Genomic DNA, 144,179 nt, shown 5'->3' with positions numbered 1-144,179 from the left:
CTTGAGCAAAGATACACACAGCAAGCCAGTGGTGGAGTTAAAACTCCAGTCTTTAGTTGCCCAGATCCTTCCTTTTCCGCCTAGACCTGTCACCTCTCAAAAAAAGTTCCTGTTTACCGACTGTGGGAAACCCCTATTCCAACTGTTGCGATATAAGTTTAAATAAGTTGATCTGTTCATGATCTCTTTGCTATCGTTCCTGTTGGTGAGTTCTCTGTGGACAGATAAGGTTTCTAATTGATTATTTTCCCCCAGAATGTCAGCAAGTGCCTAGTACGGTGTTCTGTCCAACTTAGACAACAATATTTTTAGAGGACAATTATCAGTGTATAGCATAGTAATAGTATTTATTAAGGGCTTAATGTGTACAGAGCAATAAGAGGTATTTGTCAAGCACTTATTGGATACAGAGCACTGTATAGGACAGAATTAGCTAACACATTTTCTGCCCATAACGACTTTACCATCAAGAGGTGAGCTTACAGTCTAGAGGACGGTACTAAGCGCTAGGAAAGAATACAGAGGCGGGAATTAGGCACGGTCCGCGTACCATGGGGGGCTCACAATCTAGGTATAAAGGTGGGGAGAAGGGAACAGGAGACAGAAACATCAGGTGTGATGAAATCTTTCGAACACAACACAGACAAATGCACACAATAGGCTCAAAATCTCGGGGCCTCTTTTCTGCTATTCCCCCACAGAGCTTATTTCAGCGCTTAGAACAGTTCCTGGCGCATAGTGAGCGCTTACCAAATTTGGTGATTACTGTTATTATTACCCCAGGTCGGTACGGGGGACCGTGGGAGGAAAAGACGTTCTCTGGTTTTCGATCCCCATCGCCTCAGAATCGTTTCCCCCGCTCTCAGATCTCAGTGCGGAAAGTCAGGGAAGTGTCAGCCATCTTCCTCTCGTAGTCTTCGTCGAAGCGCTCATTCTGCCCCACCGTGAAATGGTTCTTCCAGTCTCCGGGCATCCCTGCAACAAGGCCAAGACAGAGGCACGTGGACCGGGCGGGACCGGGGCCTGCGTAATTCCTTAACTCTGCTTAGAATTCCTTAACTCCCATTCTCTCCCGGACCCCCTCCGATCTGGCTTCCGTCCCCTCCGCTCTACCGAGACCGCTCTCTCTAAGGTCACCCGTGACCTCCTTCTTGCCAGATCCGATGGCTCCTACTCCATTCTGATCCTCCTTGACCTCTCTGCTGCCTCTGACACCGTCCACCATCCCCTCCTCCTCCACACCTTATCTCACCTCGGCTTCGAGGACTCCGTCCTCTCCCGGTTCTCCTCTCACCTCTCCGGCCGGTCATTCTGGGTCTCCTTCGCGGGCGCCTCCTCCCCCTCCCATCCTTTAACTGTCGGAGTTCCTCGAGGGTCGGTTCTCGGCCCTCTTCCGTTCTCCATCTACACTCACTCCCTCGGTGAACTCATCCGCTCTCACGGCTTCGACTACCATCTCTATGCAGATGACACGCAGATCTACATCTCCGCCCCCGTCCCTTCGGGCCCGCATCTCCTCCCGCCTCCGGGACGTCTCCACCTGGATGTCGGCCCGCCACCTAAAACTCAACACGAGCGAGACTGAGCTCCTCGTCTTCCCTCCCGAACCCGGTCCTCTCCCGCACTTCTCTATCACCGTCGACGGCACGACCGTACTTCCCGTCTCTCGGGCCCGCGATCTCGGTGTCGTCCTCGACTCGTCTCTCTCGTTCACCCCACGCATCCTATCCGTTGCCGAGACCTGCCGGTTTCACCTCTACGATATCGCCGAGATCCGTCCTTTCCTCTCCACCCAGACGGCTACCTTACTGCTACGGTCTCTCGTTATTTCCCGGCTAGACTACCGCGTCGGCCTTCTCTCTGATCTCCCTTCCTCCTCTCTCGCCCCGCTCCGGTCTATTCTTCACTCCGCCGCCCGGCTCATCTTCCCGCAGAAACGATCTGGGCCTGTCGCTCCCCTTCTTAAACAACTCCAGCGGTCGCCTATCGACCTCCGCTCCAAACAGAAACTCCTCACTCTAGGCTTCGAGGCTCTCCGTCACCTCGCCCCTTCCTACCTCTCCTCCCTTCTCTCTTTCCACCGCCCACCCGCACGCTCCGCTCCTCCGCCGCCCACCTCCTCGCCGTCCCCCGGTCTCGCCCGTCCCGCCGTCGACCCCCGGGCCGCGTCCTCCCGCGGTCCCGGAACGCCCTCCCTCCTCACCTCCGCCAGACTGATTGTCTTCCCCTCTTCAAAACCCTACTTGAAACTCACCTCCTCCGAGAGGCCTCCCCAGACTGAGCTCCCCTTCTCCCTCTACTCCCTCTACCGCCCCCCCTTCACCTCTCCGCAGCTTAACCCTCTTTTCCCCCCATCTCCCTCTGCTCCTCCCCCTCTCCCTTCCCATCCCCTCGGCACCGTACTCATCCGCTCAGCTGTATATATTTTCATCACCCTATTCATTTTGTGAATGAAATGTACATCGCCTCGATTCTATTTAGTCGCCGTCGGTTTTTACGAGACGTTCTTCCCCTCGACTCTATTTATCGCCGTCGTTCTCGTCCGTCCGTCTCCCCCGATTAGACCGTGAGTCCGTCAAAGGGCAGGGACCGTCTCTATCTGTTGCCGACTTGTTCATTCCAAGCGCTTAGTACGGTGCTCTGCACGTAGTAAGAGCTCAGTAAATGCTATTGAATGAATGAATGAATGAATGAATCTGTCCCCCGTACATCGATTGTAATGGAATACCGAAGAAAGGGGCGGATGATTTAATAATAATGTTGGTATTTGTTAAGCGCTTACTATGTGCCGAGCACCGTTCTAAGCGCTGGGGTAGAAACAGGGTAATCAGGTTGTCCCACGTGAGGCTCACAGTCTTAATGCCCATTTTACAGATGAGGGAACTGAAGCACCGAGAAGTGACTTGTCCAAAGTCACCCGCGGTGGGAGGGCTTACTCACGGAACAGTCCGTGGCGGCCGGCGGACTTGGAGAGGTCACACCGCGCCCTCCCCCTCGCACGCGCTGCCTTATATCCCCTCTGGTGTGCCGAGAACAGAGGGGGCCCCGTTTGGGGAAGCATCGACCATCTGGCTCGATGCTCCCTTCCAGATATCCCCGGGGCCCCGAGATTCGTGGAACGATAGGTAAGAAACTTGGCTGTCGTCCTTCACGCGGCCTTGTTCGTACCGTGGGGCCTCCTTCCTCCGGCTGTCCCGTCTTCCTCCGTGCAGTCGACGAGGCAGGGTGGGACGGGGGTCGGCCTCGATCGCGCGAGCTCAGGGTTCCCCGAGGAATCTGACCCCACGGCACGGTGATCAACTTACCCGTGGAGGCCCCGGTCAGTGGGCAGACCGGAGGTGGCGTTCCGGCCTGCCGGGAACACCTGGCTGAATCAAGGCTGCGTGTCCTACCCCGGTCAGTCGTTCGAATGTCACGGCTCCTCTGAGAGGACTTCGTATTTGCCACCGGTGGTCCTAGGGGCCAGGCTGCTCTACACTCAGCACAGGTTCTGGGTCTGAACTCAGAGAGCTTGGGATTGTATACATTCTTTCTTTCTTACCCTTCTCTTCTTTCTTTCTTTTCCTTCTATTCCTCCCTCCCTCCCTCCCTCCCGCCTTCCCTTCCTCCCTTCCTCCCTTCCTTCCTTCCTTCCACCCTCCCTCCCTTTCTTCCTTCCTTACTCGCTCACTCATCCCTTCCTTCCATCCTCCCTCCCTCCTTCCTTACTTACTCTCTCTCTCTCTCTCCCTTCCTTCCTCCCTTTCTTCCTTCCTTCTTCGCTCTCTCTTCCTTCCTTCCTTCCTCATTCTCTCTCCCTCCCTCCCTTCCTTCCTCACTCGCTCTTCCTTCCATCCATCCTCCCTCCCTTTCTTCTTTCCTTACTCCCTCTCTCCCTTCCTTTACTCCTTCCTTCCTTCCCTCCCTCCCTTCCCTTCTTTCCCTTCCATCCTTTTTTTCTCTCTTTCTTTCTGCACTTACTCTGTGCCAGACACTATACTAAGCGCTGGGGTAGATACAAGTTAATCAGGTTGGATACAGTCCCTGTCCCACACAGGGCTCACAGTCTTAATTTCCCTTATACAGATGAGGTCCAGAGAAGTGAAGTGGTTTGCTCAAGGTCACACAGCAGACAAATGGTAGAGTCAGAATTAGAACCCAGGCTCTCTGATCCCCAAGCCAGTGCTCTCTACCCACTAGGCCATGCTGCTTCTCCTCTAAATTAATTATGGATATCAATGTCTGTCTCTCCTTCTAGACTAAGCTTGTTAATCATTCGATGATATTTATTACATGATTACTATATGCGGAGCACTGTACTAAGCTCTTGGGAGAGTACAACAGAGTTGTTAAACATGTTCCCTGACCCCAAGGAGCTTCCAGTCTAGAGGGGAAGACAGACATTAATATAAATAAATAAATCATGGCTACGTACGTAAGTGCTCTGGGGACAAGGGAGGGGTGAATAAAAGGTACAAATCCAAGTCCTTAATAATGTTGGAATTTGTTAATTCCACTGCCCCTCTACCTGGAGGGGCCGGAAGACCTGTCCACCAGGGCTCTGACCAGCCTCATCTCTCCTGCCCTGTTGCTACGGGTGACGGGAGGCTCAGCTGCCAGAGCAGGGAGGCAGCGTGGCCTGATGGAAAGAGCCCAGGCCCGGCCCAGGCCCGGGAGTCAGAAGGACCTGAATTCTAATAATAATGTTGGTATTTGTTAAGCGCTTACTATGTGCAAAGCACCGTTCTAAGCGCTGGGGGGGATACAAGGTGATCAGGTTGTCCCCCATCGGGCTCACAGTCTTCATCCCCATTTTACAGCTGAGGTAACGGAGGCCCAGAGAAGTGAAGCGACTTGCCCGCAGTCGCACAGCTGACAAGTGGCGGAGCCGGGATACGATCCCATGACCTCTGACTCCCAAGCCCGGGCTCTTTCCACTGAGCCACGCTGCTTCTCTAATCCTTCTAATCCCCGTTGACCACTCGTTTACTGTGTGACCTTGGGTAAGTCACTTCCTTTCCTCTGGGCCTCAGTTATCTCATCTGTAAGATGGGCATTAAGAACTGTAAGCACCATGAGGGACTATTGGGTCCAACTGATCAATTTCTGTCTACCCCAGTGCTTCTTGTGGTGCCTGACACATAGTAAGCACTTAACAGATACTAATAATTCACTTCTCTATACCTCAGTTCACTCATCTGCAAAATGGGGATTCAACATGGTTCCCCCTCCTACTTAGACGTGAGCCTCATGTGGGATTTGATTTATCTTGTATCTGCCCCAGGACTTAGTACAGTGCTGAGCACATAGTAAGCACTTAAATAAGCAGCCTGGTTTAGTAATAATAACGTTGGTATTTGTTAAGCGCTTACTATGTGCAGAGCACTGTTCTAAGCGGTGGGGGAGATCCAGGGTCATCAGGTTGTCCCACGCGAGGCTCACAGTCTTCATCCCCATTTTACAGATGAGGTCACTGAGGCCCAGAGAAGTGAAGTGACTTGCCCACGGCCACCCAGCTGACAATAGTAGATAAAGCACGGGCCTGGGAGTCAGAAGGTCATGGGCTCCAGTCCCGTCTCCACCACTTGTCTGCCGTGTGACCTTGGAAAAGTCACTTCACTTCCCTGAACCTCAGTCACCTTATCTGTAAAATGGGGATTGAGACTGCGAGCCCCCCGTGGGACAGGGACTGCATCCAATTCGATGCACTTACATCCACCCCAGCGCTGAGTACAGTGCCTGGCACATAGTAAGTGCTTAACAAATGCCGTAATAATGATAATTATCATTAAATACCACCATTATTAGGGACAGTGATTTTCTAAACCCCTTCAGCTATCTGGAGGACGGTTTGGATCTTCCCAGGAAAAGAAGCCTCACGGACCTTTCCTCATGAATGGGGAGATGGAATGGTCCATCACTGATAAAGGCAGGGTGGTGTAGTTGGCCATGGGGTTGTTCTTCATCACGTCGAATGAGGTGTGGTAGATGATTTTATCCACGATCTCTTCAGGCAGGTCCTTCTCCATGAACCGCAACAACTTCCGGAGCTCACGCTTTGGGTCCTGTTTGAAGAGGAGTCGGGAATGTCAGCCTGAACCCTGGGAGAACCAAAGTACTAATGATAAGGATAATAATGATAATGATAATTGTGGTATTTGTTAGGTGCTTACTCTGTGCCAGGCTCTGGGGGCGGCGGGGAATACAAGCTAATCAGATTGGATGAAGTCCCCGCCCCACACTGGGCTCACGGTCTTAATCCCCATTTTACAGATGAGGTCACTGAGGCCCAGAGAAGTGAAGCGACTTGCTCGAGGTCACACAGATAAAAACGGCTCTCCTATCCCCATTTCACAGATGAGGAAACTGGGGTGCAGAGACGTTAGGTGACTGACACTCGCCACATAGCAAGGCGGTGGCAGAAATGGGATGAGAACGGAGGTTACCTTACTTCCAGTCTCTCGCTCCCAAACTGTACGGCCCCTGTAAGTTCCCCCACAAAAACAGACTCTCGTGACATTTGATTCTATTTATTGCTTTGATTCTATTTATTGCTTTGATTCTATCGATCGCTATTGTTCTCGTCTGCCCGTCTTCCCCGATCAGACCGTGAGCCCGTCAAAGGGCAGGGACCGTCTCTATCCGTTACCGATTTGTCCATTCCAAGCGTTTAGTACAGTGCTCTGCACATAGTAAGCGCTCAATAAATACTATTGAATGAATGAATGAATTCCCCCTGCCTGGGCAAGGCAGAGGAGATAAAACCGTCTTCAGATCAGCCTGATTTTTGCAGCACGGCCTAGTGGATAGAGCACCGGCCTGGGAGGCAGAAGGCCGCGGTTTCTAATCCCGGCTCCGCCACTTGTCTGCTGTGTGACCGCCGGCAAGTCACTTCACTTCTCTGGGCCTCAGTTCCCTCATCCGGAAAATGGGGATTAAAATGCGAGCCCCTTGTGGGACAGGGACTGTGTCCAACCTCATTGGCTTGTATCTACCTCGGGGCTTAGAACAATGCCTGACACATAATACTAATAATAATTGTATTCGTTAATGGGAAGAACCCGGGCTTGGGAGTCAGAGGTCATGGGCTCAAATCCCGGTTCAGCCACTTGTCAGCTGTGTGACTTTGGGCAAGTCACTTCACTTCTCGGTGCCTCAGTGACCTCACCTGTAAAATGGGGATGAAGACTGTGAGCCCCACGTGGGACAACCTTATCACCTTGTATTCTCCCCACTGCTTAGAACAGCGCTTTGCACATAGAGAAGCAGCGTGGCTCAGTGGCAAGAGCCCGGGCTTGGGAATCACAGGTCATGGGTTCTAATCCCGACCCCGCCACTTGTCAGCTGTGTGACTGTGGGCAAGTCACTTCGCTTCTCGGTGCCTCAGTTCCCTCATCTGTAAAACGGGGATTAACTGTGAGCCTCACGTGGGACAATCTGATGACCCTGTATCTACCCCAGCGCTGAGAACAGTGCTCTGCACATAGTAAGTGCTTAACAAATACCAACATTATTATTAGTAGTAGTAAACACTTAACAAAAGCCATCATTATTATTGTTATTATTACTATGTGCCAAGCTCTGCTCTAAGTGCCGGTGGGGGGGTTACAAGGTAATCAGGTTGTCCCACGGGGCCTCACAGTCTTAATCCCCATTTTGCCAATAAGGGAACTGAGGCACAGAGAAGTGACCTGCCCCAGATCACAGAGCCGACAAGTGGCGGAGCCGGGATTAGAACCCACGACCTCTGACTCCCGAGCCCGGGCTCTTGCCACTGAGCCACGCTGCTTCTCAAACGCTTCTCAAACGCCACGATCGCCATCTTCTAACTCTCCTGGCAGGAAGAAGCCCAGGTGGTTGGTGTTGGGGGAGCCCTGAAATCCTCACGCTCCTCGCTCCCCACTCGCCTCCTTCATGTCTTCATAGAAGAGGTAGAGGATGCGATGCTTGTCCTTCGCCTTCCACCATCCTTTCACGTGTTCATACCAGGGCCCCCAGAGCACTGTGAGAGGTCGAAAGAGAACCAGAGGCAACAGAGATTTTACCAGAGCTGGAGGAGATACCGAGGTGGGCAACTGAGATGGAGAGGCTTCCTTTTTTTAAAAAATTGAATGATCTTTGTTGAATGCTTACTCTGTATCAGGCACTGTATTAAGCACCGCTAATCAGGTTGGACACAATCCATTCCCCCCATGAGGCTCACAGTCTTAATCCCCATTACACAGACGAGGTAACTGCGACATAATGATAATAATAATGACGTTATTTGTTAAGCGCTTACTGTTTGCTGAGCACAGTTCTAAGCTCTGGGGTACCTACAAGGCGATCAGGTTGTCCCACGTGGGGCTCACGGTCTCAGTCCCCATTTTCCTGCCGAGGTAACTGAGGCACAGAGAAGTGAAGTGACTCGTTCAAGGTCACGCAGCTGACAGGTGGCAGAGGTGGGATTCGAACTCATGACCTCTGACTCCCAAGCCCGTGCTCTTTCCACTGAGCCACGCTGCTTCTCTAACATATCCTAACCTACTCCCGGCTCCACCACTTCTCCGCTGTGTGACCCTAGTGAGTCGCCCAGACAAGCAGCATAGTCTAATGGCAAGAGCCTGGGCTTGGGAGTCGGAGGTCATGGGTTCGAATCCTGCCTCTGCCGCTTGTCAGCTGGGTGACTGTGGGCAAGTCGCTTCACTTCTCTGGGCCTCAGTTCCCTCATCTGGAAAATGGGGATTAACTGTGAGCCTCATGTGGGACGACCTGATTACCCTGTATCTATCCCAGCGCTTAGAACGGTGCTCTGCCCATAGTAAGCGCTCAACAAATACCAACGTTATTATTATTATTATTAAAGTTCATAAAGTTAGAAGAGAATAAATTAGGTGGATATGGAATTGTTTGGTTTTGGGTTTTTTGCCAAACCCTGCAGCACAAGGATGAAGGTTTGAAAACGGGAGGTTCAAAATATACCGAAGAGAAAAGCTCCATCCTCCAGGGCTGTGAACGTTGCAGGGAAGGGGAGGGATAAGTAAGTGGAATGAGTTGCCACAAGATAGCGAAGCAGCACGGCTCAGTTCGTTTATTCATTCCTTCAGTTGTATTTATCGAGCGCTTACTGTGTGCAGAGCGCCGTGCTGAGCCCTTGGAAAGTACAGTTCAGCAATAAAGAGAGACAATCCCTGCCCACTCCGGGCTTACACTCTGGAAGGGGGGAAACAAGTAAACGGGCATCAATATAAATAAATAGAATTATAGATGCAAACACATCAAAACAAGTGAACGGGCAACAATAGGAATAAATAGAATGATAGATATGTACCTATATACACAAGTGCTGTGGAGCGGGGAGAGGGGGTGGAGCGAAGGGACCGAGTCGAGGTGACGCGGGCTGGGGAGCCGAGGGAAACGGGGGGCTTACTTAGTCTGGGAAGGCCTCTTGGAGGAGGTGAGCCTTCAGTAGGGCTTTGAAGGGGGGGAGTGTACGCGGGAAGCAGCGTGGCTCAGTGGAAGGAGCCCGGGCTTCGGAGTCAGAGGTCATGGGTTCGACTCCCGGCTCTGCCGCCTGTCAGCTGTGTGACCGTGGGCGAGTCACTTCACTTCTCTGGGCCTCGGTTCCCTCATCTTTAAAATGGGGATCAAGACTGTGAGCCTCACGTAGGACAATCTGATTACCCTGTATCTACCCCAGCGCTTAGAACAGTGCTCTGCACATAGTAAGCGCTTAACGAATACCAAATACAGTAATTAATTAAGTAATTAATTAATTTTGCAGATTTGAGGAGGGAGGGCATTCCAGGCCGCAGGTAGGACGTGGACCAGAGGTCAATAGAGCACAGGCCCCGGAGGTAGAAGGACCTGGGTTCTAATCCCAGCTCCGCCGCTTGTCTGCTGTGTGACCTGCAGCAAGTCACTTCACTTCTCTGGGCCTCAGTCTCCTCTTCTGACGAATGGGGGTGAAGATTGTGATCTGTCTGTGGGACAGTGATTGTGTCCAACCTAATCATCTTCTTCCTACCTTAGCACCTAGAACACTGCCTGGCAGGTAGTAAGTGCTTAACAAATATCACCGTTCATTTTATTTACGTTATGCGGCCAAAACTACCAGCACATGCAAGAGGAGTTTAGATAAGTTCAGAAATGAACATTTCATGACTAGAGGGGAAAGTTAGGAGTCTATTTTTAACCACAGTGTGGATGGATGTCCTAGGAGGGCCAAGAACACTTAGACTGTGAGCCCCACGTGGGACAGGGACTGTGTCCAACCTGATTATCTTCATCCGCTTTAGGACATAGTAAGAAAAGCAGCGTGGCCTAGTGGATAAAGCGTGGGCCCGGAAGTCTGATCCCGGCTCCGCTACTTGTCTGTTGTGTGACCTTGGACAAGTCACTTCACTTCTCTGGGCCTCAGTTACCTCATCTGTAAAAGAGGGATTAAGAGTATGATCATGTGGGACAGGGACTGTCTCCAATCTGATTAACTTGTATCTATCACCACGCTCAGTCCGGTGCTTGGCACATAGTAAGTGCTTAACCAATTCCACGATTATTATTATTATTATCCTCCCATGGTTCCTCCAAGAAATCTTGCTGCCACTGCCAGAAATAGAGTCCTTGAACGTGGATGATGATGATGATGATGACATTTGTTAAGCGCTTACCATGTTCCAGGTAGCGTGGTTTAGTGGAAAGAGAACATACTTGGGAGTCGGTGGACACGGTTTCTAATCTTGACTCCGCCACTTGTCTGCCGTGTGACCTTGGGCAAATCACTACTCTGCTCTGTGCCTCAGTTACCTCAACTGTAAAATGGGGATTCAAAGTGTGAGCCCCACGGGGGACAACCTGATTACCCTGTATCTACCCCAATGCTTAGAACAGTGCTTGGCACTTAATAAGCATTTAACAAATCCCCAAATTACCAATTATTATTATTGTTTCAGCCACTTAATAATAATAATAATAATAAAAACTGTGGTGTTTGTTAAGCACTTACTATGTGCCAAGCACTGTACTAAGCGCTGGGATGGATACAAGCAAATTGGGTTGGGCACAGTCCCTGTCCCACATGAGACAGTCTCAATCCCCATTTCAGTCTCAATCCCCATTTCTCAGATGAGGTAACTGAGGCCCAGTGAAGTGATTTGCCCAAGGTCACACAGCAGGCAAGTGACGGAGCCAGGATTAGAACCCATGACCTTCCGACTCCGAAGCCCAAGCTCTATCCACTACACCGTGGTGCACTGTACTAAGCAATGGGATGGTTACAAGTAAGTTGTACTGCTTCTGAGCTCTAGGTTGCGAGTTCACTGTGGGCGGGGATTGTCTCATTGAGCAGGGATTGTCTCTATCTGTTGCCGAATTGTCCATTCCAAGCGCTTAGTACAGTGCTCTGCACATAGTAAGCGCTCAATAAATATGATTGAATGAATGAATGGGCAGGGAATCGGTCTACCAACTGTTCTACTGTAACCTACTAAGCACTTAGTACGGTGTTCTCGGCAGACAGTAAGGGCTCAATCAATACGACAGACTGATTAAAAGACACAGGGAGGCACAACACAAATAATGTCAAACGGCTGTGGGGGGTTGTAAGACCACCACCATGGGCAGACCACCACGGTGAGCGACAACCGAGAGAGCAAATCTCTTGCGTCGACTGAGATTCCCCAAAACAGGAAAGTGGATCAGAGCAGCAAAAATGGATCTGTAAGCGAAAACCACAGAGAAGGGAGTGTGGGTGACACATTTCTCTTCCCTGACACACTGACCGGCGTGGATAGACTCTCACGGAGAGCCCCAGATTCAAAGGTAAAGGACCGAGCCGGAATATCTTCCCACTTTCTCACCCCTTGAACCTCTGAATCAGTTGGGAAGCGAAACCGAGAATTATTTCAGTACCTCTTCCGGTCATGAATGACTCCATGTACTCTTCCCAGGTTCCTGGGTCGGGGATCATTTTATTCATTCTTGAAAAGTGATAGTAGGACACTAGGCAGTCTTTGGCATTTCTTGCTATATAGATGATCTAGAGGAGGTGCGACGGAGGCAGAGAAAAACAGAATTAGGGAGAAACAAAATGATTCCTTAGCGGCCACCGATCAAAGAACATACCCACCCAGGGATAAATGTGAATAATAATAATTGGGGTATTTGTTAAGCACTTACTCTGTACCAAGCACTCTTCTAAGTGATACAAGGTAATCAGGTTGTCCCGCATGGGGCTCACAGTCTCAATCCCCGTTTTACAGATGAGGTAATAATAATAATAACGATGTTGGTGTCTGTTAAGCGCTTACTATGTGCAGAGCACTGTTCCAAGTGCTGGGGTAGATATAGGGTATTCAGGTTGTCCCACGTGAGGCTCACAGTCTTAATGCCCATTTTACAGATGAGGTCACCGAGGCACAGAGAAGTTAAGTGACTCGCCCACAGTCACACAGGTGACAAGTGGCGGAGCCGGGATTCGAACCCATGACCTCGGACTCCCGAGCCCGCGCTCTTTCCACTGAGCCACGCTAATGAGGCACAGAGAAGTTAACCGGCTTGCCCACGGCCACCCAGCAGACAAGTGGCAGAGCCGGGATTAGAATCCACGTCCCCTGATTCCCAAGCCCGGGCTCTCTCCACTAAGCCGCGCTGTTATGAGCCAAGTATTCTGGGAATCTTTAGGTGGGGCAGAAGTCCTAAATGACAACTGTGAGAAATGCTCCGGTCCTATTTCGGCCCAACCTGTTTTTCACTCGGGAAGAGAAGTCCTGACTCGCCAGAGAATCACGGGGTTGGGAAGAGGCTTTTGAATGGGGTTGACTCCGTGGGAACAGAACAGAATGGATCTGATTTGAGATGAAAAAGATGGTGTAGGGGCAAAGAGGCTGATTTGGAAGCTGTCCCTTGTCTAATGAGAAACCCTTTCCCTCTGACACCTAACCACCAGGGCCTGGGCATCCTCTGTTATTTGAACTCTAGGCGTCACTAGGTGTTTTGTATGTATTTTTATTACCCTATTTATTTTGTTAATGAGATGTCCATCCCCTTGACTCTATTTATTGCTGTTGTTTTAATGAGACGTCCATCCCCTTGATTCTATTTATCGCTATTGTTCTCGTCCGTCCGTCTCCCCCGATTAGACTGTAAGCCCGTCAATGGGCAGGGACTGTATCTTTGCCAATTTTGTACATTCCAAGCGCTCAGTACAGTGCTCTGCACATAGTAAGCGCTCCATAAATACTATTGAATGAAATAAATACTATTGAATGAATTACAATAGGCCTGGCGGGAGCACAAAACATCAAATCAATCAGCCATTCATTCAATACTCATTCAGTAGTATTTACTGAGCGCTTACTATGTGCAAAGCACTGTACTAAGCGCTTGGAATGTACAATTCGGCAACAGATAGAGACAATCCCTGCCCAGTGATGGGCTCACAGTCTAATCGGGGGTATTCATTTAGTGCTTACTATGTGCACAGCCCTGGCTGACCTCTGAGCCCCAAAGTTCTTTCTTACCCAAGCAATCTCTGAAACGTATTTATCGAGCACTAACTTTTTTTGTGTGGTATCTGTTAAGTGCTTATTAGGTGTTCACTCGATCACCTCGCCCCCTTCTACCTCTCCCCATTACTCTCCTCCTCTGACCCAGCCCCCACACTTCGCTCCTCTAATGCCAATTTATTCACTGCACCTCCATCTCGTCTGTCTTGCCCCCCTACGTCTCGCCCGTGTCCTGTCTCTGGCCTGGAATGCCCGCCCTCTAAATGCTGGATATAGAATCAGGTTGGACATAGTCTCCGTTCCACACGGGCGCGCAGTCTTAATCCTCATTTTACAGATGGGGTAACCGAGGCCCAGAGAAGTGAAGTGGACCGCTCAAGGTCACACAGCAGACGAGTGGCGGAGCTGGCGGAGCCGGTCCTTGTAACTCCCGGGCCCGTGCTCTATCCTTTAGACCACGCTGCTTCTTGTGCAGAGCACTGTACTAAATGGTGGGGAGAGACTAGAGCACGGGCATGGGAGTCAGAAGGTCACGGATTCTAATCCCGGCTCTGCCACTTGTCTGCTGTGTGGCCTCAGACAAGACACTTCACTTCTCTGGGCCTTGGTTACCTCATTTATAAAATGGGGATTAAGAATAATAATAATAATAATAATAATAATAATAATGTTGGTATTTGTTAAGCGCTTACTAGGTGCAGAGCACTGTTCTGAGTGCCGGGGGAGATACAGGGTAATCAGGTTGTCCCACATGAGGCTCACAATCTTAATCCCCATTTTCCAGATGAGGTAACTGAGGCACAGAGAAGTGAAGTGACTTGCCCACAGTCACATAGCTGACAAGCGGCAGAGCGGGGATTCGAACCCATGACCTCTGATTCCCAAGCCGTGCTCTTTCCACCGAGCCACCCTGCCCCGTGTGGAACAGGGAACAGGGCCCAATCCGATTTGCTTCTATCCACCTTAGCGCTTAATGCAGTGCCTGGCACATAGTCAGTGCTTAACAAATGCCATAATAATTATCATTATCACCCTATTCCTGCTCATCGCTAAAATCCTCCCCTTCCTCTACCATATTAATGCAGGCACTTCTCCTATCTTGTCTTGATCATCGTATCAGGGACTGCCTCTACCTGTCGCCGATTTGTCCATTCCAAGCGCTTTGTACAGTGCTCTGCACACAGTAAGCGCTCAATAAATACTATTGAATGAATGAATGAATCAGCCTCCTTGCTGAGCTGCCTGCCTCCTGTGTCTCCCCACTCCGGTCCATAATCCACTCTGCTGTCTGGATCATTTTCCTTCGAAAACGTTCAGAGCACGTTTCCTCGCTCCTCAAGACACTCCGGTGGCTGCCCATCCGTCTCTGCATCATACAGAAACTCCTCACGATTGGCTTTAAAGCGGTCGATCGCCTCGTTCCCCTCCTACCTCACCTCCCTACTCTCCTACCCCAACCCAGCCCGCACACTCTGTTCCTCTAACGCTCACCTTCTCACTGTACCTCCATCCCGTCTACCTCCCCTCCGACCTCTCGCCCACATCTTACCTCTGGCCTGGAACGCCCTTCCTCCTCACTTCAGACAGATAATTGCTCTCCCCCACTTCCAAGCCTGATCGAAGGCCCATCTCCTCCAAGAAGCCTTCCCTGATTAAACCTTCCTCTTCTCCCACTCGCTTCTGCGTCACCCTGACTTGCTCCTTTCATTCATCCTCCCTCCCAGCCCCACGCCACAAGTGGCTTTATCCTGTAATTGGGAAGCAGCGTGGTTTAGTGGGCAGAGCATGGGCCTGGAAGTCAGAAGGAAATGGGTTCTCTTTCTGGCTCTGCCACTTGTCTGCTGTGTGACCTCGGGTAAGTCACTTCACTTCTCTGGGCCTCAGTTACCTCAACTGTAAAGTGGGGATTAAGATCGTGAGCTCCCTGTGGGGCGGGGACTGTGTTCCACCTGATTAACTCGTAACCGTGCGTGGCACGTAGTAAGCACTTAACAATGCTATCATTGTTATTATATATTATTATTATAATATTACTACATTATTATATATAATAATTATTCTACGTAATTATAATAATCACTCTACATTATATTACTATTATATAATAATATATTATTATTACTTTGCTTGTATCCACCCCAGAGCTAGTACAGTGTCTGGCACATAATAAGGGCTTAACAAATACGACAATTTACTCTTTCATTTTTAATTAATTAATTTACGTACATTAATGTCTAGACTGTGAGCTCTCTGTGGGCAGGGAATGGGTCTGATATAGAATTAGCCCTCATCTCCTAAGGGGCTCTCTGCTTGAGGCTTTGGCAATTGAGGGTGTGAAGGAAAGATGCTGTCTCTAGCAGAGCCTGGGAGGGTAAAAGACCTGCTCTTCGTTGCCATGGGTAAATTTGGTCATCTGTCTTTTCTCTGCATTAAAAAAAAAAGGTGGTATTTGTTAAGCGTTTACTATGTGCCAAGCACTCTTCTAAGCGCTGGGGTAGATATAAGGTCATTAGGTTGTCCCACGTGGTGCTCACAGTCTTCATCCCCATTTTCCAGATGAGGGAACTGAGGAGCGGAGAAGTGAAGTGACTTGCCCCAAGTCACACAGCTGGCAAGCGGAGGAGCCGGGATTAGAACCCATGAACTCTGACTCCCAAGCCCGTGCTCTTTCCACTGTGCCACTCTGCGTTCTGGATTGGAAGCTGGTTGTGGGCAGGGAACGTGACTACCAACTCTGTTCTTCTGTACTTTCCCAAGTGTTTAGTACCTGGGTTCTGATCCCGGCTCCGCCACGTGTCTGCTGTGAGACCTTGAGCAAATCACCTAACTTCTCTGAACCTCAGTTCCCTCATCTGTAAAATGCGGATTAAGATTGGGAGCCTTATGTGGGACGTGGACTGTGCCCGACCTGATTATCTTGTATGTACCCTAGGGCTTAGTAGAGTGCCTGCCACCTAGTAAGCGCTTAACAAATACCGTTATTGTTATTATTATTATTATTCCAAGGCTCTGACCACGGTAAGCACTCGGATGCTACTGACTGACCTAGATACAAGTGCCTGCAAGCTCCATTTTTTTTAAATTGGTATTGTTAATTGCTGTGTGCCAGGCACCAGGACTTGAGTTCATTCATTCATTCATCCATTAATCCATGCATTCATTCATTCATTCATTCATTCATTCATTCATTCATTCAATCTCATTTATTAAGCACAGAGCACTGTACTAAAAGCTTGGGAAAGTACAATACAGCAATAAAGAGTGACAATCCCTGCCCCAAACAAACTCACAATCTAGAGCAGGGGAGGCAGACATCAGTACAGATAAACAGACATCAATAAAAATAAATCAAATGACAGATGATATACATAAATGCTGTGGGAGAGGGAGGGGGGAAGAGTAAAGAGAGCGAGTCAGAGTGACATAGAAGGGAGTGGGAGATGATAAAAGTGGGGATTGGTCTGGGAAGGCCTCTTGGAGGAGATGGGCCTTCAGTAAAGCTTCGAAGCGGGGGAGATTCACTGCCTGGTGCATTTGAGGAGGGAGGGCGTTCCAGGCCAGAGGCGGGACGTGGGCCAGGGTTCAGCGGCGAGACAGCTGAGATCCAGGCAGAGTGAGAAGGTGAGCACCAGAGGAGCCAAGTATGTGGGCTGGGTTGTAGAAGGAGAGAAAGGAGGTGAGGTAGGAGAGGGCGGGGTGACGGAGTGTTTTAAAGCCAACGGTGAGGAGTTTGCGTTCGATACTGAGGTGGATAGGCAGCCACTGGAGATTTTTGAGCAGGTGGGGGTGACGTGTCCTGAACGTTTCTGTAGAGAGATGATGCGAGCAGTGGAGTGAAGTAGGAACTGGAGTGGGGAGAGACAGAAAGCAGGGAGGTCAGCAAGGAGGTTGCTGCAGTAACCTAGACTGGATAGGATCAGAGATTGTACCAATGTGGTAACAGTTCGGATGGAGAGGAAAGGGAGGATTTTAGTTCACTGCTGATGCAGAGGAGAGAAGTGGGCTGAGTCTCTGCCCCTTTCTCCATCTCCCCCCCCCGCCGCACTCCCGCTCTCAACCCTCTCCCCTACTTTTCCATCCTTCCCCGCGGTATCCTCAGAGGAGATCTCCTCCCTCCTCGCAAGTGCCACCCCCTCCACCTGGGCTTCGGACCCCATTTCCACTCACCTTATAAAAACTATCGCCCCTTCCCTCCTCCCCTCCTTAACTTCCGTCTTTAACCGCTCGCTCTCCAACGGCTTCTTCCCCTCTGCCTTCAAACATGCCCACGTCTCCCCCATCCTAAAAAAACCCTCTCTCGAACCCACTTCCCCTTCCGGTTATCGTCCTATCTCCCTCCTACCCTTCCTTTCCAAACCCCTAGAATGAGTCGTCTACATTCGCTGCCTTGAATCCTTCAACTCCAGTTCTCTCCTGGACCCCGCCCCCCCCCATCTGGCTTCCATCCCCTCCACTCCACCGAAACTGTCCTCTCAAAGGTCACCCATGACCTCCTTTTTGCCAAATCCAATGGCTTCTACTCTATCCTCATCCTCTTTCACCTCTCAGCTGCCTTTGTCACTGTCGACCACCCCTTCTCCTCATCATTTATCTAACCTTGGCTTCAAGGACTCCGTCTTCTCCCGGTTCTCCTCTTATCTCTCTGGCCTTTCATTCTCGGTCTCCTTCCGGCTCTTCCTCCCTCTCCCATCCGCTAATGGGTTCAGTTCTTGGCCCCCTTCTATTCCCCATCTATACTCACTCCCTTGGTGAACTCATTCGCTCCCACGGCTTCAACTATCATCTCTACACGGATGACACCCAAATCTCCATCTCCTCCCCTCTTCTCTCTCCCTCCCTCCAGGCTCGTATCTCCTCCTGCCTTGGGGACGTCTCCGCCTGGATGTCCGCCCGCCACCTAAAACTCAACATGTCCCAGACCGAGCTCCTTATCTTCCCTCCCAAACCCTGTCCTCTCCCCGACTTCCCCATCACCGTGGATGGCACGACCGTCCTTCCCGTCTCACGGGCCCGCAAACTTGATGTCATCCTTGACCCTATTCTCTCATTCACCCTACACATCCAATCCGTCACCAAAACCTGCGGATCTCACCTTCACAATATCGCCAAGATCCACCCTCTTCTCTCCATCCAAACGGCTATCGTGCTGGTACAAGCTCTCATAATATCCCTACTGGATTATTGTGTCAGCCTTCTCTCGGCTCTCCCTTCCTCCTGTCTCTCCCCACTTCAGTCTATTCTTCTTTCCGCTGCCCGGATCGTCTTCCTACAGAAACGCTGTGGGCATGTCACTCCCCTCCTTAAAAACCTCCAGGGGTTGCCTATCAATCTTCGCATGAAACAAAAACTCCTCACTCTTGGCTTCAGAGCTCTCCATCCCTTGCCTCCTCCTACCTCTCCTCCCTTCTCTCTTTCCACCGCCCACCCCGCACGCTCCGCTCCTCTGTCGCCCACCTCCTCGCCGTGCCCCGTTCTCGCCCGTCCCACCATCGACCCCCGGCCCACGTCCTCCCGCGGTCCCGGAACGCCCTCCCTCCTCACCTCCGCCAAACTAACTCTCTTCCTCTCTTCCAAGCCCTACTGAGAGCTCACCTCCTCCAGGAGGCCTTCCCAGACCGAGCCCTCCCTTGCCCTCTGCTCCTCCTTCCCTCCCCATTCCCCCTACTCCCTCCCTCTGCTCTTTCCCCTTCCCCTCCCCACAGCACTTGTGCATATCTATATATATTATTTATTAATGACGTGTACATATCTATGATTCGAGAAGCAGCGTGGCTCAGTGGAAAGAGCACGGGCTTTGGAGTCAGAGGTCGTGGGTTCGAATCCCTGCTCTGCCACCTGTCAGCTGTGTGACTGTGGGCAGGTCACTTCACTTCTCTGTGCCTCAGTTCCCTCATCTGTAAAATGGGGATTAAAACTGCGAGCCCCACATGGGACAACCTGATCACCCTGTATCTCCCCCAGCGCTTAGAACAGTGCTCTGCACATAGTAAGCGCTTTACAAATACCAACATTATTCTATTTGTCTTGATGATACTGACACCAGACTACTTGTTTTGTTTTGTTTTGTGGTCTGTCTCCCCCGTTTAGACTGTGAGACCACTGTTGGGCAGGGATCGTCTCTACCTGTTGTCGAATTGTACATTCCAAGCGCTTAGTACAGTGCTCTGCACGTAGTAAGCGCTCAATAAATACGACCGAATGAACGAATGAATCGGGGGAATTGGGTGGCATTGATCGATAGGCTCAGCATCATGGGGTTTAACTCCTTCCGAAGGGTGGGCTCGCCTTACCTTGCAATTTTGTTCCCAAAAGGACGGAGGCAGCAGCTGGACGGGCAGATGAGTTTTCATCGTTCGGGGAGAGGGCATCTTCAGAGCTAGCTCCAACCCTGGAAGAGAGTTCCTCTAGACTGTGAGCTTGTGGTGGGCGGGGAATTGGGGAAGTGGGCTGTACTGTATTCTCCCAAGCGCTTAGTACGGTGATCTGGCCACATTAAGCATCCGATCAATACGATTCATCCACTGGTTGATTTCAAGTGTTACAAGGGAAAGATTAAAATGGCTCCTCCCTACTCAGTCACTTGGATTCTCTGAGTCCTATCTGGGCCACCTTAGGAACCAGCTTATTCAGAATAATAAAAATAACTGTGGCATCCGTTCAGCACTTACTATGTTCCGGGCGCTCTACTAAACCCTGGGGTAGATACAAAGTAATCGAGCTGGACGCAGTCCCTGTCCCACTTAGGGCCCAGAGTCTTAATTCCCATTTTACAGCTGAGGGAACTGAGGCACAGAGAAGTGAAGTGACTTGCCCACAGCGGACAAGTGGCAGAGCCGGGATAGACATGCCCTCTGCCCACAGGGAGTTTAAAATCAAGAGGAAAAATGGGGCTTGTCGGGAAGGCTTGAGTTATATGTATATATCTGGTATTTATTTATTTATTTATATTAATGTCTGTCTTCCCCTCTAGACTGTGAGCTCGCTGTGGGCAGGGAATGTGACTGATGTTATATTGTGCTCTCCCAAGTGCTTAGTAGAGTACTTTGCACAGAGTAAGAGCTCAATAAATGAGATTAAATGAATGAATGAATATGTGTATAATCTTGTCCAACCCCCTGGAAGTCCTCCCCAAAATCTCGTCTGGATTGATTTCTCGCCTTTGGTCCCTCGGAGATGAGGAGCAGCGTGGCCTAGTGGAGAGAACATGGGTTTGGGAGTCAGAAGGGCGTGAGTTCCAATTCTGTCTCTGCCATCTGTCTGCTGTGTGACCTTCTTTCATCTGTAAAATGGGGAGTAGGATTAGGGGAAGCAGCGTGGCTCAGCGGAAAGAGCCCGGGCTTCGGAGTCAGAGGTCATGGGTTCGAATCCCGGCTCCGCCGCTTGTCAGCTGTGTGACTTTGGGCGAGTCACTTCACTTCTCTGGGCCCCAGTTCCCTCATCTGTAAAATGGGGATGAAGACGGTGAGCCTCACGTGGGACAACCCGATTCCCCTGTATCTACCCCAGCGCTTAGAACGGTGCTCAGCACCTAGTAAGCGCTTAACAAATACCAACATTATTTATTATTAGGTCAGTCGGAGTCAGAGGTCATGAGTTCGACTCCCTCCTCTGCCCCTTGTCAGCTGTGTGACTGTGGGCAAGACACTTCACTTCTCTGCGCCTCAGTTATCTCATCTGTAAAATGGGGATTAACTGTGAGCCTCACGTGGGACGACCTGATGACCCTGTATCTCCCCCAGGTCTTAGAACAGTGCTCTGCACAGAGTAAGCGCTTAACAAATACCAACATTATTTATTATTATTACCATGTTGAGCCCTCTGCGGGGGCATAGTCCGCCTCAAACCTGATTAGCTTCTAACAACCCCCGAGTTCCGAAGGACATGGGATACATAGTATGCATTTAACAGATACCATTTAAAACAAATAAGCCATCAGAAAAGGACCTCTCCATTCTATTTGCTTATCTCAGTAGAATTAAGTTCAAGGACTGACCTCTTGTTTGGAGAGAGCCCAGTACAACGGGAACTGAGTTAGCTGCATTTCACCGTCTCAGGAACTGAATTCAATCCAGTTCAGAAAAGCAGTCATCTTCCCTGTTTTTCCTTCTGCCAAATGGGGATCAAGGCTGTGAACCCTATGTGGGACAGGGACTGTGTCCAGCCCAGTTACTTTGTATCTACCCCAGGGCTTAGTGACATATATATATATATATATATAAATAATAATAATAATGTTGGTATTTGTGAAGCACTTACTACGTGCAGAGCACTGTTCTAAGCACTGGGGTAGATACAGGGGAATGAGGTTGTCCCACGTGAGGCTCACGGTCTTCACCCCCATTTTACAGATGAGGGAACTGAGGCCCAGAGAAGTGAGGTGACTCGCCCACAGTCACACAGCTGACAAGGGGCCGAGCCGGAATTCGAACCCATGACCTCTGACTCCCAAGCCCGGGCTCTTGCCACTGAGCCACGCTGCTCCTCTAACGACTCTTAATAATTATTATTCCGAAGAAGCTAGTTCCTGAGGTGGCCTCAGAGACTCCAAAGCCTCTTGAGAAAGCTAAACCGTCTCCTTTGGTCACCTTCTTGTAAGCGCCCTCATATTTGAAATTTATATGTCTGTAATTGATTTGTTTATATTAATGTCGGTCTGTCCCGCCCACCCCCGTCCACCCCCAGACTATAAGCTCATTGGGGGCGGGGAATGTGTCTGTTTATTGTTAATTAATGAATGTCGGTATCTGTTAAGCGCTTACTATGTGCCGAGCACTGTTCTAAGCGTTGGGACGGATACAGGGTCATCAGGTTGTCCCACGTGAGGCTCACAGTTAATCCCCATTTTACACATGAGGTAACTGAGGCACAGAGAAGTGAAGTGACTTGCCCCCAGTCACACAAGTGACGTGGCTGACAAGTGGCAGAGCCGGGATTCGAACCCATGATCTCTGACTCCCAAGCCCACGCTCTTTCCACCGAACCACGCTGCTTGTTGTATTGCACTCTCCCGCGCGCTTAGTACAGTGCTCGGCAAAGAGTAGGCGCTCGATAAATGCGACCGACTGACTAAGTCCGACTGACTGAGTGATTGAGGGGAGGGATGGTTTCTACCAACTTTATTGCGCCGTCTGCTCTCAGGCAGCGTGACCTAGCAGAGAAGCCATACGGTCTAGTGGAAAGCGTATGGGCCTGGGAGTCAGTGGAACCGGGTTCTAATCTCAACTCTGGCAATTGCTTACTGTGTGTCCTTGGGCAACCAGCTATGCCTCAGTTTCCTCATCTGTAAAATGGGGATTAAATACCTGTTCTCCCTCTACTTAGATTGTCAGCCCCATGCTGGACGGGCACGGAGTCAGATCTAATTAACCTCTACCTCTCCCAGTGCTCAGAACAGTGTTCGACACATAGAAAGGGCTTAACAAATGCCATGAAACAGCACTTAGTAAAGACCTCTGCACTCACTTATCATTCGATAAATAGTACAGTGCTCTGAACCCAGAAAACCCTCAATAAATGCTATTGATTGATTGATAAATACCACCGACTGACTGATCCTGCGGCCACCAGCGGAGACAGAATCTTGCCCCGGATGGCAGCGTGGCTCAGTGGAAAGAGCCCGGGCTTCGGAGTCAGAGGTCATGGGTTCGACTCCCGGCTCTGCCGCTTGGCAGCTGGGTGACTGTGAGCGAGTCACTTCACTTCTCTGTGCCTCAGTGACCTCATCTGTCAAATGGGGATTAACTGTGAGCCTCACGTGGGACAACCTGATGACCCTGCATCTCCCCCAACGCTTAGAACAGTGCTCTGCACATAGTAAGCGCTTAACAAATACCAACATTATTATTATTATTATTGTTATCTTGGTTTGATGAAGAAATGACCTTTCTGAGCGTCACCTATACCATCAGGTTTTTCCCAAATCTCTCCCTCTCCCTTTTCCAACACCTTAATTCCGTCTCTCATTGGACCCAGCTACACGCTGTCCCTTTTATAATATTTTTCTTATACGAAATGAGGGTAAGTCCTCCCTTTCAGTCTATTTTTTTTAAAGCCAGTTCCTTTTGCCTTCAGTCAGTCGGTCAGTTTCGTAAGAGCCAGTTTCCCAAACCTACGATGATTTTGCTGTTCTCCAAACAAGGTTTGACCAATCTCTAGGAGAAGGGATGATTACTTCATGGGCTCTACTCTGTTGTGTTTAGAACAGTGCTTGGCTCATAGTAAGCGCTTAACAAATACTATCATTATTATTATCATTGTCTCATGAAATAAGCATTTTCTGATAACGTTGTATTTTTTTGGCCCCAAACATTCTCTTTCCCTATTCTTTGTCTGCATGGAGCTAGAGACCATGGAGAAGCAGTGTGGCCTAGTGGAAAGAGCACGGGTCTGGGAGTCAGAGGACCCGATTTCCAATCCCAGCTCCGCCACATGTCTGCTGTGTGACCTTGGGCAAGTCATTTAGCTTCTTTATGCCTCGGCTATCCCATCTGTAAAATGGGGTTTAGATTCCACTCCCTCCTACTTAAACTGCGAGGCCCAGTTGGGACATGGACTGTGTCCAGTCTGGTTAACTTTGATCTACTCCAGTGCTTAGAACAGTGCTTGGCACATAGTAAGCAGTTAACAAGTACCTTAAATAGAAGAAGCAGTGTGGCTTAGTGGAAAGAGTTTGGGCTTAGGAGTCAGAAGGTCATGAGTTCTAATTCTGGCTCCATCACAAGTCTGCTTTGTGACCTTGGGTAAGTCACTCCACTTTTCTGTGTCTCAATCACCTCTTCTATCAAAGGGGGATTGAGACCGTGAGACTGTGGAACTGGACTGCGTCCAACCCGATTTGCTTAGTGCAGTCCTGGGCATATAGTAAGCACTTAATGGTAATAATAATAATAATAATAATGTTGGTATCTGTTAAGCGCTTACTACGTGCAGAGCACTGTTCTAAGCGCTGGGGTAGATACAGAGGAATCAGGTCGAACCACGTGAGGCTCACGGTCTTAATCCCCATTTTATAGATGAGGGAACTGAGGCCCCGAGAAGTGAAGTGACTCGCCCCCAGGCACACAGCTGACAAGTGGCCGAGCCGGGAGTCGAACCCATGACCTCTAACTCCCAAGCCCGAGCTCTTTCCACTGAACCACGCTGCTTCTCTATAAATACCATTAATATTATTATTATTAAGCAGTGGAGGTGAGATTGGAACCCAGGTCCTTCTGACTCCCAGGCCTGCGTTCTAGCCACTAGACCACGCTGAGCCTGGGAGCCTGACCACTCTTTGGCTTTCATTGAGCCTGGTCACCAGAGCACAGAACGCAAAATCCAAACCAGGACAACACTTACCAGAGTTGAAGGGGGGTGGAAGAACCCACTCAATAAATGGATGCCTGTCAAAAGTGTTGGCTCGGTGACACTTCTGTAGGTCTCCGTCATTTTGGATCATGTCAACAATCTCCTGGGTCCACGTTGTTCCTAAAAACATTTGATAACATCATTCTTTCTCCATCCCTTGGTCAACTATTTGGGCTCAGTGTTATTCGATTCCTTAATCCCCCAGAGGAAGACCCTCACCTCTCTTGCTAGGAGAAGAACGGAGTTCTGAACAAGTGGGCTGCGCAATCGGACATTGACGATATAACTAATAATGATAATAATAGTAATTGTGCTATTTGTTAAGCACTTACTAGGTGTCAAGCACTTTACTAAACTTTGGGGTAGATACAAGATAATCAGGTCCCACATGGGGATCACAATCTGAGTAGGAGGGAGAACTCCTATAATAATAATGACGGTATTTGTGAAGTGCTTATTACGTGCCAAGCACTGTTCTATGCGCTGGGGTAATAATAATGTTGGTATCTGTTAAGCGCTTACTATATGTGCCAAGCACTCTTGTATGCCCTGGGGTAGATACAAAGTAACCATGTTGTTCCACGTGGGGCTCACAGACTTAATCCCCATTTTACAGATGAGGGAACTGAGGCACAGAGAGGTTGAGTGACTCGCCCAACGTCACACAGCTGACAAGTGGCGGAGCCAGGATTAGAACCCACGACCTCTGACTCCCAAGCCCGGGCTCTTTCCACTGAGCCACGATGGGGATGAAAAAAAAAGACCGTGAGCCCACGTGGGACAAGAAGTGTGTCCATCCTAATTAACTTGTATCTACCTCAGAGCTTAATACAGTGCCTGGCACATAGTATGAGCTTAACGAATACCATTAAAAAGAAGGTTTTGGGTTCACATTTTGAATCTGTTGCCGAATTGTACATTCCAAGCAGTTAGTACAGTGCTCTGCACGTAGCAAACGCTCAGTAAATGCTACCGAATGAATACGAGGGAGCCGAGGTCCAGAGAAGTTAAACAACTTGCCCGAGGTCACACAGCAGACAAGTGGTGGAGCTGGATTATGCTATACGATGGTGGAGAATGATGGAAGGTGGCGAGGGGAGAGAAAAAGAATTAGTGTTGAGGACGATAGTTTATAAATAGCTCGAAAGTCCAGTCATTCTAGGGATCCCATTTGGGGTTGAACAAATGCCCTAGGTGGCTTGAGGGCTGGGAATTGTGGTAATTCGATGAAAAATCAGTGTCAAACATTCTGAGACCTGTCAGTGTCTAGTATTGATTTATTTCATTCACCCATTCAATCGTAGAGAAGCAGCGTGGCTCAGTGGAAAGAGCCCGGGTTTGGGAGTCAGAGGTCATGGGTTTGAATCCCGGCTCTGCCACTTGTCAGCTGTAGGCAAGTCACTTCACTTCTCGGTGCCTCAGTTACCTCATCTGTAAAATGGGGATTAACTGTGAGCCTCACGTGGGACAACCTGATTCCCCTGTATCTACCCCAGTGCTTAGAAAAGTGCTCTGCACATAGTAAGCGCTTAACAAATACCAACATCATTATTATTATTTATTGAGCACTGATGGAACAAGATGGTGTCCATCTTGTTTGTCCTGGCCTCCAGTGCCCACAGACCTGGAGGAATATCAGTCTTCTCTGCTCTCAGGCGCCTCAGAGAAACAGAGCGGCACCATGACAAAAGTTTAGCTTCATTTTTATAATTATCCTGGTCAAGCAGGAAAGACACATACTTGCCTTAGAGGCAAAAAGGAGATTCCCACTCTATCTTCTCTCTTGCTATACCAAGCCCCCCCCCCCCAAGAAAATATGAAAAATATCAAAACAGAAACTCCTCGCAACTGGCTTTAAAGCTCTCGATCACCTCGTCCCCTCCTATCTCACCTCGCTGCTCTCCTACTATAACCCAGCCTGCTCACTTCACTCCTCTGATGCCAACCTACTCGCTGTGCCTTGATCGCGTCTTTCTCACCGCCAACCCGTCGCCCACACCCCGTCTCTGGCCTGGAACGCCCTCCCTCTTCATATCTGGCAGACGAATCACGCTCCCCACCTTCAAAATCTTTTTGAAGGCCCATCTCCTCCAAGAGACTTTCCCTGCCTAAGCCCTCATTTCCTCTTCTCCCACTCAATCAGTCGATCGATCAAACGTATTTATTGAGTGGTCCCTGTGTGCGGAGCACTGTACTGAGCACTCGGAAGAGTACAGTACATCAGAATTATTAGACACGTTCCCCGCTCATCACAAGTTTACAGTTTAGAGGAGGTAGACTTCCTTCCACATTGCCCTTGTACTTGGATTTGTTCCTTTTAGTCATCCCCTCCCTCGACCCCACGGCACTTATGTATACATCCGCACTGTATTAATTTATATTAATAATAATAATGTCGGTATTTGTTAAGCGCTTACTATGTGCAGAGCACTGTTCTAAGCGCTGGGGTAGATACAGGGTCATCAGGTTGGCCCACGTGAGGCTGACAGTCTTCATCCCCATTTTACAGATGAGGGAACCGACGCACAGAGAGTGAAGTGACTTGCCCACAGTCACACAGCTGACAAGCGGCAGAGGCGGGATTCGAACCCATGCCCTCTGACTCCCAAGTCCGGGCTCTTTCCACTGAGCCCTTCTCCCTCTCTAGACCGAAAGCTTCTTGGGGGCAGGGAACGTGTCTACCAACTCTGTTGTGTTGTACTCTCCCAAGGGCTTAGTACAGTGCTCAATAAGTATGATTGTTTCATTAATCGATCTGTTTCCTCAGGCACGGACATTTTCTTTCCCCAAATTAGTTGCAGGTCCAGGGAAGGGAGCTGTGGTAAACAGGGATAGTTTCCCTGTAGGGAACGGGTCTACCAACTCTCTTGCTTTGAGAAGCAGCGTGGCTTAGCGGAAAGAGCACGGGTTTGGGAGTCAGAGGTCGTGGGTTCTAATCCCGGTCCCGCCACTTGTCAGCTGTGTGACTTTGGGCAAGTCACTTCACTTCTTTGTGCCTCAGCTATCTCAGCTGTAAAATGGGGATTATGACTGTGAGCCCCATGTGGGACAACCTGATTACCTTGTATCTACCCCAGTGCTTAGAACAGTGATTGGCACACAGTAAGCGCTTAACAGATACCATCAATATTATTATTATTACTCTCCCAAGCACTTAACACAGTGCTCTGCAGCGTGGCCTAATGGAGTCAATCATATTTATTGCGTGCTTACTGTGTGCAGAGCACTCTACTAAGCACTTGGGAGAGCACAGTATAACCATATAACAGACGCATTCCCTGCCCACAACGAGCTTCCAGTCTGGAGGTGGAGACAAACATTAATATAAATGAATAAAATGTCAGATATAATAATGATAATAATGTTGGTATTTGTTAAGCGCTTCCTATGTGCAGAGCACTATTCTAAGCGCTGGGGTAGGTACAGGGTAATCAGGTTGTCCCACGTGAGGCTCACAGTTAATCCCCCTTTTACAGATGAGGTAACTGAGGCCCAGAGAAGTTAAGTGACTTGCCCACAGTCACACAGCTGAAAAGTGCCAGAGCCGGAATTCAAACCCATGACCTCTGACTCCCAAGCCCGGGCTCTTTCCACTGAGCCACGCTGCTTCTCATAAGTGCTGAGGGCTGGGAGGGAGGATGAGTAAACGGAGAAAGTCAGGGAGATGCGGAAGGGAGTGAGTGCCCGTTGTTGGGCAGGCACTGTCCCTATCGGTTGCCGAACTGTACAATCCAATCGCTTAGTACAGTGCTCTGCACACAGTAAGCGCTCAATAAATATGATTGAATGAATGAACGAGAAGCGGAAAGGGGGGCTTAGTCAGGGAAGCCCTCTTGGAGGAGATGGGCCTTCCATAAGGCTCTGAAGCGTGGGGAGAGTCATTGTGTGTCGCATTTGAGGAGGGGGCGAGTTCCAGGCCAGAGGCAGGATATGGGCGAGGGGTCGGCAGCGAGAGCAGGACAACACGCCACAGTCGTGCCGCTCTTCCCGTTCTCTGCGGTGAGCAGGGAGCGTGTCTACCAACCCTGGGGCTTTGCTCACTCCCAGGTGCCTAGTCCAGTGCTCCGCACCCAGGAAACGCTCAGCGCAGGCCACTGATCGACCTGTCGACTGCTGTATTCATTCATTCATTCAATAGTATTTATTGAGCGCTTACTATGTGCAGAGCACTGTACTAAGCGCTTGGAATGGACAAATCGGTAACAGATAGCGACGGTCCCTGCCCTTTGATGGGCTTGAGCCTGCAAGTCAGAGGACCTGGATTCTAATCCCGCTCCGTCACTTGTCTGCTGTGTGACCTTGGGCAGGTAATGTGGCTTCTCTGTGCCTCAGTTCCCTCAAAATGGGGATTAAGACCGTGAGCGCTTTGTGGGATAGGGACTGCATCCAACCCGGTTATCTTGTCTCTTCCCCAGAGCTTAGGCCAGTGCTTGACTCCCAGTAAGTGCTTAACAGATACCGTTTAAAAAAAAAAATTGATTGATTGAACTTTGAACTCTGGTGAATCGTACCTTTGAAGTGCTTCGTACAGTGTTCTGCACACAGAAAGCGCTCAATAAATCCGATTGAATGAACGAATGATCTCCCGTGCGTCAGGGAAGGCTGAATTCTCAATTTCCTCCCGCAATCCCACCCGACCACTTACCAGCCTTGGCATAAGATGCAATGAGAAGATCATCCGGTCTGGCCTGGAAGCTCCATATCCGGTCCCACTCTTGGCTGATGACCTTGGTCATTAGAATCCCATCTACTTCTCCGGTTTCCGGTGGAGGCAACGGTTTGTCCTCTTTCGTTTGGTCTGAAGACATCGTGCCCCCCGAGAACAGCCCTGCTTAACGGAAATGACCCCTCAGATGGACACAGGGCTTTTTCAAAGCGTCTTCACAGACGTCGTGTCAACCAGACAATTAAAGAGTCAGTCAGTCGATCCATGGATGGTTTTTTCTCAGCTCCCGTTGTGTGGAGGTGTAATGAATCGAGCGCCTGGAATTGTACACTCATCACAGAAGACACAATTTCTGTCTTCCAAGAGCTTACGATGTAATAATGATAATGGCATTTGTTTAGCACTTACTGTGTGCCAAGCACTGTACTAGGTGCTGGATGGACGTGATGGATGCTCATTTCAAACTCGCAGCGTGGCTCAGTGGAAAGAGCCTGGGCTTGGGAGTCAGAGGTCATGAGTTCGAATCCCAGCTCTGCCACTTGTCAGCTGGGTGACTGTGGGCAAGTCACTTCACTTCTCTGGGCCTCAGTTCCCTCCTCTGTAAAATGGGGATGAAGACTATGAGCCCCACGTGGGACAACCTGACTCCCCCGTGTCTACCCCAGCGCTTAGAACAGTGCTAGGTTATCATTTCAACTTCACAGTGTATGCGGTGGGGTGGGGGAGGAGAAACTGAGGTCCAGAGAAGTTAGTCACTGGCAAGCTAGGAGCAAAACTGGGGTTAGAACTCAGGGGTCCTGGCTCCTAAACCTATTTTCTTTCCAATCTCTGTCAATCAATCCATGGTATTTGTTGAACACTTACTTTGTACAGAGCATTAAACTAAGACCTGAGGTCTGCTCCTCCTCCCCTCCCCATCGCGTCCCGACCCCCTCCCTCTGCTCTACTCCCCTCCCGGCCCCACGGCACTTGCGTATATATGTTCATATTTATTATTCTATGGATTTTATTAATGATATGTACATATATATATATATATAATTCTATTTATTTATATTGATGCTATTGATGCCTGTCTACTTGTTTTGTTTCCTTGTCTGTCTCCCCCCCCTTCTAGACCGTGAGCCCGTTGTCGGTAGGGATTGTCTCTATTTGTTGCCGAATTGTACTCTCCACACGGATTGACTACGATTGAATGAATGAGAGTTCAATATGAGCGAATGGTAGAAACGTTCCCTGCTCACAGTGAGCTGACAGGCTAGGCCTCGATCTCGTCCATCTCAGCTCCGATCCCTCACCCACGTCCTCCTTCTGGCCTGGAACACCCTCTCTCCTCAAATCCGACAGACAGTTACTCTCCTCCCTTCAGAGCCTTATCGAAGGCCCATCTCCTCCAAGAGGTCTTCCCTGACCACGCCTCCTTTCCTCTTCTCTCACCCCTTCTGCGTCGCCCTGACTTGCTTCCTTTCTTCATCCCCCTCCCGGCCCCATATTGATGATGATAATAATAATAATGATAATGTTGGCATTTGTAAAGCGCTTACTATGTGCAGAGCACTGTTCGAAGCGCTGGGGGAGATACAGGGCCATCAGGTTGTCCCACGTGAGGCTCGTAGTCTTAATCCCCATTTTCCAGATGAGGTAACTGAGGCACCGAGAAGTGAAGTGACTTGCCTACAGTCACCCAGCCGTCAAGTGGCAGAGCTGGGATTCGAACCCATGACCTCGGAATCCCAAGCCCAGGCTCTTTCCACTGAGCCACGCTGCTTCCCATAGCACTTATGTACATATCTCTCATTCATTTCTTTATACTAATGCCTGTCTCCCCCTCTAGACTGTAAGCTTGTTGTGGGCAGGGAATGTGTCTCTTTATTGTTATATTGTACTCTCCCAAACACTCAGTACAGTGCTCTGCACACAGTAAGCATCCAATAAATACAATTGAAAGAATGAACGAATGGCTACAGGGTGGGAGACGGCAGGAGGGAAAGCACGTTTAGACTTCGAGCCCGTTGTTGGACAGGGGTTGTCTCTACCCGTTGCCGAATTGTACATTCCAAGCGCTTAGTACAGTGCTCTGCACATAGTAAGCGCTCAACAAATACAGTTGAATGAACGAGTGAATGCTTGACAGCTATTGAGAGAAAAAAATCTACCACAGATAATTCACAAAGAGAGATGTCACAATTGGGTAACTGAGTATTGACTAGAATCAATCAATCCATTAATGGGGTTTATTGAGCACTTACTGTGTGCAGAGCACTGTACTAAGCACTTGGGTGAGTAGAGAAGCAGGGTGGTTCAGTGGAAAGAGCCCGGGCTGGGGAGTCAGAGGTCATGGGTTCGAATCCCAGCTCCGCCACCTGTCAACCGGGTGACTGTGGGCAAGTCACTTCACTTTTCGGTGCCTCAGTGACCTACCTCATCTGGAAAATGGGGATGAAGACTGTGAGCCCACGTGGGACAACCTGATGACCCTGTATCTACCCCAGCGCTTAGAACAGTGCTCTGCACCTAGTAGGCACTTAACAAATACCAACATTAGTATTATTGACTTCTCTGTGCCTCAGTGACCTCATCCGTAAAATGGGGATGAAGACTGTGAGCCTCACGTGGGACAACCTGATGAACCTGTATCTCCCCCAGGGCTTAGAACAGTGCTCGGCACAGAGTAAGTGCTTAACGAATACCGACATTATCATTACAATTACAATTATTACAGTCGATTAGACCGTGAGCCCGTCAAACGGCAGGGACCGTCTCTATCTGTTGCCGACTTGTTCATTCCAAGCGCTTAGTACGGTGCTCTGCACGTAGTAAGCGCTCAATAGATACTATTGAATGAATGACTGAATATTACAATACAAGAGAGTTGGCAGACACTTTCCCTGTCCATAACGAGCTCCCAGTCTAGAGGATTCTGTAAAGATTACCACCGTTGTTAGGTAATAATCACTAGGATAATGATAAAAACTTGTACACAGATGGATCTCCTTTGGGGTGGTTTGATCTTAAAATCACCCCTCCTGGTCACACCAAGTGTGCAGACTCATCTTGGCTCATTCTCTGGTTGGTCCCGGCAAAAGAGAACAAAGATTCTAGGGTTGGAGGTTGCGGTGATCCAGTACTCACAGAGACAAGGAGGTGTTTTGTTTTGTTTTTCAGCTCCTCTTTCTCCTTCTTATCCCGGGTTTCTTTGCGAAGGTGCCACTGAGCTCTGAAGAGACAGCTATACCAAGCCGGAGATTTTTCCCCAGCTGGAACTTGGCACTCTGGTGTTCCACAAATAGCCAGATGAAACCAAAGGCAGATAAAGCCCTTCTATCCCTCACCCTGAAATACCATAGGAGGGAGGGAAGCTGGGCTGGGTTTTGGTGTTGATCAGCTGGGCTCAGGGAACAGGAGGAGGAGACTAAAACGGGACCTAGTGATGTAAGATTCGGACCCAGTGATGAAAGATTTCCTAATCTGGAAACTTAATTCTATTTCCTGTTTCCCCACAGTTCCGTTATAATTTAAACCACACTGCCTGTCCCAGAGGTCAGAGCTGTAAAGTTCAGCTTTTTCCTGCTGAAATCAGAATTTGTTGCTTTCAAATGGATTTAACCGACAAATCCGGTTCTAGATTAAATAAGCACAGTAAGCACTCAATAAATACAATGGAATGAATGAAGTGCTCGATAAATACCACCGATCGATCGATTGCTCGTAATAATAACTATGGTACTCGTTAAGCGCTTACTATGTGCCAGGCACTGTTCTACGCGCGAGGGTAGATACAAGTTAATCAGGTTGGACTCAGTCCCTGTCCCACATGGGGCTCACAGTCTTAATCCCCATTTTACAGTTGAAGGAACTGAAGCTCTGAGAAGTGAAGTGACAGAAGTGAAGTGACTCGCCCAAGGTCACACCGCAGACAAGTGGAGGAGTCAGGATTAGAACCCAGGTCCTTCTGACTCCCAGGCCCGAGCTGTACTCACTGAGACGTGCTGCTTCAACGATTGATTCACTGAAGAGTCCAAAATGCTGCTGCTCCGTTGTATTTGTTGTAGCCCCGGTCTCTTATAATTTTGTTTCAATTAATCGTTCGATTAATATTATGTAATTGTTAATATTTTAATACAGACCAATTAAGAGATGAATATTAATATTTTGTTCAGTGACTTTCCCAATTAAAGAAATTTTTGCTGCTCCATGGCACATTACGTTGTGGCTCTCTGATTCCAGTCTCTTGGTCGTCCCTGGATTGATAATGATGGAACGTGTTAAGTCCTTACTATGTGCCAAGCATTGTGCGAGGCGCTGAGGTGAATACAAGCAAATCCGTTCGGACACAGTTCCTGTCCCACGTGGGGCTTTTCGTCTTGATCCCCATTTTACACGTGAGGTAACGGAGGCCCAGAGAAGGGAAGTGATTTGCCTGAGGTCACACAGCAGACAAGGGGCGGACCTGGGATTAGAACTCAGGACCTTTGATTCCCAGACCTGTCCACCATAGTGGGGAGGGAGCTGGGGAGATGAAACTCTGTGTCTGACCCTCAGAGACCTCTCCATTCGCTCTCCTGAAGGTTGCCCGTCAGACGGCAGGGACCGTCTCTATCTGTTGCCGACTTGTTCATCCCAAGCGCTTAGTACAGTGCTCTGCACATAGTAAGCGCTCAATAAATACTATTGAATGAAATAAATACTATTGAATGAATTATGGTATTTATGGCAGATACAAGTTAATCAGGTCAGCCACAGTCTCTGTCCCGCATGGGGCTCGTAGTCCAAGTAAGAAGGAGATCAGACACTGAATTCTCATTTTGCAGATGAGGAAACTGAGACACAGAGAAGTTGGAGAAGCAGCGTGGCTCAGTGGAAAGAGCCCGGGCTTGGGAGTCAGAGGTCATGGGTTCGAATCCCGGCTCGGCCGCTTGTCAGCTGACTATGGGCTAGTCAACTTAACTTCTCTGTGCCTCAGTCCCCTCATCTGTAAAATGGGGATTAACGGTGAGCCTTACGTGGGACAACCTGATTACCCTGTATCCACCCCAGCGCTTAGAACGGTGCTCTACACATAGTAAGCGCTTAACAAATACCAACATTATTATTATTATTAAGTGACTTGCCCAAGGTCACCCAGCAGTACTGGCAGGGCCGGAATTGGAACCAGGTCCTCTCGCTCCCAGGCCTTTCACTCTTTTCACTAGATTAGACTGTGAGCCCATCACTGGGCAGGGATTGTCTCTATCGGTTGCTGAATTGGACATTCCAAGCGCTTAGTACAGTGCTCTGCACCTAGTAAACGCTCAATAAATACTATTGAACGAATGAACTAGGCCCCACAATCAACCAGTCATCTTTACTGAGTGCTTACTAGGTACAGGACACTGTAGTAAGTGCTTGGGAGAGTACAACGTAACACCGTAGTAGGCATGTTCCCTGCCCACAGCGAGCTTCCAGTCTAGAGGGTGAAGACAGACGTTAATATGAATGAATTACGGATTTTGAACGTAAGTGCCGTGGCTCTCGGGGGTGGTGAATAAAGAGGGAGACGCAGAAGAGAGTGGGAGAAGAGGAAAGGAGGGCTTAGACAGGGAAGGCTTCTTGGAAGAGGTGGGCTTTTAATAAGGCTTTGAAGTGGGGGAGAGTCACTGTCCGATATGAAGAGGGAGGAGCAACAGGTTGAACGTGAGATAGACGAGATGGAGGTACGGTGAGTAGGTTGCCATTAGAAGAACGGAGTGTGCGGGCTGGGCTGCAGTAACGAGGTGAGGTAGGAGGGGCCAAGGTGATTGAGTGTTTTAAAACCATCTGTGAGGTGTTTCTATTTGATGCGGATGTGGGTGGGCAACTACCTGTGAGAGGGGAAACAAGGCCTGAACGTTTTTTGTAGGACGGTGATTTGGGCAGCAGAGTGAAGTATGGACTGGAGTGGCGAGAGGCAGGAGACTGGCAGGTCAGAAAGGAGCCTGATGGAGTAATCGAGGAGGGGTAGGATACGTGTTCGGTTGGATGGAGAGGAAAGGGTGGATTTTGGCGATGCTGCGAAGGTTGAACCAAAAGGATTTAGTGATGGATTGATTGAATGAGAGGAGTCAAGGATAATGCCAAGGTTACGGGCTTACGAGACAGGGAGGATGATGGTGGCTTCTACAGTGATGGGAAAGTCAGGGAGAGGACAGGGTTCGGGAGGGAAGATGAGGAGTTCTCTTTTAGACACGTTACGTTTGAGGTGACAGGAGGACATCCAAGTAGAGATGTCTTGAAGGCGGGAGGAAATACGAGATTGCAGAATGTGAGAGCGATCAGGGCTGGAGGTGGAGATTTGGGTATCATCTGCTTAGAGATGGAAGGTGAAGCCATCCGAGCAAATGGGTTCTCCAAACGAGGGGGTTTAGATGGAGAATAGAAGGGGACCCAGAACTGAAACTTGAGGGAACCCCATAGTTAGGGCGTGGGAGGTAGAGGAAGGGCCTGCCAAAGAGACTAAGAATCAGTGGCCAAGAGCTAGGAGGAAAATCAGGGGAGGACAGTGTCAGTGAAGCTGAGGTTAGATAATGTTGCCACGAGAAGTGGGTGGTCCACAGTGCCGCTTGAGAGGTCGAGGAGGATTAAGGATGGAGAGTGGCAAGAAGGGAATCGTCGGTGATCTTTGAGAGGGAGGTTTCTGTGGCGGGAAGGGGACGGAAGGCAGATCGGAGGGGGTCGAGGAGAGAATTGGCGGAGAGGCATTTGAGACAGCTAGTGTAGACAACTCGCTCAAGGAGTTTGGAGAGGAAGGATGGGAGGGAGATGGGGCGATAACTGCAGGGAGCCGGGGGATCAAGGGAAGGTTGTCTTTAGAATAGGGGAGACATGAGCATGTTCGAAAGCGGTGGGGAAGAAGCCATTGGAGGGCCAACAGTTGAAGATGGCAATCGGGGAGGAAAGAAGAGAGGGTGCAAGTGCAAAGGGATGGGATCGGATGTACAGGTGGAATGGGCGGATTTTGAGAGGAGGCAGGAGATCTCTCGAGGTACTGCTGGGAGAGATGGGAGGGTCGAAGAAGGGGCAGGAGGAAGGAGGCACTGGAGAGGAGCAAGGGAGACTTAAGAAGATCATGCTTGATATTTTCTATTTCTTCAATAAAATAGGTAGCAGGTCACGAGGGGCAAGGGAGGACAGAGGAATTAAATATCTGGAACAGCAGGCCGGGGCGCTAGGCTTGGGTGTCAATAAGGAGGGACACTACTCAGGTGGTGGGTTGTAGTTTTAATAATAGCATAGGAGAAGAAACAGTATAGTAACAGTCGTACTGGCAATTTTTGTAGGAGTCGCAATAATTCATTCAATCGTATCTATTGAGCGCTTACTCTGTGCAGAGCACTGTACTAAATACTAGTAGTAGAATACTAGCAGTGGCACAGGTAATAGAATTTTTTGAGGGTCCATGAGGTGCAAAACAATATCCTCAGCACCTGGGAAGTACAAAACAAGCAAATGACACTTTCCCTGACTTCAAGGAGTCTACGTTCTTGAGGGGAGGCAGCCATAAAAGTAGGTCCAGCCTACTTTTGTTTATTTGTTTTTGTTTTGCATTTATTTATGCAAAATAAATGAAGCAGCATGGCCCAATGGAAAGAGCACGGGCCTGGGAGTCAGAGGATCTGGGTTCTAATTCCGGCTCCACCACTCGACTGCTGTATGACTTTAGACAAATCATTTCGCTTCTCTGTGACTCTGTTCCCTCATCTGTAAAACTGCGATAAAGACCACGAGCTCCGTGTGAGACGTGGTTTGGGTCCAACCTGATTGGCCTGTATCTACCCCAGGGTTTAGTACAGTGCCTGGCACATAGTAAACGCTTAATAAATGGTATTAAAAAAAAGGACAATTACGTACAGCAAGCGCTCGATACAACTGATAAACGAATATCATTTAAATAAGATGATCCACTGTACTGCACTCACCCAAGCGCTTAGTACAGTGCTCCACACATAATAACTGATAAGTAACTACCACTGATGATGATACAGCAGAGCCTGGTGTAGATTGGAAAGGCTGAAGGAAGGAGGAGGCTGATAGTCGATCGTATTGAGTGTGTACAGAGCACTGTACTGAGCACTTGAGCGGGTACAATATAGCAATATAGTAGACACATTCCCTGCCCACAGCGAGCTTACAGTCTAGAGGGGAAGACAGACATTAATATAAATAAATGAATAGAATAATATAATCACAAGATAGCCAGCACTGGCCACTGAGTGGTACTTGTCAGGGTGGAGGGAAAGGGCTGATCGGAGAGGTGTTATTTAGGAAGAAACCATAAGAAGAGGCATGAGATGGAACTCATAAGTAAACAGTGAGGAGTCAAGGACTGTTAACTCATCAATCAATCAATCAATCATATTTATTGAGCGCTACTGTGTGCAGAGAACTGTGTGCAGGGAAGCAGCACGGCCTAGTGGATAGTAAATGTGCCTGGGAGTCAGAAGGTCATGAGTTCTAAATCCGGTTCCTCCACCTGTCTGTTGTGTGACCTTGGGCAAGTCACTTTTACTTCTCTCCTCAGTTACCTCATTTGTAAAATGAGGATTGAGACTGTGACCCCCACGTGGGACAGGGACTGTGTCCAACCCGATTTGCTCGTATCCGCCCCAGTGCTTAGTAGAGTGCTTGGCACACAATAAGCAATTAATAAATGCCATAATCATCATCATCATCGGAGCACTGTACTAAACTCTTGGGATCGTCCTCTAGACTGTCAGCTCAATGTGGACAGGAAACATGTCTGCTAACTCTGCTGCACTTCCCTCTCAAGTGAGTAGTACAGTGCTCTGCACACAGTAAGCACTCAATGAATACGATTGAGTGAATGAATGACTAGTAAGTGCTCAATAAAATAACACCGACTGAGTGATAACACTGAAGTTGCTGGCTTTGGTTCAAGGGGGGGGTGGGGTGGCATGATTGGCTGAGATACGAAAGTTAAGAGGAGAAGTAGGTTTAGGAGGAAAGACGGGCAGGGATCATGTCCACCAACTTGTCCCCAGAGAGCTTACAATCCAGCGGAGGGAACAGATATTAGAATAAATTACAAGCAAGGGAAGCAAACCCCTCTCTGGGTTGCAACAGGAGAGTTTCCACCCCTCTTTGGGAGGGAGAGTCAAGCAGAGGCCTACCCTTTCCATTCCTAGCTTGGCCAGTGGCTAGCGAGTGGCAGGTCATTTGCTTCAAGTCAAAACTCACCCTTGCTGGGCAGCAGCGGCACGGGAGAGAGTCGAGGGTGGAGATTCAGGTTTACTGCCCGGAAGAAGGCGGTGGTAAACCGCTTCCAGATTTTTTATCAAGAAAACTCTGTGGATCCACTACCAGAACGATTGCTGATGGAGAGCGGGGCGTTCGGGGAGAGATGTGTCCGTGGTGTCGCTATGGGTCGGAAACGACTCGGCGGCGAAAGACAAGACAAGGGGACGCAACAGAATATAAGGATACCGACGTAAGTACTGTAGGGGTGGGGGTGGGGTGAATCCGATCGCCGCTCTGGGTTTCACAGGTGTTTGCCGAAGTGCTTTGCACACCGTGGGTGCTCAGTAAGCACAGCTCGTTGTGGACAGGGAGCGTGTCTCTTTATTGTTATACTGCACTCTCCCAAGCGCTCGGTACGGTGCTCTGAACACAGTAAGCGTTCGATAAATACGACTGAATGAATGAGTTACAGAGCCTTCCCTAAGCTCTTCTGCCTTCAGTCAATCATATTTATTGGGCGGTTACTGTGTGCAGAGTACTGTACTGAGCACTTGGGAGAGTATAATATAACATTAACAGACACAACCCCTGCCCATACCGAGCTTATAGTCTAGAGAGGGAGACAGACGTTAATATAAATAAATGAATTATAGATATGTACGTAAGTGCCGTGGGGCTGGGAGGGGGGATGGATAAAGGGAGCAAGTCAGGGTGACGCAGAAGGGAGTGGAAGAAGAGGAAAGGGGGACTAAGACAAGGCCTCTTGGAGGAAATGTGCCCTCAGTAAGGCTTTGACAGGAGGCGGGGAGAGTAATTGTCTGCCGGATATAAGGAGGAAGCGCGTTCCCAGCCAGAGGCGGGACTCGGGTGAGATGTCGTTCGGAGAGATAGCCGAGACGGAGGCCCAGTGAGAAGGTTAGCGTCAGAGGAGTGAAATGTACGGGTTGGCTTTGGGCTCCCAACCTTGGAGACTGCCAGCCATATGGCAAACAAGCCCCACCCTGCGGCTGGCCGGGAGAGCAGGGGATACAGGAAAAGGAATGGGAAAAATAACCGGCAGGGGAATTTTGCTGCTTCGGGACTCATGTTAGGGATGGGAAAATTGGAGGTTAGATTTGACTTTTGAAAATTAAGATTTTCCCCACTAACAACAATAATTATGGTAATTAAGTGCTTACTATATAGGAAGAACCGTAAACTCTAGGTAGACTGTAAACTCCCTCTGGACTGTAAGCTCGTTAAGGGCAGGGAATGTGTCTGTTTACTTTTGTATCGTACTCTCCCAAGTGCTTAGTACAGTGCTTTTCACACAGTAAGCCCTCAATAAATACGATTGAATGAATGAAGAGCTGGAGAAAATATCAGAGGTTCCACAGGGGCCTCATGGTCTAAGGGAGAACAGGTATTGAATGCCCATTATATAGATGAAGGAAGTGAGGCACAGAGAAGTTAAATGACTTTCCGAGGGTCACACAGCAGACAAGTGGCAGAGCTGGGATCGGAACCCAGGGCCTCTGACTCCCAGGCCCGTGCTCTATCCATTAGACAACACTACTTCTTCAGCTTGTCATGTTGTCCTTGTGGGCAGGGTCTCTATTCGATACGCATGGAAACCATTCAAAAGATTCTAGAAATGATCATAATAATGATTCAATAATAACAACAATGAGTAGAGTTCTCTGATAACATTTGGTGCTATGTATTAACTGCTACAGCTTCTCTGCACACAATTATATAAGTACACTGGATCCTTTATTTTCCTTCCCCTAAATAATAGTTTAAGAAGCGGATACGGGGGAAATCTTCTGAAATCCATAGCATTTGTGCGGGGAGGGCTGGACTGACACAGATCCCCTAAACGAAGCGATTATTTCTCCAAACGGTCACACCCGTAGAGTTGGGTTCGATCCTAGAACGTCAGCAGGATGAATTCATTTCTAGTCCCAGTATAATGGCTTTCTGAAAATCCCACAGTCTGCCTGACCTCTCCAATGACCTGGCCGCTCGGAGAATTTGAATCTGTAACTCAACACCCTGATATCTGTGTGAACACAGAAGGGACCGGTGTTCTTAATTCTATCCGGAGAAGGTACAAATGATCAGCCAGCACACTTAGCTAAGGCAAACAAGATTAGATTCCCTTTGCTGTAGTTCAGGGGCCCGCAGGAGGAGAGAGGCAGACAAACTAGAGGATCTGGATTTGGAAACCTTGAAGAATTAATAATAATGTTGGTATTTGTTAAGCGCTTACTGTGTGCAGAGCACTGTTCTGAGCGCCGGGGTAGATACAGGGTAATCAGGTTGTCCCACGTGAGGCTCAGTCTTCATCCCCATTTGACGGACGAGGGAACTGAGGCACAGAGAAGTGAAGTGATTTGCCCACAGTCACACAGCTGACAAGTGGCAGAGTCAGGATTCGAACCCATGACCTTCGACTCCCAAGCCCGGGCTCTTTCCACTGGGCCACGCTGCTTCTCTTAACTCATCTAAAAGTTAGAAAGGGCTTTAATAATAGAGTACTTTGAATTTGTTTGGCACAATCAATTCTAACCTAGCTCATCTCCCACCGCATTCATTCAATCACTGTATTTATTGAGCGCTTACTCTGTGCAAAGCGCTTGGGAGAGTACGATATAACAACAAACAGACACACATTCCTGCCCACAACGAGCTCATAGTCTAGATGGCTATATCTCAGCCCACCCAATCTGTTCCTCTCCGGTTACTTACTGTATCTTAATCTGAGAATATCTTAATCTGAGAAGCAGCATGGAGTAGTGGATAGAGCACGGACCTGGAAGTCAGAAGGTCGTGGGTTCCAGTTCTGGCTCCGCCACTTGTCTGCTGCGTGACCTTGGGCTAGTCACTTCACTTCTCTGGGCCTCAGTTACCTCATCTGTAAAATGGGGATTGGGATTGCGAGGCCCAACCCGATCTGCTTGGATCCATCCCAGTGCTTGGTATGGTGCCTGGCACATAGTGAAGCGCTTCACAAATACCATAATAATAATTATTATTGATAATATCACTGTTAAAAACAGCATTCTGAGCATAGCAGCTTTTGATCTAAATGACTCTGTCTTTGTCTCAGGAAGTCCCCCATTTCAGGCGGGATGTATATCACATCTGCAAATTCCAAATTCCGGGGGACAGGAGATTGCTTCTTTCCCAAAACAGATAAGGCCTGCTTGGACAGGAGATTGCTTCTTACCCAAAACAGATAAGGCCCGCTTGAAGAGTCTCTTTTGTCATTGAAGAAAACACATTGTCCGAGTTCTTTCGTGACTGGCTACTTCTCCTATAGGTTGCAAATAAAGGCCCAGCCAAACAGGAGAGGGGGGCCGTTGTGTCACTCGTACCTCTCCGGAGGTGAACGGGCACTCGGTCACCTTCCTCCCTTTTCTGATCTATCCAACGCTGTCTCTGAGTGTTACTTTCCTTACTTGCGTCACCACCTTGGGTTCGAATCCTCACTGCCTTTTAGTTCCATTCTCTTTTCGAGTACAATCACCTCTCTTGCCACTGAATTTTTGCTCATGTCCTCCCCCTGGCCTGGAACTCCCTCTCCCTCCATATCCATTCTCCCCATCTTCTAAGTTCCTATTAAGATCGCATCTCCTCCTAGAAGCCTTCCCTTAATGACCCCTCATTTCCTCACCCTATTCACCCTCCCTCCTGCATTGACTGTGCAGTCTAGTCTGTACCCTTTAATAATAATAATAATAACTGCCTGAAAATCAATAGAATAATAATGATAATTGTGATATTTGTCAAGTGCTTACTATGTGCCAGGCACTGTATTAAGCGTGGGGGAGGAGGGGATACAAGCAAATGGGGTTGGACACAGTCCCTGTCCCACGTGGGGCTCACAGCCTCAATCTCCTTTTTACAGATGAGGTAACTGAGGCCCAGAGAAGTGAGGCGACTTGCCCAACAAGGTCACACAGCAGTCAAATGGCCAAGAAGATCAGATGGGAAGCTTGACGGGGGCAGGAAGGAGCCCGTCTACCAGGGCTACAGCAGGTTCTTGGTGGGAAAGGTCTGGTGGCTAAGTCCCAACTCAGGGCCCTGGGAGGCAGCTCAGAGGTGGGTGGTTTTAGGGTGGGTGCGCGACTCTGCAACAGACAGAAACTCCTCACCATCAGCTTTAAAGCAGTTAATCCCTTTGCCCCCTCTTAACTCACCTTGCTACTCTCCTACTAAAATCCAGCCCGCACACTTCACTCCTCTAATACCAACCTTCTCACTGCACCTCCAGCTCACCTATCTCGCCGCCGACCCCTCGCCCCCATCCTGCCTCTGTCTTGGAAAGTCCTCCCTCCTCAAATCTGACGGACGATTACTCTCTCCGCCTTCAAAGCCTTATTGAAGGCACATCTCCTCCAAGAGGCCTTCCCAAAGTCCACCTTTTCTCTTCTCCCACTCCCTTCTGCATCACCCTGACTTGTTCCCTTTATTCATCCCCCATCCCAGCTCCACAGCACTTATGTAACTATCTGTAATTTATTGAAGTAAATGTCTGTCTCCCCCTCCGTAAGCTCACTGTGGGCAGGGAGTGTGTCTGTTTATAGTTAAAATTGTACTTTCCCAAATACTTAGTACGGTGCTCTGCACGCAGTAAGCGCTCAGTAAATATGATTGACTGACTGCCTGGAGGTGAGGGACAGAGGCTTGGGGCCGAGGCAGCATGGTCCAGTGGATAGAACCCAGGCCTGGGAGTCAGAAGGACCTGGGCTCTAATCCCAGCTCCATCATTTATTGGCCGTGCGACCTTGGGCAAATCACTTTACTTCTCCGTGCCTCAGTTCCCCCACCTGTAAAATGGGGATTGAGACCGAGCGTTCCATGTGGGACAGGGACTGTGTCCAACCTGATTCGCTTGTTTATACTCCAGCGCTTACATAGTAAGTGCTTAACAAATACCACGGTGATTATTATTATTGTGAAGGAAACCGATACCCTGAAGATTTGCTGGTGGGCCCCGAAGAGGCCTGGGAGCAACGGCTCATGAGGTTGACTTGGGTTCGGAGAAGCTTTTCTTCAGGTAATCCCTGGGTCTGAACTCTGACCGAATCCCCTTTGCCCTCTCAGCTGCTCTGGACAAGGTGAACCGCTCCGTCCTCTCCCCGCTAACGGGCCTCGGGTTTGCGGACTCTGCAGTCACTTGCTTCTCCTCAGTTCTCCGACCGCCTCCTTCTTATTTCCCTTCACTGCCCCCTCTTCTGCCTTTTTTCTTTCTTCTTTTCTTTAATGGTATTAGTTAAGCACTCACTGAAGGCCGGGGTAGATACAAGCTAATGAGGTTGGACGCAGTCCGTGTCCCACCCGGGGTTCGCAGTATTCATCTCCGCTTTACAGATGAGGTAACAGAGAGGTGAAGTGGCTTGACCGAGGTCACACGGCAGACAAGTCGCGGAGCTGGGATTAGGCCCCAGCTCCTTCTGACTCCCAGACCCGGGTTCTACCCACTAGGCCACGTTGTTTCTCTTAATCAGCCAACCAATCAATCGTATTTGAATGATCATTTACCGTGTGCTGAGCACTGTACTGAGTGCTTGGAGGAGTATGATAGAATCAGTAGACACGTTGCTACTGTGATTTACTACACAAGGCTGTGTTCAGCTCGGCCACTTGTCAGCTGTGTGACTGTGGGCAAATCACTTCACTTCTCTGAGCCTCAGTTACCGCATCTGTAAAATGGGGATTAACTGTGAGCCTCACGTGGGACAACCTGATTACCTTGTGTCTACCCCAGCGTTTAGAACGGTGCTCTGCACATAGTAAGCGTTTTACAAATACCAACTTTTTTTTTTTTTCAGAGACCCCCCCAACTCTTCCCACTTTATACTCACTCATCCTTCCCCATGGCCCCTGGCTACCAACTCTATTAGAATGACTCCCAAATCTGCCTCCCTGGTCTAATTTATTTCCAATGCACCTCCACCCGCCTGCAAGACATCTCCACCCTCATATCCCACCGGCACCTCAAACTCAACGTGCCTAAAATAAATCTCCTCATCTTCCCCCCATTAAAATCACTCCTCCTCCAACTTCGCCATCGCTGTCGATAACACCGCCATCCTCCCTCCCAGAAGCCCACAGCCTCTGTGTTGATCTTGGACTTTTCTTTGTTCCAATCTAGGCGATCTACTGCCAAACCCTGCTTCTTCTCCCTACATGGTATCGTCTGGATTGTCTTCTTTGACCGTCACTCGACACACAAAGCGACGTAGTGTAGTGGATAGGGCCCAGGCCTGGGAGTCGGAAGGTCACGGGTTCTAATCCCGGCTCCGTCACTGGTCTGTTGTGTGACCCTGGGCAAGTCACTTCACTGGGCCTCCGTTCCCTCATCTGTCAAATGGGGAATGAGACTGTGAGCCCCACGTGGGACAGGGACTGTGTCCAACCCGATTTGATTGCATCCACCCGAGTGCTTAGAACAGTGCCTGGCACATAGTACGCACTTAATACCATTATTATGATGATGACGATGATGATGATGATCTCTCCACTCCTCAAAACTCTCCTCTGTCCTCCTTCCAAACCAAGCACAAATACCTCACATATAGCCCTAAGGCTTTTAACCAATTTACCCTATCTCTCTGAGCAGAGAACGCGTCTACCAACTCTGCTGTAGCATATACTCTCCCAAGCACCTAATACTCTGCTCACAGTAAGTGTTCAATAAATACCACTGATGACGTTGATCAGCTCTCTTCACTTCCTACTCCCCAGTTCACTCCTTTCGATCCTCCCAAGGGTAACCTTCTGAGTGTTCATCGCTCTCGCCTCACCTGTTTTCCTTCCCTTGCCCACACTGTTCTCCTAGGCCTGTCACTTCCTCCTTCTCCAAATTCGACACATCGCTACCCTCAGTCAGTCAGTTCTATTTGTTGAGCACTTATGTGCAGAGCACTGTATTAAGCACTTGGGAGAGTACAATAGAACAAAAGACAGCTACATTCCCTGACCACAATGAGCTTACAGTCCAGAGGGGGAGACAGGCATTAATTCATTCATTCAATAGTATTTATTGAGCGCTTACTATGTGCAGAGCACTGTCCTAAGCGCTTGGAATGTACATTTTGGCAACAGATAGAGACAATCCCTGCCCAGTGACGGGCTCACAGTCTAATATACATGAATAAATGAGAGATATGTACATAAGTACCGTGGGGCTGGGACAGGGGATGAATAAAGAGATCAAGTCAAGGCAACGCAGAAGGGAGTGGGAGAAGAGGAAAGGAGGGCTTATCAAGCCTCTTGGAGGAGATGTGTCTTTAATAATAATAATAATAATAATAATAATAATAATAATGATAATTATGGTATTTGTTAAGCACTTACGATGTGCCAAGCACTGTTCTAAGCGCTGGGGGAGATACAAGGTAATCAGGTTGTCCCACGTGGGGCTCACAGTCTCAATCCCCATTTTACAGATGAGGTAACTGAGGCCCAGAGAAGTTAAGTGGCTTGCCCAAGGTCACACAACAGACAACCAGGCTTTGCGGTGGGGGAGAGTGATTGTCTGTCAGACACTCCCACCGGCTGATCTCGTCCCCAAATTCCACCTTTTCCAACAGGTCTCCAACAGCCCTCTGCCACTTAGCTCCCATTTATATCCATCCTGAGCACTAATGTCACATCTCCTCCGAGAGGCCTTCCCTGATTAAGAGAAGTAGCTTGGCTCAGTGGATAGAGCCCGGGCCTGGGAGTCTGAAGGACATGGGTTCTAATCCCGGCTCTGCCACACGGCTGCTGTCTGATCTTAGGCGAGTCACTTCACTTCTCTGGGCCTCAGTTACTTCATCCATAAAACAAGGATTTAGAGTGTGAATCCCATGTGGGATATATCTTCATTACCCTATTTATTTTGTTTATTTTGTTTAATGAGATGTACATTACCCTGATTCTATTTATTTGCCATTGTTTTTATGGGATGTTCTTCCCCTTGACTCTATTTATTGCCATTGTTCTCGTCCGCCCGTCTCCCCCGATTAGACCGTAAGCCCGTCGGAGGGCAGGGACTGTCTCTATCTGTTGCCGACCTGTACATTCCAAGCGCTTAGTACAGTGCTCTGCACATAGTAAGCAATCAATAAATACTATTGAATGAATGTGGGACAGGGACGGTGTCCAACCTGATTAACTTGTATCTGCCCCAGTGCTTAGAACAGTGCTGGGCACACAGTAAATGCTTAACAAAAACCGTAATTATTACTATCAGGCCCCCTTTTCCCTGGCTTTCTCTCCCTTCTGCGTCGTTTATTCACTCAGAACTGTGATCTTCAGGCATTTGATATTTGCTCCACTCAACCCCACAGCACTTATGTACGTATCTATAATATATTTTAAATTGTGTATTTATATTAATGCCAGTCTCCCTCTCTAGACTGTTAGCTCACCGTGAGCAAAGCACAGATCTACCGACTCTGTGGTACCGGGCTCTTCCACGCTGTGCACGTAGAAAGCACTCAATAAATACCACTGATACGATACAGTACATGTGCATTCAGTTGTGTTTTCAATGACTTCCCTCAATTACTCTATCTGAAATCATTTTGATGTCTTTTTCCCTAGGAGAGTGTAAACTCCCTTGGGGTAGGGAACCTGTCAATTCTCTATTTTTTAGCATAGTCCATTGTGCCTAGTGGATGCTCAAAAATACGATTGCACCTGTTATTACTAGTGGATGTAAGGGAAAGAGAGATCTGGGAGTTGGGAGAAACTCATACCCGATATCTTCAATTTTTTCAACAAATGAGTTGGTCATTTTTGATGATCACACCACGGGGAAGCAACATGGCCCAATGGATAGAGAACATGGGCCTGGAAGTCAGAAGGACCTAAATTCCAATCCAGCTCTGCCACTTAGCTGCTGTGTGACCTTGGGCAAGTGACTTAACTTTTCTGTGCCTCACTTATCTCAACTATAAAACGGGGGTTAAGACTGTGAGCCCCATGTGGGACATGAACTGTGTTCAACCTGATTAGCTTGTATCTATCCCAGGGCTTAGTACGGCGGCTGGCACATAGTAAGCGCTTAACAAATACCATTTAAAAAAAAGACGAGGGGTGGAGAGGTAGGGGCACTGGAGGTTTCAGGAGAAAGTTTAAGGTCTTAAATAACTGTTGGATGTAAGGCGCACGGAGGGCAATGAGGAGAGCCAAGTGATGTTTGCTGGGCAGAAGAGGGGGCGAAGTTATAGCAAGTATAGGTAAATTTGAAGAGGCCCAAGGCAACTTGCCCCTCTCAGGGTCGCACCTGGAGAGTTCCCAGCACACTACCAGTCTCAACTACGGGAGGGAGAGTCAAGGGAGAGTCCATTCCTAGCTTGGGCAGTGGCTAGCGAGTGGCAGGCCATCTGCTACAAGTCAAAACCCGCCTGTGCTGGGCAGCAGCGGCATGGGAGAGAATCGAGGGCGGTGACTCAAGTTTACGTGATAAACCACTTTCGTATTTTTACCAAGAAAACCCCCTGGATCCACTACCCAGAACGATTCAAGATGGAAGCGGGGCGTTCTGGGAGAGATGTGTCCGTGGCGTCGCTATGGGTCGGTGACGGCTCGACAGCGTAAGACTCCCTGATTCCCACTCGCAGGGCTCCATGGTACAAGCTCAGGACTAGAGGTAGTGGATTCTACCCTTTGGGCACACGGTATTACCACCATCCTCAACCCCACAGCACTTACAGACATATCTGTACTTTATTTACATGAATGTTTGTCTCCTCCTCTAGACTGTAAGCTCCCTGTGGGCAGGGAACATATCTACCACGAGAAGCAGCGTGGCTTAGTGGAAAGGGCACAGGCTTGGGAGTCAGAGGTCGTGGGTTCTAATGCCCGCTCTGCCAATTGTCTGCCGTGTGACCGTGGACAAGTCACTTAGCTTCTCTGTGCCTCAGTTACTCACCTGGAAAATGGGGATTAAGACCGTGAGCCCCGCGTGGGACACCCTGATTGCCTTGTACCTACCCCAGGGCTTAGAACGATGTTTGGCACATAGTAAGGGCTTAACGAACACCGTAATTATCATTATTATTGTTACCAATTTTTTTGCACTGCCCGAGAGTTTAAAACAGTGCTCTGCCCACAGTAAGTACTCAATGATCCATTGATAGCGGAGGTGATTGAGTGTTGAGTTTCGGCGGGGCGAGGCCGACAGAGGGACCGTGGGTGAGAAGTTGTGTCTGGCAGAGAGGATGTTATGGAGGAGCGTGGATTAGTGCATCAGGAGGGAGGGGGTTGAGTAGGGTGTTCGAATGGAACATGATGCCCCGGGTGAAAAGGAGGGAATCTAAAGATTTCGAGGTCTGTCTGCGGGGAAGAGAGAGCAGTTTGGCAAAGGGGCGAGGTTGGGAGAGAGAAGGCAGGCTTGAAGGTTCTGATCAGAGGATGGGATTGCAGATCTGGGGAGGCTCAAAATAGTACAGTGACTAGGGAAGCCGAGACAGAGCTTGTCGTGACAAGTCTAAGTTTATCTCGCCCAGACCTCCTTTCCCACTTTAAAGACCGTAAACATAATAATGATGGTATTTGTTAAGCATTTACTATGTGCCGAGCGCTGTACTAAGAGCTGGGGTAATAATAATGTCGGAATTTTTTAAGCGCTATGTGCCGAGCACTGTTCTGAGAGCCGGGGTAATAATAATAATGTTGGTATTTGTCAAGCGCTTACTATGTGCAGAGCACCGTTCTAAGCACTGGGGGAGACACAGGGTAATCAGGTTGCCCCACGTGAGGCTCACGGTCTTACAGATGAGGTAACTGAAGGCCCAGAGAAGTGAAGTGACTTGCCCACAGTCTCACAGCTGACAAGTGGAGGAGCCGGGATTCGAACCCATGACCTCTGACTCCCAAGCCCAGGCTCTTTCCACTGAGCCACCCTGCATACAGGGTAATCAGGTTGTCCCACGGGAGGCTCACGGTCTTAATCCCCATTTTCCAGATGAGGTCACTGAGGCACCGAGAAGTGAAGTGACTTGCCCAAAGTCACACAGCTGACAGGTGGCGGAGCCGAGATTAGAACCCATGATCTCTGCCTCCTAAGCCCGGGCTCTTCCCACCGAGCCACGCTGCTTCTCTATGTGTTCTTGGTAGAACTCTGTTGGGAAAATGTACAGACTTTGGAGATAGAAGCTAGATCAAGGGGCTCAAGAGAAAGTGGGAAATATATTCTTGTAGCAGCTGCTGACTGGGAAATATATTTCTCAGAAACCTCAGCAAACAGCAAACTGAGCAGAATCTTTAAATCCAGGCGAGGGAACTTTGGTTGCCACTGTTTTTTGCTTGTTGAATCTGGGTGTCAACAGTCTTATCAGATGACCTGTTACTCAGGCTGACTCGTGAGAACAGATTCAGAATTGAAGTTTACATGATAGATCGAAACCTGAACATCTGGTGATGCCTAAGGATTCGCATCTGGCTCAGCTCTTTCCTTTTTCTCTTCATAATAATAATAATAATGATGATGTTGGTAGTTGTTAAGCACTTACTATGTGCAGAGCACTGTTCTAAGCGCTGGGGTGGATACAAAGTATTCAGGTTGTCCCACGTGGGGCTCACAGTTAATCCCCATTTTCCAGATGAGGTAACTGAGGCACAGAGAAGCAAAGTGACTTGCCCACAGTCACACAGCTGACAAGTGGCAGAGCTGGGATTCGCACCCATGACCTCTGACTCCCAAGCCCAGGCTCTTTCCACTGAGCCACGCTGCTTCTCGTACATGAGACTGAATTTTTGTACCTGAACACTGAGTTTCTGAGAAATGTCTGGAGTTACCAGGAATTGTTCTCGGGTTCCTCCATGCCTATCCTTGGTGGAGCACTGTTCACTGAACGCTTCACGTGAAATAGCGGCAGAAATATGGTTTGATAAACGATCCGGGCAGCAAAGTGAAATATGGACTGGAGTGGGAAGAAAAGGGAGGTGGGGAGGTCAGCAAGGAGGCTGATACAGTTATAATAATAATAATAATAATAATGATGGTATTTGTTAAGCACTTACTATGTGCTAAGCACTGTTCTCAGCGCTGGGGGAGATACAAGGTTATCAGGTTGTCCAGGTGGGGCTCACAGTCTTCATCCCTATTTTACAGATGAGTTAACTGAGGCACAGAGAAGTGAAGTGACTTGCCCAGAGTCGCACAGCAGACAGATAATAATAATAATAATATTGGTATTTGTTAAGCGCTCACTTTGTGCATAGCACTGTTATAAGCACTGGGGTATATACAGGGTCATCGGGTTGTCCCACGTGAGGCTCACAGTTAATTCCCATTTTACAGATGAGGTCACTGAGGCACAGAGAAGTGAAGTGACTCGCCCACAGTCACACAGCTGACAAGTGGCAGAGCCGGGAGTCGAACCCATGACCTCTGACTCCGAAGTCCAGGCTCTTTCCACTGGCGGAGCCGGGATTAGAACCCATAACCTCTGACTCCCAAGCCCGGGCTCTTTCCACTGAGCCACACTGCTTCTCACTGACCCAGCTGGGACCATGAATGAATCGGAGTTCTCTAGTCATTCAGTCAACAGGGTTCGGTGACAGATTCATTCCTCCAGTCGTATTTATTGAGCTCTTATTGTGTGCAGAGCGCTGTACTAAGCGCTTGGAAAGTTCAATTCCGAAATCGAGAGGCAATTCCTGCCCACACCGGGTTTAAAGACTGAATTTGCGGTTGGAATTAGAGCAATGAGTCTAGGATAATGCTGAGGTTATGGGCTTGTGAGGCAGGGAGGACGCTTGAAGTTCTAACTGCTTAATATAGTTGCCTGTTGACATGTTTTGATGTCTGTCTTCCCCCATCTAGACTTTGAGCCCGTTTGTGCAGGGACTGTCTCCATTTGTGGCTGAATTATACTTCCCAAGTGCTTAGTACAGTGCTCTGCACACAGTAAGTGCTCAATAAATACATTTGAATGAATTGAATGAATGAATAATAATAACTGTGGTGTGTTTTTATGCGCTTACTGGGTACCAGGCGCCGAATTAAGCACTGGGGTGGATACGGGCAAATCGGGTTGACACAGTTCCCGTCCCACATGGGGCTCACAGTCTTGGTTCCCATTTTATAGATGAAGTAAGTGAGGCACAGAGAAGTGAAATGACTTATCCAAGGTCACATAGCAGACAAGTGGAAAAGCAGGGATTAGAACCCATGACCTTCTGACTCCCAGGCCTGTGCTTTATTCAGTAGGCCATGCTTTACGGTAACTAACGGAACTAACAGCTGCAAATTGGTTTCCTGTGCAATGCTGATGAAGTACCGATCAATCAATCATATTCACTGAGCACTTACTACGTGCAGAGTACTGTATTCATTGCTGGGGAGAGAACAATGTGATAGTAATATAACGTTGGTTCGCAATCCTGTAATTCAGATGGAAGCAAGCTTTAAAAAACATTCCTGAACCAAACCACACTGCATTCTAGCCAATTCCTTGGCTGCATTTCCCTCCTCTTCTGTTGCCCTCTACCTGAATCGTGCTCGAGAAACAGCGTGGCCTAGTGGATAGAGCCCGGGCCTGGGAGTCAGAAGGACCTGGGTTCTAATCCCGGCTCCGCCACTTGTTTGCTGTGAGACCTGGGGCAAGTCACTTCTCTTCCCTGTGCCTCAGTTACTTCATCAGTAAAATAGAGATTAAGACTGGGAGCCCACTGTGGGACGTGGACTGTGTCCAGCCCAGTATCTTCTTGAGCACTTAGTACAGTGCCGGGCACATAGTAAACACTTAAATACCACAATTAAGTATGGGAGGGGAGGGAGCCCCACGGCTAAGAGATTAGTTTACATTAGTTGAGATTACTAACAAATTGCATTTATCATTAGTTCGGATGCATTCACCAAGACCTCTGAAAACGTTCCGTGTGATGTCCTGTCGGGAGGCTGCGTGCTCCACGTAACGACCTCAGTTGGCGCTTAGTACAGTGTTTCGCACACAGGAAGAGCTCGATAAATACAACTGAATGAACAAAGGAAGCGAGTGCTTCCGGGGCTTCCAGCCTAGGAAGGGGCTCCTAATTTTTCCCACCTCAAGGGAGCCCAAATCCGAACCCGGCCTTGGTGGTTCAGAGCCCCTTCCCCAGTAATTCTTCCTCCCTTCCCATCTTCCGCCACTGTTCTTTTCTCAATGAACAAATCCTCATTCATTCATTCAGTAGTATCTATTGAGCGCTTACTATGTGCAGAGCACTGTACTAAGCGCTTGGAATGGACAAATCGGTAACAGGTAGAGACGGTCCCTGCCCTTTGACGGGCTTACGGTCTAATCGACGGGCGAGCAGAGAGAGGCGAAGGGTGTGGGGTCCTTCCACCCCTTGGTTGCGGTGGGGGGAGGAGTGTGGCCCGGGACCTGGGTTCTAATCCTGCTCTGCCGCTTGGCTGCTGGGTGACCTCGGGCGAGTCACTTCGCTTCTCTGTGGCTCAGCTCGCTTATCGGCAAAATGGGGATTCAATATCTGCAGTCCCTCCTATTTAGAGAGTGAGATCCAATCTCACCTATCTTTCCACCAACCCCTCATCCCTGTCCTGCCTCTGGCCTGGAATTCCCTCTCTCTTCACATCTGACAGGTGTTTCATCCTTCCACCTTATTCTCCAAGAAGATTTCTCCCTGACTTCCCCTCTACCACTCACTCCCTTCTGCACTGCCCTTACAGGAGGATTGGCACCCTCCATTCACTCCTCCCTCGGCCCCACAGTATTGATGTACGAATCGGTGATATATTTATCTAGATCAATGTCTGTCAGCTTGCTGTGGGCACGGAATGGGTCTACCAACTCTGCCGTATTGTACTTTTCCAATAGTACACACTCTGCACACGGTATGGGCTCAATAAATACGACTGATTGATTGATTGTGTCCAATCTGATTAACCTGTATTTTATCCCAGGGGTTAGAACAAGGCTTGACGCCTAATAGGTGCTTAACAAATAGCCTAAAACCACCAGAAATCCTAAAACTTCGTTTATCTCTTGGACACCTGCAGGTTCTATTTACTTCCCTCTCCAGTTGGCTTGGTCGGGAACCCGACACCTACCCAACCCTTTCATGAAGAAGGGCGGTAAACTCCAGATAAATGCTTAATCTCTAGGATAATTACACTGATTAGTAGGAAAGACAAGGAATGAATGGGTTTGTTTACTGAATTCTTTCCCCTGAGAGGGATTTAAAAGAGGGAAACAACAGACAAGTTGAAAGAAATCTCCCAACGAGTGACAAACACCAAGCTTGCACTTTCTCAATTTCTTTAAGAGATGCGGAATCAACAAGAGAGAAATGAAATCAACAATAGTGGGACAGGAACCTGTAAACTCTTCACCCCAAAGGAGGGGTAGGTCATCCTGCGGAATCGTTCCACAGGAAGTTGTAGAGGCAGAAAATACCAATCTATCCTGCTATTTATTGAGTGCCTAGCGAGTGCAAAGCACTGAACTAAGCACTTGGGGGAGAACAACGGAAGAAAAACACACAATTCCTGTACTCTAGGAGGGAATAATTATTTACAAATAGTGGGATCAGGAGTAAGAAGAAGAACAAAACAATGGAAATAAGCTTGGGTGAAGGGTCAGAATAAAAAAAGGCCTGGGAGTCAGAGGAGCTGGCTTCTAATCCTGGCTCAGCCCCCGTCTGCTCTAATAATAATAATGTAGGTATTTGTTAAGCGCTTACTATGTGCAGAGCACCGTTCTAAGCGCTGGGGGAGGTACAGGGTCATCAGGTTGTCCCACGTGAGGCTCACGGTTAATCCCCATTTTACAGAGGAGGGAACTGAGACACCGAGAAGTGAAGTGACTTGCCCACAGTCCCACAGCTGACAAGGGGCAGAGCCGGGAGTCGAACCCACGACCTCTGACTCCCAAGCCCGGGCTCTTTCTATTGAGCCACGCTGCTTCTCTGTGATCTTGGGCAAGTCATTCAACTTCTCTATGCCTCAGTTAATCCCTGGGCCTTTGAAGTAGGCAGGGACAGGGACTGTGTCCAATCTGCATGAGTTCTAATTCCGGCTCTGCCACTGGTCTGCTGTATGACCTTGGGCAAGTCACTTCATTTCCCTGTGCCTCAGTTAGCTCATCTGGAACAGGGAGATTGAGACTATGAGCCCCATCTGGGACGAGGACTGCGTCCCTCCCGATTTGCTCATACCCGCCCCAGTCCTTAGTACAGTGCCCGGCACATAGTAGGTGCTTAACAAATACCGCTATTATTACGGCGTAGTGGATAGAGCATGGGTCTGGGCGTCAGAAAGTCACGGGTTCTAATCCCAACTCCGCCGCTTGTCAGCTGTGTGACTTTGGGCAAGTCACTTAACTTCTCCGTGCCTCAGTGACCTCATCTGTAAAATGGGGATGAAGACCGGGAGCCCCACGTGGGACAACCTAATTAACCTGTATCCCCCCGGCACTTAGAACAGTGCTTGGCACATAGTAAGCGCTTAACAAATGCCATCGTCATCATCACAATTATTACCATCATCATCTTCTCTCCCAAACCCCTGCACACGGGTAAGATTTTACCATCATTATCATAATGTTTGACATTGTTAATGAGGTGTACTTGATTCTATTTATCATGATTAAGTTGTCTCGTTTTTGTCCGTCCGTCTCCCCCGATTAGACTGTGAGCCCGTCAATGGGCACGGATGTCCTCTATCTGTTGCCCAATTGTCCATTCCAAGCGCTTAGTACAGTGCTCTGCACATAGTCGGCGCTCAATAAATACTATCGAATGAATTGAATGAATGACTGAATGAGATATCTGTGGAGGGTCTATTACGAGCCAAACACTGTAAGGCTTTGGGGGTAGATTTGACTAAATCCCTGAATGTAATGGGGCTCACGTTTTTGAAAATGAAGGAAAAAAGGCAGTTTCAAGGAGGCGCAATAAATGTTGAGCAAATGATAGCAAATGCCTCCCCCTTGTGCACCTTCATGATATTGCCATCTTCCAAGTAGTAGATCAAAATAAAAATAAAATTTATGACGGTATTTGTTCAGCGCTTACTATGTGCCAAGCACTGTTCTAAGCGCTGGGGGAGAGACAAGGTGATCAGCTTGTCCCACGTGGGGCTCACACTCTTCACCCCCATTTTACAGCTGAGGTAACCGAGACACAGAGAAGCGACTTGCCCAAGGTCGCACAGCAGACAGGTGGCGGAGCCGGGATTAGAACCCACGACCTCTGCCTCCCAAGCCCGGGCTCTTGCCACCGAGCCACGCTGCTTCTCTAAAGATCTAAAGATCTCTAAAGATCGTGGTATTAATTTCCACCTCATAATTTCGCTAGGAAAACTACGACTATCTGAAGAAACGTAATTCTTTCAAGGAGGCCGGGAAAATAAAGTGAAAGCCATCCCACGTTATTCAAGGGCTGTATTTTTTTTTTTACTCGTAGCAAACTGTAAAGTTGGACCATACAATAAAATAATAAAACTAAAGGAAAGAAACCAGTCAAAGTTTGGTCTCTATCATCAGCGTGCCTCAGTGGAAAGAGCCCGGGCTTGGGAGTCAGAGGTCACGGGTTCGAATCCCGGCTCTGCCCCTTGGCAGCTGGGTGACTGTGGGCAAGTCGCTTCACATCTCTGGGCCTCAGTTACCTCATCTGGAAAATGGGGATTAAGACCGGGAGCCTCACGTGGGACCACCTGATGACCCTGTATCTCCCGCAGCGCTTAGAACAGTGCTCTGCACATGGTAAGCGCTTAACAAATCCCAACATTATTATGTTCCCTGCATTCAGAATAGACACAGTAATGCAGCTGATGTTGGTTTGGTGCGTGGCCAGACTTCTCTTCCCATTCTTGGTTTCTATCTTTTTCTCTTCTGGGGTCCTCCCCTGGCTTCTTTCTCTACCCTCCAACCTCCTAGCCCGGCATTTTGTACCCGGAAGAGACGACTGCCTTACCCTCACCTTTGCTGGTCCTCGGCGCCACAAGCAGCGTGGCCTAGCGGAAGGAACCCGGGCCCGGGAGGCGGAGGATGTGGGTTCCAATCCCGGCTCCGCCACTTGTCTGCTGTGTATCCTTGGGCAGGCCACTTAGCTTCTCTGTGCCTCAGTTACCTCATCTGTAGAATGGGAATCAAGGCCGCGAGTCCCACGTGGGACAGGGACCGTGTCCAATCTGATTATCTTGCGCCTATCTCGGTGCTTAGAACGGTGCTTGGCACACAGCGAGCAATTTACAGAATACCACAGTAGAGAAGCAGCATGGCTTAGTGGAAAGAGCCCGGGCTTGGGGGGTCAGTGGACGTGGGTTCTAATCCCGGCTCCGGCACTTATTCATTCATTCAATTGTATTTATTGAGCGCTTACTATGTGCAGAGCACTGTACTAAGCGCTTAGAATGTACAATTCAGTAACAGAGATGACCTCTGCCCAACAGTGGGCTCACAGTGACTTTGGGCAAGTCATTTAACTCCTCTGTGCCTCAGTTACCCCATCTGTAAAATGAGGATTAAAATGTCTGCGGGTCCACAGGGGACAATCTGATTTCCTTGTATATATCCCGGCGTTTAGAACAGTGCGTGGCACATAGTAAGCACTTAACAAATAGCATCATTATCAGCAAAATGGGTACAGTGGGCCAAAAGAGACCCCCTTTTGGACCGACGTGGCCCGTTTCCTGCCGTGACAGTCCATCGACTGCCACATAGGTGGCCACAAGGACTCTTTTCCCCCACTTAGAGCTCACCTCCTCCAAGAGGCCTTCCCAGACTGAGCTCCCCTTTTCCCTCTGCTCCCTCTACTCCACCCCCCTTCACCTCTCCGCAGCTAAACCCTCTTCTCCCCCCTTTCCCTCTGCTCCTCCCCCTCTCCCTTCCCCTCCCCTCAGCGCCGTACTCGTCCGCTCAACTGTATATATCTTCATCACCCTATTTATTTTGATAATGAGATGTACATCACCTTGATTCTATTTACTTACTATTGTTTTAATGAGATGATCATCCCCTCGATTCTATTTATCGCTATTGTTCTTGTCTGTCCGTCTCCCCCGATTAGACTGTAAGCCCGACAGAGGGCAGGGACTGTCTCTGTTACCGATCTGTACATCCCAAGCGCTTAGTACAGTGCTCTGCACATAGTAAGCCCTCAATAAATACTATTGAATGAATGAATGAATGAATGAGGAAGGCCACAAGAGCCTCTGTTGGGGCATGGAGGCTGCGGGTATGGGTGTATTTGCCTCACATCCTCTGGGCAGAAGGGTAACACTTAGTACAGTGCCTGGCACATAGTAAGCGCTTAAATATTATTAAAAAAAAAAAAAGAATGACGAGCTACCCAAGCAGAAAAGCCCTCTAGAAGCTCACTGTTGGCTGAGAATGTGTCTGTCATTTTTATATTGTACTCCCCAAGCGCTTAGTACAGTGTTCTGCACCCAGTAAGCACTCAATAAATACCACTGACTGTCTGTTGGGCCACTGATGAAATCCGGACCGGAGCCTGAGTAGCCGGCACTCAACCGGGAAGAGAAGATAGCGGGACCTAAACAATAGCTGAGAGGCCCATGGGTGAAGAAAGACTCATGAGCAAACAAACACCATTCAGAGGGATCAATCAGTCCTATTTATTGAGCGCTTACTGGGTGCAGAACACTGTATTAAGCGCTCTGGAGCAGCATGGCCCAGTTCTGGTAGTCAAAAGGACATGAGTTCTAACCCTGACACCACCACGTGTCCGCTGTGGGATCTTGGACAAGTCTCACTTCTCTGGGCCTCAGTTACCTCGTCTGAGCCCCGGGGATCGGATCCGACCCGATCAGCTTGTATCTACCTCAGTGCTTTTAATGGTGCTTAACAGATACCATCGTTATTGTTATTATTATTACAATATAACATTCACTCAATAGTATTTATTGAGCTCTTACTATGTGCAGAACACTGTACTGAGCACTTGGAATGTACAATTCGGCAACAGACAGAGACAATACCTGCCCATTGACGGGCTCACGGTCTAATCGGGGGAGACGGACGGACAAAAACAAGACAACCTAATCGCAATAAATAGAATCAAGGGATGTACACCTCATTAACAAAATAAATAGGGTAATAAAAATATATACAAGTGAGGACAGTGCTGAGAGGGAGAGGAGGAGGAGCAGAGGGAAAGGGGGGAAAGGGAGCTTAGCTGAGGGGAGGTGAAGGGGGAACAGAGAGGGAGCAGAGGGAGCAGAGAGGAAGCAGAGGGAGCAGAGGGCAAAGGGGAAGCTCAGTCTGGGAAGGCCTCTTGGAGGAGGTGAGCTCTCAGGAGGGCTTTGAAGAGGGGAAGAGAATCAGTTTGGCGGAGGTGAGGAGGGAGGGCGTTCCCCGGGGGTCGACGGCGGGACGGGTGTGATCGGGGGACGGCGAGGAGGTGGGCGGCGGAGGAGCGGAGCGTGCGGGGTGGGCGGTGGAAAGAGAGAAGGGAGGACAGGTAGGAGGGGGCAAGGGGATGGACAGCCTCGAAGCCCAGAGTGAGAAGTTTTTGTTTCGTGCGGAGGTCGACAGGCCACCACTGGAGGTTTTTAAGAAGGGGAGTGACAGGTCCAGAGCGTTTCTGCGGGAAGATGATCCGGGAAGCGGAATGAAGAATAGACCGGAGCGGGGAGAGACAGGAGGAAGGGAGATCAGAGAGAAGGTTGACACGGTAGTCTAGCCGGGAAATAACGAGAGACCGTAGCAGTAAGGTAGCCGTTTGGGTGGAGAGGAAGGGGCGGATCTTGGCGATATTATAAAGGTGAGACCGGCAGCTCTTGGTGACGGATCGGATGAGTGGGGTGAACGAGAGAGCCGAGTCAAGGACGACACCGAGGTTCGGGCCTGGGAGCCGGGAAGGATGGTCATACTATCCACAGTGACAGGGAAGTGAGGAAGAGGGCAGGGCTTGGGAGGGAAGATAAGGAGCTCAGTTTTCGATTTGTTGAGTTTTCGGTGGTGGGCAGACATCCGGGTAGAGACGTCCCGGTGGCAGGAGGAGATACGAGCCTGAAAGGACGGGGAGAGGACAGGGGCAGAGATGTAGATCCATGTGTCATCTGCATAGAGATGATAGATGAAGCCGTGGGAGCGAATGAGTTCACCAAGGGAGTGAGTGTAGATGGAGAACAGAAGAGGGCCAAGAATTGACCCATTCTCTGCCCACAACGAACTTACAGTCTCAGGATGCCTTCATGGGTCCATGACTTTTTTACAGAACCAAGATGGTAATCTAGTAAGCAGACAGGATGGGGATGATCACCCCGAATACCTAACTGATTAGACCCCAAGAAATAAAAGAGAATTGCACGAAAGACTGGAAACTACCATGGGGAGCAGGGAACTAACTTTTCATTTTATTAATAATAATAATGATGATGGTATTTGTTAAGCACTTACTATGTGCCAAGCAGTATTCTAAGTGCTGTGGGAGATACAAGGTTAACAGGTTGCCCCGGGTGGGGCTCACAGTCTTAGTCCCCATTTTGCAGATGAGGTAACTGAGACACGGAGAAGTGAAGTGACTTGCCCAAAGACCCACAGCTCAGGGTGAAGCCAATTTGAGCCAGAGCTTTGAGAGGGTGGGGCTTTGAAGGGGTGAGGTACAGGAGCTACGATGTGAGGAGAACGCCGTGGCCTAGGAAAAGAACACAAGCCTGGGAGTCAGAGAACCCGGTTCTTCTCCCAGCTCCGCCACTGGCCTGCTCGGTGACCTTGGGCAAGTCACTTTACTTCTCTAGGGCTCAGGTTCCTGCTAGATAAAATAGGGATTCATTACTTGATCTTCCTCTTAGACCGTGAGCCCGCATTTGGTACAGTGTTTCACACACACCAAGTGCTGAATGAATGCTGCAGTTATTCTTTTTCTTAGTACAGGAATGAAAGTTGCATCCCTCCTCAATCTTCCTGGCTTTCAGTAAAATTGGGCATCATCCTTTGACTCAGAGGAGGCAAAAAAGTCTCTAATTAGCCCCAAAGGCCAGTGGAAGAGTCAGAATCTCCCGGTATTTGGATCAGGGTGGTAGGGAGTCCACTCAGTCAGTGAGTTCTTAACGGTGTGGAGAAGATTCTACGAAATGCTTTTTCAGTGGCATTTAAGTGTTTACTATGTGTCGAGCACTGTACTAAGCTCTGGGGTAGGTAGAAGCTAAACAGGTAAGGCACGGTCCCTGTCCGGCGTGGGACGGAGCCGGGATTAGAACCCAGGTCTTTCTGACTCCCAGGCTCGTGCTCTATCCGCTAGGCCGCTCTACTTCTCAATGCTCAGTCCAACGTTGAAGCACAATGCGGCTCAGTGGAAAGACCCCGGGCTTGGGAGTCAGAGGTCATGGGTTCGATTCCCGGCTCTGCTGTTTGCCAGCTGTGTGACTTTGGGCAAGCCACTTCACTTCTCTGTGCCTCAGTTCCCTCATCTGTAAAATGGGGATTAAGACTGTGAGCTCCACGTGGGGCAACCTGATCACCTTGCATCCCCCTCAGCGCTTAGAACAGTGCTTTGCACATAGTAAGCGCTTAACAAATACCGTCATCATTGTTGTGACTGCGGGCAAGTCACTTCACTTCCCTGTGCCTCAGTTACCTCATCTGTAAAATGGGAATTAAGACTGTAAGCCCCACGTGGGACAACCCGATTCCCCTGTGTCTACCCCAGCGCTTAGAACAGTGCTCTGCACATAGTAAGCGCTTAACAAATACCAACATTATTACCAGAGGCGAGCCGAGGCTCAGAATCCCTCCGGGACACTCACCAAGCTAGGAGGGAGGGACTCTTCTGCCCAGAGGATGTGAGGCAAATACACCCATACACGCAGCCTCCATGCCCCAAAAGAGGCTCTTGTGGCCTTCCTCATTCATTCATTCATTCATTCATTCATTCATTCATTCATTCATTCATTCAATAGTATTTATTGAGGGGCTCCGGGGCAGAGAGATGAGCCCCTCTTCTCATTTCAACAGTGAGAAGCAGTGGGGTCTAATGGAAAGAGTCTGGGAGTCACAGGACCTGAGTTCTAATCCCTGTTCTGCCACTTGTCTGCTGTGTGACGCTGGGCAAATAACTTCTCTGTGCCTCAGTTTTCTCAACTATAAAACGGGTATACCTGTTCTGCATCCTACTTAGACTAAGAGCCCCGTGCGGGACAGGAACCGAGTCTGACCTGATTAACTTCATTCATTCATTCAATCATTTATTGAGTGCTTACTGTGTGCAAAGCACTGTACTAAGCACTTGGGAGAGCACAATAAGAATAATATTCATTCATTCAATAGTATATATTGAGCGCTTACTATGTGCAGAGCACTGAACTAAGCGCTTACAATGTACAAATCGAATAATAATGATGATATTTGCGAAATGCTTACTATGCGCCAAGCACCGTTCTAAGCCCTGGGGTAGATACAAGGTCATCAAGTTGTTGTCCCACGTGGGGCTCACAGTCTGAACTCCCATTTTACAGATGAGGAAACGGAGTCCCAGAGAGTTAAGTGACTCGCCCACAGTCACCCAGCTGACAAGCGGGCGGAGCCGGGATCAGAACCCACGACCTCCGACTCCCAAGCCCGGGCTCTTTCCACTGAGCCACACTGCTTCTTACAACTTGTGCCTACCCCAGTGCTTAGAACAGTGCTTGGCACATAGTAAGCGTTTCACAAATGCCATCATTATTATCATTAGTGTTTGATACACAGTAAGCACTGAACAAATACCATTTAGAGAGAGACTCTAACGCGGCCATAAACAATTCTACCAAGTCTTCATCGCCCCGCTCATCTCTTCTGTAGGTTTAAACCGGAAGGAAAACTGAAGCTTTTTTTAATGAAATTGCAGCTCACCTTTTCCAGTAGACAGAAGTAGACGGAGAAGCAGCGTGGCTCAGTGGAAAGAGCACGGGCTTTGGAGTCAGGGCTCATGAGTTCGAATCCCAGCTCTGCCACTTGTCGGCTGTGTGACCGTGGGCGAGTCACTTCACTTCTCTGTGCCTCAGTTCCCTCATCTGTAAAATGGGGATTAAGACTGTGAGCCCCACGTGGGACAACCTGATTCCCCTATGTCTACCCCAGCGCTTAGAACAGTGCTCGGCACATAGTAAGCGCTTAACAAATACCAACATTCATTCATTCATTCATTCAGTAGACGTCAAGGCGACGTCTGTTCGGGCGACAGCGCTGAATTCAGATATCTTTCCACCCTGATTCTTTTAATCCGCAACGGTGAGGCCAACCGGAGTCTATGGTCATTGGGCAGGTTTCCAGGAGCGGGAGACGAAGCATCCTGAAGGCAGTTTGATGGCGTCACGGCCTGGAGGACCCTCTTGGAGGAAGCAATTAAAAAAAAAATCTTTCTAATAGGATCTCGTTCATTCATTCGGTCGTATTTATTGAGCGCTTACTGTGTGCAGAGCACTGTACCGAGCGCTTGGAAAGTACAGTTCGGCAACAGGTAGAGACGATCCCTGTCCAACAACCGGCTCGCAGTCTAGAAGGGGGAGACAGACAACAAAACGAGTAGACAGGCATCAATAGCATCAAAATAGATAAAGAGAATTATAGATATTGTCAAGCGCTATTTGCCAGGCATTGTTCTAAGCACTGGAGTACATAGAGAAGCAGCGTGGCTCAGCGGAAAGAGCCCGGGCTTGGGAGTCAGAGGTCATGGGTTCGAATCCCGCTCCGCCACCTGTCAGCTGTGCGACTGTGGGCAAGTCACTTCACTTCTCTGGGCCTCAGTTACCTCATGCGCATAATGGGGATGATGACTTGAGTCTCACGTGGGACAACCTGACGACCCTGTATCTACCCCAGTGCTTAGAACAGTGCTCTGCACATAGTAAGCGCTTAACAAATACCAACATTATAGAGAAGCAGCGTGGCTCAGAGGAGAGAGCCCGGGCTCTGGAGTCAGAGGTCATGGGTTTGAATCCCAGCTCCGCTGCTTGCCCCTGTGTGACTTTGGGCAATTCGCTTAACTTCTCTGTGCCTCAGTTACCTCATCTGCAAAATGGGGATTAAAACTGTGAGCCCCACGTGGGACAACCTGATCATCTTGTATCCCCACAGCGCTTTGCACACAGTAAGCGCCTAACAAATACCACCATTATTATATTACAAGTGAATCAGGCTGGACACAGTCCATGTCCCACATTTAATCTCCGTTTTCCAGATGAGTTAACCGAGGAACAGAGAAGGGAAGCAACTCGCCCAGGGTGAACACAGCAGATAAGTTGGCAGAGCTGCGATTAGAACCCAGGTCCTCGGGCTCCCAGGCCCGTGCTCTTTCCCTTAGGCCACGCTGCCGCTCCATTTTCATGCTTCTGGCATGTTCGCTTCTGCATCGACGATGAAGAAGTGGAAGAGAATCTTGGGGGAGACTGGCGACAGTAGGATTTCCAACCCAATTACGAGTTTGCGAGTGTGCACGTATACGTCCGCGCATCATGTACGCTTCCAGACACACAACTGATCGTGGGCAATGAGGTTTTGAAAACTTAACAAGACCAAGGGGCTGAGAACAACTTTTTCCGATTAGCACACTCAGGAAGCACAGCGGGCCAAGCCCGACACATACGAGACAACGGCCTCCCTCAGGGCCATCCGGCGCTTAGAACGGTGCTGGGCACATAGTAAGCGCTTAACAAATACCATCATTATTATTATCCTGAGCAAGACCCGGTTTTCCAACATGCTTCCCAGGCCCGCTCTGTGTCGGGTTCGAGTTGCTTGTATCCGCCCCAGCGCTCAGTACAGTGCCTGGCTCATAGTAAGAGCTTAACACCTATTACAGTTATTGAGCAACAGCATGGTGTAGTGGGTAGAGCACGGGCTTGGGAGCCAGAAGGTTGTGGGTTCTAAACCCGGTTTTAAAACAGTCTTCTGTGTGACCTTGGACAAGTCACTTCACTTCTCTGTGACTGAGCGACCTCATCTGTAAAATGGGGAGTGAGATTGTGAGCCCCATGTGGGACAGGTACTGTGTTCAACCCCATTTGCTTATATGCACCCCAGTGCTTAGTACAGTGCCTGGCACTCTAATTATATTATAATATTTTGGTATGCAAATGCTTATTATTAATAATATTCATGATAATAATAATGATACTTAAGCAGATACTATGTGCCAAGCACTCTTCTAAGCACTGGGGTAGATATAAGGTAATCAGGTTGTCCTACTTGGGGCTCACAGTCTTAATCCCCATTTTACAGATGACGAAACTGAGGCCAGAGAAGTCAAGTGACTTGCTCAAAATCACTCAGCTGATAAGTGCCGTTCACTGATGCTCAGCTCGTTGTAAAATCCTCGATCCTTGTTCAGAGGAGGGGACAGTGGGTGAGGCTGGGGGTGAGTGTGGGACATCTCTCTTCTTGGTAACTTCCTTCCTTTTCCGTTAGTCTAAGCAGCTTTTGGGCGAGGAGAGTCTCATTTCATTACTCTATAATAATAATAATAATAATAATTATGGTACTTGTTAAGCATTTACTTACTTCTAAGCACCGGGGTAGATACAAGCTAATCAGGTTGGACACAGTCCTTGTCCCCCATGGGGCGTGCAGCCTCAATCCCCATTTTACAGATGAGGTAACCGAGGCCCAGAGAAGTGACTTGCCCAGCGTCTCATATGGCGGACAAGTGGTGGAGCCGGGGTTTGACCCCATGACCTTCTGACTCCCAGGCCCGTGCTCTATCCGCTACACCTTACTGTTCATTCATTCATTCATTCAATAGTATTTATTGAGCGCTTACTATGTGCAGAGCACTGTACTAAGCGCTTGGGATGAACAAGTCGGCAACAGATAGAGACGGTCCCTGCCGTTTGACGGGCTTACAGTCTAATCGGGGGAGACGGACAGACAAGAACGATGGCACTAAACAGCGTCGAGGGGAAGAACATCTCGTAAAAACCGATGGCGACTAAATAGAATCGAGGCGATGTACAATTCATTAACAAAATAAAAAGGGTAACGAAAATATATACAGTCGAGCGGACGGGTACGGTGCTGTGGGGATGGGAAGGGAGAGGTGGAGGAGCAGAGGGAAAAGGGGAAACTGAGGCTTTAGCTGCGGAGAGGTAAAGGGGGGATGGCAGAGGGGGTAGAGGGGGAAGAGGAGCTCAGTCTGGGAACGCCTCTAGGAGGAGGTGATTTTTAAGTAGGGTTTTGAAGAGGGAAAGAGAATCAGTCTGGCGGAGGTGAGGAGGGAGGGCGTTCCGGGACCGCGGGAGGACGTGACCCGGGGGTCGACGGCGGGATGGGCGAGATCGAGGGACGGTGCGGAGGTGGGCGGCAGAGGAGCGGAGCGTGCGGGGTGGGTGGTAGAAAGAGAGAAGGGAGGAGAGGTAGGGAGGGGCAAGGTGATGGAGAGCCTTGAAGCCTAGAGTGAGGAGTTTTTGTTTGGAGCGGAGGTCGATAGGCAACCGCTGGAGTTGTTTAAGAAGGGGAGTGACATGCCCGGATCGTTTCTGCGGGAAGATGAGCCGGGCGGCGGAGTGAAGAATAGACCGGAGCGGGGCGAGAGAGGAGGAAGGGAGGTCAGAGAGAAGGCCGACACGGTAGTCTAGCCGGGATATAACGAGAGCCCGTAACAGTAAGGTAGCCGTTCGGGTGGAGAGGAGAGGGCGGATCTCGGCGATATCGTAGAGGTGAAACCGGCAGGTCTCGGTAACGGATAGGATGCGTGGGGTGAACGAGAGGGACGAGTCAAGGATGACACCGAGATCGCGGGCCCGAGAGACGGGAAGGATGGTCGTGCCATCCACGGTGATAGAGAAGTCCGGGAGAGGACCGGGTTTGGGAGGGAAGATGAGGAGCTCAGTCTCGCTCGTGTTGAGTTTTAGGCGGCGGGCCGACATCCAGGTGGAGACGTCCCGGAGGCGGGAGGAGATGCGAGCCCGAAGGGAGGGGGAGAGGACGGGGGCGGAGATGTAGATCTGCGTGTCATCTGCGTAGAGATGGTAGTCGAAGCCGTGAGAGCGGATGAGTTCACCGAGGGAGTGAGTGTAAATGGAGAACGGAAGAGGGCCGAGAACTGACCCTTGAGGAACTCCGACAGTTAAAGGATGGGAGGGGGAGGAGGCTCCAGCGTAGGAGACCGAGAATGATCGGCCAGAGAGGTGAGAGGAGAACCGGGAGAGGACAGAGTCCGTGAAGCCAAGGTGAGATAAGGTATGGAGGAGGAGGGGATGATCGACAGTGTCAAAGGCAGCAGAGAGGTCAAGGAGGATCAGAATGGAGTAGGAGCCATCGGATTTGGCAAGAAGGAGGTCACGGGTGACCTTAGAGAGAGCGGTCTCGGTAGAGTGGAGGGGACGGAAGCCAGATCGGAGGGGGTCTAGGAGAGAATGGGAGTTAAGGAATTCTAGGCATCGATTGTAGATGACTCGTTCTAAGATTTTGGAAAGGAAGGGTAGTAGGGAGATGGGGCGATAACTGGAGGGGGAAGTGGGGTCGAGAGCGGGTTTTTTTAGGATGGGGGAGACGTGGGCATGTTTGAAGGCAGAGGGGAAGGAGCCCTTGGAGATCGAGTGGTTAAAAATAGAAGTTAAGGAAGGGAGGAGGGCAGGGGCGACGGTTTTAAGAAGGTGAGAGGGAATGGGGTCCGAGGCGCAGGTGGAGGGGGTGGCACTTGCGAGGAGGGAGGAGATCTCCTCTGAGGATACTGCAGGGAAGGATGGGAAAGTAGGGGAGGGGGTTGTTGGGGGGGAGGGGAGAGGCGGAGGGGTGACTGCTTCTCTAGTACTTCCCGAGCATCTAGTTCAGTGCACCACACCAAGTGAGTGCTCAATATGTGCCAAAACATCACGTCTCCCTTATATTGGTTCCCACTCACCAATCACTGGAGGCCAGAATTCGGTCTCCACCAGGATGTCGGGGCCTACGGGAGGTCTGGTCTCCTCACACCTCTGTACTTCTTTTTTGTTTTAATGGTTAAGCGCTTACTATATGCCAGGCACTGTTCTAAGCACTCAAAGGGCAGGGACTGTCTCTATCTGTTACCAATTTGTCCATTCCAAGCGGTTAGTACAGTGCTCTGCACATAGTAAGCGCTCAATAAATACTACTGAATGAGTTAATCAGGTTGAACAAGTTAATCAGGGGGCTCGCACTATTAATCCCCACTTTTAAGATGAGGTAACTGAGGCCCAGAGAAGGGAATTGACTCGCTCAAGGTCACAGAGCAGGGGATGGAGCCAATCCAATCTATCGGGCCAGCAGTCTCCCCCTTAGGATAAATACCATCCAGGCAGCCACAGACGTGTTATTTCAAACAGACGCAATGGACGGTTCGCTTAGCGTCCTCAGACATCGTACCCTTTCTGCCACGATACCCAAAATGCCATCGACGCGGCAGGAGCTGGATCCTTTACGAGACACACACAGGAGAAAATGGGTCAACTTTTAGCATCCCAGGCCTTTATCTTTCAAACCCAATTTGGGCTGGACAGCTTTTCTGAACATGCACATTTCCAAAGAGGCAAGTTACATGCATTTTCCCAAGTAGAAAATGAATTCCATTCTGGCTCTGATAAGTTCACTGATGCTCAGCTCACTGTAGGATCCTTGTTCAGAGAAGGGGAGGGTGGGTGTGGCTGGGGGTGACTGTGGGGGGTATCTCCTTCCTGGTGACTTCATTTTCCATTAGTCTAAAGCACCTTTTGGGCAAGGAGAGTCTCACTTCATCACTCTGTAATAATAATTTTATAATAAAATAACATTAATTTGCTTGGCCGCTACTCTCCGGTTCCCACGCTCTAGACCTGCAAATTCTCGCACCCTCTAGATACTCAAGTGATTTTCCTAGGAGTGATACAGTCCTAATGCCCAACTGTTTTCATTCATTTGGTCTACCTCTGCACAGTCACGCATGACATGGTATTGCTGAAATAGATTTTTTCTTTATTTCTGAAACATTCAAAAACAGCAGTATACACAGTTCTAACAAATATTAAGTCATAGGTCATAAGAAAGCATTCATTAGTGCAATTGGGTTTTGCAAAAGGTCTATCAAAAAGATTTATTCGCATGAAAACGCATTCAATTTCCAGAAGCAATTGTTAATAAAAACTTTACAGTTTTATACTTTGTAATAAAGTATCGAACACCACCCATAGTTTAGCAAACATTGCAACTTTTAAGTGCAATGTGTCTGTGATAGTATAAATACAAAACGCAGAACAAATAAATTAACACAAAAAAATGAAAGACAGACAAATCATTAAGATTCCGCTGCGTGGATTTCTCAGGTTCTTGATCTGTTTTGTGCCTATCCAACGAAGTTATATTTCTCAAATAAAACGATGTAGAGTTTTTCTTGGGGGGAGGGGCGGAGGAGGGTCGCTCTATCTCCAGTGCTTAAAAAAATAGTACCTTAACACAAAAATATTTGTACGGCACCAAAAATGTAAATCTTTTTAGTGGTTCCGAGTGGTGCACGAGGAAACGGTACCAAAAAAAATAAGAATCCTGTAAACTGTTAAAAAAATTCAGAGCACATGTTAAAGGTCCCATTCACAAATGGGAAACGAATTAAAATTCGTACAGTACGTGGAAAGGAAAAGGTGTTTAGAATGTGTAAGTATATTTAAGTTGCCTTAAAAATTGATATGGCAGAGCATTATTTACATCCACACATCTGAATTCTCTCAAAAAATTATTTCATGTACATGGCAGTTCTAGAAAAACGTCCTAAATATCATCATACCGCAGCCACGGACTGGAGAACACCGCAGGATTTCAGGCCGATATTCAAGCGCAAGATTTCAGTCTCTGGTGCCGGGTCCGCTTGGAAAATAAGACTGCACTGTGCATATATTCAACACCCAAAGGAAAGAATGCTCTTCTAACACTCATTCTACGGTCACCCAGCCCGCTGGGCAGCGATCCCCGTTTCCCCTCCTCTCCCAAATTTCCGGAGGTCCCGCTGTGTCAATAGCAACCGTCTCTCCAACTTCCATCTCGGAGAGCGCTGAGAGAAGACAGAGGCTTTGGCGGCTGGAGAAAACTAAGAAGGAAAAGAAAGGGGGGAAACGGGGGTTAAAAGTCCGGCTAACGGTCACCGGTTTCGGGCTCGATCCCGGGGCTGGCGAAGAAAGGCGTCCCATCAAGGGTCATTCATTCAATAGTATCTATTGAGCGCTTCCTATGTGCAGAGCACCGTACTAAGCGCTTGGAATGAACAAGTGGGCAACAGATAGAGACGGTCCCTGCCGTTTGACGGGCGCACGGTCTGATCGGGGGAGACGGACGGACGAGAACGACGGCGACAAAACAAGAACAATGGCAATAAATGGCGACTGACTGGGGTCAGTCGGTGCAGAGCACTGTACTGAGTGTCTGAGAGGCGGGTGATCCCAGCCCCTGTGCTTATTTCGATGGAAATCCAGATTCCACACTCAGTGGAAAGAGCCCGGGCTTGGGAGTCAGAGGTCACGGGTTCGAATCCCGGCTCTGCCACTTGTCAGCTGTGTGACTGTGGGCAAGACACTTCACTTCTCTGGGCCTCAGTTACCTCATCTGGAAAATGGGGATTAAGACTGTGAGCCCCATGTGGGACAACCTGGTTACCCTGGATCTACCCCAGCGCTCAGAAGAGTGCTCTGCACATAGTAAGCGCTTAACAAATACCAACGTTATTATTATTACCTATCTAGACTGTAAGCGCGCTGTGGGCGGGAATGTGTCTGTTATACTGTTAAATAGTACTCTCCCAAGCGCCTAGTACAGTGCTCTGCACATAATAAGCGCTCAATAAATACCACTGATGGATCGATCGATTGTTCTAATAGCTGGAACACAGTGAACACCCCAAGGATAAAGGCATCCTGACCAATTAAGGGGCATCGAGTGCCTCTCGGTACACAGAGTGCCCAGGACTTTGCCCGTTTCACCAACTGCATTCACTCATTTAACTGTATTGACCGAACGCTCACGGCGCGCAAAGCACTGTACTAAGCATCCGCGGAGACGTTACGCTCAGCTGTGGCCCAGAGTCCGAGGAAGCCGTCGTGTGCTCCGAGATGGAGCGAGATGTCAGAAGCATCAGAGATATCTGTCGGAGCCAGCACCTCCTCAATCCCTTAACTCTTTCCCAATTAATCAATCCATCAATATTTGATAAGCACTTACGGGTTCCAGAGCACTGTACTAAGCGCTTGGGAGCGCGCAGACGTGTTCCCTACCCACAGAGGTCTTATAGTCTGGAGGGGGAGACAGATGCTGATATAAATGAATTATGGATCTTTTAACGGTATTTGTTAAGTGCTCACTATGCGTCAGGCACTGTCCTAAGTGCTGGGGTCCGTAAAAGACAAATCAGATTGGACACGGTCCATGCTATCCCACCCGAGGCTCCCAGTCTTCATCCCCATTTTACAGATGAGGCAACTGAGGCACAGAGAAGGGAGGTGACTTGCCCAAGGTCACGCTGACAAGTGGCAGAGCTGGCATTCGAACCCAGGTCCCCCGACTCCCGGGACCGTGCTGTATCACTAGGCCATGCTGCCTCTCCGATGTAGAAGCAGCGTGGCTCAGTGGAAAGAGCCCGGGCTTGGGAGTCAGAGGTCATGGGTTCGAATGCCGGCTCCGTCACTTGTCAGCTGTGTGACTGTGGGCGAGTCACTTCACTTCTCTGTGCCTCAGTTACCTCATCTGGAAAATGGGGATGAAGACTGGGAGCCTCACCTGGGACAACCCGATTCCCCTGTGTCTACCCCAGCGCTTAGAACAGTGCTCTGCACATAGTAAGCGCTTAACAAATATCAACATTATTATTATTACATAAGTGCTGTGGGGTTGAGGGCGGGGTGACTATCAAGTGCTCCAAGCAGCGTGGCTTAGTGGAAAGAGCAGGGGCTTGGGGATCAGAAGCAGCGTGGCTCAGTGGAAAGAGCACAGGCTTTGGAGTCAGAGGTCACGAGTTCGAATCCCAGCTCTGCCGCTTGTCAGCTGTGTGACTCTGGGCGAGTCACTTAACTTCTCGGTGCCTCAGTGACCTCATCTGTAAAATGGGGATTAAGACTGTGAGCCCCACCTGGGACATCCTGATTCCCCTGTGTCTACCCCAGCGCTTAGAACAGTGCTCGGCACATAGGAAGCGCTTAACAAATACCAAATACCAGAGGACATGGGTTCCAATCCCAGCCCCGTCACTTGTCCGTTTGTGGCCTCGGGCAAGTCACTTCACTACTCTGTGCCTCAGTGACCTCATCTGGGAAATGGGGATTAAAACCGTGAGCCCCACGTGGGACGACCTGATTACCCTTTATCTACCCCAACGTTTAGAACAGCGCTGAGCATACAGTAAGCACTTAATGAAAACATTATGGGCATCCAAAGTGAACTCAGAGGGGGCAGCGGCAAGACAGTCGGGAAGTGCGGGAGGAGAGGAAGGGGAAAGAAGGGGAGGGGAGAGATCCCTGAGGGGGAATAATAATAATGTTGGTATTTGTTAAGCGCTTACTATGTGCAGAGCACCGTTCTAAGCGCTGGGGTAGACACAGGGGAATCGGGTTGTCCCACGTGGGGCTCACGGTCATAACCCCCATTTTCCAGATGAGGTAACTGAGGCACAGAGAAGTGAAGTGACTCGCCCACAGTCACACAGCTGACAAGTGGCGGAGCTGGGATCCGAACCCATGACCTCTGACTCCAAAGGCCGTGCTCTTTCCACTGAGCCACGCTGCTTCCCATGGCATGGGAATGGCCATGGGGGGTGTGCACTGGGGGCGGGGGCCATGAGAGGATGAGAGGCGGGGGGCCGTGAGAGGGTCAGTTGAGAAGCCAAGGTTCCCCGTGGAGACACCTCCTTAATTTCCACACAGTACGTGCCAGAGGACGTTTAGTGGTTAACCGACGGGATCCGTGAAGCGGTGCCTATTTTTCACACCCGTGCGGCATGGGGACGAGCCTGGAGCTCGGGATCGGTCCCCCTGCCCGGGACCACCACGGCCTCCTGAGCGGCCCCCTAAACCACCCGCGAGGGAGGCCCGGGGCTTGGTCCGCCCGACTGGCCTCGCGTGGTGACGGTCCAGAGAGCTGGCGGAGCCGGCTGGGGCGGTTCCAGGGCACGCAGCCTCCGTTCAATGCTCTGGAGTCACGCATCCTAATCCCGACTCCAACACTTGTCCGGCGTGTGACCTTGGGTAAGTCACTTCACTTCTCCGGGCCTCGGTTCCCTCCCCTGTAAAATGGGGATCGAGACGGCGAGCCCCAGACGGGACAGGGACTGCGTCCAACCCCGTTTGCTTGTATCCGCCCCAGCGCTTGATTTCAGTGCCTGGCACGTAGTAAGCGCTTAACAGGTACCACAGAATGATTAAGTGATGCCTCCACTTGTCAGCTGTGTGACTTTGGGCAAGTCACTTAACTTCTCGGTGCCTCAGTGACCTCATCTGTAAAATGGGGATGAAGACTGTGAGCCCCACGTGGGACAACCTGATTTCCTGTGTCTACCCCAGCGCTTAGAACGGTGCTCGGCACATAGTAAGCGCTTAACAAATACCAACGCGTGTGTGTTCACATCATGATCCAGTGGCGAGAGAACCTGGGTTCTGATCCCGGCTCTGCCATTTCTCTGCTGTGACCTCGGGCAAGTCACTTCACCTCTCTGTGCCGGTTACCTCATCCGTAAAACGGGGTTGAAGACTGCGGGTCTCGTGAAGGACAGGGAATGTGTCCAACCTGATCAGCTTCTAACTATCCCAGCACTTAGAACAGTGCTTGAGCAGCGCGGCTCAGTGGAAAGAGCCTGGGCTTCGGAGTCGGAGGTCATGAGGTCGACTCCCGGCTCTGCCACTTGTCAGCTGACTGTGGGCGAGTCACTTCGCTTCTCTGGGCCTCAGTTACCTCATCTGTAAAATGGGGATTACCTGGGACGACCTGATGACCCGGTTATCTCCCCCAGCGCTTAGAACAGTGCTCTGCACATAGTAAGCGCTTAACAAACACCAACATCATTGTAGTAAGTGCTTAACAAATACCATCATATTAACCCTCGGTATAAGCCACATTTCCTTGGTCAAGCCAGTTTCTCTTTAGAGCCCGGCTACATCTTGCAATTACTGTGCACTTCTTTAATTGGACTTTCCTCCCTGTCTGGCCGTAACAGCTTGACGATTCGTTTCCCGGAGCCACTGAAGCACAGCCCTGGGGGGATTTCTGAAGATGGCCTAGCCCTTCTGTCTCCAGCAAACTCCATGTGTCTGTGTTATCCACAGGCTCTCCTAGCCTGACCATCCAAAAGATCAGCCAAAAGAAAAGCAAAAAGACCTGCCGCTTTCACAGATCGCTTCTGGTGAAATTCACTTCACTTCTCTGTGCCCTCAGTTACCTCATCTGGAAAATGGGGATTAAGACCGTGAGCCTCACGTGGGACAACCTGATTACCCTGTATATCCCAGCGCTTAGAACAGTGCTCTGTACATCATAAGCCCTTAAATACCAACACTATTATTATTCTTAATTCACAGAAGATATCCATCTTTGGTTCAGGATATCTGCAGACCCAGTTTGTGACTTTGGCTGGGGTGAGGTGCTGGTGGGTGAGGGTCGGTAGTTATCTCCTTTGGAAGGAGCTGAGCGTGGCGCGGTGGAAAGAGCACGGGCTTTGGAGTCAGGGTTTATGAGTTCGAATCCCAGCTCTGCCACTTGCCAGCTGTGTGACTGTGGGCAAGTCACTTAACTTCTCTGTGCCTCAGTTGCCTCATCTGGAAAATGGGGATTAAGATTGTGAGCCCCACGTGGGACAACCTGATTCCCGTGTTTACCCCGGCGCTTAGAACAGTGCTCTGCACATAGTAAGCGCTTAACGAATACCAACATTATTATTATTATTGGGAAAGGACGGATTTTGACCGCCCTGGGACCTTCCTTTCTTCCTTCCTAGACATGGAGGGAGGATAAGCAACATGGTGTACAGGACAGACCGTGGGCCTGGGAGTCACAAGGTCGTGGGTTCTAATCCTGGCTCGGCCACTCGTCTGCTCTGTGGCCTCGGGCAAGTCACTTCACTTCTCTGTGCCTCAGTTACCTCTTCTGTAAAACGGGGATTAGGACTGTGAATCCTTAGCGGGACGGGAACTGTTTCCAACCCGATTTCCTCGTATCCTTCCCAGCACTTCGTACAGTGCCTGGCACACAGTAAGCACTTATCAAATACCGCAGTTGGCATTATTATAAGTCGAGCATGGTACCGAAGATCATAGACCATACGCTCCTCATGTCTTTTACTTCTTATTAATTCAATAGTAGTTCATTCAATAGTATTTCTTGAGCGCTTACTATGTGCAGAGCACTGTACTAAGCGCTTGGAATGTACAAATCGGTAACAGATAGATGTACTTCTGATGATTTTACTTCACATCAAAAGTAAAAGTCAGTAGTGTTCTGACACCTAATAAGTATTGAGGGACTGCTGTAGGGGAGATCATCATGTATCACCAGCTGTCTGGATACAGAATCTGAAAATTCAAATTTCCTTGGATAGTGAGAAAAGGAAGTTGTCTGCTTGACTCTACGGCTTGCTCAAGTCCTATTACATCGTACGCTTCTTGGAGACAGGGCTCAGGTCTACTTATTCTATTGTACTTGTCCAGCTGCTTAGAACAGTGCTTTGCACATAGTGAATATTCACTCAGTACCATTTATTAATCGATATTAATATGTTTGATCTTTAAAAGGAATTCGGTTATAAGATTCTCAAGACTTCAAAGGTGAATTGTCAGAGGTCATTAGAACATACAGTAAACAATACATCACCATCAGTGGTATTCACTCAGCATTTACTGTGTAGAGAAAACCGTACTAAGAGCTTCAAAGAGTACAATTCAACAGAGTTTCTGCCTACAACAAGCTTACAGAGAAGTTGCTCGAATGTAAATTAAATCTGCAAAAATAACTTGACATATTTCCAACCGAAAAGTCTTCAGAGAATCAGGAAAAAAAAAATATTCCCTTCTTGGGCACTTTTTTATGGTGTCTGTTAAGTGCTGAGGTAGATAAAAGCTTATCAGCTTGGATACAGTCCATGTCCTACATGGGGGTCGCAGTCTTAATCCCCATTTTCCAGACGAGGTAGCTGAGGCACCGAGAAGTGAAGTGATTTGCCCAAGGTCACACAGCAGACAACTGGCAGGACAGGGATTAGAAACCAGGTCCTTCCGATACCCAGAAAGTAGAAGCAGCATGGCTCAGTGCCAACGGCCCGGGCTTGGGAGTCAGAGGACGTGGGTTTTAATCCCGGCTCCGCCACTTCTCAGCTGTGTGACTGAGCAAATCACTTCTCCGTGCCTCAGTTCCCTCATCTGTAAAATGGGGATCAAGCCTGTGAGCCCTACGTGGGATGATCTGATTACCCTGCATCTATCCCAGTGCTTAGAACGGTGCTTGGCACATAGTAAGCGCTTAACAAATACCATTATTATTATTACTCCGGCCTGGGCTCTATCCAATTGGCCAAAATGTTTCTCACTAACTTATTAAGGACAGGGAACGTGTCCGCTAATTCCCTTGCGCTGTATTCTCCCAAGCGCTTAGCTCGACCTGATCGGCCTGAATCTACTCCAGTGCTTAGAACAGTGCCTAGCACATAGTAAGGGCTTAACAAATACCATACTTATTATAAAGCTACATGAAATCAGCAGGGTCCAGCTCTTGCACGTCACCATGACCTGTAAAAGCTCCCTCTGCTTCCTAACATCTGGACGGAGGCTGTTCTTCCGCCGCTCCCAAGAGCCCGCAGATCCTGGCTCCTTCCCGCCTACGTTCCAGGGAAGGAGAGGAGCCCGCACAATTTATATTCCTCCCAGAACCGGATCTAGACGTTCTTCTGCCCCCAAGCACAGAGAAGCTTCGGTGTTCAGAAGAGGGGGCGCCTTATTATATTAATGTCTGCCTCCCCCACTAGACTGTAAGCTCGTTGTGGGCAGGGAAGGTGTCTATTCTACTGAATTCTCCCAAGTGCTTAGCGCAGTGCTCTGTACACAGTAAGCGCTCAATAAATATGACTGACTGACCGCAGAGATGATCTCCCAGAGAGGAGCTGGAAGTTGGGTGGGAGGGGACACCCCATATGGCCCTGAAGATGAGCTGGGGAGGACCCCATCCCCAAAGGCTAAGCAGAAGTACAGTGCTTTCAACACAGTAAGTGCTCAAAAGGACTGAATGAAGGAATAATAACGACAGCGCTTACTATGTGCCAAGCACTGTTCTAAGCACTGAGGTGGATACCGGGTGATCAGGTTGTCCCACGTGGGGCTCACATTCTTCATCCCCATTTTATAGATGAGGGAACCGAGGCACAGAGAAGTGAAGTGACTTGCCCAAAGTCACACAGCTGACAAGTGGCGGAGCCGGGATTGGAACCCATGACCTCTGACTCCCAAGCCCATGCTCTCTTCCTCCCACCACTGCCCCACGAAGACTGTGAGCTTCACGTGGGACAACCTGATGACCCTGTATCTCCCCCAGCGCTTAGAACAGTGCTCTGCCCATAGTAAGCGCTTAACAAATACCAACATTATTATTCTTATTACCTGCGCACAGGTTGTGCAATTTTGCTCCGGGGTAGGTTACTCCCACCGCCGGCCAAAGATGGCCTGGGCAGGCCGCTGCGCCCCATCAGTCCGGGGGCCGCCATCTTGGTGGGGGCGGGGATTCCGCTGCTGGAGTACGGCTGCGGGCCACCGGACGAGGGACCGCCGCCGCTGCCTTGGACCGTCGGACTCACGTAGGCGGTGGCTTTCAGGGGCTGCCGGCTCGAGGCCGGAAAGTGTCCCAGGCTGTGGACTCGATGCTGCAGCTGTCCTGGGGCGGGAACTGCCAAGGTGAAAATGGAATAAAGGAGAGAGCTCTCGATAACACCGTGAAGAAAAAACGGCATGGACTCCGGGTTGCGTTTAGGAAGGGTATTCATTCAATAGTATTTCATTCAATAGTATTTACTGAGCGCTTACTATGTGCAGAGCACTGTGCTAAGCGCTTGGAACGTACAAATCGGCAACAGGTAGAGACAATCCCTGCCCAGTGACGGGCTTACAGTCTAATCGACTGTATGTCAGAGACAAGTTTATAATAATGATAAAACACGTACCATTACGTACCATTGGTAAGGCGCTTACTATGTGCCTAGCACTGTTTTAAGCGCTGGGGTAGATATAGAGAAGCAGCCTGGCTCAGTGGAAAGAGCACGGGCTTGGGAGCCAGAGGTCATGGGTTCGAATCCCAGCTCTGCCACTCGTCAGCAGCGTGACTGTGGGCAAGTCACTTCACTTCTCTGGGCCTCAGTGACCTCATCTGTAAAATGGGGATGAAGACTCTGAGCCTCAGGTGGGACAACCTGATTACCCTGTATCTCCCCCAGCGCTTAGAACAGTGCTCTGCTCATAGTAAGCACTTAACAAATAACAACATTATCATTATTGTTATAATATAGTTTATCAGGTTGCCCAGCATTTTACAGATGAGTTAACTGAGGCCCAGAGAAGTGAAATGATTTGCCCAAAGTCACACAGCTGACAAGTGGCGGAGCCGGGATTAGAACCCACAGCCTCCGACTCCCAATTTAGTAGTTTTATAACTGCTAGTGCTTCTTCTAGCACTAGTAGGGAGTGGGGGTTGATGGACAGAGCTTCTCTGCTACTCAAGGCCAGCACAACTCCATCTACATTCACTCCCTTGGAGACCTCATTCGCTCCCACGTCTTCAACTACCATCTCTACGCTGCTGACACCCAAATCTACATCTCCTCCCTGATCTCCTTCCCTCTTTCCAGGCTCACATCTCTTCCTGCCTTCAAGACATCTCTACTTGGCTATCCTCCCGTCACCTCAAACTTAACCTGTCCAAAACAGAGCTCATCTTCCCACCCAAACTCCGTCCTCTCCCTGACTCTCCCATCACTGTAGACGGCACCACCATCCTTCCCGTCCCACAAGCCCGTAACCTTGGCGTTATCTTTGACTCTTCTCTTTCGACCCACATATTCAACCCATCACCAAATCCTGCCTGTCCCACCTTCACAACATTGCTAAAATCTGCCCTTTCCTCTCCATCCAAACTACCACGTTAATACAATCACTCGTCCTACCCCGCCTGGTTACCACGTCAGTCTCCTTGCTGACCTCCCAGCCTCCTGTCTCTCCCCACTGCGGTCCCTACTTCACCGCGCTGCGCGGATCATCTCTCTACAAAAACGTTCAGGACGTGTCACCTCCCCCTCCTCAAAAATCTCCAGTGGTCGCCTATTCACCTTCGTATCAGACAAAAACTCCTCATCATTGGCTTTAAAGCACCTCCACCACCTTGCCCCCTACCTCACCTCGCTTTTCTCCTTCTACAACTCGGCCCGCACACTTGGCTCCTCTAACGCTAACCTTCTCACTGGGTCTCCATCTCACCTATCTTGCGAGCGACCCTTCCTCCGTGTCTTGCCTCTGGCCTGGAACGCCCTCCCTCCTCAAATCTGACAGTCACTCTCCTTTCCTTCAAAGCCTTATGGAAGGCACATCACCTCCAAGTGGCCTTCCCAGACTAAGCCCCCGCTTTCCTCTTCTCCCACTCCCTTCTGCATCGTCCTGGCTTGCTCCCTTTGTTCTTCCCCCTCCCAGTCCCACAGCACTTATGTACATATCTGCAATTTATTTATTTATACTGATGTCTGTCTCTCCGCCTCTAGACCGTGAGCTCCTTGTGGGCAGGGAATGTGCCGGTTTATCGTTGTACTGTACTCTCCCAGGCGCTTAGTACAGTGCTCTGCACCTGGTAAGTGCTCAATAAATACGACTGAATGAATACAGAAACACTTGAGGATAAAAAGCAGAAAGTCCCGCCAGTGTTTTTCGTTCAGTCCTGGACTTGGTTTGTTCTCTAGGTGATCCCCATATTACTGATAAAGATAGCCAGGGTCCTGATTAGTCAGGGGAGTAGTTTCCTCTTCGGTTGATTCACTCAATCGTATTTATTGAGCGCTTACTGCGTGCAGAGCACGGTACTAAGCGCTTGGAAAGTATGTTAAAATATGTTGTGGTGTGCTTTACTAGACCTCAATCAATCAATAATCAAGTACATTCAGAAGCGGTCAAGCAGGCCTACAGCTGAAACAGCTCAGAGGGAAAGGTCAGCGAGAGAAGGGACAAATACATGCAAGGCCTGGACCATTATGATTCCACAAAATCCACGAATAACATGAGGACAAACCAGGATGATGCCCATGCCCAGCTCTAACATTACCGCTTAACATTCCCCCTAGGGGAAAATGAGCCGATTTGTGTCTAAATGGAAAGAACTGCTTTATTGACTGTTTAAAAAGAACATTTGCTTGGGGCCCAGAGCTGACGGTTCTCTGATTGTTATATTCTTAGTCATTCATTCATTTAATTATAGTTATTGAGCACTTACTATGTGCACAGCACAGTACTAAGCGCTTGGGAAAGTACAATTCCACAATAAACAGTGACAGTCCCCACCCACGCCGAGCTCACAGCCTATACTGGGAGAGGGAGACTTCGATACAGATAAACAAAATGACAGATATGTACATAAGTGCTTTGGAGCTGGGAGGGGGGAAGAGCAAAGAGAGCAAGTCAGGGCAAGGCAGAAGGGAGTGGGAGTTGAGGAACAGTGGGACTTAAATCTGGGAAGGCCTCGTGGAGGAGACGTATCTTCAGTAAGGCTTTGAAGCAGGGGGGATAGTGGTTGTCTGCCAGATTAGAGGAAGGAGGGCCTTCCGGGCCAGAGGCAGGATGTGGGATAGGAGTCAGGGGTGAGAAAAGCGAGACGGAGGCCCAGTGAGAAGGTGAGCACGGGAGGAGCTAAGTGTGCGGGCTGGGTTGTAGAAGGAGAGAGTGAGATGAGATAGGAGGGGGCAAGGTGATGGAGTGATTTCAAGCCAATGGTGAGAAGCTTTTGTTTGATACGGAGGTGGCTGGGCAACCACTGGAGTTTTTTGAGGAGCGGGGTGACCCGACCAAAACATTTTTGTAGAAAAATGATCCCGTCGCTCTATTCTTGAATAATTTTTGTCAGTCTCCCCCCTCAGATTGTAATCTCCTTGAGGACGGGGAACGTGAATCAGCTATGAGGACGTGCATCACGTTGGACTGTCCCAAGGGCTATGTATGGTGCTTTTCACTCAATAAATACCATCCATAGGCTGTCTTCACTTTTTGCTTTCATTCACAAAGCTACCTCTGAGGAGGTATCACAAACTGGAAAAATAATTGAATTTGGAGATACATACTTGTAGTCCAGGCTAATGAACAAGCTTGAGGAAAACAACATCTCTAGAAAAACTCCTAGTGGCAGGGATCATGTCTATCTACTGTACTGCACGCTTCCAAGCGCTTAGTAGAGTGCTCTGCATACAGTAAGCACTCAGTAAATACCATTGAATGATTGCCTGATTGACTGAAACCCAAAGAAAACCAACACGTAATGTCTTCACAGCTAAGGGATTTTTTAAACTCTATTGCTAGGCATTTTCAAAGATATTACTCTTTCCTTCCCTTCTAGTAGAGCAAACAGTTCACTTTGCATTTCAAAATGCTGATTAACTCATCCAAAGTGATTAAAAGACTTTGCTCCTGACACATTTGAAACTGCCTGAAAAGCCCTATTTAGGAATTCACTGCTCATCTTGAAAATGGAAAGGAGCAAAAAAAAAAAGTGCTATAAAAGATGTTTTCCCCACCCAAAGAGGGCTTTCCATCTGACAGTGACTACTGGGCCTTGATCTTGTCAAGCAAAAGACAAAAAAGGAAATAAAAAGGACAAATTTACCTAGGAAACTAATGATTGCATCGTGAAACATCCCCCCTCATCCCTCCGTCCTTCCTACCTCAGGAATGGGGAGCAAAGGACTCCTCCAAGAGTAATAATATTTGTTAAGTGCTTACCATGTGTCAGGCACTGTACTAAGCACTGGGGTGGATACAAGCAAATCGGGTTGGACAGTCCCTTGCTCCACGTGGGGCTCATACACTCAAACCCCATTTTACAGATGAGGTAACTGAGACACAGAGAAGTGCCTTGCCCAAGGTCACACAGCAGACAGGTGGCAGAGCCGGAATTAGAACTCATGACATTCTGACTCCGAGGCCTGTGCTCTATCCATGCCAGGCTGCTTCTCTAATCATCTGAAATCCCTGCAGTCGAATGGTAGATCAATCAATCAATCAGGGGTATTTATTGAGTGCTTACTACGTACAGAGTAGTGTACTAAGCATGTAATACAACACAATACTGCATAATTAGAGATACGTTCCCTGTACCATAAAGAGCACTCCTTGCTCTCCCCACTAGACTATAAACTCACTGTGGGCAGGGAATGTGTCTGTTTATTGCTATATCGTACTCTTCCGAGTGCTTAATGCAGTGCTTTGCACACAGTAAGCGCTCAATAAATATGACTGAATGAATGATCTTACAGTCTAAAGGGAGAGACAACCATTAAGGTGAATAAGTAACAGATAACTTAAGGATACATATACAAAGTGATGTGTGGGATTGAGAGTGGGGCGAATATCAAATATCCGGAGTCACAGATAATAATAATTGTAGTATTGGTTAAGTGCTTACTATGTGCCAAGCACCGCTCGAAGCACTGGATCGAAGTGCAGAGAAGACACAGAAGGGAGAGTGATCCAGGGAGGCTGTTTTTTACCCCAGAGGGAACCTTCTAATTACTCAGTGGAAAGAAAGGAGAGGTCCCCTACTATTCTAGGATCTTCTGCAAAAAAAGTCATTTGCTGTAGTAGATAAATGAGATATCTGACACCAACACTGCCAACCACATTTTTCCACACTATTTTAGAAAGCCAAATTTTGTCACTGGATTTCAAAATTTTAATTCAAGGTAGCATATTCTCGTTCTCTAGTAAAATTACAATATATCTACAGTTCATTTCTGGACTGCTTAGATTTGCTTATCTGCCAGCTACTGAACACTCTGGGTCGCAGTCTTGAAAAACCCAGTGTTAAGGTAAACTCACGTTGTAGGGCTCACCATGTCTCATGCCTCGCACGTAAACACGGTTTCTTCTGAGACCGTGACATGGGGAATCTAGACAGACATGTATTGGTAGAAGAATCTTCCCTAATTCCCTAACAGCCTTTTTGCCCCCAAATGAGAACTCATGATATGGAGGAGCTGAAGGTATTTGCCCCCTTTACCTTTTGAATGATAGAATCTTGATAAAGGCAAAAATCTGAAATTCTGTTTATGAAAAATGTGGAATGGTGAGTTATGTGTCCTTTAATGCTCAGTCTGTCACACTGCTTTCATCAATCAATCGTACTTATTGAGCACTATGTGCAGAGCACTGTTCTAAATTCTTGGGAGAGTACAATATAACAGCATTGGTAGACGTGTTCCCTGCCCACAAAGAGCTCACAGTTCAGAGGGGAAGAAAGATACTAAAATGAATTATAGAGAGGTATACAAGTGCTATAATAATAATAATATTGGCATTTGTTAAGCGCTTACTATGTGAAGAGCACTGTTCTAAGTGCTGGGGTGGATACAGGGTCATCAGGTTGTCCCACGTGAGGCTCACAGTCTTAACCCCCATTTTACAGATGAGGTAACAGGAACAGGGAAGTTAAGTGACTTGCCCACAGTCACACAGCTGACAAGTGGCAGAGCAGGGATTCGAACCCACGACCTCTGACTCCCAAGCCCGGGCTCTTTCCACTGAGCCACACTGCTTCTGCTGAGACTGAGGGTAAGGTGAATAAAGGGTACAGATCGGCGTACAAGGGCTTTGCAGAAAGGAGAGGGAGTAGGAAAATAAGGATTTAGTCAGAGAAGGTCTTTTGTAAGAGATGTGATTTAACTAAGGCTTTGAAGGTGGAGAGTGTGGCTGCCTCACGGGTAAAATTGGGATTAAGACTGGATTGGGATTGAGCCCCACGTGGGACAACCTTATTACCTTGTAACTACCCCAGTGCTTAGAACAGTGCTTGGCACATAGTCAGCTCTTAACAAATACCATTACTTGAGAAGCAGCGTGGTTTAGTGGAAAGCGTGGCTTGGGAGTCAGAGGTCGTGGATTTTAATCCCGGTTCCACCAACTGCCTGCTGTGTGATTTTGGGCAGGTCACTTATTCATTCAACGGTATTTATTGAGCGCTTACTGTGTGCAGAGCACTGTACTAAGCGCTTGGAATATACAATTCGGCAACAGATAGAGACAATCCCTGCCCAATGACGGATTTACAGTTAACTTCTCTGTGCCTCAGTTACCTCATCGGTATAATGGCGATTACGACTGTGAGCCCCAGGTGGAACAATCTGATTAACCCTGTATCTATCCCAGTACTTAGAACAGTGCTTGGCACATAGTAAGTACTTAACAAATGCCATTATTATTATTATATGAAGGGGGAGGGAGTTCCAAGCTAGAGGCAGGACATGGGCAAGGGGTCGGTGGAGAGAGAGATGAGACTGAGGTACAATGAACAGGTTGGTATTGGAGGAGCGAAGCGTGTGGGCTGGGTTGAAGTGGAAAATCAGTGAGGTAAGGAAGTGGGGACAAAGTGATTGAGTGCTTTAAAAGCCAATGGTAAGGAGTTTCTTTGTGATGAGGAGGTGGATGGGCAATCACTGGAGGTTTTTAAGGAGTGGGGAAAAATGGACTGATTTTTTTTTTTTTAAGAAAAATGATCCAGACAGCAAAGTCAAGAAACCATTGGTCAGAACACGTGTCTCATTAACCTTTTTATCAATCAGTGATCCTCGCGTATCTCAGTCTGAGCATATGGAAAGACATGTTATCACCTATTGAGACTAAAAGGATCAATTCTCTAAGAGATTAAGATCCCAGAATATAACATTTTTAGAGGGTAATTCTATATATCGCTTAGTACTGTCAACAACTGTGGTGGTAAATTACCAGTGTTTAATGCAGTGCATGGCACATAGTAAGGGCTTAACAGACAATGTATTATTATATGATTAGCATCTTCCAATTATTCCACAATGTCACTCTTACTTTATCCAAGAATCAGACCTGTGTGCTCTCGAGTGGGACATTCTACACATCGCTTAGACGTTATTTTGAATTTAAGAAAAGTATTTGACCATTACGTGGTTGAGAGTAACATCGTTATCATTTCCACTCTCCCGACATTTCATAATCCCACTGTAAGATAAATCGTGAGACGAAGCTATGTGGCTGGATAAGGTGAATGTTAGATTGACGCGGTTTAAAAATAAATGGAGAAGTCATTTACCACAGACTAGCACTAGGCCAAATTCTAGCGAACAATGTTTTCCTGATTTCCTCAGACACTACCGGGCTGAGCGGGTTTCACTTACTGCAGGATTGGATCCTTGAAATTCCATTACCGGCTCCGTGCAAACTGGAGTCAAAACTCTGACTGTTTCGTACAGTAGCCGGAGAACCAATATTGCTACTAATGGTAGCCGTGCTTGGCATCCGAGCCAGGTTAGGCATACTTCTCCGGAGTTTATCTACAGGATGAGAAAAACGTTGGCATGGTCAGAGTCAAAAACGGCACAGAATAAAAAAACCAACACTCCACTCTGGCCCATGCGCTCTTTCTGTCCCGGGCTGACTATCCACCCCAGTGCCTGGCACATAGTAAACGTTCAACAAATACCCCAATTATTATTATTATTACTGTATCAGCCGTCTCATCAGTCTTCCTGCCTCCAATCTCTTCCCCTTCCAGTCCATCTGCACTCTGAGGCCTAGCTCAGTTTTCTAAAACAACGTTAGGCCCACGGTCTAATTCTTTGAAACCTATTCCTCTCCACTTTTGACCACTGGCTTCCTCTAGTAATAATAATAATGGTATTTAAGTGCTTACTATGTGTCAAGCACTGTTCTAATCACTGAGGCAGACACAAACAAATCAGGTTGGACACAGTTCCTGTCCCGCGTGGGGCTCACGGTTTTAATCTCCATTTTACAGACGAGGTAAACGAGGCACAGAGAAGTTAAGTGACTTGCCCGAGGTCACGTAACAGAGAAGTGGTGGAGCTGGAATTAGAACCCAGGTCCTTCTGACTCCCAGGCCCGTGCTCTATCCACTAGGTCATGCTGCTTTGATTGCGTCTACCAACTCCGTTGTACTGTACTTTCCCAAGCACTTAGAACAGTGTTCTGCACCCAGTAAGCTCTCAAACACCACTCATCGACTGGCTTCAAGACAATTCCAGCTCTCTCTCTCTCACCCACTTTTCCCCCATCAATAAATGGTATTTACTGAGTGCTTACTGTGCGCAGATCACTGTACTAAGTGCTTGGAAGAGTACATTCCAGCTTGAACTCTGCTCCTCTGAAGCTAATCTGCTCATCTGCACCTTGTTCTCATCTCTCAGGCTTCTCATTTCTTGCTCTTGTCCTTCGTCCTAGCTGGAAATTACTCCCGCTTCAACCCTGTCAGATCAAAACACTGCATCTTCGAAACCCATCTGAAACCATATCTCCTCCACGAGGCCTTCACAGATTGGTTTCTCTCCTCCCAGGACATACCTCCCCCAACTCTGTAGCACTTTGAATGCAGACTTAAAAACACCTAGCAGTTAAGCACTTAACTATTTACCCACTTCTCCTTTCTCTTCTTCTATCTGTAAATTATTTTGTTCCTGTCTCACCCACTAGACTGAGTGTTGTAGGCTTCCAAGTGCTAAATACAGTGAGGGCTCAATAAATACTGACTAATAAGTGGACTGTTGAAAAAATATCCTGGAAAATTCTGGCCAGAAGTCAGATAATGACCTGGGTGACTTTATTCTTGGGAAATAGCGTGGCCTGATGGAAAGAGCACAGGCCTGGGAGTCAGAGGACCTGGGTTCTAATCCCAACTCTGCCACTTAACTGCTATGTGACCTAGGGTAAGTCACTTAGCTTCTCTGTGCCTCCAATTTCTCATCTGTAAAATGGGAACTAAATCCTACTCCCGTCTATTTAGATTGTGAGCCCCATTTCGTCTGACCTGACCACATCTTGTGTCTACCCCAGCGCTTAGTACGCTAGTACAATGCTTAGCACACACACAGTAGGTGTTTAATAAATACCATAATTATTAATATTGCTATTTCAGCACATAGTATTTTGGCCACATATGGGAATCTTGACTTAAATTACCAGTACGGAAAGAGCGATTTCCCTGTATAATGTCCTTCCTTGTTCATTCATTACATGCATTCATTACATCTGCAAACTCTGAATAAAGGAGAGTATTGTCAACTGCTGTCTATTTGCTTGATAGGACCGCATTTAAGAACTAAGAAGGCAGAGAAGACAAAGCACATGATAAAAGCTGCATTCCAATACAGTCAGGTAGTCAGGACCGACGCTTTCAACATTGAAAGTGTCACTAGGGATTGTGTTTAGACAAGTTGTCACAGTTACACGCAGTTCACAACATTTAACTGCTACGCTCCCAGACTGAAGGTTCTCCACACCACCCTCTCTACTGCACGCAACTCCCTCGCTCCCCCCATCCCTTCGTCGATCTCGTACCACTAACCCACAGCCCTGGATCACCCCTACTGTCCGCCTCCTTCGCTCTTGTGCTCGAGCCGCAGGGCGCTGCTGGCAGAAATCTAAATATCAGGCCGACTTTGTCCACTTCAAGTTCATCCGTGCATGCTTTAAATATGCCCTCTCCTCTGCCTGGCAAAACTATTACTCCACCCTCATTGACACCCAAGCCCATCACCCTCGCCAGTTGCTCCAGACATTTAACTCCTTCCTCAAGCCCCCTGGCCCCTTCCTCCCCTGCCCCCAGTGACCTGGCCACCTACTTTATAAAGAAAATCGACACCATCAGGTGTGAGCTCCCTAAAATCGTTCCAGCCCCCCCTCAGTCTCTCCCTCTTCCGGCCCCTTCTTCAACTGTCCCATCCTTCCCAGCAGTACCTTTAGAGGAGACCTCCTGCCTCTTCTCTAAAGCCACATTCTCCACCTGTGGAATGGATCCCATTCCTTCGCACTTTATCAAAACTCTCGCCCCTTTCCTTCTTCCCCCCCCCAACAGTCATCTTCAACGGCTTCTTCCCCATTGCTTTCAAACATGCTTATGTCTCCCCATCCTAAAAAAAACCTCCCTTGACTCCGCAGCTCCCTCCAGTTACCCATCTCCCTCCTACCATTCCTCTCCAAATTCCTTGAGCATGTCATCTACAACTGCTGTCTCAATTTCCTCTCCTCCAATTCTCTCCTTGAGCCCCTCCAATCTGGCTTCCATTCCCTTCACTCCACAGAAATCACCCTCTCAATGGTCACCAATGGTCTTCTTTTTGCCAAAGCCAATGGCCTCTACTCCACCGTGATTCCCCTCAACCTTCCAGCTGCCTTGGACACTGTCAACCACCCCCTTCTCCTAGAAACATTCTCAAACCTTGGCTTCACTGACCCCATCCTCTCCTGGTTCTCCTCTTATCTCTCTGGTTTTCATTAGTCTCCTTCACGGGCTCCTCCTCTGCATCCCACCTACTGTCGGTGTCCTTCAAGACTCAGTTCTGAGTCCTCTTCACTTCTCCATCTACACCCACTCCCTTGGAGAACTCATTCGCTCTCATGGCTTCAACTATCACCTCTATGCGGATGACGCCCAAATCTACATCTCCAACCCCGATCTCTCTCTCTCCCTCTCTCCAGTCTCACATCTCCTGCCTTCAAGACATCTCTCCTTGGATGTTCTCCCATCAACTCAGACTTAACATGTCCAAAACCAAGCCCCTTATCTTCCCACCCAAACCCTGTCCTTCCTTTGACTTTCCCATCACTATAGACGACACCGCCATCCTTTCTGTCTCACAAGCCCGTAACCTCGGTATCCTTTAACTCCTCTCTGTCATTCAACCCACGTATTCAAACCATCACTAAATGCTGTTGGTCTCACCCCACCTTCCGACTGGTGGGGGCCAGAAGTCAATCTCAGCCAGTTACCTGGGAGATTGACGGCCCCGGGTGACAGGGTCTGCAGCTTTATCCCTTTCCACCTTAGCAAGAGACCCACCTCCTCCTCCCCTCCTCCGCCTCTCCCTTCCCATGCGATTCTCGAGCCACCTCCTCCTGGAACAATCTCCCAAAGGCCTCTGCCAAGATGACCCAAGACATTCAGCCAGACGCAGGTGTTCTCGTGGGGATCCATCTGAAACTCTAAATCTGGGCAAATCTAAACCTACACGCACATCTGGGTGTCGTACATCCCACAGCTTTTAATCGTGCTTGGCCTTTACAGAAAGCGCCGACGAGAAAGCCAAGAAACCAACCTCCGTTTGTCCTGTTCGGTTGCTGATCCGGAGTCTGGGCTTGAGGTGAAAAATACTGTTGCTGCTGGTAATTGTTTGAAGGAAAATACTGCGTGCTGGGGCTCTTTCTACACTCCCGAATGCTAGAAAAAGTCTGAGAGTGCGGAATGCCTCGCTGGAAAGGTGAGCAACGAGGAAGACGAGGCTGAGGAGGGGGGAGGTGGTCAAACTCTTCTTCATCCTCCAGACTGTAGCGATCGTATTCCTGATCATGGCACGTCCCTTTCTTTCCTGCGTTCAAAGATGCACTTGAACTGTGTCTTGAAACCGAGGCGGACACCGAAGCGTAGTCTTGTCTGAGACCTGTCAATAACAAAATATGCTTACTCTGTGACGCAGGAAATCCTTCTTCAAATCAAACCATCCAACAAACCCTTGCCAGGAATATGTCTACCAACTCTGTTAGAGAAGCAGCGTGGCTTCTAGAGAATGAGCATGGGCCTGGGAGTCAGAGGATGTGGGTTCTAATCCTGACTACGCCACTTGTCTGCCGTGTGACCTCGAGCAAGTCACTTAACTTCTCCGTGACTTAGTTTTCTCATCTGTAAATGGGAAAATTAATGCCTGGTCTCTCTGCCTTACAGTGTGAACCCCACATGGGACAGGATCTGATTAACTCGTATCTGTCCCGGTGCTTAGAACAGTGCTTGACACGTAGTAAGGGCTTAACAAATACAATAATAACTGTACTCTCCCAAGTGCTTAATACAGTGCTCTTCACACAGTCAGCATTCAATACAACTGATTGACTGAAAGAAAAATATAGAGCAAGAGTTACCCTTCATGCTCAAAGGAGGCACCACAGACTGCAGATAATAATGGTAATAATTCTAATGATTATAATGGTATCTGTGCTAAGAACTGCACTAAGTGCTGGGGTAGCTACAGCACAATCAGAAAAGAATCAGTCTCTGTACAGGAGAGAGACCAGGCATTAAATCCCCACTTTCCAGAGGCCAGGAGAGGGCAAGTGACTTGCTCAAGGTCATGCAGCAGGCAAGTGGCTGAGCTGGGATTAGAGCCCAGATCCCCAGATTCCCAGGCTTGTGCTCTTTCACCTATGGTTGCGTATGTACTGCTAAAAAAGCCAATGTGAGAGCTAGTGTCTTGAGCCCATTATGCTCATTTAAAGCCAGCCCTTTGTTGTGCTGTCATACTGTTTGCTTTCAGCAGCTGGCCTTGTTTATGCCATTTCTGCCTTCTTGTCTCCCTGTTTTTACGAAGCATCTGCTCGAGCAGATCTTTAAGAAACAGGATCATGAAGACAAGTGCTTCCTTGTCCCATTACTCAGCCCAGAGAGCTCACTAACAGCAGCACATTTCAGTCAATCATATTTATTGAGCACTTACAGCGTGCAGAACGCTATACTAAACGCTTGGGAGAGTACAGTTTAACAATGTAAAAGACACAGTCCCTGCCCACAATGAGCTTACGGTCCAGAATAAACAGTTGTTTGTTTTGGGTTTGGCATTAAATCCCCAGTGATGGTTCTCTGGGGAGTTAGGAGCTGTCTTTTGGTTAGGAGCTGTCTTTTGGCTGGTTGAGGTGTCGTTACTGGGCTATAATGGCATGCGGTTGCCTCGGTCAGCACAACAGCTTTCAACCGCCCCGGGTCAGGCGGCTGCCGGGACCGTCCACCTTGGGGAAAGGGCTGGATGGGTCATTGGTCTGAAACCTTGAGCCCCGATGGCCCATCTCAAGCTTCAGCAGCCGTGTTACCGGCCACACCAGTACCCATGTTCGTCTCCTGAATCGTCCAGCCAGGCCTTTACGCTGGAACTACTGCTAGGTTGGTTCCCAGGGGTTTATCTTTGCTAGCCACGATGTAATGTAGGCTGACGGGGGTGGGGAATTGGGGTGAGGGAGAGACAGAGAGAGAGAGACGGACAGAGAGAAAGGGGGGAAAAGAGGAGGAGAGAGAGAAAGAGGGAGAGAGAAAGAAGGGGAGAGAGTGAAACGGAGTAAAGAGATGGGGGAAAAATGGGGACGAGGGAGAGAAATGGGGGAGAGAGAAATGGGGGAGAGGGAGAGAAAGAGGTGGAGAGAGAGGAAGGGGGCAGAGAGAATGGGGGAGAGATAAATAGAGGGAGAGAAAGAGGGGGAGAGAGAAAGGGGGAGGAGAGAGAAAGGGGAGAGAGATGGTGGAGGGGGAAAGATGAGAAGAGGGAGAGAAGGGCAGAGGGACAAAGGGAGAGAGAGAAGGGGGAGAGAGAAAGAGGAGGAGAGAAAAAGAGGGGGAGAGAGAAAGAGGGAAAGAAGGGGAGAAGGAGGGAGAGAGATGGAGACAGAAAGAGGGAGAGAGAGAGAAGGAAATAGGGAAAGAGAGGGAAAGAGGGAGACTTTACTGCCACTAAGTGCATCTCTGGCTGACAGTAGGAAACAATTTTCCCCCTCTCCACAACTGTAAAGCCCCGTGGTAAGTGGAGCATAACTCTAATCTGTGAGCTCTTCGTGGAGCACACAGTAAGCACTCCATAAATATTGTTCAACGACTGACTGAGGGCAGTCCCATCCTGGTCCCCTTTTGGGGTTGGCAACACTGAGGGCCATGTAACAGTGAGTCAATCATATTTACTGAGCACTCACTGTGTGCAGAGCACTGTACTGAGCACTTGGGAGAGGACAATATAACAACAGACACATTCCCTGCCGACTACGAGCTTACAACAACCAGCTCAAATGGGCTGAGGCAGCAGAAACGAGTTCCACTCTATTTTTGAGAAGCAGTGTGGTCTAGTGGAAGGAGCACAGTTCTGGAGGTAAGAGGACCCTGGGTTCCAATTCCAACTCTAACATTTGTCTGCTGTGTGATACTGGGCAACTCACTTGCCTTCTCAGTGCCTCAGTATTTTCATCTGTAAAATGGGGATTCAATGTCTGGTCTCCCTCCCTCCCTGTTAAGAGTGTGAGCCTCACGTGGGACAGGGACTCTATCTATCTACCTGCTTAACTTGTATCTTCCCCAGCACCTAGAACACAGTAAGCATTTAAATACGATAATAATACCATTACTGCTGTGGTTTTAATATCTCATCCCATCCCTGCATACCTCTCATTCAGGTAAAATAATTTTTCGCCCCTGAATTTATATACTGACATATATATATGTATATATATATATGGACAGACAGATAAGTTAGGGCATTAAAACCTTGTGTGTGTTTAGAAGATTGTTTAAAATTGTTCAGAAGATTTGTTGTATTGCCCTTTCCCAAGCACTTAGTACAGTGATCTGCACAGAGTAAGCGCTCAATGAATACAACTGAATGAACGGTAGTGACATAAAGTACATGCTTTAATCGACTCCATACCATACAACATAGCATATACACCATATTCATTCATTCATTCATTCATTCATTCATTCATTCATTCAATCGTATTTACTGAGTGCTTACTGTGTGCAGAGCACTGTACTAGGCACTTGGGAGGTACAATTCAGCAACAAATCGAGCCAATCCCTGCCCCCAATGGGCTCCCAGTCTAGAAAAGGGGAGACAGACATCAAAACAAGTAAACAGGCATCAGTAGCATCATTATAAATAAAAAGAATCATATATACATATCATTAATAGAAATAGAATTGTAATTATAAATATGCATATATATATACACACACACCATTTAGTAGCTTAAATAAAAAAAGGAAACCAAACCCCTCATTTAATCTATATGAGGCACTTTTTCCTCCACTGTCTGACCCACTTTATACCCAGCTGCCTCAGACTTGTTGCGGGTAGGGAATGTATCTATCATCCTGTTGTACTGTACTCTCCCAAGTGCCTAGTACAGTGCTCTGCACACAGTAAAGTGCTCAATAGACACCATCGACTGGCTGATTGACTGGCATTCTTCATTTTCTCACTTGCAATAGAACAAAAATATTTTCTAACTTTCTTTTTTTTTTTTTAAAAGACCTAGCTTTAACCTTTTCGTGGGTTTTTCCCAATTCATAATCTATTCTTTTCTGAACTATCCAATTATACTGTATCTGCATCTAAAAGAAAGAACATTGCTTATCTTATAGACCGTCATTAAATCGGTCTGAGTTCCTGTTTACCACTCAGGGCCTCGATGTTATCCCAAAACAATGTTCTAAACCCTTAAAATAGAAGCCTAAAGTCCCAAGAATTATAGGGCTGGACGGACCCTGAATGACATGATTCTAATCCCTGACTTTGGATAAGGGCCACATCTAAAACCATCCACGTAGCACATCTGAAGGACTCCACCAAAGGACGTTACAGTGGCGTCTTGAAGAGTTCATTCCCCGGGGCTGCGGCTTCACCACTTGATGATGGTATCTGTTAAGTGCTTACTATGTGCCGAGCACTGTTCTAAGCGCTGGGGTGGATATAAGGTAATCAGCTTGTCCCATGTGGGGCTCACAGTCTTAATCCCCATTTTAAAGACTGGTCTGCTGTGTAACCGTGGGCAAGTCACTTAACTTATTATTTATTTATGGCATTTGTTAAGCGCTTAACTATGTGCCAGGCACTGTACTAAGCGCTGGGGCAGATACAAGCAGGTCGGGTTGGACACAGTCCCTGTCCCACGCGGGGCTCACGGTCTCAATCCCCAATTTACAGATGAGGTAACTGAGGCCCAGTGAAGTGACTTGCCCCAAGTCACACAGCTGACAAGTGGCGGAGTTGGGATTAGAACCCGTGACCTCTGACTCCCAAGCCCGGGCTCTTTCCACTGAGCCACACTGCTTCTCCTCCCTGGGTCTCCGTCAGCTCATCTGTAAAATGGGGATTCACTATCTCTTCCTCCTCCTACTTTGACCGTCAGCCCCATGTGGGACAGAAACTGTGTCCGACCCGTACCTACCTCAGCCCTTAGAACAGTGCTTGACACAAAGTGCTTAACCAAGACCACTATTATTACTATTATTATTGGGGGCGGGGGGGATAGCAGCACCTAGTTGCCCTGGTGCCTCAGAGCCCTATTTCTTTAAATGGAATCCGTTAAGTGCTTACTATGTGCCAGGCACTGCACTAAGCGCTGGGATAGATACAAGCTAATCAGTTTGGACACCGTCCCTCTCCCACCTGGGGCTCACAGTCTTAATCCCCATTTTATAGATGAGGTAACAGAGGCCCAGAGAAGTGAAGTGTCTTGCTCAAGTGGCAGATAAGTGGCAGAGCGGCGAATAGGACTCAGGTCCTCTAACTCCCAGGCCCGTGCTCTTTCCTCTAAGCCATGCTACTTCTCTTTCGGACCGCAGTGCTTGCCTCTCCGGGCAAAGGGTTAGAAGAGAGACCTGTTTATTTGCTACAACCCACACAGAGATGACCCTTTACCGTCAGGAGCACCATCTTCGACTGCAAATTACCCTGACGGACACTGGTGAGACGCCTAGATTCATTCATTCATTCAACAGTATTTATTGAGCGCTTACTCTGTGCAGAGCACTGTACTAAGCGCTTGGAATGGACAAATCCGTAGCAGATAGAGACAGTCCCTGCCCTCTGACGGGCTTACGGTCTGATCGGGGGAGACGGACAGACAAGGACAATAGCAATAGCAATAAATAGATGTGACTGACCACCTAGAGGCAGGAGGCTGGATTAGAAGATCTCCAGCTCTATCCCCGTTTCTGACACTAGGACTTTAGGAGGTGATAATGGACACTTGGAAGATATTGTTTTATTACAATTCGATGCTCTCGGGAGCTGGAGGGGGTGTGGTGATTTGTAAAACGGAGCGACAACCAAGAGCCTCAAAGAGCTTTGGTCTCCCTAGGTCACTCGCCAAGGCTTGGGAGCCTCCTCCGTCCCTTAAAAGGTCCACATCAAAGTTTTAATAATAATAATAATAATGTTGGTATTTGTTAAGCGCTTACTACGTGCCGAGCACTGTTCTAAGCACTGGGGTAGACACAGGGGCATCAGGTTGCCCCACGTGGGGTTCACAGTCTTCATCCCCATTTTACACATGAGGTAACTGAGGCACCGAGAAGTTAAGTGACTTGCCCAAAGTCACACAGCTGACAAGTGACCGAGCCGGGATTCGAACCCATGACCTCTGACTCCAAAGCCCGTGCTCTTTCCACTGTCACGCTAAACCTTGCTACAGAGTAAGCGCTTAACAAATGCTCCAGTCAGTAATATATAATATTGACTGGAGCATTTGTTAAGCGCTTACTATGTGACAAGCACTATATTGAGCACTGACGGTAGAAACGAGACCATCAGATGTGATACATAGCCTCTGTCCCATGTGGGGTGCACAATCTAAAGGGGAAGGAGTACAGGTACTTAATCCCCATTTCCCAGATGAGGAAACTGAGGCACAGAGACAATTAAATGACTTGCCCAAGGTCACCAGCAGGCAAGTGGCAGAACGGAATTAGAACCCAGGTCCTCTGACTCCCGAGCCTGGGCTCTTTCCACTAATCAATAGCATTTTGAGTGCTTACTATATCCAGAGCCCTGAATAATAAATAGTAATAATAATTGCATTATTTGTTAAGTGCTCATTATGTTCCAAGTACTGACGGGGAAGCAGCATGGCATAGTGGTTAGTACATGGACTTGGGAGTCAAAACATCATGAGTTCTAATCCTGACCGCTATTTGTCTGCTGTGTGACCTTGGGCACGTCATTTTACTTTTCTGTGCTTCAGTTACCTCATCTGTCAAATGGGGCCAGAGACCCTAAGTCCCACGTGGGACAGGGACTCTATCTAACCCGATCTGCTTGTGTCCACCCAAGCGCTTAGTACAGTGCCTGGCACAAAGTAAGCGCTTAATAAAATACCATAATTATTAAGCACTGGGGCAGATACAAGATAATCAGGGCCCACCTGGGGCTCACTGTCTCCTAGAAGGGAGAACAGATAATAAATCCCTTTCGCAAATGAGGGAACTGAGGCATAGAGAAGGTAAGTGACTTACCCAAGGTCACACAGCAGGTAAGTGGTGGAGCTAGGATTAGAACCCAGTTCCTCTGACTCCCAGGCCCGTGCTCTTTCCACTAGACCGCAATGCTTCTAAACCACAGAGCCAGATATCCCACGGAAGGTCACAGCTCTTCCGAGAGGCCTTTCCCAATTAAGCCCCTTCCCCCCCGTTCCCTCTCCCTTATCTACGCACTAGGATAGGTGAGCTTTAGGCATCTGATACTCGCCCACCCTCAACCCCACAGCACTTATGTACATATCTCTAAATTACAGTTATAAATTATTTATATTAATGTCTGTCCCCGCCTCTAACTCGTTGTGGGCGGGGGACGAGTTTGCTAAGTGTTGTACTCTGCTCTCCCAAGCGCTTAAGACAGTGCCATGCACATGATAGGCACTCAATAAATACCACTGATTGAAGGAAAAGAGGAACGTACTCTCTTCCTGCAGACGAGCCATGATCTGAACGTCGGTGAGGTCCTGTAGTTTATACCCCATGGAGATGGAATCGTCCTCCAGTTCTGAGGTGCTTAGCTCGCTGTCTATAGATGACTGGTGGCTGAGGGGGGACCCCCTGGATGGAAAACCTAGAAAGAGAACACATTTGTTTTTACAAAAATCAAACCTGAAAAACACCCAACCCAACCACCACCACGCCCTTTCGGGTTTCATTCCTTCTCTGAAGGCCACAGAAATCAAAATGTACCTATAATTTCAAATGGCGAACTTCACGATATTGTGTTCAAGGACAGGCAGTTATGGCTGCGGGTGGTGGGCGTGGTTCGAAAAGGAGCACAGTCACCCCCAAACATCTTCAAGTGACACACGAGTCACGTGAAGAATAAATTTCATTTAAGGTTCGAACGAGAGTACATAAAGCTGAAGTCTTAAGAATCGGCTCGCGGCAGCCGATTTTTTTTTTTTTCCTGCTGACTTGGTCTCTTTCCTCCCTCCCCTCCCTCTTGAAACAGAACATTTTGCTGGTTTCAGTGATATCGCTGAAGAATTCTGCATATGATTAACTTGGCAACAGAATCACTACAGGACAGGAGCAGTTCTACAGATAACAATAATTATAAATGTGGTATTTGTTAAGTTCTTAGTATGTGCCAGGTACTGTTCTAAGCGTAGATACGAACAAATCGGGTTGGACATGGTCCCTGCCCCATACGGGGCTCACAGTCTTGATCTGCGTTTTATAGATGAGGGAACTGAGGCACAGAGAAGTGAAGTGACTTACCCAAGGCCACATCGTCGACAAGTGGCAGAGTTGGAATTAGAATCTACATCCTCTGACTCCCGGGCCTGTGTCCTTTCTACTAGGCCACAATGCTTAGCCCAAGGAAAGTTAAGGGGGGGCGGGCGGGGAGGGAGTTTGAAGGGCAGAAATTCTTCTTTTGCCCCAAGCAACGGTGTTGGGCTAAAGGTTCTGTGCTATTCCCTGTGCCCTGCCGACCACCTCTGCCAACTAGCAGAACTCCGGCCTGTTGCTACACAGATAGCGCAGTCGCTCAACATCGGAGGGACAGGGATGACGGCCAAAGGAATCTCACATTTTTCTTTTCTTGGCTCTCTCACCCTCCCCTGTACCCACTCTCTTCTCCACTACACCCCAGCTCCCGCTCTCCATTCCTCTCCAGCCGAACTACCCGCGGTGCCTCATCCTCGCCTCTCCCGCTATCCAACTCTTGCCCGTGCCCTCCCCACGGCCTGAAATTCCCTCACCTTTTGTAACTGACTGTCCACTGCACCCATCTTCAAGCTCGCTGTGGGGAGGGAATGTGTCTGCTGATAATTGGAAGCAGCGTGGCTTAGTGGAAAGAGCACGGGCTTGGGAGCTAGAGGTCATGGGTTCAAATCCCGGCTCTGCCACTCGTCAGCTGTGTGACTGTGGGCAAGTCACTTCACTTCTCTGGGCCTCAGTTCCCTCATCTGTAAAATGGGGATTAAGACTGTGAGCCCCATGTGGGAAAACCTGATTACCCTGCATCTACCCCAGCACTTAGAACAGTGCTCTGCACATAGTAAGCGCTTAACAATTACCAACATTATTATTATTATTATCGTTACAGTGTATTTTCCCAAGAGCTTAGTACAGTGCTCTGCACAAAGTAAGCGCTCACCAAATACGACCGAATGAATGAAAGCTCTTCAGAGATTACACAGCTTCAGGAGGCCTTTCTTGATTAACTTCTAAACTCTCCGCTTTATATTCCCCCTAAATGCCATTTAAGTACTTCCCCACCACTTATATCCTGAGTACTCTCAACCTCCTGAATACTTCCACATATCTTACATGCCCCATTACTTAACTCATGTCCGATTTCCCCAGTCACAGGTCCTGGGTTCTAACCCTGGCTCCACCACTTACCTGCTGTGTGACCTTGGGTAAGTCACTTAACTTTTCTACGCCTCAGCTCTCCGATCTGCTAAATGGGGATTCAAAACTTTTCTTCTTCCTCCTATTTAGGCTGTGAGCTCCAGGTGGGATCAGATTATCTTGTACTGACCCCAGAGCTTAGTACAGTGCTTGGCACCTGGTACGTACTTAACGAATTATTGTTATTGTTGCTTTAGTCTCCCTCACCAGAATGTAAAATCCCTTAGGGCAGGGATTGGGTCTACTAATCTGTGATCTGATTATACCGCATCTGCCCCAGTGCCTAACAAATACCACAGTCAAATGCTTAGGTCAGTGCTGTTCACATAGTTGTGCTCCACAAATACAAATGAAAGACCGATGAACTAGATCCAGAGTTGCAAACAAAAAGATCCACCAGGACAGAATTACTCTTTCATGGTAAAGTGGTACCGAAGGCGACAAGGTTCATTTAAGCATTCTAATAAATAAAACATGTTCAACATTACCTGCTCTTTCAGGTGTTAGTATTGCTTTATTGGTGATTTTAGAGAAGCTGGGAGCGTTTAAGCCATTGTTATATGGGGTGAGTCTTGCAACGGAACTATAAGGAAAAGCCAAGGAAGCGGGTGAAGAGAAGAGACTCTTCCATCGGCTGGCTGTTATGAAATAGAAAAGAAAGGTTAGCTGGGAATGAGGTACTCGTTTTTAGATTGAAAAATCAAAAGGGAAGGAGACAAAATTCAGTTAGTTAGATTATATTTATTTCCCTTTTCTTCACTCACGAGCAAATGTCTGGCAGTGCATAAATCTATCAACATCATCTGCTTCTACAGACAAATCAAAGTACACAGTGGACTGAATTACCTCAAACTCGATTAGAAACCACTCAAAATTATCCTGGAATACCACTTTAGGAGGTGTTTACGATCCTGAAAGACTCTGCACTCTAATTAGGGCATAGGAACTTAAAAATGAATTGAGAGGAATCTAGCTCTAGTCATCAAAACTGAAAACTGCTCGGCAAAACCATGACACGGATTATACTATTTGGGTTATCACAGAACCAAAATGTTCGGCCATAGGAAACTGCGCTGCAAGATGACCGCCAAACCACTATTTAGCTTTGAAGTCCCCCCAGCTCCCCTAAAAGAGGGCTTGTTGTACGAAAATCAAAGTTAAATGAAATATACTTTTACTTCAGATGGAAAAATCGGACCAATAAAGGGGGTTTGTTCACCCACTCAAAGCACCGTACTAAGCGCTTGGCCTTCCCACCCTCGATAAACATTTGAACAAAACAGTATACTTTCAAAATCCTACGAAACCTGGGCTGAATCTACGAGAGAGAAGCCTCGGGGAAGAGTCCATCAATGTCGGCATTATCCTGGGAGTTTGTCCGAGACGAGGAAAGCTGATCCAAGACCAGGAAGGGGTGCTGCAGCTTGGATAGACTATTCCATGGATTTTAAACTCTGTGGATCCACTACCAGAACGATGGGAGAAGGAGGTGGGGCGTTCTAGGAGAGATGTGTCCACGGAGCCTCTGTGAGTCGGAGACGACTCAACAGCATAAGACAAGACAAGGGAGCCTCCTGCATCTCGATTTGCTGCTTCCATCCACCTTTCTCTCTCTCTCTCTGACAATACCAACAACAGTAATAATAATAATCGTGGTATCTGTTAAGCATTCATTCAATAGTATTTATTCAATAGTATTTATTCAATAGTATTTATTGAGCGCTTACTATGTGCAGAGCACTGTACTAAGCGCTTGGAATGGACGAATCACCTATGTGCGCAGCACTGTACTAAGCACTGTACTAAGCACTGGGGTAGGTACAAGGCGATCAGGTCCCATATGGGGCTCACAGTCTAAGTAAGAGGGAGAACAAGTATTGAGTTTCCATTTTGCAGATGAGGGAGCTGAGGCACAAAGAATAATAATGTTGGTATTTTGTATTTAAGTGCTTACTGTGTGCAGAGCACTATTCGAAGCGTTGGGGTAGATACAGGGTAATCAGGGTGTCCTACGTGAGGCTCACAGTTCATCCCCATTTTACAGATGAGGTAACTGAGGCACAGAGAAGTTGTGATGCCCGCAGTCACCCAGCTGACAAGAGACAGAGTCGGGAGTCGAACCCATGACCTCTGACTCCGACGCCCAGGCTCTTTCCACTGAGCCACGCTGCTTCCCATAAGAAGTGAGGTGACTTGCCCAAGGTCACACAGCGGACATGTGGCAGAACCTGAATTAGAACCCAGGGCCTCTGACTCTCAAGCCTGTGCTTTTTCCACTAGGCCACAACGAAAGTCTTCAAAAACTGGCTTTCTTTTATGACATTATTCATTCACTCAATTGCATTAATCCATTCAATCGGATTTATAGAGCGCTTACTGGTGCAAAGGACTGTACTAAGCACTTATTCCTCTTTACTAAGCCCGTAAAAGAATCCTTGACTGAAATCTCCCCAGATGCTTATCTGGCATTTCCTTTAAAATGATTCAAGGTGCTTATTCTGTCTTTAATACGCCATCTTTCCTGCCTCTACTAGGAGCCTCGAACTTGTCCCGGGGGCCAGAAGTTAAGAGCTCGGCACAGTGCTCTGCACCCAGTCAGCGCTCAATAAATATCATCGATGAACCAAGACCTTCGGATCCCGAATCCAGAGGGGAGAAGCTGGCTCTGACCATTTCAAATGTTACTCGCTAGAGGCTATCCACCTTAGATCTGCCTCCTTAGCCGACTCCGATGATTTCTGCCCACCGTGGCGACAGCATTCGCTTACTACTTTCGGGGGCAGTGTGGAGGCAGGGCAGCAGGAGACCCGGTTCAAATCCTTGCTCTGCCACTGGCCTGCTGGTTGACCCGCTGAGTAAGTCACTTAAACCCCTCCAGCCAATCTGTGGTATTTACTGAGTGCTCGGCACTGTAGTAGGCCCCTGGGAGAGGACAATATAGTAGACAGCCACGATCCAATCCATCCCCTCAAGGAGGGTACAAGCCACTTTAACCCAGTTTCATCCCGTTCTCTCACTAGATTGTAACCAGTTCCAGGACAGGGATCACGTCCACACACTCTGTTGTACTCTCTGAAGCACTTAGTAGAGTACTCTGCAAACACAAAGTGCTCAATAAATAATAATGATGGTATTTGTTAAGCGCTTACTATGTGCCAAACACTGTTCTAGTCGCTGGGATAGATATGAGGTTATCAGGTTGTCCCACGTGGGGTTCACAGTCTTAATCACCATTGTAGAGGTGAGGTGACTGAGGCCCAGAGAAGTTACGTGACTTGCCCAAAGTCACACAGCTGACGAGCGGCGGAGCCGGGATTAGAACCCACGACCTCTGACTCCCAAGTCCGGGCTCTTTCCACTAAGTCACGCTGCTTCTCTATAAATGTTACCGATTGATTGCAAAATGGGGATAATTGTGAGATCACTGTGAGCACTGTGTGGGACCACTGTGTATCCAATCGGATTATCTCGTATGTACCCCAGTGCCCAGCACAGCGTCTGGCACACGATAAGCACTTCATAACGTAACTAATCCGAATACCATTCCAAAGAAGTCTCGGGTCCTTATTCAGAGACGTAGAGAACAGCTGCCTGAGGGAGCGTCATCATTAATGGTATTTACTGAACTCTTTACAGTGTGCAAAGCAGTGTACTAAGCGCTTGGAAGAGTAAGATACAAGAGTCGGCAGACACGTTCTCTGCCGATGATGATCCTACAGTCATGAGTTTAGGCTCCCGTATAAAATCTAGAGTCTCATTCATTCCGCTTTTATATATGAGGCAGTGCTTTTTTTTTTTTAAAGGCATCTATTAAGTGATTATTTATGTGCTAGAAATCAAGGCCTGGGAATCACCAGCTACTTTAACTAGGTTTTCCATTCATCAGTGACATTTATTGAACGCTTGCTGTACTAAGCGCTTGTGAGCATACGAGTCAACAGAGTTGGCAGATGGGGAGAAATGTGGCCCAGAGAGGTTCCAGAAGAAGCAGCGTGGCTCAGTGGAAAGAGCCCGGGCTTGGGAGTCAGAGGTCACGGGTTCGAATCCCGACTCTGCCACTCGTCAGCTGTGTGATTGTGGGCAAAGTCACTTCACTTCTCTGGGCCTCAGTTACCTCATCTGGAAAATGGGGATTAAGACTGTGAGCCTAACGTGGGACAACCTGTATCTACCCCAGCGCTTAGAACAGTGCTCTGCACATAGTAAGCGCTTAACAAATACCAACATTATTATTCCATGGTATAAAATGATCTGGGAGTGACTCGGGGATAAATCAGGAGGCTTTTGGTTGGAAAAACCCCCAGTACTTCAAAAACATATGTTTGGGAACGAACTGGTTCTTACAAGATATTGCTTCCCACAACGATCGCCCGGCCGCTAATTAGTTTCCGCAGATCTAGAGACCGTAAGCTTCTTGTGGGCAGGGATCAGGTTTACTATTTCTGTTGTACTGTACTTTCTCAAGACCTTATTACAGTGCTCCGCACACAGTAAGTGCTCAATAAATACCAATGACTGAGTGATGGATTAATAATTGCTGTCATAGAGCAATCTTGGGATTAATACATCTTGGGAGTCAGAGGTCGTGGGTTCTACTCCCGGCTCCACCACTTGTCAGCTGTGACTTTGGGTGAGTCACTTCACTTCCCTGGGTCTCAGTTCCCTCACCTGGAAAATGGGGACGTAGCCTGTGAGCCCCACCTGGGACAACCTGATTCCCTTTACCTACCCCAGCGCTTAGAACAGTGCTTGGCACATAGTAAGCGCTTAACAAATACCATCGTCATCATTATTATTATACAGACATTTGCTGCCATATGGACATAACTTTAGTCAGAAGTCACATCTCCTCCAAGAGGCCTTTCCTGATTCAGCCCTCTTTTCTTCCGACTCCCTCACCCTTCTGCATTACCTTTGCAATTAAAGAGCACGGGCTTGGGAATCAGAGGTCAAGGGTTCTAATCCCCACTCTGCCACTTGTCAGCTGTGTGACCTTGGGCAAATCACTTCACTTCTCTGTGCCTCAGTTCCCTCATCTGGAAAATGGGGACTAAGACTGTGAGCCCTGCGTGGGACAATCTGATTACCTTGTATCTACCACAGAGCTTAGAACAGTGCTTGGCACATAGTAAGGGCTTAAGAAAAGCCAACATTATTATTATTATCTGTACTCTTTGGATATTTGATATTCACTCCACCCTCAATCCCACAACACTTATGTACATGTCTATAAATCATTATAAATTATTTATTCATATTCACGTCTGTCTCCCCCTCTGGACTGTACACTCATTATGGGCAGGGAACATATCTGTCAATTCTGTTGTACCGTGCTCTCCCAAGTGTTTAGCACACAGTAAGCATTCAATAAATACCACTGATTGGTTAATACATTTTAATTTAGAGTCAGAGGATCGCACTACCAATCAATTATATCTACTGATCTTAGATGCTTCTGTTTGCTGAAAGAAGTCTACCCTCTTAAAAAATTGATTTTCAACTCACCACTTATGGAAGGGTTTATGGATAGCCCGGAGAAATTAAATGCACAGAATCCATAAATCTCATTTTTGCCTCCAGTTTCAAGTGAGAAGAGACGTCCTCACACATAGAGGTTAGTAGGCAGAGTCAAGCAAAATCGCAAACGACAGAGCACGGCAGTGAATAACTGTGACATGGGAGCAAAAGACAGGGCAGGTTGGCACAGAGCTGTGATGACAAGCGTGATGCGGAGGCTGCAGGAAGGTTGTGACACTATGAGGGGGTGACGCAAACACAGGCAGGGTAAAAAACGCGACAGTGCAGAGGAGAGATCCTTACATGCATACAGTGCTAAAGGAATTGTCAGTCTCATCAATCACAGCTGAACAAATGACCAACATTCATTCAGTAGTATTTATTGAGCGCTTACTATGTGCAGAGCACTGTACTAAGCACTTGGAGTGTACAATTTGGCAACAGATAGAGACAATCCCTGCCAAATTACGGGCTCACAGTCTAAATGACATCTCACCATATGAAGGGTCATATTTCAACCCAAAGGACAGTAAGCACAGGGAGATGCATTAGCCAGCCAAAAATATTCATAAGTGCTCACTAAATATGCCAGATCACAACTGTGGTAATGATAATTATTACAGCATTTGTTAAGTGCTTACTATATGCCAGGCACTCTACTAAGCGCTGGGGTGGATACAAGCAAATCGGGTTGGATACAGTCCCTGTCCCACGTGGGGCTCACTGTGTCAATCCCCATTTTACAGAAGAGGTAACTGAGGCACTGAGAAGTAAAGTCACTTGCCTAATAATAATAATAATGTTGGCATTTGTTAAGCGCTTACTGTGTGCCGAGCACTGTTCTAAGCGCTGGGGTAGACACAGGGGAATCAGGTTGTCCCACGTGGGGCTCACAGTCTTAATCCCCATTTTACAGATGAGGGAACTGAGGCACAGAGAAGTTAAGTGACTTGCCCACAGTCACACAGCTGACAAGTGGCAGAGCTGGGATTCGAACTCATGCGCCCTGACTCCAAAGCCCGTGTTCTTTCCAATGAGCCACGCTGCTTCTCATAAGCAGCCTAGGTCATCTGCCTAGGTCACACAGTAGACAGAGCTGGGATTAGAACCCATGACCTTTTGACTTCCAAGCCCATGCTCTACCCACTATGCTGTGCTGTTTCTCTATATCGATCCATTGTGGTATTATGATTAATCCAAGAAGGTAGCAAGGACAGTTGAGGCAAGAAGATCAAGGTGAGATGCTCACCGGATCCCACATCCGTGAGGAAAGACAACAAGAGGGGCGAAATCGAGACTCTAACCCCAACCATCCCTCACGCCTCCCTCTAAGACGGAATACCGAGAAGTGGACTCTTGGTCTGAATTAGTGTGGCGTTTTTTGCCTGCTCCGCCATCAAACATTTCACATGAGTGGAAGACAAGCAGTAAAATGGATGGGTTCTTTTCCCTTCATCAGCCTCCTGAGGTGGAGGAATCGATCCACAGTAAAATAAAGCAGACTGTAAAACACCTATAGATCCTGAGCCCCCAGGGCTATGTCAGATGAGCACGAAACCAAACTTAATGGCATGGGAAAGTTCCCTTCCTCGATTCACCTATGCCCATTTTGGTTGGGGTGTGGAGAATGTCAGGGTCCCCGGCGCTGACGAACCCCCTGAGCTTCGTCCTGAATCCTGATCTGTCCGACTCTCCCTCGCAAGGCGGAACCAAGGGCCCACGGAGGAAACTTGCAAGTTTCCCCGAAGTTCCAGCCACTTCTGAGTGTCAGTCAGTCAACCCTATTTATTGAGTGCTTACTGTGTGCAGATAACTGTACGAAGCCCTTGGGAGGGTACAGTACGACAATAAACACGTTCCCTGCCCACAACGAGCTTACAGTCTGGAGGGGAAGGCAGATATTAATATAAATAAGTTGCAGATGTGTACATAAGTGCTGCGGGACTGGGAGGGGGTGATGAATAAAGGGATCAATCAGGGAGATGTAGAAGGGAAAAGGAGAAGAGGAATTCAATCAATGGTATTTATTGAGCGCTCACAATGTGCAGAGTACTGAACTAAGCTCTTGGGAGAGTCCAGTATAATAGTATGCACTGTCTTGTCTTATGCCATCGAGTCGAATCCGACCCGTAGCGACGCTATGGACACATCTCTCCCAGAACGCTCCACCTCCCATCTGCGATCGTTCTGCTAGTGTATCCATAGAGTTTTCTTGGTAAAAATACGGCAGTGGTTTATCATTTTCTCCTTCCGCGCAGTAAACTCAAGTCTCCGCCCTCGACTCTCTCTCATGCCTCTGCTGCCGAGCACGGGGGAGTTTTGAATTGTAGCAGGTGGCCTTCCACTCGCTAGCCACTGCCCAAGCCGAGAATGGAATGGATATGCTTCTGCTTGGATACACACAACAAATTTGAACCCTCCTTAACCTGTCCCTCTCCAAATGTGGCTATTTGAAAGAACTAACATTGCATCAGCTGGCCTATTTTTACTCAGGACGTGTTTGATTGAAGGAAAGGCTTAGCCAGGAAAGGCTTGTTTGTATATATTTTTATTACCCTATTCATTTTGTTAATGAGGTGTACATCTCCTTGATTCTATTTATCGCTATTGTTTTTGTCTGTCGGTCTCCCCCGATTAGACTGTGAGCCCGTCAGTGGGCAGGGATTGTCTCTGTTGCCGAAATGTACATTCCAAGCGCTTAGTACAGTGCTCTGCACATAATAAGCACTCAATAAATACTACTGAATAGAACAGAAAGGCCTCTTGGAGGAGATATGCCTTCAATAAAGCTTTAAAGAAGGGGAGAGTAATTGTCTGGAGGGTGCGAGGAGGGAGACAGGATGTGGGCAAGGAGTTGGCAGTGAGATAGATGAGCCTGAAGTACAGTGAGAAGGTTGGCATTGACAAGAGTCGAGTGTGCGGGCTGGGTTGGAGTAGGAGAATGGCCACCAGTAACGCAGTGGTGCGGCTGGTCATGGGATGACCAGGTGAAATGCCGGATTTCCCGAATGGACGGTGTAGAAGTGGGACGATAGATGGGCAGGGCTGAAATTTACCACCTGTCACACAACAAATGAAAGTTATAACTGAATCTAATAAATGGTCTTTCCCTTAATTGTAAGAGAAAAGAGCAAGTAGGTATTGAGAGAAGGCATAATAATAATAATAATTATGGTAATAATAATAATGTTGGTATTTGTTAAGCGTTTACTATGTGCAGAGCACTGTTCTAAGCGCTGGAGTAGATACAGGGTAATCAGGTTGTCCCACGTGAGGCTCACAGTCTTCATTCCCATTTTCCAGATGAGGTAACTGAGGCACAGAGAAGTGAAGTGACTTGCCCACAGTCACACAGCTGGCAGGTAGCAGAGCCGGCATTCAAACCCATGACCTCTGACTCCCAAGCCCGGGCTCTTTCCACTGAGCCACGCTGCTTATTTGTTAAGCACTTACCACGTACCAAAAACTGCACAAAGGACTAGGGTTGACGCCAGACTGTTTTGTTGTCTGTCTCCTCCGTTTAGACTCTGAGCCCGTTGTTGGGCAGGGATTGTCTCTATCTGTTGCCGAACTGTACATCCCAAGCACTTAGTACAGTGCTCTGTACATAGTAAGCGCTCAATAAACACGATCGAAGAAGCAGCCCCTGTCCCACATGGGGCTCACAGTCTCAAACCACAACCCATTATTGGTGGTGATTGTGTTTGATGAACTAAAGCTACACGAGACCTGGCTACTGAGGGAAATGGAATATTGAGGGCTTTTTAAAAAAATATTGTAACTCTAATGGAAAAAAAAGGGGAGGTCATCAGAATTACCGTTTAAAAATTCCAGTAGACATCAGATTTTGAATTTTAGAAGTGTCGGGTTCCTTTTAGCTTCTCACTTTAGATTCACATACATCATCTGCTTAGCAACGGTTGTCAGAGATATCACTCCCTTCCGGTGTCTGCAACTGATGCGTGCAAATAGATAAACAACCCAGATCTCCGGTGGCATCCGGAGCCACGTGAAGGCAGCCACGCTTAATTCAAGGTCTCTGATTTCAGTGTCAAACCGCTCAATATTAGAGAAAGAAAAACAGTCCCTTGTGTACATATCATTACACTCTTCCATATCCCCTGTGTGCAATTGATTTTAACGTCTTTATCCCCTTCCGGACTGTAAGATCCTTATGTGCAGGGATCGTGTTGAGCAATTCTATTGCACTGTATTCTCCCAAGAGCTTAACAAATACCATTTATTGATTGATAAACATCCACACACAACCACGATAAGCAAAAATTCAACAGCAGGTGTCATTCAAATTTACTGAGCATCTACCGTGTGCTGAGCACTGCACTAGGCCCTTGCGAAAGTACAAGAGAGACATTCCCTGCCCACAACGAGCTTGTCGGTAACCTGAGGAACTACAGCCCCTAAATCGACATCTCCACGAATAAAGAATTTGTTTTTAACTTAATTTTAAAACGATCAGGCCACCTGAGAATTACTTGGTCATTCAACTCCCCACACCTCCTAGAACTTATGTTTGTACCTTCATGCTCTAGGACTTCATTTTACCTGAAATTTTTTGTGGTGTCTGACTTTCCCTACTAGATTTTCAGGTTCTCGAGGGCAGGGACCAACTTACCGAGAGCTTACTGTGTGCAGAGCACTAATACTAAGCATTTGGGAGAGTATACAACAGAGCTGGTAGACATGTTCCCTGCCCCAAACAAAAATAATAATAATAATGTTGGTATCTAAGCGCTTACTATGTGCCGAGCACTGTTCTAAGCGCTGGGGTAGATACAGGGTAATCAGGTTGCCCCACGTGAGGCTCACAGTCTTAATCCCCATTTGCCACACGAGGTAACTGAGGCACCGAGAAGTGACTTGCCCAAAGTCACACAGCTGACAGGTGGCGGAGCAGGGATGAGAACCCATGACCTCTGACTCCAAAGTCCGTGCTCTTTCCACTGAGCCACGCTGCTTAAGACAGTCTAGAGGGGGAGACAGGCATTCACGTTAATTAATTATGGCTATGTATATAAACGCTAAGGGGCTGAGGTTGGAGTGAATAGCGAGTGTTAAAGGATTCAGATCTAAATGCGGAAGGGAGAGGGAGTTGGGGAAAAGTGGGCTTAATGGGAAAATGCCTCTTGGAGGACGTGACCTTCATAAGACTAAAAGTGGGAAGAGGGATCATCCAGAGTAGATGAAGCGGGGGGAAGTTCCAGCCCAGTGGGAAAACGCGGGAAAGGGGTCGTCGGTGAGATGGATGAGATCAAGGCAAGTGAGCAAGCTGGCACTAGAGGAGCAAAGTGTGTGGGCTGGGCTGCAGTCGGAGATCGGTGAGGTCAGAAAGGAGGGGGCGAGCCCATTGAGCGGTTTAAAGCCGGTGGTGAGGAGTTTCTGTCTGATGCGGAGGTGGACGGGCAACCACTGGAAGCTCCTGTGGAGTGAGGAGATGTGGAGTGAATGGTTTTATAGAAAAATAACCCGAGCAGCAGATGAAGTATGGGCTGGGGGCCAGGAGGTCAATAAGGAGGCAGTCAAGGTGGAGTACGATAAGAGCTTGGATGTGCCTAGTAACAGTCTGGATGGAGAGGAAAGGGCAAATTTTTAGCAATGTTATAAAGGTAGAGCCAATAGGCTTTGATGTCAGATTGAATATGTGAGTTGACTGAAAGAGATGAGTCGAGGATAATGCACAGGTTACACGGCTTGTGAGACAGGAAGGGTGGTGGTGTTGTCTACAGTGACGCGAGAGTCGGGGGAGGACAGGGTTCTGGTGGGAAGACAAGGGATTCTCCTTCGGAGGTTTTACGTTTGAGGTGTCGGAGGGACATCCAAGTAGCGACGTCCTGAAGGCAGGAGGAAACGAGACGGAAGACCGGAGGGGGGGAATCAAGGAGTAAATTGGAGGAGAAGAAGTGGATGTAAACAACCCACTCCGGGAGTTTGAAGAGGAAAGACGGAAGGAAGACGGGGTGATAACTGCAGGAAAATGAGGAGTCAAGGGTCTTTCTTAGGTTAGGGGACACACGAGCATGTTTGAAAGCAGTGGGGAAGAAGTCATGGGACAGTTAATAGTTGAAGACGGTGGTCAGGGAGGAAAGACGGGAGGGAGAAAGTGTTTTAAGAAGGTGCAAAGGATTGGGGACAGAGGCCCAGGTAGAGAGGATAGATTTTGGGAGGATACAGGAGAAGATCTCAAGATTCAATAGTATTTATTGAGCGCTTACTATGTGCAGAGCACCGTACTAAGTGCTTGGAATGAACGAGTCGGCAACAGATAGAGACGGTCCCTGCCGTCTGACGGGCTCACGGTTTAATCGGGGGAGACGGACAGATGAGAACGATAGCGATAAATAGAGTCGAGGGGAAGAACATCTCGTAAAAACCGATGGCGACTAAATAGAATCGAGGCGATGTACATTTCATTAACAAAATAAATAGGGTAATGAAAATATATACAGTTGAGCGGACGAGTACGGTGCTGAGGGGAAGGGAGAGGGGGAGGAGCAGAGGGAGATGGGGGGAAAAGAGGGTCAAGCTGCGGAGAGGTGAAAGGGGTGCGGTAGAGGGAGTAAAGGGAGAAGGGGAGCTCAGTCTGGGAAGACCTCTCGGAGGAGGTGGGTTTTAAGTAGGGTTTTGAAGAGGGGAAGAGAATCGGTCTGGCGGAGGTGAGGAGGGAGGGCGTTCCGGGACCGCGGGAGGATGCGGCCCGGAGGTCGACGGCGGGACGGGCGAGACCGAGGGACGGCGAGGAGGTGGGCGGTGGAGGAGCGGAGCGTGCGGGGTGGGAGGTGGAAAGAGAGAAGGGAGGAGAGGTAGGAAGGAGCAAGGGGATGGAGAGCCTCGAAGCCTAGAGTGAGGAGTTTTTGTTTGGAGCGGAGGTCGATAGGCCACCACTGGAGGGGTTTAAGAAGGGGAGTGACAGGCCCAGATCGTTTCTGCAGGAAGATGAGCCGGGCGGCGGAGTGAAGAATAGACCGGAGCGGGGCGAGAGAGGAGGAAGGGAGGTCGGAGAGAAGGCCGACACGGTAGTCTAGCCGGGATATAACGAGAGCCCGTAGCAGTAAGGTAGCCGTTTGGGTGGAGAGGAAAGGGTGGATCTCGGCGATATTAGGGCGGATCTTGGCGATATTAGCTGGGAAAGATGGGCGAGTCAAAGAAAAGGCAGGAGAAAGGCAGGCTGTCCTAACTCCTGGCGCCGAACGCTTTCCTCTAGGCTGCGCTGCTCTTAGGAAGAGGACAAAAAATTTTGCAGTTTGCACAAAAGTAGATATCTGTAGCTATATATACACACACACAAATACATGCAACAACTAAAGCATTGAAAAGCAGCATCCAAACCATCCGGAAGAAACGTCAAGCTCCCGGAAATGAAAGGAAACCAGCAGGAGGCTGAGTGATAACATCACAGCGGCCCTGTTGGAAAAAGAAACGCCGGCTAGGAGGATCACTGTTACAGGGCAGAGACGCGATCTGACAGGGAACCATCACGACTCTGACTGTGGCAGAGAGACCGTAGCAAGACTGCTTTGGCCCGCTGCAAATGGAGAGTGAAAACTCTATTTGCAACAAGACAGGGAATGGATCACCATTTGCTCTTCTCCCGCTCCCTTCTGCGTCACCTTTGGATTTGGACTTTTTATTCACTCCAGCCGCAGTCCAAAGCGATTAGGTACGCATCTGTAACTTATTTATTTCTACTACCGTCTCCCCCATTAGACGGTATGCTGCCTGTGGGCAGGGAATGGGTCTGCCACTTCCGTCGTACTGTACTCTCCCAAGCGCTCGGTACAGTGCTCCGCACACAGTAAACGCTGAATAAATACGATTGAGCGATTGACCAATACCCCACAGGTCCTCTGGATCGTGGCTCAGTGGAAAGGGCCTGGGCTTCGGAGTCAGAGGTCATGGGTTCGACTCCCGGATCTGCCACTTGTCAGCTGTGTGACTGTGGGCAAGTCACTTCACTTCTCTGTGCCTCAGTTACCTCATCTGTAAAATGGGGATTAACCGTGAGCCTCACGTGGGACGACCTGATTACCCTGTATCTACCCCAGCGCTTAGAACAGTGCTCTGCACATAGTAAGTGCTTAATAAATACCAACATTATTATTATTATTACAATAAAGCCTGTGATGGGAGATGCAGCTCAAGTTAAGAAAGCGGTCTGGTCAACGGCGGGATGCCGCAGTGGACGAGATCCAAGGATGAACTAATTGCTACCAAACACCGGACGTTTTAGTCATCACCGGAGAAGCTCTGTGGCTGCGGGGATACTACCAAAGCACCTCTGATTGGGGCGGATTGAACACCCTCATCAAAGACTCTATTTATTGCTATTGTTTTTGTCTGTCTCCCCCGATTAGACCGTAAGCCCGTCAATGGGCAGGGACTGTCTCTGTTGCCGATTTGGACATTCCAAGCGCTTAGTACAGTGCTCTGCACATAGTAAGCGCTCAATAAATACTACTGAATGAATGAATGAAAGACCAAGAGGGAATCGGATACGAGTGGGGGGTTCACGGTAATGAACTCCTGAACCTGTCTTCCACCATAGAGGAGGAGGATCGTCAAAGCAAAGAAGCAGCCCTGGCCTAGTGGAAAGAGCACGGGGCTTGAAATCAGAGGACCTGGGTTCTAATCCTGGTTCTGCCACGTCTGCTGTGTGACCTTAGGCAAGTTGCTTTATTCTCTGTGTTTTGGTTCCCTCATATGTAAAATGCAGATTAAGATTGTGAGTCCCATGTGGGACAGGGACTGGGTCCAACCTGATTACCTTGTACCTCCCTTAGAGTTAGTACAGTCCCTGACACAAAGTATATGATTAACAGATTCCATAAAAAAACACACAAGGAGGAGACATGAATTTTGCCCCAACTTTCGAGGAAACGAGTTTTGCAGTCAGAACTTTGGAGAACTGAAACGCACGTGGATCCGACAGCATAAATCTATACAAGCCTGGAGGTCACCTAGTCCTCAGTTTGTGAGAGTTTTTCCACTGCAGTCATTCACTCATTCACATTTATTAAGCGCTTACTGTGTGCAGAGCACTGTACTGAGCGCTTGGGATAGTACGATACAACAGTAAACAGTGACATTCCCTGCCCACAACAAGGTCACAGTCTACAGCGGGGGAGACAGATATCGATACAAATAAATAAAAGGAGCGACATATACATAAGTGCTGCGGGGCTGGGAGAGGGGAAGAGCAAAGGGAGCAAGTCAGGGGCTTATCTGGGAAGGCCTCTTAATAATAATAATAATAACAACAATAATAATAATGTTGATATTTGTTAAGCGCTTCCTATGTGCAGAGCACTGTTCTAAGCGCTGGGGGAGATACAGGGTCATCAAGTTGTCCCAAGTGAAACTCACAGTTGATCCCCATTTTACAGATGAGGGAAATGAGGAACAGAGAAGTTAAGTGACCTGCCCACAGTCACACAGCTGACAAGTGGCAGAGCCGGGATTCGAACCCATGAACTCTGACTCCCAAGCCCGGGCTCTTTCCGCTGAGTCACGCTGCTTCTCTTGGAGGAGAGGCCACAAGGCTTCTAAGGTGCCACCATAATCGTCACTTTCAAGAAAACCATCGACTGCGGAGGCTACAAGAGAAAAATCGAAAAGAGTTCAAAAAAAAATCCAGCGTTCTGAATGAGCTACTGAAGAACACTGCTGCAAATTAGGTGTAGCTTGACATATACATGAAAAGCAGAGAGAGAAACAGCAAGGCCTCTAACCCACACTGAATGAATTTTCAAAAACCAGTTGACCCTATCAACAATCCCAGTGCTCTAAAAATTGCTACACTAATTCGCCTATCGGAGAAGTGTGGTCTAGTGGAAAGATCACGGGTCTGGGAGTCGGAGGACCGGGGTTCTAAAACCAGCTCTGCACTCGTCTGCTGTGGGCTCTTGGGCAAGACACTTCACTTCTCTGTGCCTCAGTTACCTCCTCTGTAAAATGGCGATTAAGACGGAGCCCCATGTGGGATATGGACCGTGTCCAACCCGATTAGCTGGTACCTACCCAAGTGCCTGGCACATAGTAAATGCTTAACAAATACCATAAAAAAAGATTCTCAGTCATACTTGATGGAACCCTATTTGACATGAGCCGGAAAACGGGGAGCCAAGGACCAGGCTGCCCCAAGAGTCCCGATTTCTGGGCTAGACCAGAGGAAGGAACCGGAGACTGAAAAAAATACCAGAGAGAGAAATGGCTCAACCTGTTTTCGGCCTTCTTCTTGCCTGGATCCAGTTTCTCCGAAATAGTTGAGTTGAGGGCCCGACTTCTGCTAGCCAAAGTACAGGCCATCAGGGGTTCGGTAGAGAAGTCTCAGTTGGAGACGGTGAAGGAGTGGGAAAGCAAATAGTAAATTACACACCAGACACTCTGTTCATTCCTTGTTATCCACGGGGAATAGAAGGCCAATTTTCCCAAGTAGCCTCTCTTTCAGGGATCAGGCCAAAAGAAGAAAACTGAAGCCAGACTGAAGCAAGAGATATCTCTGTCCGCTGTCCAGAATCTGGGGTTGTCTTAAAAGATAAATGAATTATTATTCTTTATATTTGTTAAGCACTTCTTATATGTCAAACACTGCTCAAAGCACTGGGATAGATGGAGCTCAGAATCTAATTCAGGAGGGACACCAGACATTTAATCCCAATTTTACAGCTGAGGAAACTTGAGACTCAGAGAAGTTAAGTGATTTGCCCGAAATCATACAGCATACACTTTAAGAGAAGCAGCATAGCTTAGGGAAAGAGCAGGGGCTTGGGAGTCAGAGGACATGGGTTCTAATCCCGGCTCTGCCACTTGTCAGCTGGGTAACCTTGGGCAAGCCACAACTTCTCTGTGCCTCACTTACCTCAACTGTAAAATGGGGATTAAGACTGTGAGCCCCACATGGGACCACCTGATTATCTTGTATCTACCTCAGCACTTAGAACAGTGCTTGGCACATAGTAAGCGCATAACAAATACCATAATTATTAATAATAGTAATAGTGACAGAGCCAGAATTAGGATCCAGGAGCTCTGGCTCTCAGGCCCATGCTGGGCCAGGTCCTCCCGCGGTCCTGGAACGCCCTCCCTCCTCACCTCTGCCAAACTCTCTTCCCCTCTTCAAATCCCTACTTAAAACTCACCTCCTCCAAGAGGCCTTCCCAGACTGAGCTCCCCTTTTCCCTCTGCTCCCTCTACCCCCCACCCTTCACCTCTCCGCAGCTAAACCCTCTTCTACCCCCTTTCCCTCTGCTCCTCCCCCTCTCCCTTCCCATCCCCTCAGCACCGTACATGTCCGCTCAACTGTATATATTTTCATTACCCTATTTATTCTGTTAATGAGATGTACATCACCTTGACTCTATTTATTTGCTATTGTTTTCATGAGATGTTCATCCCCTTAATTCTATTTATCGCTATTTTTCTCGTCTGTCCGTCTCCCCCGATTAGACCGTAAGCCCCTCAAAGGGCAGGGACTGTCCCTATTGTTACCGATTTGTACATTCCAAGCACTTAGTACAGCGCTCTGCACATAGTAAGCGCCCAATAAATACTACTGAATGAATGAATGAATTCCACTAAGCCACACTGCTTCTCAATCACTTTTGAACTGGATGTACATTAAGAGGGTCCTTAATGATGTGTTATTACTCACATTTATTACCCAGAATTTGGATGCTCATTTCATTCTCCTACTTGAGTTGACTATAGTATTTATTAATTGCTAACAATGTTCTGAATACTGTGCTAGGTTCTGGGGTAGACATAGAAATCAATTAATCAGTAGTATTTATTAAGCTTTTACTAGGTGCAGAGCACTGTATTAAGTGCTTGGGAGAGTACAGTACAACAGAATTAGCAGAAATGTTCCCGGCCCAGTTTACAGTCTAGCGGGGGGACAGACATTAATATGAATAAATAATTTATAATAAATGATTTAAAAGCTAACCTATTAAACACTAAGTCGTTTAACTTCTCTGGGCCTCAGTTACCTCATCTGGAAAATGGGGACGAAATCCCTCTCCCTCCGACTTGGGCCGTAAGCTTCCCGTGGGACCGTGTCCGCCCTGATTGCCTTTTATCTACCCCAGTGCTTAGAACAGTGCTTGACACAGAGTAGGTGCTTAACAAAAACCATAATTATTATCAGAAGACCTTCGGAGTGTGATGCTGCCGGGCTCCGGACCAAACTAAAGGCCTACAGAGCCATAGGGCGTTCAACCTTCTCCGCGACGGGAAGGTCTGGGACTCATCACAAATGCCACATCAGACTCCTTCGGCAGTTTTACCGGTGTCCTTTCTAGGCTCTGTTCGGCACCAGATGGCGAGACGGGATCGGAGGCAATGAAATTCTAGGATGAAGTCAGTCTCCTAGCACTGATCTTCTGCTCAGCTCACCACAGCTTCGCTGGGTGGGACGTGGGAGGACAGTGAGTGACAGCTGGGAACCCAAACAGCTGCTCTGGGGAGAGCTGAAATTGGAAAACTCTAACGTAAGGAGGGCAGAGGAAATGTTTTAAGGAAACTGTCAAACAGAACTACAACCCAGCTGAAAGCCACGGACAGAAGCTAGTACTATGATCAAGATAGGAGTGGCTCTTCCTTAGACTGTGAGCCCCGGGTGGGAGAGGGACTGTATCTCACCTGACCGTTTGGGTCTACCCTAGCGCTCAGTACAGTGGTTGGCACATAGCAAGCACTTAAATACCTCAATTATTGCTATCTGAGCAGAAGCTCTGCAAGGATCTTGATGCGAGGAAGCGAAAGAGGCGCTGGAAACATCACAACCCAACAAGAGACAGTCTCCTTGTGTACACCATGGTCCCATATTGTTCTTTTCAGTCACACATGCACCATTCACGTGATTTTCAAGTTCAGTGGCATCTTCTTCCAGAATAGAAGACAGCTCTCTACACGTCACATATCCATAAATATACACAGCCTGAAGAGGGCCAAGGTGATGAACTAGCCAATTTCCAGCAAACCCTACACAACCGTAGCTCGCCGACAGCCACTGTCAACTGGGAAGCATAAAGTCCCACGACGCCAGGACCGACAAGGAGACATTTAAGGAGGGTCGAGTATCATTCGGGAGACTGACAGCAAGCAGGACCAAGAGATCGTCGATACCGGCCCAAACATAAGGCTCGGTAGACGCATTTATTTTTCCAACGCGGTGCATTCGGGGTTCCAGGAAACGGGACAGAACTTGCTTCGTAAGAGTCGGAGTGCCAAAGCAGACGGGTTTCGTGAGGAAAAACTACATCCATCTCAGCCTCGTTCCGATTTTACCTCTCTACCCCGTGATTTAAGTCGTCTGGCAGCTCGTCCTAGCTAAAGCCAGAAGTCAGAGCTAGGGTGCCAAGGCAATGACACAGCTTACCTTCTGCCAGAACTACTGATAAACCACACCATTTTGCCCCCCCCCCCCCCCCCCCCCCCCCGCTTAATCCTCCTCAAAATACCTTACAAAAATACACTTGCCGTCTTTTAATTTCAAACGCGTACTGTTTGATCTTTACCTTTGGAAAACACTCTCGAGAATGGAGGACTTCTGTTAATCGCCCTAGGTGACTATTACTTTGCTTACCACAAGATGTTACTGCATAAACAGCGACATTATTTACCAGGCGAAGTGAGCGGCCTCTCTGCTCTCCCCCAGAGATGCAGTCAACAATATATCCCAAGCAAATGGCATTCATTCCTCTGCACAATAGCTACTGTGGGCATGCCTGCCAAGAATAAAGCTTCAGTTATTGTGGTTATGGCAGCAAGAACTCAAGCTGAGAACACGATTAGCATCTCTGGCAATTAAGAATGCTCTGCATTATTCTTTCAGGACTGGGGCTCAAAAAAGGGAGAGGGAAATCATTCTACAGGAAGGTGGAAAAAGCCAACCTGTTTTAGTCGGGGGAGAGATGGCAAGATAAGCTCTCTATCTCTTTCCTTCAAGCTGGCCAGGTTCATGTTCCAAAAAATCCTATAGAGATGTGGCTCTTTATTTTTAAAAGTGAAGAAAAATCACACACTTAGAAAGAGGAAGGCATTTTCATTTGCCATTCATGCGCTTTCTAAGCACAGTGTAGAAAGAAGTGTTATTTTTCAGCTAGTGTTAGAATTTCTACTGGGCAAAGAGTCAAAAGAACCTGGATTTCAATCCCAGCTTCTCCACCTGTCTGCTGTGTGACTTTGGGAAAGTCACTTAAGTTCTCTGTGCCTCAGTTCTCTCACCTGTAAAATGAGACTGTGAGCCTCATATGGGACATGGACTGGGTCCAAGCTTTGTCCTCTTGTGGGCAGGGAACGTGTCTACCAACTCCGTTATAGTGTAGTCTCCCAAGTGCTTAGTACAGTGCTCTGCACACAGTAAGTGCTCAATAAATATGATTGACTGAGCAGCTTGTATAATTATGGTATTTGTTAAGCATTTATTATGTGCCAGACACTGTACTAAGAGCTGGGGCGGATACAAGAAAATTGGGTTGGACACAGTTCTGTCCCACATGGGGCTCACGGTCTCAATCCTCATTTTAATGAGGCACAGAGAAATCAAGTGACTTGCCTAAGGTCACAAAGCAGACACGAGGCAGAGCTGGAATTAGAACCCACGACCTTCCGACTCCCGGGTCAGTGCTCTGTCAGTTATACCACGCTGCTTCTCATGCTCTTGAATCTGGCCCAGTGCTTAGTACAGTACCTGGCACATAGCAAGCATTTAACAAATGCCATTAATAAATATAGGTGCTCTGGAAAAAATTAGGAATATTTGCTTTATTTACCTGGACTTCCTCATTTGTGGATGCCCAATCAGTGTATCAACCTTTAATGTCACTTAATGTCAGCTGTGTGACTGTGGGCAAGTCACTTCACTTCTCTGTGCCTCAGTTCCCTCATCTCTGTAAAATGGGGATGAAGACTGTGAGCCCCACGTGGGACAACCTGATTCCCCTGCGTCTACCCCAGCGCTTAGAACAGTTCTCTGCAAATAGTAAGCGCTTAACAAATACCAACATTATTAAGGGAAGCAGCAATTACCAATTCATTTTGATAAGATAAACTGAGACTGGAATTACCGTGCGACATAGAAAATGGGGGTTCAGAGAGCCCCAAGAAACAAAGTGTGGATAGAAAATAGAAATTTTGTAGAATTAAAAGTCTTGAGGTTCATTCATTCAATTATATTGACTGAGAGCTTACTGTGTGCATTAAGAGCTCACCTCCTCCAGGAGGCCTTCCCAGACTGGGCCCCCCTTTCCCTGCTCCTCCTCCCCTGCCCTCCCCCCGACTCTCTGCTCTTCCCCTTCCCCTCAGCACTGTGCTCATTTGGATATATTATTTATTACCATATTTATTTTGTTAATGAGGTATACATCCCCTTGATTCTATTTATCTTGATGCGGTTGTCTTGCTTTGGTTTTGTTCTGCTGTCCGTCTCCCCGGATTAGACTGTGAGCCCGTCACTGGGCAGGGATTGTCTCTATCTGTTGCCCAATTGTCCATTCCAAGCGCTTAGCACAGTGTTCTGCACATAGTAAGCGCTCAATAAATACTATCGAATGAATGAAAGCGATGTATTAAGCGCATGGGAGAATACAGTATAACAAAAGACACATTCCCTGCCCACAGTGAGCTTCCAGTCTAGAGGTCTTTGCCCAAGGATAAGAAAGATGGGGGAAAACTACGAGGAGAGGAGGGGAGAGGAGAGCGAGCATACGCACACAGATGGATCGCTAGCTCGAACACAAAAATAACGCTGCTGACAGTGATGAACTGCTGAAGAAAACCTTTGGTTTTGCGCTGGGTTTCTAAGGTGTAAGCTGGAACACAATTTACCCTTTCTTCGGATATACCGTGTAGCCAAAGCGCTGCCGTGCTTCTGCCGGGCTGTTCATTCTCTTTCGCTTCGGGTAGTCTAATGCTGCTCAGGTCCACGTGATCAATTCCAAACTTAACCAGGGTGATGGAGCCACAAATATCGCCCTGTGGGGAGTGACTTCTGTTCTCCATGGCCAGTAATATGCCATGATGTGGTGATGGTTTAAATAATAATAGTAGTGATAATTGTTATGGTATTTGTTAATAAGAATAATAACGATGATGGTATTTGTTAAGCGCTTACTATGTGCAAAGCACTGTTCTAAGCGCTGGGGAGGATACAAGGTGATGAGGTCGTCCCACGTGGGACTCACAGTCTCCACGCCCATTTTACAGATGAGGTGACTGAGGCACAGAGAAGTGAAGTGACTTGCCCAAAGTCACACGGCTGACAAGCGGCGGAGCCGGAATTTGAACCCGTGACTTCTGGTTCCCAAACCCGTGCTCTTTCCACTGAGCCACGTGCTTACTGTGTGTCAGGCACTGTTCTAAGCGCTGGGGTAGAGACAAGATAATCGGATTGCAAGTCAGAGGGTCATGGGTTCTCATCCCAGCTCCGCCACTTGTCTGCCGTGTGACCTTGGGCAAGCCATTTCACCTCCCTGGGGCTCAGTTAACTTATCTGTAAAATGGGGATGGAGACTGTGAGCCCCACACAGATAAGGGTCCGTGCCCAATTTGATTTGCTTGAACCCACTCCAGACCTTAGTACAGTGCCTGGCACATAGTAAGCCCTTAAATGCCATTATTATTATTATTATTTAGACCCAATTCCTAGTCTGACCCTATTTCAGGATGAGTGGGGTATCTCTAAATGGGGCTGCCTAGATACCAGGATGGGGGCTTTTAGACTCGGGTACGCCACCACGTCAGCTGCCTACTTAGACTCGGACCCCCATGAGGGACGGGAACTGTTATCCAGCCTGATAAACCTGTATCTACCCCAAAGCTCAAAACAGTGCCTGACATAGAATAAGCGCTTAATAAAAACCATTAAAAAAAAAAAAACCAGAAACAATCCTTAATTTACATCGGATCGGTCGGTTCTACAATGGTCTTTTCGGCTGCTCCTGCCATACGAATATGTTTTCAATCAATCAGTGGTATTTGAGCACTTACGTGTGTGTACAATATTACAGTAAGTGCTTTGGAGAGGAAGCTGCAACAGAATCGGCTGACATTATCCCTGTCACAAGGAGTTCATTTCACTAGCAATAGAATGGTCTTCAAATATGAAGGACTTCTACATTACAGAGCACTTAAAACAAAAACATCCCAGACCTCTCTCACGGGGCACAGTGCTTGAATGATATGAGTTTATGATGAAAGGATGAGGAAACCAATCTTCAACAAAATTACCTAATTTAGACTCCAGGATAAAATTACTTCACCTGCCCCCCGTGGGCTTCTCGACCAACTAGAAATGATCCGTTTGCAGTATCTCTCAGTTCATTCTCTTTAGGCTGCCAAGAATCAATCAATGGTATTTACTGAGCATTTATTATTTTGCAGAGCACTGTACTAAGCGCTTCGGGAGGGTACAGCGCAAGAGTCGACAGACACGTTCCCTGCCCACAACGAACTGACAGTCCAGAAAACCAAATTCTTGCCTTTTGACAATGAAAAAAGTTTAAAAGCTCTACCAAATATAATGACTTGAAATTAGATTTTCCCTTAAAAGTATAATCCATTTTCTGGCAGAAAAATCATTTTTGTATCATCTTATTTTGGGTCTCCACAAAACATGCTTTTACCACGATTTTATCTAGGCTATGACTGTGGCCCTTTAATTCTGGAAAATATAGTTGAATTTTGATAAATGGGTAAAACCTCATTCCTAGGAGAATGTGATTATCACTTCACAAACACCTGAACACACGTTATCATAATGATGATGAGGCTATTTTGGAATCCCATGGCTTCTATCTTTAAGAATCTCAAAGGACTTAACGCTTCCGTTGTTACCCATGGGAGAGGAGGGAGCCCACAGACACTTTTTCCACTTCACAGATAAGGAAAGAGGCAAATCACCTGCAATAATAACTACAATAATTATATCTGTCCAGCCCTCACTACGTGCCTGGCATTGTACTAAGCGCTGCGAGCCCAAGATGGCCAAAGGGAGGGATAGAAAAGCAGGGTGGACTAGCAGAGAAGCAGCGTGGCTCAGTGGCAAGAGCCCGGGCTTCGGAGTCAGAGGTCATGGGTTCGAATTCCAGCTCTGCCACTTGTCAGCTGTGTGTCATCTGGAAAATGGGGATTAACTGTGAGCCTCACGTGGGACAACCTCATTCCCCTGTATCTCCCCCAGCGCTTAGAACAGTGCTCGGCACACAGTAAGCGCTTAACAAATACCAACATTATTATTATTATAGAAAGAGCACAGAACTGGGAGTCAGATGACCTGGCTTCTAATCCCGGAGCTACCTCTTCCGTATTGTGTGACCTTGGGCGAGTCACTTAGCTTCTCTGGGCCTCAGTTTTATCATTGTAAAATAGGGATTAAATGCATGTTCTTCCCCCTCCATAAACTGTGAGCCCCGTGTGGGAGCAGCGACCTTGTCCAACCTATCCCGTATCAATCGCAAAGGCCAGTGGGGTGCTTGGCACATGGTAAGTGCTTAACAAATACCACAATTATTAAAATATCACAATGACGGTCATTCGAATGGACCAGGCTTTTTCGGGATGGGAAAGGTAGACAGGGCAGTAGCCATGGAATTTAATTCTCCCCTTCTTCCAGACTTATAAATCAGGTTTCTTATCTTCCTTTGACCCTGCCCCAGTTCTGCCTTCATTGTCGACAGCTAAGCACAGTACCCTAATAAAATCCTGACTAATTCTTTATGTTCCCTGTTATGCAGCCCACTTGAAATGGCGTAGTGGATAGAGCACGGGATGGGGAGTCAGAAGGTCATGGGTTCTAATCTCGGCGCTAACACATGTCCGCTCTGTGACCTCGGGCAAATCGCTTCACTTTTCTGTGCGTCAATTACCCCACCTAGAAAACGGGGATTGAGACTGCGAGGTCCACGTGGAACACGGACTGTGTCCAACCCCATTTGCTTGTATCCATCCCATTGCTTAGTATAGTGCTATAGTGCTTAGCACATAGTAAGTGTTTAACAAATGCCACAATTAAAATTATTTTAATCCTCCCCAGGATTCCTATTTCACAGACCACTATAATCTAAACATTTCCCTCCAACTATTTCATCATCACCATAATAATAATAATAATAATAATAATGTCGGTATTTGTTAAGCGCTTACTATGTGCAGAGCACTGTTCTAAGCGCTGGGGTAGATACAGGGTCATCAGGTTTTCCCACGTGAGGTTCACAGTCTTAATCCCCATTTTACAGATGAGGGAACTGAGGCACAGAGAAGTGAAGTGACTTGCCCACAGTCACACAGCTGACAAGTGGCAGAGGCGGGATAATAATGGTATCTCTTATGCGCTTACTATATGCCAACCACTGTACTAAGCACTGAGTTAGATACAAGACAGGCAGGTCCCACGTGGGGTCGACAGTCTAAGTAGGAGGGAGAAGAGGCACTGAATCTCCATTTTGCGGATGAGGAAACTGAGGCACAGAGAAGTGAAGCAACTTGCCCAAGGTCACACAGCAGATAAATGGCAGAACCGGGATCACAACCCAAGTCCTCTGACGTCCAGGCCCGTGCTCTATCCATTAGGACATCCTGGTTCTCAATCTTCACTGTGTGGGGAAATGATTTTCCCTCTTAAAAGAATTATCCCACCGTTGCCCTACAGACTTCATTTTGTTTGCATCTGCCCCGTCTTGAGGTCAGTCCAACTTCTAATTCATATTGGGAGAGGGTGACTGTCAAAATGAGGAGGTCTCCACTGGAGACCTAATGGAGGTCAAATGGAGTGGGAGAAGAAACAGAGAAGAAGGGTTGAAAAGCTGTATGGATTAGATGAAAGAGCACAAGCCCGGGAGTCAGAGGACCTGGGTTCTAATCCTGTCTCTACCAACTGCTGCTGTGTGATCTGTGTGACCTTAACTTCTCCATGCCTCAGTTTCCTCATCTGTAGCATGGGATTTCAATCCCTGTCCTTCCTCCTGCTTAGAATGTGAGCCCCATGTGGGGCAAGGACTGGGTCCAATCAGATTAACTTTTATCTACCCCAGTGCTTGACAGAGAGTAAGCACTTTAAAAATACCATTTTTTTTATAAAAAAAAAAGTTAAAGAATCTTTGCAGTTCCTAACTCTCAGAGCCCCAGGTTCTAGAATTTCTGGGAATGAATCCCAAGTGGTACATCACAGGTATTCAGGAATGACCCGTGGGTCTAGAGCTGCTTCTTGAATCACACGGAAGCACACCCACTTCAAACTTACGCAGAGGAAGTTTGCCCTTCCGAAATACTAGTGAAAGGTAAACTCCTGACTTCGATTAAACTTTCCACCTTTCCTGACTGGTTAACCGACTTGTTTGGGTTCAGAATACGTCACAGTTCGAACGACTTTTTCCAGATATCCCCACAATCACCCAAATGAATCTGCTTCACGTAGACCTTTGTGGCCCTTTGTCTTTGAAACATGGCTCTGAAACATCATAAATGTAATGCGTATGCAGATAATAATAATAATAGTAATGATGCTGGTATTTGTTAAGCTCTTACTATGTGCAGAGCACTGTTCTAAGCGCTGGGGTAGATACGGGGGAATCAGGTTGTCCCACGTGAGGCTCTCAGTCAATCCCCATTTTCCAGATGAGGTAACTGAGGCACAGAGAAGTTAAGTAACTTGCCCATGGTCACCCAGCTGACAAGTCCAAAATGTCCCTAAATAACTGGATATAGTAGATTCAGGGAATGGGCACAGAGCCCTGTATAATAAGTGTGGTATTTTTTAAGCCCTTACTATATGCCAGGCACTGTACTAGAAGCAGCGTGGCTCAGTGGAAAGAGCCCGGGCTTGGGAGTCAGAGGTCATGGGAAGCAGCGTGGCTCAGTGGAAAGAGCATGGGCTTTGGAGTCCAGAGGTCATGGGTTCAAATCCCGGCTCGGCCATTTGTCAGCTGTGTGACTTTGGGCAAGTCACTTAACTTCTCGGTGCCTCAGTTACCTCACCTGTAAAATGGGGATTACGACTGTGAGCCCCACGTGGGACAACCTGATTCCCTTGTGTCTACCCCAGCGCTTAGAACAGTGCTCGGCACATAGTAAGCGCTTAACAAATGCCAACACTACCACTATCCCAGCTCTGCCACTTGTCAGCTGTGTGACTGTGGGCAAGTCGCTTCACTTCTCTGTGCCTCAGTTCCCTCATCTGTAAAATGGGGGTTAACTGTGAGCCTCACGTGGGACAACCTGATGACCCTGTATCTCCCCCAGCGCTTAGAACGGTGCTCTGCACATAGTAAGCGCTTAACAAATACCAACAGGGGTAGATCTAAGATAACAGGCCTGGACACAGTCCCATCCTACACAGGACTCACGGTCTTAATCCCCATTTTACAGATGAGGTAACTGAGGCCCCGAGGAGTGAATTATTATGGTTACTATTATGGTATTTCTTAAGTGCTTACTACATGTCAATCACTGTTCTAACTGCTGGGGTAGATACAAGGTATCAGGTTGTCCCACAAGGGGCTCACAGTCTTAATCCCCATTTTACAGATAAGGTTACTGAGGCACAGAGAAGGTAAGTGACTCGCCCAAGGTCACGCAGCAGACAAGAGGCGAAGCAGGGATTAGAGTCCAGGTCCTTTTGCCTCCCAGACCTGGGCTTTATCCACTAGGCCACGCAGCTTCCACGCTGTATCCCTCATCTGCCAAAGTTATGGCCCCATCATCTGGAATCCTTGCAAAGCAGAGTCAAAAGAAGCCCTAATAAGACTAATACACTCTAGCTGGGGGATGTTGAAAATTACCTCTGAATTTCAGGTTCCCAGAGTGTTTCTCAGCCAGAAATTTCCCACTGATAGCTTAGAACAATGCCCAACACATAGGAAGTGCTTAATAAATACTATTATTATTATTATCTAGGGATTCTATTCAAGGCCAGCTTGCAGCCACAGTGAAATTCCTATTCCAGGCCCATGCTGGTTGTGGACCAGAGGTTCTTATTACCTCGGGCAGGGCTGGGAAAAACGTGGCCAAGGGTCAGTCAATTTAGTCTGGCCTGTGGGATGGATCCAGGATGCCACTGTGGGCAGAGAATGTGTCTGTTATATTGTTGTACTGTACTCTCCTAAGCGCTTAGTACAGTGCTCTGCACACAGTAAGGTCTCAATAAAGAATACGACTGAGGGAAGGCCTCTTGGAGGAGATATGATTTTCGTAGGACTTTGAAGGTGGGGAGAATGGTGGTCTGCCCAGGAGGAACAGGGAGGGAGTTCCAGGCAAGAACGGGAATAGATAAAATCAGATTAATAATCATCGTCATAATAATTATGGTTTTTGTTAAGCCCTTACGACGTGCCAGACATCGTACTAATCCCCGGGGTGAATTCGAGAGAATTGGGTCGGACGCAGTCCCTGCCCCACATGGGGCTCACACTCTCAATCCCCATTTTACAGATGAAGTAACTGAGGCACAGAGAAGTGAAGTGACTTGTCCAAGGTCACACAGAAGATCAGCAGGACCATGCCCAGAATTTGTATAGGAGTAGGAGTTGGGGTGGAGAGGAAGGGGCAGATATTGGAGACGTCAAGTAGGGAGGATCAACAGGATTCAGTAGACTGAATGAAAGAAAACAAAGCCAGAGTCAAGGAGGACCCTGAAGGTTGTGAGCTGGTCCGATGGGGAGGATGGCGGTGTTGTGGATTGAGATGAGAAAGTTGGGGAGATCTGGTTCAGACATGTAGAGTTTTGAAGACCCGGCAGGACAGACAAATAATGCTCTCCTAGAGGCAGGAAGAGATGTGTCAATTAATCAAAGGTGTTATTTATAATAATAATAATAATGTTGGTATTTGTTAAGCGCTTACTATGTGCAGAGTACTGTTCTAAGCGCTGGGGTAGATGTAGGGTAATCAAGTTGTCCCACGTGGGGCTCACAGTTAATCCCCATTTTACAGATGAGGTAACTGAGGCACAGAGAAGTTGAGTGACTTGCCCACAGACACAAAGCTGACAAGTGGCAGATCCGGGATTCGAACTCATGACCCATGACTCCCAAGCCCAGACTCTGGGCTTTATTTATTGTTTACTGTGTACAGAACACTGCACTAAGTACTTGCGAGCGTACAACAGAGTTGGTAGACCCGTTCCCTGCCCACAGTGAGTTTTTAGTCTAGAAGGGGAGATAGATAGTAATATAAATTAGGAGTATCACTCATTTATTGAGCACTTACTGTGTACAGAACAGTATACGCCAAGTGCTTGAGAGAGTACATTATAACAGTATAACAGGTTGGTAGACAGGTTCCCTGCTCACGATGGGCTTGCAGTACATAAGTGCTGTATGGCTGAGGAAGGGGTGAATAAAGGGTACAAATCCAAATGCAAGGGCGACACAGAAGGGAGTGGGAGAAGAGGAAAGGAGGGATTAGTTGGGGAAGGCCTCTTGGAGGAGATGTGCTTTTAATAAGGCCTTGAAGGTGGGGAGAGGGATCGGACGTTCTGGAGTTCCAGGCCAGAAGCAGGGCACGGGCGAGGGGTCGGCAGTCAGATAGATGAGATCAAGGTACGGTGAATAAGTTGGCACTAGAACAGAAAAGTATGCGGGTTGTAGTAGGAAATCAGAGACGAGGTAGGGGCAAAGTGATTGAGTGCTTTAAAACAAACGTAAGGAGTTTCTGTTCGATGCGGAAGTGGAAGGGCAACCGCTGGAGGTCCTGGAGGAGGGGAGAAACATGGACTTTCTACAGTTTTGTAGAAAAATGATCCAGGCAGCAGAGTGAATTCTGGACTGAAGTGGGAAGAGACTGGAGAGAGGGTGGTGAGCAAGGAGGCTAATACAGTAATCGAGGTGGGACGGGATAAATGCTTGGATTAACACGGTAGCAGTTTGGAAGGAGAGAAAGGGTGGATGTTAATGATGTGAAGGTTGAACTGACAGGATTTAGTGACAGATTGAATACGCGGTTTGAATGAGAGAGGTGAGTCGAGGATAACGCTCTGAGACGGCGACAAGGGAGACCGGGAGGATGGTTGGTGCTGTCTACAGCGATGGGAAAGTCAGAGGGAGGACAGGATTTGGGTGGGAAGATAAGGAGTTCTGTTTTCAGTTGGTCAAGTTTAAGGTGTCAGTGGGACAGCCAAGTACAGATGTCCTGAGAGCAGGAGGAAATACAAGATTACAGAGGAGGGAGATCAGGGCTGGAGATGTAGATTGGGGAATCACCTGCACAGAGATGGCAGTTGAAGCCATGACAGCGAATGAGTTCTCCAAGGGAGTGGGTGTAGAGGGAGAATAGAAGGGGACCTAAAACTGAGCCTTGAGGGTCCTCCGCAAGAAGACAGTGGGAGGCAGAGGAGAAACCCGTGAAAAAGAATGAGAAGGAGCAGCCAGAGAGAAAGGAGAACCAGGAGAGGACACTGTCAGTGAAGCTCTCGGCTGAATCGTGTTTCCAGGAGAAGGGGGTGGTCCACAATGTCAAAGGTAGCTGAGAGGTCAAGGAGGATTAGGATGGAAAGCCCATGGCATTTGGTAAGAAGGAGATCCTTGGTGAACTTTGAGAAAGCAGTTTCAGTGGAGTGGAGGGGGTGGAAGCCAGATTGGAGGGGGTCAAGAAGAGAAGTGGAGGAGAGGAGATGGAGACAGCGGGTGTAGACAACTCGCTCAAGAAGTTTGGAGAGGAACGGTAGGAGGGAGATGGGGCGATAACTGGCCTGGAGGGTCAAGTGGGGGGTTTCTTTAGGAAAGGAGACATGGGAATGTTTGAAAGCCGTGGGGAAGACGCCACAGGAAAGTGAACGGTTAAAGATGGCAGTCAGGAAAGGAATAAGGGAGGGGGGTGAGCGTTTTGATAAGGTACGAAAGGATGGGCCTGTAGGTGCAGGTGGAAGGGGTGGATTTTGAGAGGAGGTGGGAGATGTCCTTTTGAGATACTGCTGGGAGAAGTGGGAGAGTTGAAGATAAGTTAGGAGGAGGGAGGGTCAGGAGAGGAGCAGGGGAGATTTCAGGGAGAGCATGCCGATGGTATCAATTTTCTCAAAAAGTACACGGCAAGGTCATTGGGGTACGAGATGGGGAGGCGGTGGGACAGAGGCTTTGAGGAGGGAGAGCAACATCTGGAAAAACTGGTGAAGGCAATGAGCATGGGTGTCAATAAGGACGGAGAAATAATGTTGCAGGGCAGAGGAGAGGGCAGAGTTAGAACAGGAAAGGATGAAGTTGAGGTGGACAAGTTCGGCTTGATATCTGGATTTTTGCATCCAGCGCTCTGCCGCTCGTGCTGACTGGAAAGGAGATCCGGGGCTGTGGGTTAGCGGTCCTCTGCCTCAATACTCTGTTGTATTGAAAGTACAAGTACTCTACTGAAGTGTACTTTTCCAAGTGCTTAGTACACTGTTCTCCATATAGAAAACACTCAGTCGATACCACTGATTGAGGGCCATGTACAAAGCACTGCACTAAATGCTTGGGAGAGTATTGCTTTGTCTTACGCTGTCGAGTCGCCTCCAACCTAAAGCAACTCCAGAGACCCATCTCTCCCAGAATGCCCCGTGTCCTTCTGCAATTGTTCTGGTAGTGGATCCAGGGAGTTCTCTTGGTAAAAATTCGGAAACGGTTTACCGCTGCCTTCTTCTGTGGCAAACTTGAGTCTCCGCCCTCAATTCTCTTCCAAGCCGCTGCTGCCCAGCACGGGTGAGTTTTGATTTGTAGCAGATGGCCTTCCACTCGCCAGCCACTGGCCAAACTAGGAATGGAATGGACAGGCCTCTGCTTGACTCTCCGTCCCGTAGCCAAGACTGGTAGAGGACTGGAGACTCACCAGTTATGATTCTGAGAGGAGCCTGGGAAAGTACAAAAGACACAATCCTTGCCTTTAAAGAGTTTACAGTCTAGCTGGGGAGATGACTTTAGAAGAAATTATTGGTAGGGGAAGAAACCAAGTACGCAGAGACGTACATAAGTATGTGGGGCCGGGAGATACGGTGAATACCTAAATGCAGTTTAAGACTGCAGGTTAGACAACAGGTCATTTTAGGAATTTCTTTTTCGGTCTCTCTTCTACCCCACTGATCTCACCGGAAAGCAGGGGAATTCTGTGTCTAGCCCTAATAATAATAATAATAATTATGGTACTTGTTAAGCGCTTACTAAGTGTAAAGCATCGTTCTAAGTGCTGGGCTAGATACAAGTTAATTGGGTTGGTTACAGTCCCCGTTCTACATGGGGCTCACGCTCTTAATCTCCATTTTCCAGAGGAGGTAACTGAGGCCCAGAGAAGTGATATGCCCAAGGTCACATAGCAGACCTGTGGCGGAGCTGGGATTGGAACCCAGGTCCTTCTGACTGTGAAGCCCGGGTTCTATCCACTGAACCATGCTGCTTCTCTAAATACATCTCAATTTTGGAGCTGGCCCTCTGGCCAAAGTAGCTAGACTGTAAGCTCGTTGTGGGGAGGGAATGTTTTTGTTTATTGTTGTATTGTCCTCTTCCAAATGCATAGCACAGAGCTGTGCACACAGTAAGTGCTCAATAAATACGAGTGAATGAATTTAATGAATGAACTGTCCAGCCTTGGTCTCGGGCTGAACACTTCACCTAAAATGAAACCCTAGATATCGCTATATACCGCAAGCTCATCACTAGACTTCAAGCTCGTCATGGGCAGGGAATGGGTCTGCTAATTCTGTTGTACTGTACCATCCCAAGCGCTCAGTACAGTGCTCTGACTGACTGCTTCATCTGCAAGAGGCCCAGATGGAAAGGCCTGGTCCTGGGCTCTGGAGAGTTTGGTGTTTGCCCTGCCGAGACACTCGGAACAGTCCTCAGCTGATCCAAAAGCTCTGATACACCTCTCAAGGTAAACAGTAGCTTCAAACCCTATTGGGGACTAATTCCATCATCAACACTTCCAAGAATCAAACTACTGACAAACCTGGGGCTCTTCCCCTCCTCCCAGCCCTAAAGCACTTATTTATATATCTGCAATTTTATTTATTTGTATGATGTCTGTCTCCCACACTCCAGACTGTGAGCTTATTGCGGGCAAGGAATGGTACTGTTTACCGCTGTACTGTACTTTCCCAAGCGCTTAGTACAATGCTCAGCACCCAGTCAGTGCTCAATAAATATGCCTGAATGAACAGGCTAAGGTACAGAGCTGAAATGGTCAGTTGGTAGGAGAGGAGGTCAAAATAATTAGAAGAGTCCCCGGCCTCTTTTTGTGGGACGTCTTCCAAGCTCGATATGAAATCTGACCATTGTCTTTCCAACGCATCCCACGGTACGTGCCAGCTGAATGGAGTTTGCCGACCAATTCTGAACACCGATATTTCCGAGAACTGAAATCAAGCCATCAGCATCGAGCCGAAAAAGACACGGTTCAATGGGAGGCTGGGACTTTGGTGGCAATGACTGGGGGAGTTTAGCTAGAAAGACACTCCTTGACCTACGTTAATCAATCATATTTACTGAGGACTCTGAGCAGAACACTGTACTAAGCTCTTGGGAGATACTATATAACAGATGCATTCCCTGCCCACAGCTGGCTTACAGTTCAGAGAGGGAGACATTAGTATGAATAAATGAATTATGGATCAGGGTCGCACCTGGAGAGTTTCCAGTACTTTACCAGACTCGGCTACGGGGGAAGAGTCAAGCAGAGGCCTAGGCCTTCCATTTTGCTGGGCAGTGGCTAGCGAGGCAGGCAATCTGCTACAAGTCAAAACTCCCCTGTGCTGGGCAGCAGTGGCGTGGGAGATAGTCGAGGGAGGAGACTCAAGTTGACAGCGCGGAAGGAGGCAATGTTAAATCATTTCTGGATTTTTACCAGGAAGACTCTACCAACTACCAGAATGATTGCAGGTGGAGGGAGGGCCTTCTGGGAGAGATGTGACTGTGGTACTGCTATGGGTCGGAGGCGACTTGACAGCATAAGACAAGACAAGATGGACATAAGTGCTTTGGGGCTAAGGAGGTGGTGAATAAAGACAGCAAAATAGGGCAGAAGGGAGAGGGAGAAGAGGAAAAGAAGGTATAATCGGGGAAGGCCTCTTGGAGATGTGTCTTCAAGAAGGTTTTGAAGATGGGGACAATAATCGTCTGGTGAATAGGAAGAGGGAGGGCATTCCAGGCCAGAGACAGAACATGGGCGAGAGGTCGGCAGGAGAGATGGAGGTACAGGGAGTGGTTTGGGATTAGAGGAGCGAAGTGTGCGGGCTGGGTTGTAGTTCGAGAGCAGCGAGGTGTGGTGGGAGGAGGCAAGGTGATTGAGTACTTGAAAGCTAACGGCAAGGAATTTCTGTCTGACGCAGAGGTGGATGGGCAACCGCTGGAGGTTCTTGAGGGGTAGGGAAATACGAAAGCACTAGAAGGCTGATTGTCACGCATGATCTTTAAGCACTTTTTGATCATCTGTTCCTTCCTTCATCACCTCCTAAAGTTCCTTACAACCAAACAAGAGGCTTCCACGGAGACGCTCGGGAGGTTCCCCATTATGTACGCGGTGACTTGGGGAACCTATTCAACTTCTGTCTAGCCTGAATTCAGTCCTGAGGACAGGGCTGAGACTTAACAAAAAGTTTTAAAATTACCTTGTTCCAATCTAAAGCACAGGGAACGCTTTGCAGCATCGATTTCGGGACTCGGGTGATCCAGAACATGTCTACACCACTGAAGAGGACTCAGGGATTTCTCTCGTGGAGTAGGAGTCTTGGAAGGTGACACGTATAACCTGAAATGAAAAAAATATACATTATTAGATAATAATAATAATAATGTTGGTATTTGTTAAGCGCTTACTATGTGCAGAGCACCGTTCTAAGCACTGGGGCAGATACAGGGTCATCGGGTTGTCCCACGTGAGGCTCACAGTCTTCATCCCCATTTGACAGATGAGGTAACTGAGGCACAGAGAAGTAAAGTGACTTGCCCACAGTCACACAGCTGACAGGTGGCGGAGCCGGGATTCGAACCCATGACCTCTGACTCCCAAGCCCGTGCTCGTTCCACTGAGCCACGCTGCTTCTCTGGACAGCAAATAAGCTGGCAATTACACTCTCATTCCCCTGATTAGAATCTTTTTTATTGTTTCTGTAACATCAGAGTGCTCAACAGGTCACAGTTGAAATTAAGTTGTAATGGTATTTATTAGCGATACTAATAATTGTGGTAATTGTCAAGCACTTACTATGGGCCACACACTGTACTGAACACTGGGATAGATACAAGTTAATTAGGTCAAAGACAGTAGCTGTTCCAAATAGGAATCACTGTCTACGGGGGAGTGGGAATGGTTACTAACCTCCATTTAATGGATGAGGAAAGTGAGGTACAGCGAAGTGGAGTGACTTGCCCAAGGTCACACAGCCAACAAGTGGCAGAGCAGGGATTAGAACCCAGCTCCCTACTCGTAGGCCTATGCTTTTTTCATGAGGTTGCACTGCTCCACTATTAAGTGGAGAAGCAGCGTGGCTCAGTGGAAAGAGCACGGGCTTTGGAGTCAGGGCTCATGAGTTCGAATCCCAGCTCTGCCACTTGTCGGCTGTGTGACTGTGGGCAAGTCACTTAACTTCTCTGTGCCTCAGTTCCCTCATCTGTAAAATGGGGATTAAGACTGTGAGCCCCACGTGGGACAACCTGATTCCCCTATGTCTACCCCAGCGCTTAGAACAGTGCTCGGCACATAGTAAGCGCTTAACAAATACCAACATTATTATTATTATTAAGTGATTACTGTGTGCCAAGCACTGGACTATATAATAACCCAATCAATGGGATTTATTTATTTTTTTTAAACTGCATTTATGTGCTTACTATGTGTCAGACATTATACTAAGTACTAGGGCAGATACAAGATAATCAGATTGGACACAGTCCCTGCCCCTCAAGAGGCTCCCATTCTTAATCCCCATTTTACAGATGAGGTAACTGAGGCCCAGACAAGTCGAGTGACTTGCCTAAGATCACGCAAGGGGCAAGTGGCTTAGCTGGGATTAGAACCCAGGTCCTTCTGACTTCCAGCCCGTGCTATATCCGTTGAACCACGCTGTTTCCCAGTGCCTATTTATTGAGCACTTTACGGAGCACTGCACTTAAGCACTTGGGAAAGTACAATACAACAGAACTGAACAGATACGATCGTTGTCCACAAGGAGCTTACAGACCACGATGCTTCACGGTCTAAGGCAATGGCAAAATTCAGGATTATTATTATGATATTTGTTAAGCGCTTACTATGTGCCAAGCACTGTTCTAAGCGCTGGGGTACATACAAGGTAATTAGGTTGTCCCATGTGGGGCTCACAGTCTCAATCCTCATTTTCCAGATGAGGTAACTGAGGCACAGAGAAGTTAAGTGACTTGCCCGAGGTCACACAGCGGACAAGTGGCAGAGCGGGGATTAGAACCTACGTCCTCTGACTTCCAAGACCGAGCTCTTTCCACTGAGCCACGCTGCTTCTCATACCATTCAGTCCTGTCACTCATTTCAGTTTATTATCAGATTACGCACTTCCATTTTCCAATGGAGGTGGCGTAGAAAGTTTAGCTAGCGGAGAACAAACTGTCGGGGACGTCCTGAACTACCTCCCTGCTCACTCATCCACTCAATCGTATTTATTGACCGTCTGCGGTGTGCAAAGCACTGTACTAAGGGCTTGGGAGAGTTCAACAATAAACAGACACGTTCCCTGCCCGCTATGAGCACTCACCTGCCCCTCTCGCTCCCAGAATCGACCGATTAAAGCCCAAACCTACCAATTTAATTAACTGCATTTATTGGAGGTCTAATGTACAGAGCATTTTCTGAGACATCTGGAAGACGACGAGAGTCAGCAGGCAGAACGTCCCTGCCCTCAGTGAGTTTATACTTGAAGAGGAAGAGTTTCTGCTCTGCCTCAGGTTTTCGAATAGAAACTTGAAAACCTAGTCTCCCATCTTCTTCTACCCTTCTACAGCTGGCCTGGGGGAGGGTGGAGCATGTGGCAATGCCTGCATGTAATAATAATAATAATAATAATAATAATGTTGGTATTTGTTAAGTGCTTACTATGTGCAGAGCACTGTTCTAAGTCGCTGGGGTAGATACAGGGTCATCAGGTTGTCCCACGTGAGGCTCACAGTCTTCATCCCCATTTTACAGATGAGGTCACTGAGGCACAGAGAAGTGAAGTGACTTGCCCAAAGTCACACAGCTGACAGGCGGCAGAGCCGGGATTCGAACCCATGACCTCGGACTCCCAAGCTCAGGCTTTTGCCATTAAGCCACGCTGCTTCTCATGTATAACGACGATGACGATGGTATTTGTTAAGCAATTTCTATGTGCCAAACACAGTTTTAAGCACTGCGGTATATATAAGCTTATCAGGTTGGACACAGTCCATATCCCGTACTGGGCTCGCAGTCTTATTTCCCATTTTACAGATGAGGGAACTGAGGCTCAGAGAAATGAAGTGACTTGGTCATGGAGCAGACAAGGGGCAGAGCCTGGATTAGAATCCATATCCTTCTGACTTCCAAGCCCGGGCTCTATCCACTGAGCCACGCTGCTCGGGAGTCAGAGGTCATGGGTGCGAATCCCCGCTCTGCCACTTGTCAGCTGGGTGACTGTGGGCAAGTCACTTCACTTCTCTGGGCCTCAGTTACCTCATCTGGAAAATGGGGATTAACTGTGAGCCTCACGTGGGACAACCTGATGACCCTGTATCTCCCCCAGCACTTAGAACAGTGCTCTGCACATAGTAAGCGCTTAACAAATACCAACATTATGATTATTATGTGTGTCTGGGGGAGCAGAGTGTCCCTTGCCCAAGTCGATGCATGTCAAGAGGTTTCATTTCAACGCAAGGTACCGGGGCCAGTCTAGCCCCGGCCAATACCTGGGAGACTGAGGCCGCCTGGGGCCAAGAGAGGCAGATCCAGTGGGTGTGGGGAGCCAAATGGGGGGAAGGGGAGGGCAGAAAGGTGGGGAGAGAGAGGGGAGAGTTGGAGAGGGAGAAGGGGGAGAGAGAGAGAGAAAGGGGGAGGGAGAGAGGGGGAGTTCTCTACTGTCAGCATAGATTTTTTAATGAGCTTCCCAGGCCTCCCAATGGTTTCAAGAGTCCTTAAGGCCGGCAATGTTCAGGCAGAGTTCTGAATAGGCCTTTCATTCATTCATAATATAATAATGTTGGTATTTGTTAAGCGCTTACTACGTGCAGAGCGCTGTTCTAAGCGCTGGGGGAGATACAGGGTCATGAGGTTGTCCCGCGTGAGGCTCTCAGTCTCCATCCCATTTTACACATGAGGTCACTGAGGCACAGAGAAGTTACGTGACTCGCCCACAGTCACATAGCGGACAAGTGGCAGAGCTAATATTCGAACCCACGATCTCTGACTCCCAAGCCCGGGCTCTTTCCACTGAGCCACGCTGCTTCTTATTCATTCATTCAATAGCGTTTATTGAGCGCTTACTATGTGCAGAGCACACTGTACTATGCGCTTGGAAGGGACAATTCAGCAACAGATAGCAACAATCCCTGCCCAATGACAGGCTCGCAGTCTAATCGGGGGACCTAGACCCAGAACAAGAATGTACCGGGCCCTGAACTATTCTTCCAGGATGGATGGGTTGGTTGAGAGAGGAGATGAACATTTTCGCTGGATTGTCTAGTACGTATTTGGAAAGTTGAGTTAGAGCATTTAATGAGGTTGGTGAGATGGCTCTAGACTGTAAGCTCATCGAGGGCAGGGAACACATATACCAACTCTGTTGTATTGAAATCTCCCAAGCACTTAATAATAATAATAACGTTGGTATTTGTTAAGCGCTTACCATGTGCAGAGCGCTGTTCTAAGCGCTGGGGTAGACACAGGGGAATCTGGTTGTCCCACGTGGGGCTCACAGTCTTAATCCCCATTTTACAGATGAGGTCACTGAGGCACCGAGAAGTTAAGTGACTTGCCCAAAGTCCCACAGCTGACAAGTGGCCGAGCCGGAATTCGAACCCACTGACCTCTAGACGCCAAAGCCCGTGCTCTTTTCGCTGAGCCACGCCGCTTCTCCTTTCTTAGGAAAGTAAGCACTCGAATACCCTTGACTGGTTGACCGACGGCCGAGGATGGAACGTGAAGGAACGGCTTCAGGATTTCCTGAGTGATTCTGGAAATTCACCAAACCCACAATACGATTCCGGAATTGGGATAATCAGGCGCACACACACACACGAATGGGAATGAGCTAGAGGATGATCTCAAAGGCACACACTGTCATTAACAAAATTAGAGCATAGGGTTCTCCAAGTTTGGAAGTGCAGGTTGTAAATCCTCGTCTTAACATGACCGGGGTTACTATTCTAAGCAACACTGTTAAAACCAAAGGTTCACACTCTTCCTTTTTATACCGCTCTCAGGATGCCACCTGAAGAGTTTCCAGGACTCTACCAGTCTCGGCTGCGGGAGGGAGAGTCGAGCAGAGGCCTGTCCGTTCCCTTCCTAGCTCGGGCAGTGGCTAGCGAGCGGACGGCGATCAGCTACAAGTCGAAACTCCCCTGTGCTGGGCAGCGGCGGTATGGGTGAGAACCGAGGGCAGAGACTCAAGTTGACCGTGGGGAAGGAGGCAACGGTAAACCACCTGCGTACTTTTATCAAGAAAACTCTCTCGATACACTACCGGAACGATCAAAGATGGAGGTGGGGGGCTCTGGAAGAGATGCGGCCATGGAGTCGCTATGGGTTGGAGACGACTGGACGGCATAAGAGAAGACAAGACCTTTTTATAAGAGCCAACACTTACAATAATGGCGGTATTTGTTAAGCGCTTACTATGTGAAAAGCACTGGGGGGGATACAAGGTGATCGGGTTGTCCCACGTGGGGCTCACAGTTTTAATCCCCATTTTACAGATGAGGGAACCGAGGCACGGAGAAGTGAAGTGACTTGCCCACAGTCACACAGCACGGAGTCGGGATTAGAACCCATGACCCCTGACTCCCGAGCCCGGGCTCTTTCCACTGAGCCACGCTGCTTCTCATTCTAGTGGCAAACCCCCCAGCAAAAATAACCACACAACAGGCTACCCTGAGAAGCAGTGGGGCCTAGTGGAAAGACCACAGGCCTGGGAGTCAGAGGATCTGAGTTCAAGTCCTACTTCGGCCACACTTGCCTGCTGTATGATATTCTCTGTGCCTCAGTTTCTCTATTGGGGGATTCAATGCCAGCTCTTATGAGTGTGAGCCCCATATGGGACAGGGACTGCGTCAACCTGATCTTCTTTTATCTACCTCAGTGCTTAGTATAGTAGTTGGCACATTGGAAGGGCTTAACAAATACCACAAATATCATTATTATTAATAATATATAATAAACCTGGGGATTACCTAATTAACTCCTACAAACAAGTGACTAGCAACAAGGTTCATAACCATTCTCTTCCCCAGACATATTTACTGTAGGAACGTAAGCAAGCTTTCACCTATGTAACTATCTTAACATTTTATTACTCACAAAAACAAATTGTTGCTGTGAAAGTCGTAATGTTCATTAAAAAAAAAAAGGGCCTCAGACGCACATTTTCCATTTTGTTAATAATATGAAGACTATTAATGAAAATCATTTGGCAAACATCACAAAACATGTTCGATCAATTTTATAAAGCTATTTTGCTAGCCAATATCTTGTGCTCTCTTATGACTGCCAGATGACGAGCCGTTCAGGAGTAATGAATCTACTTTGTACCCCAAACTGAGGAAGTACTTTCCGTACATCAATCGTGCCGAGTGCTTATTGTGCAGCCAGCACAGTACTAAGCATTTGGAAGAGTAAACAGAGCTGGTAGACATTTTCCCTGTCTTACATTAACACTCTTTTCTTCTATTACTACTCAGTAATCAGTTTCAGCACCGAAGAGTTAATTTTGACTTCTTCAGCCAAAAGCCATTCTTAATATAAGGAACGTGTCACGATGACAAAGAGGGGAAGCCTCCCGAGAAACCAACACCGATAAGGTGGCGATGTCAGTGATCCCATTGGGGTTTTTCCTCCATGATACATCACAAAAAGAAGAGCAAAAGCATTTTCTGCTCGCCTAATGCCATTTATCTTTTCAAACCCTCACATCGCCTCCAAATTGTGATTTCTTGTTGAAAAAAATTGCCGGAAAAAGTGACAGCTGAGAGCTTAGGGTTCATTCCTAGCTTATGCAGAATTTGCTATCGTTGGCACGGTGGACAATTGGGAGACGGACCACCCTGACATACGGCAATTAAAAATACGGCGTCTTTCGGGACAGAGGCTTCGGGATGATAACCACACGGGGAGAGGGAAACAAAAATGACATCAGACACTGTGGGTGGCAAACGCCGGTGTGGCAAGTGACAATCTTTTATAGGCTGTCGGTAAAGATCGGTCTTCGGAGCTACGTTTGCACGTCACTGAAAAACCTCATGAACAGTAACATCAATTGCATTTATTAATCACTTACTGTGTGCCGAGCACTGTACTAGGCACTTGGGAGAGTAAAATACAATACCATTTTCAAAGCCAAAATATATATCTTTTAAAGGGCATAAATGATTGGGGGAGGGGAAAGGTATAGGTCTGCCAAGGAAACTGAAATTTAAAGAGTAGCCTCCAAATATCTAGAGAGAGAGAGATGAGTTGGAAATGGACAATAGTATTTAGCTGACCGTCAGTGACTGAGTATGAATGGAGGAAAAACATGGGCAATTAATCTCAATGCATTCCTGTCAAACCAACACCGTTCCCCTAAACTCTTGGAAAAATGCTAGTGTCGGGGAGTAAATGATGCTAAGGAGGAAAAATAAAGGGAAGAAGTCCCTTGCTGTGCATGCTGGTGTCTCTGATATCCCCAGTGAAAACAGATGTTCTAAAATTAGAGCACACCCCAAAATAAAACTACCTATAGTACCTACCTTGCTACCCTGAAATTTTCCACCAGAAGCCTACGGATGCAACACACAGGCCCCTTATCCACTGAGCAACACAGGAAAATAAGAGGGTGGAACTCAAAATTATCATCAGTACTGAAAATTAAATTGGTGCTCCAGTTGGAAGCCACCGAAATGCAGCAGGAGAGGGGAGGGAGTTTGAAAACCCAACCTCTCTAGTTCCAGAGAAAGGTCGATAAAAATCCCACCGAGGCAAAATTGTTTCATCAAGCTAAACCAAAATCAAAAACACACCGGAGGGGGAAGGAGGAAGGGGGAAGAAAAGGGACATTCACTCTCTTATTGTTGCGAATAATTAAAACGTGAAGTCTCCCGTTGGAAAATCAAGAAAGAATTACAGAGTTCCAAGAAAAGCTAATAGTGACCCATCAGTGACCCAAATAATCCTTCATCCCACACTTATTTTTGTGTTACGGATGCTACTTTCTCAGCTGAATAAAATCGATACCGCTGCATCTTGGCTGGAGTCTAGTAATTTGCCCGTATTTCACACTGCCCTCTGGATTGATGGAATTTCTCGGATCGCATGAAATCATACCGTGACATTTGAGAAAGGGCCATTTCCCCCCGTCACCCCCCCGACACGAAGGTAAGCCTCCCCCCCCAAGAGTATTCAATTAAGGGAGGAAGCGACAGTGGGGCTTGAAGAGAGACAGGGGTGCGTCCCTCACGACAGCATGAAGATAAGCAATTTTAATTTAGGAGGCAGAGCTTTCTAGACTTTACCCAAAAGGAGAAGAGCTCTTCTGGTTCTAACTTGTTAAAATCTGACCCTTTAATTTCTCTATATTTCTTTCTCCATGCTTCCCAGTTGTCTTAAAAATTGGAATCACGGACCTCGGTTCACCCTGTCGTTTGCGTCATCCCTCTGCTTGACATCCACTCCCTGGTAGCTCCTCAATTTTGGCCCTCGTTAGCTGATGGGGCAGACAATTAAATCAGCAAGAAAAAAACCCCAACAAGTCTGAATCTCTGAGAGAGATGGTCAAAAATGAGCCGGCGGAAAACACCACCTAATTCACAGCAAGTAAAAATGTTTGACAATTAGATTAGGACCCTTGGTTCTTTTCTAAAGAGGAACCCCAGGATGAGAAGGCATTGGAAGGAGGGTTTTGTGTGTTTTTCTTTTTTCCGGGGGGAGGTCATTTGGTGGCCAGCATCACACTTCAGCAGGGGGAGTGGGCGATTAGGATTGAAGGGGCGACAAGGAAGATTAACGGATTTTTCCGGAGGGCTAATAAGGGGGCCTAAAATGCAGTCAACTGCGGCAGGCGGAGGATCAGAGGGAAGCAAGGGACCTTTATTCAGTCAATCGTATTTATTGAACGCTTACTGTGGGCAGAGCGCCGTACTAAGCGCCGGGGAGAGGCCACCATAACCATACAACAGACATGCTCCCTGACCACAGCGAGCTTACAGTCTAGAGGGAAATCCTGTTGATTTGGGCGGCACAGGCGAGGCTCTTTCTGGCTGTGCTGTAGAACCCCGGCCCGGGCGCCCAAAGGTCATGGGTTCTAATCCCGGCTCCTCCGCTTGTCTACTGGGTGGCCTTGGGCAAGTCACTTCACTTCGCAGGGCCTCAGTTCCCTCACCCGTCAAATGGGCACCGGACTTCTTGTGCCTCAGTTACCTCATCTGTAAAATGGGGATTAAGACTGTGAACCCCAGGTGGGGCAACTTGATCACCTTTTATCTATCCCAGTGCTTAGAACAGTGCTTGACACATAATAGGCACTTAAACACCAGAATTATTATTATGGGGATTAAGACTGTGAACCCCATGCGAGACAGGGACTGCATCCAACCCGATTTGCTGTATCCTCCCCAGGGCTTAGTATAGTGCCTGGCACACAGTTAGCGCTTAACAAATACCCCAATGATGATGATTCTTTCCCAAGCGCTTAGGACAGCGCCTGGCACATAGTAAGCACTTAAAATGTACTCCAATGATGATGATTCTTTCCCAAGCACTTAAATACCCCAATTATGATGATGACGATTCTCTCCCAAGTGCTTAGGACAATGCCTGTCACAGAGTAAGCACATAAACACCCCGGTGATGATGATGATTCTTTCCCAAGCGCTTAGGACGGTGCCTGGCACAGAGTAAGCGCTTAACATATACCCCAATTATGATGATGACGATGATGATTCTTTCCCAAGTGCTTAGGACAGTGTCCGGCACAAAGTAAGCGCTTATCAAATACCCCAATGACGATTATGATTTTTTCCCCAAGTGCTTAGGACAGTGCCCGGCACAGAGTAAGCGCTTAACATATACCCCAGTTATGATGATGATTCTTTCCCAAGCGCTTTGGACAGTGCCTGGCAGCGAGTAAGCCCTTACCAAGCACCCCAATTATAACGATGAAGATTCCTTCCCAAGGGCTTAGGACTGTGCCTGACGTATAGTAAGCGCTTAACAAATACCCCACTTAGGATGATGATGATTCTTTCCCATGTGCTTAGGACAGTGCCCTGCACCAAGTGCTCAATAAATAGGAGGGAATGAAAGAGAGAAGGTTGCAAGTGGCCACCCCCTGCTGTGGCCACCTCTGGCAACTGGTGCCGGGAGGAAGAGGAGGAGGAGGAGGAAGAAGAAGAGGAAGAAGAAGAAGAGGAGGAAGAGGAAGAATAGGAGGAGGAAGAGGAGGAGGAGGAGGAAGAGGAGGAAGAGGAGGAGGAAGAGGAGGAAGAAGAGGAGGAGGAGGAAGAAGAAGAAGAGGAGGAGGAAGAAGAAGAAGAGGAGGAGGAAGAAGAAGAAGAGGAGGAGGAAGAAGAAGAAGAGGAGGAGGAAGAAGAAGAAGAGGAGGAGGAAGAGGAGGAGGAAGAAGAAGAAGAGGAGGAGGAAGAGGAGGAGGAAGAAGAAGAAGAGGAGGAGGAAGAAGAAGAAGAGGAGGAGGAAGAGGAGGAAGAAGAGGAGGAGGAGGAAGAGGAGGAGGAGAAGGAGGAGAAAGAGTGGAGGAAGAAGAGGAGGAGAAGGAAGATGAGGAAGATAAGGCGGAGGAAAAGAAGAGGAGGAAGAGGAGGGAGAAGAGGAGGAGGAGGAGGAAGAAGAAGAGGAGGAGGAAGAAGAGGAGGAGGAAGCAGAGGAGGAGGAAGAAGAGGAGGAGGAAGAAGAGGAGGAGGAAGAAGAGGAGGAGGAGAAGGAGAAGGAAGAAGAGAAGATGGAGAAGGAAGAAGAGAAGGAGGAGGAAGAAGAGGAGGAGGAGGAGGAGGAAGAAGAGGTCAAGGAGAAGGAAGAAGAGGGGGAGGAGGAGGAAGACGAGGAGGAAGAAGAGAAAGAGGAGGAGGAGGAGGAGGAGGAGGAGGAGGAGTGGGGGAGGCCCCCGGGCAGCCGGGTCCGTACCACGTGTCGTCGTCCTGGTTTAGGCTGCAGCCTCCCGCCTCCAGGTCCAGCAGCTCCACGCCGTCCAGCAGGCCGGGCCCGGCGTCGGCGGGGTCGGCGGGAGCGGGTGCGAATCCGGCGGGCGACGGGGTGAAGTAGACGAAGGGCGGGGGCGGCGGCGGGGCGGCGGCGGGCGGTCCGGCGCGGGCGGCAGGTGCGGGTTGGGGGCGGCGGGGGCGGCGGGGGCGGCGGCGCGGCTCCGCAGCTGCTCGTTCTGGCGCTCCAGCTTGCGGACCAGCTCCTGCAGCTTCTTCACCTCCAGCTCCGCGTCGGGCCCCGCCGGGCGCTTGCCCGCCTCCGCCATGGCCTGCGGCTGCAGCACCGCCGCCTCCATCGCCCCGCGCCCGCTCCCGCTCCCGCACTACCACCACCACCACCGCCGCCGCCGCCGCCGCCGCAGCCCCCGCCTCTGCGCATGCCCGGCCCCCGCCTCCGCACGCCCCGTCCGGAGCCGCGCCGGGCTTTGCGCGCAGCCGGGGGCCGGGCCCCGGGCGGGGGGGCGGGGAGAAGGCGGCGGCCAATCGCCAGCCCTCACGCCCGCACGCGGAAACACACAAAACCCGCACCGGATCCACCCCCGCCACCCAGCGCCGCGTTCGCTCGCTCGCTCACTCACTCACTCACTCACTCGCTCGCTCACTCACTCACTCACTCACTCACTCACTCACTCACCCACTCATTCATTCATTCACTCACCCACTCCGTCATTCATTTACTCACCCACTCAGTCACTCATTCACTCACCCACTCAGTCACTCATTCACTCACCCACTCAGTCACTCATTCATTCACTCACCCACTCAGCCATTCATTCGTTCATTCAGCCACTCATTCATTCACTCACTCACCTACTCAGTCACTCATTCATTCATTCACTCACCCACTCAGTCACTCATTCATTCACTCACTCACCCACTCACTCATTCATTCATTCAGCCACTCATTCATTCATTCACTCACTCACCCACTCAGCCATTCATTCGTTCATTCAGCCACTCATTCATTCATTCATTCATTCACTCAGCCACTCAGTCATCCATTCATTCAGCCACTCAGTCATCCATTCATTCAGCCACTCATTCATTCATTCATTCATTCACCCACTCAGTCACTCACTCATTCATTCACAGCCATTCACTCATTCAT

The 144,179-nt window shown here is 48.3% G+C and overlaps 2 protein-coding genes across 3 annotated transcripts; both read right to left on the bottom strand.

Annotated features, from left to right (window-relative positions):
* Positions 1-324: 324 nt before the first annotated feature.
* Positions 325-32,849, bottom strand: LOC100090962 (sulfotransferase 1C1-like). Of its 2 annotated transcripts, XM_029048642.2 has the most exons (8): positions 32,608-32,849; positions 29,455-29,637; positions 24,801-24,929; positions 19,754-19,851; positions 11,869-11,995; positions 7,887-7,981; positions 5,864-6,044; positions 325-975 (listed from the first exon to the last, which is right to left on the bottom strand). In XM_029048642.2, the coding sequence occupies exons 2-8, from the start codon at positions 29,615-29,617 to the stop codon at positions 863-865; spliced, it is 906 nt and encodes a 301-aa protein (XP_028904475.1). In that variant the 5' UTR covers positions 29,618-29,637; positions 32,608-32,849; the 3' UTR covers positions 325-862. The 2 variants fall into 2 exon arrangements, with proteins under 2 accessions (XP_028904475.1, XP_028904482.1); XM_029048649.2 differs by lacking the exon at positions 32,608-32,849 and having other exon boundaries at positions 29,455-29,966.
* A 35,658-nt stretch (positions 32,850-68,507) lies between these two features.
* SLAIN1 (SLAIN motif family member 1) lies at positions 68,508-143,398 on the bottom strand. The gene is given in 8 exon segments (XM_029058542.1): positions 68,508-69,633; positions 77,162-77,444; positions 84,943-85,098; positions 88,876-89,217; positions 96,259-96,408; positions 132,292-132,431; positions 142,995-143,172; positions 143,175-143,398. Coding segments are annotated over 8 exon segments (1,518 nt in total). The 5' UTR covers positions 143,368-143,398; the 3' UTR covers positions 68,508-69,557.
* Between the last annotated feature and the right edge of the window lie 781 nt (positions 143,399-144,179).

Source organism: Ornithorhynchus anatinus, chromosome 2, assembly GCF_004115215.2.
Source record: "Ornithorhynchus anatinus isolate Pmale09 chromosome 2, mOrnAna1.pri.v4, whole genome shotgun sequence".
Classification (NCBI taxonomy): Eukaryota; Metazoa; Chordata; class Mammalia; order Monotremata; family Ornithorhynchidae; genus Ornithorhynchus; species Ornithorhynchus anatinus.
Note: the sequence above shows the minus strand (reverse complement) of the source record. Positions and strands in the feature narration are given on the sequence as shown.

Excerpts from the sequence above, each read along its gene's own strand:
- LOC100090962 (XM_029048642.2), bottom strand. The coding sequence starts at position 29,617 with ATGTCTTCAGACCAAACGAAAGAGGACAAACCGTTGCCTCCACCGGAA. Across the intron at positions 24,930-29,454 it reads TGCATCTTATGCCAAGGCTG|GAACAACGTGGACCCAGGAG; the intron begins GTAAGTGGTCGG and ends AAATGTTTTTAG. Across the intron at positions 19,852-24,800 it reads TCCACCCCCCTTCAACTCTG|GGTTGGAGCTAGCTCTGAAG; the intron begins GTAAGTGTTGTC and ends ACTCTCTTCCAG.